The sequence below is a fragment of the Typopeltis vanoorti genome, chromosome 20, assembly GCF_054136105.1.
Source record: "Typopeltis vanoorti isolate ZY-2024b chromosome 20, IOZ_Tvanoo_1.0, whole genome shotgun sequence".
In the NCBI taxonomy this organism is placed as follows: domain Eukaryota; kingdom Metazoa; phylum Arthropoda; class Arachnida; order Uropygi; family Thelyphonidae; genus Typopeltis; species Typopeltis vanoorti.
Window position 1 is genome coordinate 83,719,584 of NC_143568.1, and position 115,414 is coordinate 83,834,997.

The 115,414-nt window shown below is 35.7% G+C and overlaps 1 protein-coding gene across 2 annotated transcripts; it reads right to left on the reverse strand.

Annotated features, from left to right (window-relative positions):
- Positions 1-3,258: 3,258 nt before the first annotated feature.
- On the reverse strand, positions 3,259-70,415 carry MED31 (mediator complex subunit 31). Of its 2 annotated transcripts, XM_090410318.1 has the most exons (5): positions 70,309-70,384; positions 65,312-65,358; positions 52,709-52,789; positions 32,934-33,030; positions 3,259-3,810 (listed from the first exon to the last, which is right to left on the reverse strand). In XM_090410318.1, exons 2-5 carry the CDS (start codon positions 65,313-65,315, stop codon positions 3,612-3,614), a joined length of 381 nt encoding a protein of 126 aa, XP_090266444.1. In that variant the 5' UTR covers positions 65,316-65,358; positions 70,309-70,384; the 3' UTR covers positions 3,259-3,611. The 2 variants fall into 2 exon arrangements, with proteins under 2 accessions (XP_090266444.1, XP_090266443.1); XM_090410317.1 differs by lacking the exon at positions 65,312-65,358 and having other exon boundaries at positions 70,309-70,415.
- Positions 70,416-115,414: the final 44,999 nt, after the last annotated feature.

A 115,414-nucleotide genomic window follows, 5' to 3' on the forward strand; every position in this document is an offset into this window, starting at 1 on the left:
CTTGTTACAGGAAGAATCTAAGAATAGGATGGGTACAGAAAATCACCAATGAAGAGCTCTATCAGAAGATACAACCAAAACAGAATCTAATGCAGATTATAAATCGGAAGCTGCAATTATTTGGACACATCTGTAGAATGAGTGAGGACCGAAAGATAAAGACATTTATGTTTGGTATTTTGGATGGTTTAAACAGAAGAGGTAGACCATGCAGAGAATGGATAGATGATATAAAAGACTGGTGTGGAATGGGTGTACAAAAACTGCGATACTGTGCACTGGACAAAGAAAAGTGGAAGAAGATAGCGAATCAGGCATCTGACATCAACGGGCAGTGAGCCCATGGTTTGTGATGATGAATCAGTATTTCAATAATTAAAGTCTTCCATTATAATTACTCTTTTTTGCACCCATCATCTGTTTGCTGATGCATTTCTGCATCATGCAACCGATCAACCAGCTTTGTAACAACACCCCAATGGTCTTTTATCAATCATCTTTTTTTTTCAAATATTTTATTTAAAAGAACAATATATGAATGCAAACTCAAAAGAGTTTATTAATAAGGTATACAACCAAGCAGTGATTTTAAACTTACAGATCATCTTCAGTGGAACTAAAGATTATAAAAAATAAAAATTAGAATAGCAATGAATTTCAAGAGATATGAGCTGCATGTTTGAAGTGGTATGATTTAGTATAATATAAGGCTGATACAAACATACAATTTCTGTCCTGGCTCTTAGGTTGTCTTAATGACTATCCTGAATGCGTGTGTATGTGTATATATATATATATATCAAAATTTCTTGGCAAAACATACAGATATCATAGTTCTGACATTGTTTTTATTTACTAATGTGCAATGGCTGAAACCCTTCAACTGTTGTCTGAAACATTTATTCCAAATATAGTCAAATTGATCGATTTCCTCATGAACAATGGGGAAACCTGAAGATGATGTACCTTAATTCCTTATCAAAATCAACAACCTATATCCTCATATCAAATTCAGCACAGATAAAAAGGAATAAAAAATTAGTGTTCCTGCACACCCTCCTCTCTTACTCTTTGTGTGATATATTGACAACTTCAGTATATCAAAAATCTGCCTTCAGATATGTAACATGACTACACATGATCTGTCTTAAAAAATATGTATCAAAATGCTTCTTAATACAACACACATCTGCTTCAAACCCATGACCTAAAACTAGAACTCAATGGCACTATTCAAGGAATCATATAGGAATGGCTTCAGCCCAAAGAAAATTAAGTGCATCATTAATACATACAAGCCAGTTTTAAGAACTCCAATCCCATAGTGCTGGAATCTTTGAATGAATTTCAAGGTAAAAAAAAAAAGTAATAATTTGTGCCTATTTTCTTTCTTGTCAATAAATTCACCTTGATGCTACCTTCCACCAAGGATAATCAACCTCCTTTTTTGCTGCGCCCAGGTGTTTACCAGGTTCCTCGTGATTGTTTACTGTCATATTTTGGACAAACAGTCTTCAATTAAGAAGAGGCCTCAAGAACATCAGTCCTATATTCTTTACAAGAAATTATAAACATATGGTCTAGCACAGCTTGGAGTCGTCACTGACTAGAGAATGTACTGATCAAAGATACATCTTTTAAAATGCCATTTTACATGTGAGCACCTATTCAAAGAGTGCCAAAGTGCTACCACATTGTCTTAATTTGAACTGGAATGACAATTTCCTTACCAAAAATTTGGAAAGTGATCCTTATGAAAAAATATATATATATATATATATATATATTTTTTTTTTTAAATCGGTGTTTGTATCAACTGTATATCTACTGTACTATACCATTCTCGAATACAACTCTTTTGAATTCCAGTGCTGTTATTCTGCTTTTTTGAATTGAAATTATGATGATAAATTTCAGATTGAAATATCTGATAATATAGTTTATTAATATTCATGCTTACATGTCCATATATTTTCTGTAATAAGTACCTCTAAAAACTAATCTATTCTGTTATTCGTTAGATATTTGAAGTGACTAAATCTTATACTAACATCTTTTAAAGTAATCTGATCAAGATGCATCAATCCCTCTTGTTCATTTGTGATATGCTAAAAACAATATTTAAGCTATTACTAATCATTTCTCATTCTGGTTAAATGCATACACCACTTTAAAATATGCTCTGCTTATACACATTTCAATGCTAATGTCAAATTCATAATGTAGCTGACTCTCACTAGCAAGTTCATAGAGACCACACTAATAGTTCATCATGGTTAGTTTCTATAGTGAATTTTCTTTTTGCACTGTGCCTAAGATTTTTTGATAGTTATAGTGAGTAAGGCGTGTTTTAATGGTGTTTGCTATAGTGAGATTCAACATTTATAATTTTTTTTTTTTTTTTCATATGTTCCTTCCCTAATTTCCTATCAGTTAGCTCTAGTCTTGGTCCAATCAGATCCATAAGTTTTAAATTAGCTTACCACTACTATGATTTGATTACTATCTTTCTACACACACACACACACACACACACACACACACACACACACACACACACACACACACACACACACACACACACACACACACACACACACACACACACACACACACACACACACACACACACACACACACTTTTTTTTTGGGGGGGGGGATAGGGATCTCTCATCACACTAGTTCTGCTAATTCTATTATCTCTTTACATATTTAATTCGCTCTTTTCACTAATTGTGTCTAATAACCAAAATGTATTATGTTATTATTGAAGATTTTCACACAAAATATTGTCACTCAATTTGATTAAGAATTTCTAATAGCTTTATTTAACTATCCAAATACTCATGGTAGATGAAGACCATCAACCACATTCAACTTTGCATTCATGTTATTTCAATAGTATTTCACTTTCAGTGGTGCACTTTGCATCCATTTTGCACAAAGGCTAAACACATTGTGATGGGTAGGGAGATTATTGCATGCTATAATCAAACTTATTGTGATTTAATAAATTGCTGTTTTATGCTATTTGGTATTTTTAGTAATAATCTGAAATATGGTACTTGATATAATTCCTTATTTATACAAAATATTAGTTCTAATCAACAGTCACAAAATATCAGTTCTGTAATCTTGAAAGTATATTTCTTAAAGACAAAGCATACTCTGAACATGTAAATTTCTACACTGTGTAAGTGATAAGAGGACTTGGATTAGTTTTTTTTTTTTTTTTAAGAAAACATGCACACATACATCTATACAAAAGTACCAGTAATCTTTATTTTTTTGAGAGAACATAAAAAATACAGTCAGCAAATCTTAATTGCTTTGAAGCAAATTGAACATTTGCATACACTTAAGTTCAAAAAAGCAATTCCACAGGCATTCCTCAAATAACAAAATATTCAGACCCCTTCTGAAATCAAATTTATTATGTCCATGTTTCTCATTAAATCAGCTGACGTGATTAATAAGTGACATCTAACATACATGTAAATTTTAAAGTAAATCATAACGTGATTATATAATCATAGACACCCGAATTTAAAGCAGAACTCTGGAACTGCCTCTGAAGAGTGAAATTTTTCATTTTCATGAGAACTTATTTTTCATTTTGGAGCTGTCGGCTGAGTCACTATTTGATTAGTTTCATGCTGTGGTTGTAATAATCTTGTTCGTTTTCGTGTGTAATGTTGCCAGTGTAGAAGCTGCTGATCATCAATAAATTTGGCACACTGAGCACTAGTTATTTCTCGCCTGAAGTGTTCATACTGTAACAATTCCAAGAAATATAAACACATTGGATACCTGAAATTAAATTACAAAAATTTAGGATATTAGCAATATAAATAAGATGTATCAGAATATATTGCCAAATGTTTCTGTGAAACATAATCACAACATTTATAACATGGAACATTTTAAACATATTCATCATCATCAAATCCCTGATAACACCTCAAGAGGTGTATAGGATACTATGATAGTACTACAAAAAAGCATTATTACCACCTTCCTACTGGCAATTTCCTCCAAATTAGTCTTATTTGCCAGAACTCCAATACTACATCAATCTACATAGATCTTGGTCTTCCTCTGGATCTCTTCCCTAGCATTCTGGCATCAAACACCTATTTGGAAAACTATTCTAAAGTAACTTTATGGCTTATACATGTAGCAAAAGACTATATAGAATTTTATTTCAAAACTCCAATATATTTCATCCAACATTACATAGACTTTGTCAGGGAGACAGAGTTAACTACATTCAAAAGATGAATCTGAATGAGTCATAATTCAATATTAGCTCATGTCTCAGTCACAGCTGAAGTACATGAACTGCAAAAAGTTGCTTAGCTTAAAAAAAAAAATTATATATAATATATATAATGATTAATTAATAGTGATCATTTCCCAAAACTTGGATATCAGCATGCAGTCTGATTGGTTCAGGTTTGAATAATTCTGTAATTTCACATGTTTCTAGGAAAAGATGATTGAATTTGAACTTTCTAGAATGAAGAAATTTAATGTCAATAGCATGCAAAGCAAGGACTTGTTGGATTCCAAAAATAATATAATCTTGATGTTCTTCAATTCCAATCAATGCAGAACAGCCAGTCTGTCCAAAATAACAAAGATAGCATGAACAGGGTACTTGATAAACACCTAGGTAAGGAAAGAGGTGGTAATGCATCCTTTGTGGATGGTAGAATGGAAGACAGTTTCTGAGCTGGTTCAAAGGAAGTGTATAGATTGAATTTTTGAAGAACCCTTGCTATTTGTTCCACATAAGATTTTAGTCTCCTGGAAGGACGATAATTATCAATAAACTTCTGAATAGTAGTTTTGTTGTGTCCATTATGTATTAGATTGTTTTTAATTTTATTCAGTTCATCTAACAATAGGGGATCAGAAGAGCAGAGCATATTAGCTCTATGTATAAGACCATTTGTTGTTGTGAATGGGAGGATGAGTGAATGTATCTGGTAGGTAAAGCTTGGCTTATGATAAACTGAAAATTCAACATGACCTATGGGATTTGGAATAATTAAGGTATCAAAAAGATAGTTGGTTACTGGATTCACATTCAATAGTGAACTTCACACGGGTGTGCAAGGAGTTTATTTTCTCTAGGAACTGTAATAATTCTGAATCAGATCGTGAATATATCACCAACAAAATGTAATGAGGCTGAGGAAATATAATATCAAAAAAGTTCGTTTTCTAGATGTTCCATAAAATAATCTGCTAAGGCTGGTGAGACAGGAGTCCCCATCACTGTTCTTTCCATTTGCTTGAAAAACTTATTATTCAAATTAAAATCACTTGCATTGATGGTGAATTTAAATATGGTCTACCATCCACAAAGGATGCATTACCACCTCTTTCATTACCTGGTGTCTACCAAGTACCCTGCTCATACCATTTTTGTTATTTTGGATATACTAGCTGTTCTGCATTGATTAGAATTGAAGAATATCAAGACTACATTAGATTTCTGGAATCTGACAAGTCTGGCCCTGCTTCGCATGCTATTGACACTAAGCAGAATTCTCTGGAATCAGACTAAACTTCATTCCAAATTCCATTCAAATTTCATTGTATTTTTCTAGAAACATGTGAAACGCTACGAAATCAGTCCAAACCTGAACTGATCAGACTGCATGCCAATATCCAAGTTTTGGGAAATGATCACTTAACTGTCCATAATTTTTTTTTAAAAAACCTATGCAACTTTTTACAATTGTTTTTGAACTTGAATAGTGTAGTATCATGTACTTCAGCTGCAACCAAGACATGAGCTAATATGTACATGAATTATGACTCATTATGGTGTTTCATCTTTTGAATGTTAACAGTCTGTCTCCCTGAAAAAGTCCACATAATGTTGGATGAGATATATTGGAGTTTTTAAATAAAATTCTATATAATTTTTTTTGCTACATGTGTAAGCCATAAGTTTACTTTATAATGTCAAGTACACATGTCCCATTAAACGTATTAATTTCTAACCTTTCTTCTCACATTCTTTTTAAGTGGCCTATAAAATCTGAGATTAGCTCTGCTCACACATTCCTAAATGCTAACAATTTCAAATTCCTGATTAATATCTTCATTTTATACAAAATTCTGCCAATGAAACAATCTACTCACCTCCCCAATTTTTCTGAGAACTCTCATATCTGTTGTCTCTGAGAGTTTTCAGAAAAATTGGGGAGGTGAATAGATGGTTTCATTGGCAGAATTTTGTATAAAATGAAGGTATTAATCAGGAATTTGAAATTGTCTTAGTATTCAACACTAAATACGAGGCTAATCTTCTTGAATGGCAGGCAGTCTCAAGTAGAGTGATGTGGGCAAATATGAGAATGGGAACTGGACAATGAGACTTATTTGTACCTATGGTCCCACAGAAGGGGACCATAGGTACAAATAGGTACAGATCTTCAAAACTTAAATACAGATCCCTGTTATATTCCCATCATCATCAAATTCTTGCCATGTTACCCTCAAGGGGTGTACAGGATATGATAGTACCACATGAAAAATTTACATCATTACTAACTTCTTATCTACAATTTTCCTCCCAAACAGTCTGTTACTCATCAAGACTCCAACATTAATAGATCTTATATTTCTATCGTCTAAGGCACTTTGTACAGTATCAATCCACCTATATCTTGGTCTTCCTCTGGGTCGTTTTCTTGTCAACCTGGCAGAGAACACTTGTTTTGCTAATCTTTCCTCGCCATACCACCTGAGATTAGCTCTGCTAATGTATTCCGGGATACTGACAATGTCAAGTTCTTTCCTAATATCCTCATTTTGAATATGATATTGCCATTGATGCCATCTGTTCACGCCCCTAATCTTTCTCAGGACTCTTATATCTGCAGTCTCTAGTCTTTGGTCAAGTGTTCTACTTCTGATCCAGCTCTCAGATCCATAAGTTAAAATTGGTTTGATCACTATCTTCTATACAGCTAATTTACTGTTCCGACTAATTTCTCTCTTATTCCATATGAATTTATTCAATTGACTTTCTACCATACCAGCTTTGTTGATTTTGTTGGCTATTTCCATATTTAAATTACCATCTACACTAAAAAGCATGCCTAAATAGCTGAAATGTTTTATTTGTTCCACACGTTCTCCGTTCACAACGCAGTTGACATTTTCAACGATTCTGCCTATTTTCATTGTCTTTGTCTTTTTATTGCTGACCTTCATACCATATCTATTACAACAGTTATTCAATTTAGTCAGGGAATTTTGCAGACTTGAAGCGGATTTCTTTATAAGTATAACATCGTCCGCATAAAGCAAAGAGCTGATCATTAACATATCCATTCTGATATCATGTTTAATATCGCTTTCAATCATAATGTGATCCATATAGATAATGAATAACAGAGGGGATAATGTATATCCTTGTTTCACACCAGATTTAACATTAAACCACCTTCCTGTACTTCCTTCAATTCTAACTGCTGACTTACAACTCAAATAAAAATTAAGTACTGGTTGATATAATGCCCCATTGACACCATAGAACTGTAGCGTATTGAATAGCTTCTCTCTTGGCACCTTGTCATATGCTTTTTCCAGATCTACAAAACTTAAATACAGATCTTTGTTATATTCCCATGACTTTTCTACTATTTGTGGTAAAGTGAATATCTGATCCTGACAGCGCCTATTTGGCCTGAATCCAGCTTGTTCTTCACCAAGCTTCTCTTCCACAATCCTTCTCAACCATTTCTCAAGTATACTGGCATGAATCTTACCAGAAATACTCAGTAGGCAAATACCTCTGTAATTCTCACAATCACTTTTATTTCTCTTTTTATATATGGGTACTACGAGAGCTCTACTCCAATCATCTGGAATTTGTCCATCTGTCCAGGCCCTCTGAACTATGCAGTGTAACCACTGTAAAACTTTTATACCACCATACTTAATCATTTCTGATCAAATATCTACTCCTGTTGCCTTTCCACATTTCAAGCCTTTGATGGCTTTTTCTACTTCAAGTATATATTCCTCACTGTATGCCAATCTTTATTGAAAAATTTATCAATTTTTCGAAGTAATTACTCCATACTTCATGGATATCTTCTTCTCCTGTTTTTCATGTCACCTTTATCATCTCTAACTCCTTGTACAGCACTCTTTCCTCCATTTCTAAGCTTCTTCAACAACCTCCAGAATATTTTGCCACCTTCTTGATATTTATTTTTTATGTTCTTGCCAAAGTCCTCCCATGACTTTTGTTTAGCTAATTTTACAGTGTATGGCTTTCTTACATTTGTCTCTGTATTCTCTAAGAGCAGAATCTGACTTATTTGCCAGGAACTTTTGATATGCTTTCTTCTTTTCCTTCACTGCCTCTTCAACTTCCTGTGTCCACCATGGAGTTCTGATTTTTCTATATTTGCAGACAACTTCACCATATGGCTCTCTAGCTGAATCAATCAGGGTTTTCTTGAAGGCTTGCCACTGAATCTCCAAGGTTTGATTCCTGTTCTCAAACTCTTTCATTTTTTCTTCAATAATCTTTCTGTGTTTTAGTCTACAGTTCACATCTGAGAGCTGCTCAACTTTTATTCGCTTTAAAACTTTCTTACATGTTATTCTTTTCAATATGAAATTCAGTTTTATCCTGCTTAAGACTAAATAGTGATCACTTCCAATTTCAAATCCTCTGTACACTCTGGTGTCCTGCACCAGAGAGAAAACATCACTATCAACAATAACATAGTCAATGAGACTTTTCTTATTCCTTGCCTCTTCTCTCCATGTGAATTTGTGCACATTTTTATGTTGGAACATGGTGTTAGTAATAACCAGTCCATGTTCTGAACAGAAATCCAACAGGTATTTGCCATTATTATTAGCTTTGCTCTTTTCTCCAAATTTTCCCAAAATATTTTTGTATGTCTGACAATCATTTACTACTCTGCTATTCAGATCCCCAACAAGGACTAACATTTCATTTTTCATTGTGTCAGTTGCTTTCTCTAAAGCATCAAAAAAATTCCTCCACTTCTACCTTAGTAGAACCTTCTGTGGGACCATAGGTACAAATAAGTCTCATTGTCCAGTTCCCATTCTCATATTTGCCCACATCACTCTACTTGAGACTGCCTGCCATTCAAGAAGATTAGCCTCGTATTTAGTGTTGAATACTAAGACTACTCCTTCTTTTCCTTGATTGTTATTGCCTGAATATAACATTTTGTATTTATTGCTCAGAAAGATCTCACCAGTTTTTGTTTTTTTTGTTTCAGTCAACCCCTATTATATTGATCTGGTACTTATCTAATTCCTCAGCTAGCTCCATTTCTTTGCTGTTCAGGCTTCTTATGTTGATAGTACCGATCTTTAACTCTGGTGATGTTGAGTTAGGGTGTGTTTTCAGATTTGTGCCAGTAGCAGACTTTTCGCTGTTCGCCCTGGTTCCCTGGCAAAAACAAAAATGGGCTTTGTTTAACCGGGCGATGCCCCAGTCGGCATGAAATTTTGTCATGTTGTACCATCATTTTGTATTTTAGTTTAAGCCAATAAGAATACAATTTGGTCGGCTAAATCCTAAATTGCCAGCCCGTCCTCGTTTGTTCAGTATCCAGGTAGATACTCAACTGGGTGCACCACGAGAAGGTGAAGATTGGACATTAGGTTAGAAGCCTTGGTCGGTTCTCCGCATTCCTTTAAAGGCAATGTGGAGGTCTCCTCTCAGTTATATAGCTTTGACCCTTAAGCACCCCTGTTATATTCCCATGACTAAATTATTTGTCTTAAAGTAAGGATCTGATCCTGACCACCATTTTGCCCGAACACAACTTAGAGTTCAATCTCTTCTCAAGTATGGTTGCAGAAATCTTAACTACAACACTTAGTAGGGAAATTCCTATAATTCTTGCATTGTTTTATTTCCCTTTTTATATACAAGTACTATGAGATCTGATTTCTACTACAATCATCTGGAATTCAGCCTTCTGAATTGTGTATACAGTGCAACAATTGAAAAACTTTTATACTTCCATGTTTGAGCATTTATGATAAAATACCATCTTACTCCAGTTGCCATTACACAGTTCAGGGATGGGTTCTTTTTAACCTGAAGTAATGATATGTAATCCTGATTGTATTCTGCTTGACCTATGACTTTTCTTCACTAGTTTCAGTTAGTAATCTTTCAAATTACTCTAGACATCTAAAATTTCTGTATCTTAGTTTTCATGTCACCTTTATCATCTTTGATTTTCCTTTTACAATGCTCTTCCCCAATTTCAATTTCTTTTTCATAGCCTTTAGAACATTCTGGCACCATCCTGATATTTGTCTTGCATATTCTTACCAGTCTTCTCATGGCTTTTTTTTTTTTTTTTTTTTTTTTTTTTTAAAAGCTGCTTTTACATATTGCTTTGCTTTCTCACATTTTTCTCAGAACATATGCTGACTTATTTGCCAGGAACTTTCGATATGCTTTTTCTTTTCCTGGAGGGAGCCTCTAACTTCATGAGTCCACCATGCAGCTCTGATTTTCCTATCCTTGCAGACAACTTTACATCTCTCACTCTCTCTCTCTCTCTCTAGATAAATCAATGTTTTCTTCAGGGTCTACCACTGAATCTCCAAGGTTTGGCTTTTAAAACAAGAGCAGCAATATCTTGCAGAAGAAATAATATTTCTTCTGCAATGATATACATACCTGAGTCATTTCACCTTCAAAACCTACTCAACTTTGATTCTTTTTAATACTTTTACATAGTTTTTATTAGTATTATTATTACGTAACACCTCCAGGTGTTATGTATTATTAACACCTGGAGGGTGTTAATAACTCTCCTTCTCCACCAAACACAACAACCTTCATCAGTATTTTAACGACAATCACAAACATCCACACCCATGGCGCGATTCAAACCCGCAGCCTTTTGGCTGGAGAGCGGAGAGGAATTTCAATATGAAATTCATTCTTATCCTATTCAAAACTAAATAGTGATAATTTCCTATTTTGAAACCCCTGTATAGCATTGTGCCCTGACTTAGCTTAAAGATATCACAGTCAATAATAACGTAGTCAAGATTTTTGTTTCTTCTTTCCTGTGAGTTTGTGCACATCTTTAAGTTGGAACATGCTATTAGTAATGACTATTCCATGTTCTGAACAGAAATACAGCAGGTACTTGCCATTATTAGTAGCCTTGCTGTTTTCTCAAAAAATATTTTACATTTAGATCTTCAACAAAGACTAACTTTTTTCCTTTTTGTTTGTATCAGTTCCCTTTTTTAATGATCAAAAACATTTCTCTACTTCTGTTAGACCATAAGCACCAATAAGTTTTACTGACCAATTCCCCATTTTGACATTTCTCTGCATCATTCCCACATATCCTCTACTTTCGAATATTCAATTACAGATAAGTAAAATACACAATATTTTTGGAGAAATAACATGAATTACACTGATAAACTGCATAAAAGTAGCATGATAGTGCTTTTGTCTTAAATGCTACTAAACAAAATTTTTATGCATATATTGTTAAGCATTTCATACACAAATTAACGCATTACGTTTTGTGATCCAACTCATCAGGCTATGTTTAATAATCAAATAACAGACAAGTAAAATATACATAATACGTATATGAGAGAGAAATAGCAGAAATATTTGTTTTTCTGAACTCTACTTCAATTGTTTAATTTGGCAAAAACACACATTCAGGGAAAACTGTTAATAATTTCAATGTTTCAAAATATTAGTATTTAAGAAGAAAGGTATAAATAACATGTTTAGTTAAGAATTTAGTTTCATTTAGATTAAATTTTTGATCTTAATTATTATATCAGAGACAGGTAGAAAACTAAAGAAAACAAATACAGTTGAGTTATCCTGAAGAGTTAGACTGGTTCAGAAGGAACTGCAACATAACATGACAGGGATTGTGAATCACGTGAAATAGAGAGCAACATATTAGGCCAATGTGAAAACACTGTATTGAAAATGCAAAATAGAAAATCGCAAAATTGCAAAAAGATACTGCACAGCAAAATTGCAATATTTTGCTGTGCAGTATCACAGCTATAAAATTTGAAGGGAAGTTAACCAAAGATAAACCTAATACTGGATTAGTTAATCACATTAACTGTAAAAGTGATCTGATAATTGTAAATCACTAGGGGATGAGACTTATGAAGATGATTTATAAAGTAAATTATGGGATTAGATGATATATCAGCTAGGGTTTTGCAAGAATGTGCAAGGGCAAAGCCTTTGACTAAGCTGTTTAAGTCTCAGCTCTGGTAGAGTTCCAAGCGAGTGGAAAGAGGGCAAAATTATTCCTTTGCATAAGGAAGGTTCTAAGACTACAGTAGCAAATTATATACCAATCAGTATCTCAGGCGTGGTGGTAAAAGTACTAGAAAAATTGGTAAAAAACAGACTTCAAGAATGGGTAGATAAAAATATGATACTAAGGATCAACATGGCTTTGTGAAGGGTTGGTCATGCCTGAGTAATTTATTAACTTTTTATAATTGAGTAACAGCTGAGTTGGATAAAGGAAAAGGCTACACGATGATTTTGCAAAGGCATTTGACAGAATTTCACGTGAACACTGTTACACAAATTATAACAAATGGGGATGGATATGACACTGGTTAAGTGGATAAGAGGGTGGCTGATTGACAGATATCAAAAAGTGGTATATGGAGGGGCAGAATCGAAGCAAAAACAAGTGACTAGCGGTGTGCCACAAGGTTCAGCGCTGGAACCATTGCTGTTTAATTTGTACATAAATGATATAGGAAATAACCTGAAAGGAAATATTTAGTTGTTTGCTGATGATGTGAAATTAGATAGAGTAATAGTTAATCAAGGTGATGTGGAGAGCTTGCAGGACTGTTTAAATAGGCTGTTAGTATGGGCAAAAATTAATAGGTATTAGTTTAATGTAGAGAAATATAAAGTTATGCATTTGGGGATAAATAGATTACAAGCCCTTTATCACACTGATGGCAGTGATGGCACTGGAAATAGATGAAGCTAGAGATTTAGGGTGGTGGTAGACAGAGTTAAAGTTTAGAGGACATATTGCTAAGGTAACACATAAAATCACTTAGCTAGTGAAGAACACATTAACAAGTAGAGATAAGGAAGTTGTAATTCCTCTTTATAAGGCCCTGATACACCCACATCTGGATTACTGTGCTCAAGTCTGGTCATCCTGGAGATGTGGAAGCAGTGGAGAGGATTCAGAGGCGAGTGATCAAGATGGTGATGGCCTGTTGAATGTTCCCTATGAGGACAGATTGAAGGTGTGGATTGCAGAAATTGGTTGATAGGAGAAAAAGAGATGATATGATAGAAACATTTAGGTTGCTTAAAGGATTTTATAGGATAGATGCAGGGGAAATGTTTCAGCACTTGGCTAGAGAGATCACAACAAGAGGTCATCCCTGGAAGTTGAATAAAGGTGTGGTCAGTAGGGGTGTGAGGACTAGATTTTTTGATTGGAGAGTGGTGAATGAATGGAATGCCACAGTCAGTTGTGAGTGCTTGTTTATTAATGGGTTCAAGGAGAGGTATGATAGATTGGGTCTCCCATAATGAGTCTTCGGACTCCATGCAGTGCCCATATAATAATAATTAAATTAGTAATGGTGATTTAGCAGTTAGGGACATTTAGTCCCTACAAGTAGGGACTTGTAGAGACTAAAATCTTTAAGTTTCATCAAGTTAATTCTACTAACACTTCAGATGACAAAACAAGAAGTTGTAACAGGCAGTACCATTACAATTTATGGAGATCTGATGGTATGATAAATTCAAAGTACATTAAGTTGAAGTGAACAGAGGAATGTTGTACAGAATACAAAAGATTCTATTTAGAAGTAAAATTAAAGAAATTCTGAGATACATTAGAAGGAAGTAAAAATTTAAATCTGAAATTATACAGGTGAATTGCACCACTGAAAAATCAAGAGTAAATAGTGATGTAAATTTTTATTTAATCTAGGTTTGATAATCTATAGTTAAACCAATGACAGCAGTGGATTTTGAGATGACCATGTTGCACAAGACTAAAAATTCCTCAACATATGGGATCAGTAAGTTCTATAAATCATACTGGTCTTCTTCCATTTAATCCTGTGTGAAAGGATGTCTTCACAAAGCATTATCTGCCATTCTTAACTTGCAATAATGATGGTAACAAACTTCTTTCTTGTGTTCTCTGAGGCAGGTATCAACAATTCTTCCTTTTATCCATAGTAGGCCATGTTACATTCACAAGCACTCCAGGATGTCATAAAGAATGGGGTTTGTCCTTTGGTGAGAGGGGGATCAGGGTTGCTAGTTTGAAGTGCAATTTCAATGTGGAAGGTTACATTTCTTTATTCCTTTATATGTTTATTTCAGCTGTATCCTAGATATGGAAAGGAAGAGTGATGTTTTATCTTGTGTGTACTGGGGTAGAGGAGAAAGCATGTAGTGTTTTATCTATTTTTTTGTAAGAGATATAGCCATTGTCAACAATAATATAGTCAATGAGACTTTTCTTATTCCTTGCCTCTTCTCTTCATGTGAATTTGTGCACATTTTTATGTTGGAACATGGTGTTAGTAATAACCAGTCCATGTCTTGAGCAGAAATCCAACAAGTATTTGCCATTATTATGGTTGATAGTGATGTTTTCTCCTTGGTGCAGGAGACTAGTGTACAGAGGATTTGAAATTGGAAGTGATCACCATTTAGTCTTAAGCAGGATAAAATAGAATTTCATATTGAAAAGAACATGTAAGAATGTTTTAAAATGAATAAAAGTTGAGCAGTTCTCAGATGTGAACTGTAGACTAACATTATACAAACATTACTCAAGAAAAAAATGAAAGAGTTTGAGAACAGGAATCAAACCTTGGAGATTCAGTGGCAAGCTTTGAAGAAAACATTGACTGATTCTGCCAGAGAGGCATGTGGTGAGGTTGTCTGTAAGGACAGAAAAATCAGAACTCCATGGTCGACACAGGAAGCTAAACAGGCAGTGAAGGAAAAGAAGAAAGTATATCAAAAACTCCTGGCAAATAAGTCAGCTTGTGCTCTTAGAGAATACAGACAAATGTAAGAAAGCTAAACACTGTGTAAAACTAACTAAAAAAAAGTCATGGGAAGACTTTGGTAAGAACATAAAAAATAAATATCAAGAAGGTGGCAAAATATTCTGGAGGTTGTTGAAGAAGCTTAGAAATGGAGGAAAGAGAGATGATAAAGGTGACATGAAAACGGGAGAAAAAGAGATCCTTGAAGTATGGAGTAATTACTTTGAAAAACTGCTAAATTAAACAAGCAGTGATGACAGTACAGTGGTAAAAAACACTCAACAGGCATACAGTCAGGAATACATATCCATGCTTGAAGTAGAAAAACCCATCAAAAGTCTGAAATGTGGAAAGGCATCTGGAGTAGATGATATTAGACCAGAAATGCTCAAGTATGGAGGTATAAAAGTTTTACAGTGGCTACACTGCATAGTTCAGAGGGACTGGACAGAAGGACAAATTCCAGATGATTGGAATAGAGCTCTCATAGTACCCATATATAAAAAGGGAAATAAAACTGAATGTGAAAATTACAAAGGTATTTCTCTACTGAGTGTTCCTGGTAAGATTTATGCCAGTATACTTGAGAAACGGTTGAGAAGAATTGTGGAAGAGAAGCTTGGTGAGGAACAAGCTGGATTCAGGCCAAATAGAGGCTGTCAGGATCAGATCTTCACTTTACGACAAATAATAGAAAAGTCATGGAAATATAACAAAAATCTGTATTTAAGTTTTGTAGATCTGGAAAAGCATATGACAAGGTGCTAAGAGAGAAGCTATTCAAAACGCTACAGTTGTATGGTGTCAGTGGATCATTATATCAAACAATACTTAGTCTTTATTTGAGTTGTAAGTCAGCAGTTAGAATTGAAGGAAGTACAGGAAGGAGGTTTAATGTTAAATCTGGTGTGAAACAAGGATGTACATTATCCCCTCTGTTATTCATTATCTATATGGATCACATTATGATTGAAAGCGATATTAAACATGATATCAAAATGGATATGTTAATGTCAGCTCATTGCTTTATGCGGACGATGTTATACTTCTAAATAAATCCGCTACAAGTCTGCAAGATTCTGTGACTAAATTGAATAGCTGTTGTAATAGATATGGTATGAAGGTCAGCAATAAAAAGACAAAGACAATGAAAATAAGCAGAATCATTGAAAATTTCAACTGTGTTATGAATGGAGAACCCAAAGAACAAGTAAAACATTTCAGCTACTTAGGACGATTTTTACTGAAGATGGTAAATTAAATATGGAAATAGACAACAGAATCAACGAAGCTGGTATGGTAGGAAGTCAACTGAATAAATTTATATGGAATAAGAGAGAAATTAGTCAGAACACTAAATTAACTGTATACAAGACAGTGTTCAAACCAGTTTTAACTTATGGATCTGAGAGCTAGGTTGGAAGTAAAACACTTGACCAAAGACTAGAGGCTGCAAACACGAGTTTCCTGAGCAGATGGCATCAATGGCAATATCATATTAAAAATGAGGAATTTAGGAAAGAACTTGATATCGTCAGCATCCAGGAATGTGTGAGCAGAGCTAAAGTCAGGTGGTATGGTCACTTAAACAGAATGAGCGAGGAAAGATTAGCCAAACAAGTGTTCTCTGCAAGGTTGGCAGGAAAAAGACCTAGAGGAAGACCAAGATATAGGTAGATTGATACGGTAAAAAGTGCCTTAGAAGATAGATATATAAATATAAGATCTGACAATGTTGTAGCTTTGACAGGTAACAGATTGATTTGGCAGAAAATTGTACGTAGGAAGTTAGTAATGATGTAAATTTTTCATGTAGTACTATCATATCCTGTACACCCTTTGAGGGTAAATGTCAGGAATTTGATGATAATAGCCATTGTCCAAAAAATGTGGCAAAGGTAATTGAATTTGGCTTTATGACTTAGTATTCTTAGGATCCCTTAATGTTGGGCTAGATGATGGTGGCAGCATGAATGCTTATGCAAGTATCTTCAGTATCTTCTACTGAGCATGTGTGTTGGCTTTCTATATAAAAAAAATTATTGTTTACTATCTTTTTCTAGAAAAAGATAGTGAACCATTTGAAAGACATGATTAGTCTGTCAAGAAAGAGCAGATAGTTACTTGATTATTTTTCTAATGTGAAGTGTATTTTAGGGTGTTGGCTGTGATGAGTTACAAAAGAATCTCAACTATCTTTTCTAGGATACCAAATGGCAAATGTATCATACAAACACAGCCAGATTATAGATTTGAAAGTAGCTAAGCACTTTGTTCTAACAATGCTCTATGTAAAAATTAACCAAATAAAAGGGGGGGGGAGAACCCTCTCTGCAGTACCATTAAATTATTTGTAGTTTTTTTTTCTCCAAATAAAGTAACCCACACAGTAAATTTCAATAATTCAAAAAGGTGTTGAAGGGGAGGGGGGGGGTTGACTTTATTAAATCAAGTCTTTATTAGTGATACAATTAACAAATAAAAATTAGATATCCAAACTAACCATGATGTCTGAATTTTTAAAGATGTGAAATGAACAGTTTTTAAGTAGAGGCATTACCTATGAGAGAAGTAAGTGGTTTTGCTAACTGTTGGGAAGTGAGACTGTATATTATTGACTATGGGATAAGCGAGTATAGGATTTATGAATTTTTGTGGCTAATTTTGTTAACTTTTAAAACATAGTGGGATTTGCTATACCTAAACTCTGACCTTAACTAAGGGCATTAGCAGCTTATATTTCTTGAAGATATTTACAATAAAAAACACTGAGAGAAAGACAGATTTGAAAAATAAAATCTGCTGATTAAATATGATAAATACAAACTGTCATTAACCAAGAAAACAAAACATGGAAAAGTAATCTGAATTTTAAGTTTTTACAGATATGGAAAAAAAAGAATGAGTAAACAAACATGAACTTAATATCAAGAATTCTACAGGAAAAATTTACAACTGAAATTTTAAGATTTACATCCAAAACGTTTTTAATAGGAATTGCTTATTGAGCTGTGCATGGTTTTTCAAAATATCTACCGATTTTCTATGAAGAGAGACCAAGAAAACAGATCACTGTAATGAAATAATTACTTTAATTTCCCGACGTTTCAACCTTCATTTTAAGGTCATCATCTGGAGTATTGTCTGAAATGAACACTAATTACCATGTAAAACTGAAGGAAAAGATTACTGTAATGGCTATATGATTGTGATTTAATTTAGATTTTAGCAGCCTTTGTGTTCTATATATGCCTGGCTGATTAAAATGTACCAAACAGGTTCTGACAACATTTAGTGAAATGGATAAAGAAATGTCTCACAGTAAATAATGAGAAGTATTATTTCTAAGAGTCACATAGGAGTACATGTAACTATGATTATATTCATAAATTGTGGTTCCAAATATTAAGAGTAAAATCTCTCCCTGCTGATATGAAATAATAGAGGTCAAGTTTAGTTAAAAGAAGCTAACCTAGATCATGAACAAATAAAAGAATGAAAAGGTATTCAAGGAAGATTCATTAAATGTATGGAGGGTTATGTATCAGTTACAAGATTTGGCTGTAAGTTGCTTCAGCTAGAAGGAGAACAAGATACTAACTGAATTTACAGATTACTTCAACTAACATAACACTATTATGCAAACTAGTATGGTCTAACTTAGTTAGATCTGCCCATATAGCTAATAATAACAAAATTTTTAGCATTTCAACCAAAATATAGCATTGAAAGTTTATTTTTCACTTGGTTAGACTATAATAAATTTAGTTTAATCCTTTATCCAAGTGTGAGCAAACAAAGTTTGTGCCTGAAAGTATCTTCAGGACTGGGGTAAGGTGGAACACTAGGCAACTCGTTGCAAAGGTGGAGCAAACTAACATCACTCATATCTCAGTATCTCCCATAATACAAAACACATCTCCTTGCAGATATGTCTAATGTTATGCATTAAGGGAATGGTCACTACCCAGAGTAGTTTTGACCTTTATTGAGGTCTCTTCAGTGGGAGCCAGGCCCAAGTGGAGATACCAGGCAGAAGCATTAAAAAGGTCATCTCTACCTATAGGAATTGCCAAACGGTGTGCCACCTTTTTAATAAATTACTCTGGATTTAGAGAAAGATGTTGAAAATTTATATTTCACAGACTATAATAAATTTAGTTTAATCCTTTATACAAGTGTGAGCAAATAAAGTTTGCACCTGAAATTATCTTCAGGACTGGGGTAAGTGTGAGCAAACTTTGTTTGCTCACACTTGGATAAAGGATTAAACTCAATTTATTATAGTCTAACCAACTGAAAAATAAACTTTCAACATCTTTCTCTAAATCCAGAATAATTTATTAAAAAGGTGGCACACTGTTTGGCAACTCCTATAGGTAGAGATGACCTTGTTAATGCTTCTGCCTGGTATCTCCACTTGGGCCTGGCTCCCACTGAAGAGACCTCAATAAAGGTTGAAACTAGTCTGGGTAGTGGCCCTTCCCTTAATGCATAACATTAGACATATCTGCAAGGAGATGTGTTTTGCATGTTAGCTTGCTCCACCTTTGCAACAAGTAGCCTGGTGTTGTACCACCTTACCCCAGTCCCGAAGATACTTTCTGTCGCAAACTTTGTTTGCTCACACTTAGATAAAGGATTAAACTAAATTTATTATAGTCTAACCAAGTGAAAAATAAACTCTCAATATCTTTCTCTAAATCCAGAGTAATTTAATAAAAAGCTGACACACTGTTTGGTAACTCCTATAGGTAGAGATGACCTTGCTAATGCTTCTGCCTGGTATCTCCACTTGGGCCTGGCTCCCACTGAAGAGACCTCAATAAAGGTCGAAACTGCCTTTTCTGCCTGGTATCTCCACTTGGGCTTACCCCAGTCCTGAAGATACTTTCAGGCGCAAACTTTGTTTGCTCACGCTTGGATAAAGGATTAAACTAAATTTATTACAAAATATAGCATATAGTATGTATGGTAGAGACTTATTTAAATGATATAGTACACACTATATTTAAGTATGTGGCCTTCCTCGATGAGTAAGAACCTCTGACCCTGACTCCCTGGAGATTTCTCTTAATAATAATATTTTGCTTAAAATGAAAAATTGTATAGTTATTATTAACCATATGGGTGGATCCAACTGAGTTAGACCATACTAGTTGGCATAAAAAAGCTGTTATTAAATCAAAAATGCCAAGAAATTATATTCTTGTTTAATCCATTATCCTAGCATATGCTAGGATAATGGATTTGCATGCAAACATCTTCACTACTAGACTAATTGGCATATAGAGGCAAATGAGTTCACATTAATTGCCTTAGCATCCCATAATGCAAAGCATACATCCTGGTGTGTATAATGCTATGCATTATGTGAAGGGCCACTACCCAGACCCAGTTTTGACCTTTGAGGTACTGTAAAAGTGCAAGGGTACCTCTCCAAAAACTCTGAGTAATCTACAAGATCACCCTAAATCTCATTGAGTGATCCTAAAGGATCACTACTAAACTCATCACTCCTGACCTGAATCACTCCAGGACAGGAAACTCAGCAGTGGCCCCACTCAGTGACAGGTAAGAACCTCTTTACCCAGCAGAACTGCTCTACTCTCAAAAGATGAAAGCAAGCCATTACCCAAACTATCCGGAAGGGCAAGAGAAAACACTGTGCCCTGCAGAAATTTCATGATTCGGATGCACCACATATCTTGACAGTTCTTTTAATTGTAAACAAATTGTGTCGGGAGGGGGGGGGAAATTGATGTGTTTGTTTTGACACTCCTAAATTAATCACTTGATCAACATTATTAGTTCGTTGGATTAGCACCTCTGTAAAGTTATTTAATGAGTTACCAAATGTGTACCATAGCTGCTTATTTTTGGTTAGTTATTAATACTTTGCAAACAAATCTCTACACAGGTTTTTAATGTCAGTTCCATCATAAATTCACATATTTCTAGAACTTATAGGATGACATGCTATTTGCTCCACCCAGCAACCTACAGGACACTATATAATATCACAAATGTTAATTATTAATAATCCATTTGCCAGTAATGAAAGTATTTATATTCACACCTGTTCTTTCTCTCCTTTATATTTTTCCCATCTTCACGAGACTTATTAATAACAGTTCAATTAATTACAACTTTCAGTAATTCAAATATTTCAACCAAATATAGCATTCTTCTTAATTATTTTTTCTAATATATCCTTTTTTTTTCATATGCTGGAAATATATATCACAGCATTCATGAATAAAAGACCCTATATTACTAAACATTAATCTTTATCCATTAGCGCATAACTATTTACCATATTTAGTGGGCTCTTTGTGCTATATATATTATTTAAGTTATTGCATGCTTTGGTGTAGACAGGTGAAGTTGAAGTTTTTATCTCATGCTATATTTATTCTTGAGACACTTGTGACATTAAATTAAGAATTATAAACACATCAACACAAGAATATTTTAATGTTTGCCAACTATTTCAGTCTGAAACTAACATACTATCCTCAGTGGCTTGATAGGAACAGTTTTTACAAGGAGAAATACAAACAGTTGATTATTCAAAAGTAGAACGAGTCACGTGATGTTACATTGCTAAGCATTAAAGAGAGGTAAATTTAATCAGAGTGATGAATGAATCATAGGTATTAATTCACAATTTCATATACCAATCTTAATTTATAAATTCAGTTAAATATAACATTAGACTAATGTAAGAATAAGAATTAAAGGTCTCAATTAAAAAAAAAAACAGTGCATTATCTGGATTAAATTTTCCCATATTTTTGACAAGGATATACAGTCATTTCGATTCAAGTTAGGGCGTTGAAGTAAGGCCCCAACTTGAATTCAAGTTAGGGCGTTGAATAGGTGTAATTTATATATATGAATTTATATAATATATATACGAATTTATAGCGACATCTGTGTAGAAGACGAGTCTTGGATCAGAGAATGTTGTGGCTTGTCTCTATCCCATGCTGTGCCAATCCAGACTTATCAGATTTGTTATGAAGAATGTATGATTGTTCTTGTATTCTTTTTTCTATAGAGCGTCCTGTTTGTCCAAAGTACGAGAAATTGCAGTTACAAGGAACTTGATATACATCAGGCAGAGACATAGTTGAGCATTTATCTTTAAAAGAGGGGAAATAGGTGGATATTTTGTTAATAGGGATATAAGTGGCTGTTAAATCATATTTCTTCAGAATTCTTGAAAATTGTTCTGAAATCACAGAAATATATGGAATTGGAACCCTACGTATTGATTCTTTGTTGTTCTGGATTGGATTGTAGGAATCGAACAGATGTTGTGTAGTTTTTTCGGAGAAGCCATTTAATTTCATGTGATGTTTGATAGTTGAAAGTTCTTTCTGTAATTCATGGGGAGTTGAGCAATTAGTTCTAGCTCGTTGAATTAAACATTTTATGATTCCTGTTTTTTGATGAGGATGATGGGCAGATTGTCTTACAGTTGTCTGAATACAACTATCAAACATCACATGAAATTAAATGACTTCTCTGAAAAAAACTACACAACATTTGTTCGATTGCTACAATCCAATCCAGAACAACAAAGAATCAATATGTAGGGTTCCAATTCCATATATTTCTGCAATTTCAGAACCAATTTCAAGAATTCTGAAGAAATATGATTTAACAGCCACTTATATCCCTATTAACAAAATATCCACCTATTTCCCCTCTTCTAAAGAATAAACGTTGAACTATGTCTCTGCCTGATGTATATCAAGTTCCTTGTAACTGCAATCTCTTGTACTTTGGACAAACAGGACGCTCTATAGAAAAAAGAATACAAGCACATCAATCATACATTCTTCACAACAAATCCGATAAGTCTGGATTGGCACAGTATGGGATAGAGACAAGCCACAACATTCTCTGGTCCAAGACTTGTTGCCTTCTACGCAGATGTCGCTATAAATTCGAACACCTATTCAAAGAGACTTCAACGCCCTAACCTGAATCAAAATGACTGCATATCCTTGTCAAAAATATAGGAAAGTTTAATCCAGATAACACACTAAAAGTTTTTTTTTTTTAATTGAGACCTTTAATTCTTACATTAGTCTAATGTTATCTTTAACTGAATTTATAAATTAAGATGGTTATATGAAATTGTGAATTAATGCCTATAATTTATTCATCACTGATGAAATTTACCTCTCTTTAATGCTTAGCAATATAACATCACGTGGCTCGTTCTACTTTTGAATGATCAACTGTTTGTATTCCACCTTGTAAAAACTGTTCCTATCATACCACTGAGGATAGTCTGTTAGTTTAAGACTGAAATATTTGGCAAACATTAAAACATTCTTGTGTTAATGTGCTTATAATTCTTCATGTTATATTTGATGTGTTAAATTTTTTTTTTCTTGCCTTAGTACAAGATCCATAAAACCCTCTTATTATTTAGGACTTGGAGAACAAAGTCCTGAATAGTAAGAGGATATTTTGAATGGAATGGGGGATGAAGCCATTTGCTTTGTTCTGGAAAGCAGAAACAGTAACCTGACAATGGGAAAGCAGAGAAGAAATCATAAAGGTCATTGCACACACTGCACCACTCTAATGCCAAAGGACATAAAGCTGAGAGTGAATGAGGGAAAAGACATCCTGCAGAGAAGAAAGCCTGGATGAAGTTACAGTCTGAATTAACAGAAGAGGATAGAACTATCTGATATAGACAAGGGAAACTAGTTAAGAAAAGGTAAAGAGTGTCAGGAGGGTGAGGGTTATTTGGTATCACATCAGGCCTTGCTAATAGTGAATGCCTTGGCATCTTCTTCAACTTGTTCATTAAAATTGAAAAATGGGAGCAAGATAGATAACTAGAACACACAAAATTATGTTTTGAAGATTAGTCTCCAAAGTAGCATAAAATAGCAAATGAATGTAACAGAATGGGACAAGAAATTTTGAATAGAGAACATTAAAAATAGAAATGTAAGTTTGCATTCTCTGAAACAGATATCAGCTTGCATGAATGCACAAGTATCATATACAGAATATCTTGTATAGCACGGTTTTGAACAACGCGGGTTTTGGTCTAACGCGGTTTTTATTATTACACTAACATTGTCAACACTGACCGGCGACTTCTGGGCGCCGCAAGTGACAGTCAAGGGCCACGTTTATGCAGTATTTATTCGATTGGCTCTCACTTAAACACGTTCTTTCCCCACGGCATTTTATTATTTACGTTAATATTAGTATTTAATATTTTTTTATTATTTAAGTATGAGTGAAAAGAGACAAAACAAAGAAGACACTGTTGGAGTAACAAAAAAACGTGAAATTATAAAATGTCACGAGAATGGTGTTTCGTTTGCTAAAATAGCATGTGAGAATTCAATGAGTTATCTGTACGAACAATTATTCAGAGCAAAGAAAAGAAAACAACATGGAATGAGCACCACTTCTTATATGTCAAAAGTGATCACGAGAAATCGATCTTCTACAATGGAAAATATGGAACGCCTTCTAATGATCTGAATTGAAGATTGTAATCAGAAAAAGATTCCTTTGAGTCAAATGATAATCCAGGCAAAAGCAACATGTCTATATGACAAAATAAAAGAAAATGGCAAAAATGAAGGAGGAACAACCAGTGAAACTTTTATAGCAAGTCGCGGGTGGTTCTACAATTGCAAAAAGCATATGGGACTCCATAATGTAAGAATCCAAGGTGAAAGTGCAAGTGCTGACACTAAAACCGCAAAATTATTTCCCAATAAGCTCCTTCAAAATTTTGAAGGAGCTTATTGAGAAGGAAGGCTACACAGATGATCAAATTTCTAATGCTGACAAGACTGGCTTGTTCTGGAAAAGAATGCCATCGCACACATCAGAGAAGGAAAAAACACAAGCTGGGTATAAAGTGTCAAAAGATCAATTGACACTTTTACTAGGAGGTAATGCATCAGGTGATTTAAAATTGAAGCCACTGTTAGTGGACAGAGCGGAAAACCCAAGAGCTCTTAAGGGCTTTACAAACAACAATTTACCTGTTCATTGGCGTTCGAATAAAAAAGCGTGGGTGACTCGTTCAATTTTCGAAGACTGTTTTAAAACTTGTTTTTGCACTAAAGTCAAAAGATATTGTAAAAAGAATGATATTCCTTCAAAATTTTGCTTTTATTAGACAATGCGGCAGGCCATCCAACTCTATTGACTGACTTAGATGAAAATGTCAAGATTCATTTTTTCCCTCCAAACATAACATCAATTCTGCAGCCGATGAATCAAGGCGTTATCTCCACTTTCAAGGCTTACTATTTAAGACAAACTTTTGCTCAAGCTATTAAAGCTGTAGCAGAAGAAGATTCTTGGACTTTGAGTGAATTTTGGAAGAAATTTAACATAAAAGATGCCATTCAAAATATTTATGAATCTTGGCAAGAGGTGACTCAAAGCAACGTGAGAGCCGTATGGCATAATATCTTGCTGCCTTGTTCAAAGGACTTTGTTGCCTTTGCAACACAGAAAGAGGAAATCTCAACAGAAATTGCGCAGATGGACAAAGATCTTGGTTTTACAAGTTTAGATTGTAGCAATGTGAACGAATGTATTGATTCTCATTCAAACGATCTGGATGATGAAACCCTTTTGGAGTTGGAACAACAACGAGCCTATGAAGCAGAAGAAAATTTAAGATGACCCCACTGATGTCAGGGTTCAAGAATTTTCCTTTGCTGACCTTTCAACTTTTGTGAGAAAAATTGACGAAGCTTTCGACTTTCTCATAAATGTCGACCTGAATTTGGAAAGAAGCATCAAAGTGAGACAAAGTCTCAAGAATGCCATCAAATGCTACAGAGATCTAGTACTTGAAGAGACAAAGAAGACAAGGATGGTTTAACGAACACTAAAAGACTACTTTAGTAAAAAGTAAATTACTGTATGCTAAAATTGAAGCAATATTTGTTTTGTTTTCTACAACTTTTATATCAGTTTAAAAGGATTTTATTTGTTATTTAGTTAATAAAAATAACATTTTTTTTTCATTTTTAAACATTTTTATTATCCTAAATTTTTGTAATAAACAAATTAAATTGAAAACCTTTATAAATAGACCTTGAACAACGCAGTTTTGCATAGCGCGGACACTTCTTGGAACCAATTAACTGTGCTATACAAGGTATTCCTGTAGTACTTGATGAAATCCTGAATAGTTTGAACAATTGTATAACTAAGATGAAAAGCCAAAAGGCTATTTTTTTTTTTTCCTGGCGAGGTTGATATAAGTTAAGGGGATAAAAATCCCTTCTTGTTTTTCAGCCAGTAAGCGAAACTAAGATCGAACACTATGATCTGTAACGTTTCATGCCGACGAACTGTCAGCGTATCCAAGCGTAAGTGACCACTTGGTAGTGCCACACCACGGCAGCTCGTTGCAAAGGTGAAGCAAGCTTCCTCACTGTTCTTGATATTTTCTCATAATGTAAAACACAGCTCTTAAGAGATGTAGTACTGTTTTACATTATGAGGATTATGAGGAGAGGTCACTACCCAGACCGGTTTCAACCTTTTTTGAGGTCTCATCAGTGAGTAGCTAGACCTAGTTAATATCAGAGTTTAAGTGAAGAAAACTTACATACTTTTGCTATACGATTGACCGAAAGGTGTGTCACTATATTACATTATAACATAGTATAACTAAGATGAAAAGCCAAAAGGCTATTTTTTTTTTTTTTTTTTTTTCTGGCGAGGTTGATATAAGTTAAGGGGATAAAAATCCTTTCTTGTTTTTCAGCCAGTAAGCGAAACTAAGATCGAACACTACGATCTGTAACGTTTCATGCCGACGAACTGTCAGCGTATCCAAGCGTAAGTGACCACTTGGTAGTGCCACACCAAGGCAACTCGTTGCAAAGGTGAAGCAAGCTTCCTCACTGTTCTTGAGATTTTCTCATAATGTAAAACACAGCTCTTAAGAGATGTATTTTATCCCCTTAACTTATATCAACCTCGCCAGAAAAAAAAAAAAAAAAAGCCTTTTGGCTTTTCATCTTAGTTATACTATGTTATAATGTAATATAGTGACACACCTTTCGGTCAATCGTATAGCAAAAGTATGTAATTTTCTTCACTTAAACTCTGATATTAACTAGGTCTAGCTACTCACTGATGAGACCTCAAAAAAGGTTGAAACCGGTCTGGGTAGTGACCTCTCCTCATAATGTAAAACAGTACTACATCTCTTAAGAGCTGTGTTTTACATTATGAGAAAATATCAAGAACAGTGAGGAAGCTTGCTTCACCTTTGCAACGAGTTGCCGTGGTGTGGCACTACCAAGTGGTCACTTACGCTTGGATACGCTGACAGTTCGTCGGCATGAAATGTTACAGATCGTAGTGTTCGATCTTAGTTTCGCTTACTGGCTGAAAAACAAGAAGGGATTTTTATCCCCTTAACTTATAGTTTGAACAATTGTTTCTATTGTGGCTGCATGATAAGTTTAATTAGAGATAGGAGGTTGGGTCTGAAAATACAGTACTACAAACATCCAGACCCAACCAAGAAGAGGAGAGATCCTATCTCTAATTTTTTTTCAAGGATAATTACATTTATGGCAAGTTATTTCATGACAATTACTTCTTTTCATTTGCTTTCTTTACATCAGTTCTTACTAACATGCACATGGCATTAATGAAATTAATGCCATATGAATCGATGTGCAAAAGAGGGCAGTTTATCTAATTGATCCTTCTATCATACTTATTCTAACTACTGTCATGCAAGCTATTTCCTTCAGTATTATGATTTTTCTACAGATACTCACATGTGCACTGCTTCACAGAGCAGTGCACCCATTTTTCCCACTTCTACTAAACCTACATTGGGACATCTGCTATCTGTACAAGCAACAACTACTCATACTCATCTTTAGTTTCATCTGTCTCTGTTCTCTGGTGAAATATCCTTGCTCATGAAGCATTTCCCAAAGACCACAACCTCCAGCTTTTAAAAGAAAATTAGCAGATTCCTACTCAACTCTTTTACTCCCCCACCCCACTATCAGTTTGCTACAGATTCTGTAAATGTTATGTGTGTGTGGGGGATATGAAATATCAATTTTAAATAGATATATTAAAGATATGGTATGTGATGTAAGAGATGTCTGAAAACTACATGGTTTGTCAAAGGAGTAGGATGAATGAAGAGTGCTACTGTCAGCAAAGCTATGGATAGAATTTGTAATGATTGACAGTAGGTCATTTGTATAAGAGAAAGAGTGGGAAAGAGAGAACAGAGCCCTGAGATATTCCTACATTCATGGCGAGGCTTGAAGAGAGGGTGCATTCACCATGACATGCAGCAAATGACCAGAGAAAAAGCTGGCTATCCCATTACAGAGGGTGGCAGGTAGACCAAAGGAAGGCAGTTTGCAAAGTGGGCCTTGATGCCAAACAAAATCAAAAGTCTTGTAAATGTAAAGGGCAACAACACATTTCTCCGAACTTTTCCATGGCATATGTCCAGTGGCGAGAGATTTGGTTTAAGATATCAGTTGTGGATCTGGACTGGCAGAATCCATACTGGTGGTCGCCGATTAAATTGTGAGCTTCTAGATAGTAAAGAAGTTGACTATTGATAACTTTCTCCTTTAATTTGGAGACAACCGAGGTAATGGCAATTGATCAGTAGTTGGATGGTAGGTTTTTGTCTCCTTTTTTGGCATGGGTTGGATATATGTTAGTTTCCCATGAGATGGGATAGGTGCCAGCTGCTATATAGAAGATTGAAGAGATGATTGAGGGCAGGTGTTACCTCTGAAGCACAACATTTGAGTACAAAAGGAGAGATGCTATCAGGACTAGACAACTTTGTAGTGTAGGTTGTCTAATATTCTTCTTTAGATCTGTCCTCAATAGTCATTTCAATCTTCTATACAGCAGCTGGCACCTATGTACAAAAGACTACAGGAGGCATATGGTTCTCAGTTGCTGGTATGGAAGGAGGTTATTTCCTTTCTTCATCTATGCAGGAGTTATAGAAAATGAGTGATGCCAGGAGGTTGGTTTTTTCTTTGGGTGCTGTAACAGTGATGCCTCTGGATGGGTGAGAGCACAGGTGAGCAGAAATTGTATCCAATGGCTTTTGAAAGAGACCAGAAGGCATGGCTATCATTTGGACAACAGATGAGTTTCCTGCTAGTGGCATTTATGAAGTTGGATTTTGCTGATAGCTGATTTACACTTATTGTATGCTTCTGCTTAGGCTGAGCATGAAGTTTGGGGTTCTTGATGCAAGCCACCTGCAGTAAGCTGAGTTTTTTTTTTTTTTTTTTTCAACTGCTTTCTTACATCTTCAGTTTACCAGGACTTAGAAAGTGGATGGGAATTTTGGATTGAATAAAGGATGAATGCCTTCATGCCACTGTGGATGATTTCTGTGACTCACTCAGTGCAAGTGTCTGGGGCACAAGAGTGGAAGCAATAGTCGTGACATGGGAAAGAGGAGTAGCAGTTTAAGAAATCTTCTCACTTTGTACCTTTGTAGTGCCAGAGGACACAAGGTTGGATGTGGTCAGAAGAGGAGAATCCTTTGAGACTGGAAACTTGCACAAGATTGTGGTCTGAGTTGCTGAGAGGAGGGGCAACCTCTTCAGTGTGTCTGGAAGAATGGGAAAGTGGAGGTGATTATCTGGAATTCAGGTAGGTAGCTGCACGATTTAAGCTAGATCATTGATTATAGCAAAACTTCTACATTACATCCAGCTTGTCTTGATGGGTAGTGTTGGAGAAGGGAGGAGCCAATTGGGGTTGTGGACATTTAGGTTGTCTAAGACAATGACTTCACCGGTTAGATAGCTGGATGGTCAAGTTTCAAGGAGAGGAAGGTGAAGAGATCTTTGTGGTTTTCAAAGTTTGTATATCAGTAAATCCAGCAGATGAAGGTTACTAAGTGGAGCAAGGAAACCTTCAGCTAGAAAAGATTAAAAGAAGGGAATTCTAAATTTGCCATTCTCTGGAAGGCAATGTCAGAGTGTACAAAGACACAGGTGCTACCTTTGGGGCGAAATGAATTTCAAAGAATTAAGCAAAATATGAAATAATTGGTGTTCCAGAAACAAAAAAATGCAATACCAGATGCAACAGTGGGAGAAAAGGGAAGGAATAGCTTTTATATCTAACACTAAACATGAAGATAAAACTTCTTGAATGGCAAGTAATTACATGGTGAGGTGGGCAAGTAAAAAATGGAAACTAGAAGATGCAGCTTACTTGTGGCTGTGGTACCTATGAAGATACATGTGCAATATTCTCTGTTTTATTAGATAGACAACTGACAAAAAAAAGCTGGCTTGATGCAGACCTAAACAACAGAAGAAATGTTTGGGAGAAATAAGCAGAACTAGAACTAATAACAATGGTAGCCTTCTGTTTGGGACTTGCCATTCATTTCTAATGTCATGCTCCAACAAATAAGTACATAAACTGACATGTAGATAAGATACAAGAAGTGGAAAAGGTCTTATTAACTGAATTAATGGGACAGTTAAACTTATCTGCATAGTCTGCTATGTCTGTCAATTGCATGTATTTTCTTGTGTTTCTCAGATGAAACAGACTGTCTTAGATGAAAAATCCTACTTCAGTATGAAAAGACCAGTTAACCTATCTTTAGTTAAAAAGTCCTTATGAGGGTTCTTTGTATCCTAAGAAATTCAAAATTACTTCTCTTCCCTTCTTGTAAGTGCTGTGTGGATATAAAGAAGAAAACTGATCAGACAGAACATTGTATTACATTTGAACAGAGATTCTGTCTTTAGAAACAGATTGATTCTTGTCTCACTGCTAAACAAATTTTAACTGTTGGACCTGCTGCCACCAAATTTTGTATGCCCCCCCCTCCACTGACCATGGGAAGACTTTAATTCCAAAATTTTGATTAACCCAAATAGTTTTGACTCCTTCCATGCATATGACATATAATTGTTATCATCCCAAAAAACTGTTCTACTAGTTTTGCAGATATTATGACCAGCTTTTTCAGGAGCAACTAAGATAACTGGTTACTCATAATGGTAGTAACTTGAAATGGAATTAATGCTATCATAGTTAGTTGATATTTGTTATTTATACATGAAGTATGCCTATCTTACTGGACTTTTAATATCATTCCCACATACACATGACAGTTACAGAAGTTACAGGCAAATTGATGCTCTGTGTGGGAAAGGGTTAAGATACATACAGATGATACATACTCATGTGAGACAGTGGATGGAGAGAGTGTGAGGAGGAGGTCATCAATCAGTTGAATTATGCTCTTCTATACAATATCAAGAATGTGAATAGTATCTGATGCATTTTTCCAAAATGGTAAAATCCCAAACCTTAAAATAATTTCTAAAAGGTTGGGCAAATTTGGGATCTGTAGAGTGTCTAGCAGGATAGGTGAAAAGTAATGTCTTGAGCAGCGAAAATGATACCACACAAATCATGTTTGTGCCAGAAGCTTGGAAAATGTTTGAGTATACTGTAAAATCTATCATATGAAGTTTGAAGAGAAGAATAGCAGGTGGTCAGCTTAAACATTGTTTCAATGGTGCCATTATAACAACAATTGTAATGGCCTTTACAAAGGGACAGTAGGCATGACTGCCATTTATTCAAGTGTGTGCGAGTTTAGTTCTTTCAAAGGCAGAAGATTTGTTAAGATGTTTTTGAAATTACTGCAAGCCTCAGCATATGATGTTAATAAAGGTATAGTTTTTGAAATGATATATAATTAAGATGTGTTTGGAATGTGTCTTTCATCTGTTTGAGTCCTGTGACATCTAGTTAAAAGGCAGGGGGGGGGACATAATGCAATTTGTAGTTTTGTATAACAATACAAAATTAGCATCTAAAATTTAACTGTAATATATGCAAAACATTAACAAAATAAAAATCATGTTGCAGATCAAGACCACACAAAACTCAGTCCTATTTCCACAGCTTACATATATCAGAATATAGAAATATTAAAACTTCTATTAAATCCACAATAAACAAAACCACACATGCTAACAAGTGATAAAAACTCATCAATATCCTTTCATTTTTTCAATCATTCGAAAAACCATCATCAAATTCCTGAAATGTACCCTCAAGTGATGTACAGGATATGATAGTACTACATGAAAATTTTACATCATTACTAACTTCCTATCTACTATTTTCCTCCAGATCAGTCTGTTACCTATCATGACTCCAACATTATCAGGTCTCATATTTCTATCTTCTAAGGCACTTTGTACTGTATCAATCCACCTATATCTTGGTCTGCCTATGGGTCTTTTTCCTGCCAACCTGGTAGAGAACACTTGTTTTGCTAATCTTTCCTCTCTCATTCTGTTTAAGTGACCATATCACCTGAGATTAGCTCTGCTAACACATTCCTGGATGCTAACAATGTCAAAGTTCTTTCCTAATATCCTCATTTTTAATATGATATTGCCATTGATGTCATCTGGTCATGCCCCTAATCTTTCTCAGGACTTGTATATCTGCGGTCTCCAGTCTTTGGTCAAGCGTTTTACTTCTAACCCAGCACTCAAAAACCATTTTTGCTTTAATAATATATGATCTATATTTTAAAATTTATAGATAATAATATAAAAAATAAAAATAAATAATACAAATAAATATACATAAAAATTAAAAGATAATATAAGAAATTATTTCCTCTTTTTTCCTTTCCAATGGAGACAAATTTATGCATATTATTGTGACCATATAATATAATGTTATGAGCAATTATATTATTACATGAAAACAATCTTAAAACCACTCACTTCAGGTATTTTGCACATTCTGGCCTTTTCCAGTATTGGAGATAGTTAAGATAGTTTATAAATGCCTTATCTTTCAAATATCCTCTTTGAGCCAAAACTATATTTATATAAAAATTTCAGTAGATTAATCTCAGTATTAAAAAAAAATAACTATTCCATCCTGTTATAATAAATATCATGAAATCAATAATCACTTTGTCTCACCATCAGTAGTCTAATTGGTATGTATCAATGACAAATTGATAGTTTCATTTAGTCTTACAATAAAAAATAATAATATTAAAAAACAAAACAAAAAAAAACTAGGTTCTTCTTCTTTTCAGCCATTTTCTGTCCACTGCTGGATGAAGGCCTCATCCAGTTCCTTCCACCTTTCTCTGTTCTTGGCAATGGTTGACCAATTTCTCCCAACAAAATTTGACAATTCATCACTCCACTTTCTTTTAGGATATCTCCAGCCTCATTTCCCTTCTTTTGGAACCCAGTTTGTTAGTATGGTTGCCTATCACTCATCTTCTCTTCTGAATAGATGTCCAGTCCATTTCAGTCCCTTGTGGTGAAGAATGATGTCAGTGATACGAGTCTGGCTTCTTATCCAGGTGTTTCGTTTCTTATCTTTTAATGTGATGCCTGGCATCAGCCTTATCGTTGTTAATTAATTTTTTCCCACAAAGAAAATCAATATCAGGATACAAAATATCTCTCCTTTATTTAAATAAAGGATTAAATAAACGAGAGAATTCCTCATAGCTGGGCTTCATGGTGTAAGCAAGATCCAATATTTCACTCAATTTTTAACAAGTAGCACCAGAGCAAAAATTACAAATATAATAGATGCATAGCACTTAATCAGGTAGTTGTAAAACAGTTCAAGTTGTAACTGAAAAAGAGCTAATGTCCTAACAAAGTGCCTTCTAGGAAGGGGGCAGATAAAATTCAAGTTAATTCAGAAAAGTCAGGCAAAACATGGTCTTAGAATGATGGTCTCCCAGATTTTTGGCAAATAAATAATTTACAAATAATCTAGAAAACAGTCTCTCCTGATCAGTCCGAGAGACTATTTTTAGAATCAGCAATGAGACGATCTAATCTCAACAAATATGGCTGCATTAATTTTTAAAAATTATGATACAAAAGTAATGAATATATAACAAATGAAAGAATGAATGATGACCATACACAAACATGTGCAGTCAGTGGAAAGATATTTAATTAACTATACAAAATTATACAAATATTTTGTTTTAAGTATCTTAAACTATTCTCAATATAGCAAATAGAACTTGGAAATTCAAACAGCAACATTGCAGATGCATGAAAAATAATATCTTTTTTCAAGTGCAGTCATGAGGAAGCTAAGTAAATATAATACTATCTTCTTCTTCCTCTATGCATTTATCCTGCTTCCAATGCAGGGTCTGCATGTTACATTTTGATGCGACTTTTTGTTACATCAAAAATGCAACCGGCCTGCCACTAAGGGGGGGAGGGATGTATGTTTTTGACTGTAGCGGCGTGTGTTCACGGGGCTGGTTTGCCTGCTTGCGGGATGAAAACCCCCCAGATAAAACTGGGGGGGGGGGGGGGGGAAACCCTGCTGTCCACACCCAAGACCAACTAACTTGGCTATGGCTGAGAAAGATCCTTAAGCTCCTCACATCGTAGACGAGAATCGAACCTAGGACACTCCTTCCCAAGACATATAGTTGCAAAGCGCATAGCCACTAGGCTAAATACCATCATGATCCAAAATAGCCATTTGAATTTCCCAGTTCTATTTATTACACTGATGATGGTTTAAGATATTTAAACCAAAATATATGTATAACTCAGTTGATTAAATATCTTTCCACTGCATTCAGTGAGTAATTTTATGCATGTTTACGGATTCAAAGTTACCTCTACATCTTAGAATGATGAATATGCCGATTTTTTTTTCCTCTCCAGAGGTTAATAAAGATGTGTGATAAATACTTTTAAAAGTTCAAAAATGACATATGAGCTGCAAAAGAACTGAAAAATAAAAAGGCCTATATCAGCTCACTTTTTATTGTTTACACTATTTCACTCATAATTGATCCATCAGTGATGAAGTTTCAAAAAACATGGCACAAAGTTTGATCCCTGAAGATTAATACATTTCAACAACATTTACATGTTTTAGGTTTTAATCTAAACTTCAGCACATATCACCAAACAAGAAGCACAAATCTCATCATTATAGCTGCATCATATTGCACTCAATATCATGCAGCTATGATTCTATCTTTCTCTCCATAATTTTGTTGGGCTCTTCTGGCTAAGTAACTATGTTCAATACATATTTATAATTAATAAGTTCATAATTGTCAAGCAAATAAAACTTAAAAAGTCCTATTAAAAGGTGACTATAGACTCCTGAGCAGAGTACACCCTTTAAATAATACAATACCAAAGAAATTCATGCCGAGGTTGCATTCTAATAAACTCTCAGCCAAAACTTAAGGCAAAGCACTGATTTGCATGTTGGCTATAAAATAAAATAAATATTACCTTCAGTGGTGTCAGATAAGATGAAGCCGTTTAGGCTCTTTACTACATATTTAGCGATTTTAAAAATGACCCAGGTCTCAACAAGTTGCATGAAATTTGTTTTCAGTTGAGCTTTATACAGAACTAGGTAATCCCCCCCCCACACACAATATTTGTTGTCCACCTGTAGAAAATGAACATTATAGTTGGCTTTGGCTATAATACTGACTTCTCAAAAATGCATATTCACTTTGTGAAGTCTCATACAAATACTATTATAGTATGTCAGAGTAAAGGCAGAATTAAAGTAAATGTAGTGAGCTGGCAAGAAATTCTATGAAAATAAAAAGAATCAGTTTTGGATATAATACTCTTAGCTTAGCTAAGAGGAAGAATTATAGGAACCTGAAATTCAAGGTTATGACAAAGTACCAAACTCCTCTCAGTAAAACTAAGCTGTTTGGAATTAGAGCTAAAAGTATGGTTTGCCTGTTTATGCTGAATGAAAGACAAGAGTTTCTTCACAGGTAACCAGGACTGTAGTTAGGGTATATGCTACCCCAAAAAAAGAACTATTTTTCTGCTCCTAATTCAAGAAAATATGTAAAAAACTGTTTTTATGATCAAAATACAATTTTGCTTCCCTCCAAATTTGCTGCTCTTAGGCATTGCCTTAGTTGCTTAGTACGTTACGTCAGCTCCAAAAATAATGTTGCTACATGGGAGGAAACCTTGAATGGTACCAATGATGGTCCATAAATACCAGCTGAAAGTGATAATGAATGTTCAATATACAGTATTGTATTTAAAAAATTCATTGGAAAGCTGAAGATGAAATAAGGCCCTTCTCTATGATAAAGAATAATCAAAATAACAGTATTTGAAAATAAATTTAATATCAGCAATTCATGTCCAGAATTAATGACAAGTGAAACTATACAAAACATAGGTTTTCTCAAGTTCTGATTCTTTTATGTGAATTGCACCCGAAATGTTTCAAACCTATAATGCGTGGTACAAGTGAGATCAGTATCAGATGGCCCAGCAACCTTACTACTGTACACCCACAGATGAGAGACCCTTCGACACTTCTGTGCATGTCAAAAGAAGGAGAAACAATTCCAACATTAGAGTAATCAATGTGTTTCGTAGGATGAGCGTTTATTATTACAGGTCAGAAAATTAGCTTTTTTATGACAATTCGAGTTTTTAAAGTGGTAACTATTTTGCTTGTACAGCAGTTGGAAAATGTACGTATAAATCATGTGATTTCGTGTGTTGGTGTCCAATCCATGCACCGTTTATTTCTTTCTTCCTTTCAGCATGACGTGACTATTCTTGGCACTTTGCAAGACTAGGTTCTATGAAGTGTGGACATACAACGGTGATCAAACAGGACTATTAATCCACTTAAAGTACCCAATAAGTAGGATAGGGGTGCTTAAGGGTCAAAGCTGTATAACTGAGAGAAGACCTCCACACAGCCTTTAAAGAAATGTGGAGAACTGACCAGGGCTTCTGACCTAATGTTCAATCCTCACCTTCTCATGGTGCACCCTGTTGGGTATCTACTTGGATACTGAATGAACGAGGATGGGCTGGCAATTTGGGATTTAGCCGACCAAATTGTATTCTTATTGGTTCAACCAAAATAAAAAAATGATGGTCCAACATGACAAAATTTCATGCCAGCTGGGGCGTCACCAGGTTAAACAAGGCCCCCTTGTTTTCGCAGGGAACCAGGGCGAACAGCGAAAAGTCAGCTACTGGAACAAATCTGAAAACAAACCCCAACTCAACATCACCAGAGTTAAAGATCGGTACTATCAACATAAGAAGCCTGAATGGCAAAGAAATGGAGCCAGCTGAGGAATTATATAAGTACCAGATCAACAAAATAGGGGTGACTGAAACAAAAAAGACAAAAACTGGTGAGATCTTTCTGAGCAATAAATACAAAATGTTATATTCAGGAAATGACAAACAAGGAAAAGAAGGAGTAGCCATAGTATTCAACACAAAATACGAGGCTAATCTTCTTGAATGGCAGTCAGTCTCAAGTAAAGTAATGTGGGCAAATATGAGAATGGGGAGCTGGACAATGAGACTTATTTGTGCCTATGGTCACACAGAAGGTTCTACTAAGGTAGAAGTGGAGGAATTTTTTGATGCTTTAGAAAAAGCAACTGACACAATGAAAAAGGAAAAGTTGGTCCTTGTTGGGTATCTAAATAGCAGAGTAGGAAATGATTGTGAGACATACAAAAATATTTTGGGAAAATTTGGAGAAAAGTGCAAAGCTAATAATAATGGCAAATATCTGTTGGATTTCTGCTCAGGACATGGACTGGTTATTACTAACACCATGTTCCAACATAAAAATGTGCACAAATTCATATGGAGAGAAGAGGCAAGGAATAAGAAAAGTCTCATTGACTGTTATTGTTGATAGTGATTTTGCTCCCTGGTGCAGGACAACAGAGTGTACAGAGGATTTGAAATTGCAAGTGATCACTATTTAGTCTTGAGCAGGATAAAATTGAATTTCATATTGAAAAGAATAATATGTAAGAAAGTTTTAAAGTGAATAAAAGTTGAGCAGCTCTCAGATGTGAATCGTAGACTAAAATAAACAAAGATTTTTGAAGAAAAAATGAATGAGTTTGAGAACAGAAATCAAACCTTGGAGATTCAGTGGGAAACTCTGAAGAAAACATTGATTGATTCTGCCAGAGAGGCATGTGGTGAGGTTGTCTGCAAGGATAAAAAAATCAGAACTCCCTGGTGGACACAGGAAGTTAAAGAGGCAGTGAAGGAAAAGAAGAAAGCATATCAAAAGTTCCTGTCAAATAAGTCAGCTTGTGCTCTTAGAGAATACAGAGACAAATGCAAGAATGCTAAACACTGTGTAAAACTAGCTAAACAAAAGTCATGGGAGGACTTTGGCAAGAATATAGAAAATAAATATCAAGAAGGTGGCAAAATATTCTGGAGGTTGTTAAAGAAGCTTACGAATGGAGGAAAGAGTGCTGTAAAAGGAGTTAGAGATGATAAAGGTGACATGAAAACAGGAGAAAAAGATATCCTTGAAGTATGGAGTAATTACTTCACAGTGGTAAAAAACACTGACCAGGCATGCAGTCAGGAATACATATCCATATTTGAAGTAGAAAAAGCCATCAAAGGCTTGAAATGTGGAAAGGCAGCAGGAGTAGATGATATTCGACCAAAAATGCTGAAGTATGGTGGTATAAGAATCTTACAGTGGCTGCACTGCATAGTTCAGTAAGCCTGGACAGAGGGACGAATTCCTAATGATTGGAGTAGAGCTCTCATAGTACCCATATATAAAAAGGGAAATAAAACTGAATGCGAGAGTTACAGAGGTATTTCCCTACTGAGTGTTCCTGGTAAGATCTATGCAAGTATACTTGAGAAATGGTTGAGAAGAATTGTGGAAGAAAAGCTTGGTGAAGAACAAGCTGGATTCAGGCCAAATAGAGGCTGTCAGGATCAGATCTTCACTTTATGACAAATAGTCGAGAAAACATGGGAATATAACAGAGATCTGTATTTAAGTTTTGTCGATTTAGAAAAGGCATATGACAAGGTGCCAAGAGAGAAGCTATTCAGTACGCTGCAGTTATATGGTGTCAATGGGGCATTATATCAAGCAATACTTAGTCTTTATTTTAGTTGTAAGTCCTGTACTTCCTTCAATTCAGTTAGAATTGAAGGAAGTAGGAAGATGGTTTAATGTTAAATCTGGTGTGAGACAAGAATGTACATTATCCCCTCTGTTATTCATTATCTATATGGATCACATTATGAAGGAAAGTGGTATTAAACATGATATCAAAATTGGAGATGTTAATGTCAGCTCTTTGCTTTATGCGGATGATGTTATCTTCTAAATAAATCCGCTACAGGTCTGCAAGATTCTCTGACTAAATTGAATGGCTGTTGTAATAGATATGGTATGAAGGTCAGCAATAAAAAGACAAAGACAATGAAAATAGGCAGAATCATTGAAAATGTCAACTGTGTTGTGAATGGAGAACCTGTGAAATTAGTGAAACATTTCAGCTACTTAGGTATGATTTTTACTGAAGATGGTAAATTAAATATAGAAATAGACAACAGAATCAGCAAAGCTGGTATGGTAGGAAGTCAATTGAATAAATTCATTTGGAATAAGAGAGAAATTAGTCGGAACAATAAATTAGCTGTATACAAGACAGTGTTCAAACCAGTTTTAACTTATGGATCTGAGAGCTGGGTCAGAAGTAAAACACTTGACCAAAGACTAGAGACCGCAGATATGAGAGTCCTGAGAAAGATTAGAGGCGTGAACAGATGGCATCAATGGCAATATCATATTAAAAACGAGGATATTAGGATAGAACTTGACATTGTCAGCATCCAGGAATGCGTTAGCAGAGCTAATCTCAGGTGGTATGATCACTTAAACAGTATGGGCGAAGAAAGATTAGCAAAACAAGTGTTCTCTGCCAGGTTGGCAGGAAAACGACCCAGAGGAAGACCAAGATATAGGTGGATTGATACGGTACAATTTGCCTTAGACGATAGAAATATAAGATCTGATAATGTTGGAGTCTTGACAAGTAACAGACTGATTTGGAGAAAAATTGTAGATAGGAAGTTAGTAATGATGTAATTTTTTTCATGTAGTACTATCATATCCTGTACACCCCTTGAGGGTACACGGCAGGATTTTGATGATGATGATAAGTAGGATAGTAGTCTCGTGCTGGACAATGCAAATCATCCAACTACATACAGATTTGATGCAGTTTCTAACTGAGACATCATCATCATCAATTTTCTGATATGTACCCCCAAGGGGTGTTCAGGTTACAATGACAGCACTACATGATTAAGTTTACATTATTAATCTCTTATCCACAATTTCTTCCAAATTAGTCTATTACTTGTAAGCGCTCCAATATTGTCATATCTAACATTTTGGTCTTTAAGGCAGTTCTGACTGAATCAATCCACCTATATCTTGGTCTTCCTCTGGCTTTTCTGCCATCTTGGAATCAAATACCTGTTTTGCTAACCTTTCCTCACCCATTCTTGAATACTAATAGTGTCAAATTCCTTTCTAATATCTTTATTTTTAATCTGTTTCTGCCAATGATGCCATCTTTTCACCCCCCCCCCCATAATCTTTCTCAGAAGTCTCATATCTGTAGTCTCCAAATCTTTGATTAGAAGGTGACTATAGACTATAGAAATTAAGTGCTTTATTTCGAACCCAACTCTCAGATGCATAATTTAACCGATTTGAACACTGTCTTGTATACTGCTAGTTGGCTGCTCACCATACCAGCTTTGCTTATTCTGTTGTCTATTTCCAGATTTAACCTGCCATCTTCATTAGGAGTAATAATTTTTAGTAACATTTAGAAATGACGTTTAGGAGTCATCATCTTCATTAGTAACATCATCTGCATAAAGCAAATAGCTAAGTTAGACATCTCCAATTCTAATATCAGGCCTAATGTCACTTTCTTTCATAATGTGATCCATATAATTTATGAATAAAAGTGGAGGTAATGTGCATCCTTGTCTTACCCCTGATTTATATCAAACCATCTTCCTATATTTCCTTCAATTCTAACTGCCGATTGACAACTCAAATATAGACTATGTATTGCTCAGTATAATGTTCCATTTACTCTATATAATTATTATTACTGGCAACTCAAAGTAATCCTTAGACTCATCGAGGGACGCCCTAAACATCATATCAATAACTATTCCGCTTCCACACAGTATCTATCATACCTTGCCTTGAACCCAGTCATAACCATGGCACCCCAACTTATTCCACTCATTCGCTACTCTCCATGCGAAAAACCTAGTTCTAACACCTTTGCTAACCACACTCTTGTCCAGTTTCCATGGATGGATCCTAGTCCTCCCACCACGAGACCTGTTCTGAAAAATATCCTCTGAATTAATCTTATAGGAACCCTTCAGTAATTTGAATGTCTCAATCATATCATCCCTCTTCCGCCTATCAATCAATGTCTGCAACCCACAAATCTTCAACCTGTTCTCATAAGGTTCATTCCATAGACTTGCTATCATCTTGGCCACTTTGCCTCTGGATCCTCTCTACCTCCTCCCCATCAAGAAGAAACCCTGGCGCCCAGATCTGGGCAAAGTAGTCAAGATGGGATCTTATCAAGGCTCGATACAGAGATACAGAGGAACAATAACTTGCTTGTCTCTGCTCGTCAAAGTATTCTTCAGCAACCAAGTGATTTGATGAGCTGATTTAGCCACTTTTGCAATGTGTCCCTAAACTTCAACTCCCTATCCACTAACACCCCCAAATCCCCGGCTTCGTCAATCTCCTGGAGTACAGTTCCACCAATGTGGTATACTGCTCCAAAATTTTCACCCCAAAATACATAACCTTACACTTTGCCACATTAAATTGACAGCCATTCTCATTAGCCCAGTCCCCCAATCTATCCAAATCATCTCTCAAAATTTTGACATTGTGTGCATTCACTATTGCTCTACCCAACTTTGCACAGCAAACAAATGAATAGTTCCTCTCAGATCCTTTACAATATCATCAATGAACAAATTAAATAGTAGTGGTCCAAGAACAGAACCGTTAGGCACACCACTAGCCACAGGCCGTCTTTTGGACTCTACTCCTGAATAAACTACTCTCTGATATCTCTCCGTCAACCACCCTCCTATCCTCCTTTAATTGTAGTGTATTAAAAAGTTTTCCTGGCCACCTTGTCATATGCCTTTTCCAGATCTACAAAACTTAAGTACAGATCCTTGTCATATTTCCATGATTTCTCAACTACTTGTCTTAAAGTGAAAATCTGATCTTGACAACCTCAACTTGGCCTGAACTCAGCTTGCTCTCCAAGTTTCTCTTCTATAATCTTTTTCAACCTCTTTTCAAGTATGCTCACATAAATCTTATCTTGAACATCAGTAAAGAAATTCCTCTGTAATTCTCACATTCAGCTTTATTCTGGGTAGAATATCATATTCAACCCAGCATTTCTGGGTTGAATATCATCTACTTCAGTTGCCTTTCCACATTTAAAGTTTTTGACAGCTTTTTCTACCTCAAATATTGATACATACATACTCCTCTCTGCATTCCTCTTGAAAATTTTCTAATATGGTTCTGTCACCGCTTGGTTTGTTTAACAATCTTTCAAAGTAATTACTCCAGACATCTAGGATATCTTTATCTTTAGTTTTCATGTCACCTTTATTATCTTTGATTCCTTTTAACATACTCTTTCCTCCATTTCTAAGCTTCTTCAATAGCTTCCAGAACATTTTGCCACCTTCCTGATATTTATACTTTTACACGTTGCTTAGCTCACTTACATATTTCTCAGTATTCTTTTAGGACATCTGCTGACTTATTTGCTAGAAACTTTGGTATGCTTTCTTCTATTCCAGAACTGCTTCTTTAACTTCTTGTATCCACCATGGTGTTCTTTTTTATTTATTTATTTTTAATCCTTGCATACAACTTCACCATATATCTCCCTAGCTGAATCAATCAATGTCTTCTTTAGAGTTTGCCAATGAGACTCCAAGGTTTGGTTCTTGTTTTTAAACTGCTGCAAATTTTTTTTAATAATGTTTGCAGATTTGAGTCTACAATTTACCTTTAAAAGCTGCTCAACTTTAGTTCTTTTTAAAACTTCCTTACATACATTCTTTTCAATGTGATATCCATTTTTATCCTGCTTAGTACTACGTAATAGTCACTTCCAATTTCGAATCTCCTGTACACTCTTGTATGCTGAACCAGCCTTATGATATCATGATCAACAATGACATATACTCAATGAGGCCTTTCTTATTTCATGTCTTCTCTCCATGTGAACTTGGGCACATCTTTATGTTGAAACATGGTGTTAGTAATGACTAATCCATGTCCTGAGCAGAAGTCCAGTAAATACTTACCATTTTTATTAGCGTTGCCTTATCTCCAAATTATGCCTGGCGAGATTCATTTTCTACTCTGCTGTTCGGGTCTCCAACAAGGACTGCTTTTTCCATTTTCTTTATGTCAGCTGCCCAATTTTTATTCTAATGACTCAAAAAAATTCCTCCACTTCTTCCTTAGAAAAACCTTCTGTGGGACCATGGGCACAAATACATTTCATTGTCCATTTCCACATTTTGAAGTTTGTCCATTTAACTCTACTTGAAACTACTTTCCAATCAAGAAGTTTATAATGTTTCATGTTGAATGCTATTGCTATTCCTTCCTTTCCTTGATTATTATTGCCTGAAAATAGCACCCTATACTTAATATTTAGAGCCTCTATAACTTAGTCTGTATAGACGAAGCCCTTTGGTTGGAAAGACCTGGGTTCGATTCTTGTCAGTGATGTGAGGAACCTTTATCTGCTCTCTTTCGACAAAAGGTGAGTTAGCCAGTCTCATACTGGTTTTTTGTCCCCCAGAACAGGCAAACTGGCCCCATGAACACAGTCATGAATATGTCTCAGCCATATGACAGTCCTGAGCCAGGATAAAATGGGGTGAACTACCCTGTAAAAATCTTACCAGGAACACTTTGTGGGTAATGCCTACAAAGTCACCTAGGGTCAGAAACGACTGAAAGGGAAAACCACCACCACTTATTATTTAGTAATATCTCACTTGTTTTTGTCTTCTTTGTTTCTGTAATGCCAATTATGTCCATATGGCACTTTTCCAATTCTTCTGCAAGTTCAATTTCCTTTCCATTAATACTCCTTAGATTGATAGTTCCTATCTTCAGTTCTTCTGATGTTGGGTTTATTCTTCTTCTAACCATTGAGTTGGAGTCTGTTCCAGTAGCTCACTTTTCACTGTTCACCCTACTTCCTTGACAAAAACAGCAGGGGTCTTATTTAACTGGGCAACACCCCAGTTGGCATGAAATCTCATCATGTTGTACCATCACATGCATTTGTTGTTTAAACCAATAAACAGTACAATTTAGTTGGCTAAGTTTCAAATTGCCAACCCTATCCTTGTTCATTCAGCACCCAGTAGATACCTACTAATGGGGTACACCATGTGAAGATGAGGATTGGACATTAGGTCAGAAGCTTGTCAGTTCTCTGCATTCCTGAAAGGTGATGTGGAGGTTATCCTCCCAGTTATTTGACTTTGATCCTTAAGCCACCCCTAACTGACACATTACTATTACAATTCTTATGTAATACACTACTGCTCAACATGCCTGATGATGGTACATTTGTTTAATTTCAACTATATTAGTAAAAGTAAGCCAGAATACAATAATGGATAACGGTCATAAATTTCATTTGCTGAAGTGGAGACACTATCCAAATGGATAGTCTCTCCACCAGCTGACAGATATTATGTTAAAAACAAATAAATAAAATATATACAAAGCCACTTCCCAACTTACATAAAGGTTACATTCCATGGACTTTATGTAAGTCAAATTTTATGTAAGCTGTAATAATAACTGGGATCAAGTTTAATGGGTATACTATTTTTAGTAATGACAGGAGAGATAGGAGAGGAGGTCAATCTAATGATATCAGATGACTTAGGTCCAGTTAGGGTAGAAATGCAAGAAAACAACGATGGTAACAATGTCCCATGTAGTGGTGAGTTTGAGTCTATCTGGTGTCAAGTGGAGGCTAGCAGAATGAAACATATGGTAGGGTGCTGCTACAGACCTGGCAGCTCAGTTGCAGGGAACAAAGAAATGAATCACCAATTTAGCATTATGGGTGCCAAACGAGTGATCACGGGTGACTAATTTTCCAAACATTGAAGAGAAATTTCATGATAAGAAAGAAGAGGAATTTATTGAACTGTTGCAAGACAACTTTCTCAAGCAGCATGTGAAAGAAGGAACTCGAGGTCAAAGAGTGTTGGATTTGTTCATAGCATCAGAAGGGGTCTCTGTTAAGAATATGGTTATTTTATTGGTGACAGTGATTATGCTGTGCTTTCTTGGGAAGTATCTAATTGTACTGATGCTCCGATTAGAACAGGTTACATGCTGAACTATAAATTAAGATCAAATTAGGAGAATACTATCTTTGGTCCCACAGCATCAGTTACTGAATGGGGAAAATGTCAGCAATGTCAGGTGGTATCCGAATGTATCTCAAGTGTTCAAAGAATAAATAGGTCGGGAGTGAAACGGATGTGCAACCTTATTAAGCAAGAGATCCACAAGTAGAATATGTGGAAAGAATATCATGAGAATAAAAGTGAGAGGAGTTATGAAATATATAAAGCTCATGCCAGAAAACTAACTCGAAGTAAGAAAAGAAATTGGCCATGCAAGCTAAAGGCAATCCAAAAGAATTTTATCGTTATGCCACAAGCAAAAGAAAGATTGAAAGTGAAAGAATAACTTTATTGGAGGTTGAAGAGCTGCTGCATGACCTGGATAAGTATTTGTCTATAGGGACAGATGGAATATCAGCACGTTTGCTAAAGGAATGTTCAGCTGAATTGACTAGGCCTTTCACTTGTTTGTATAACTTGAGTCTCAGCTCAGGAATGATACCACAGGAATGGAAGGATGTATGATAGTTCCATTGTACAAGGGTGGTGCAAAAACTGATGTGTCTAATGACCGACCTATCAATATCTCTGGTGTGGTAGTGAAGAGTTTAGAGAAGTTGGTAAGAACTTCAATACAGAAATGAGTAGACAAACATGCTATACTCTGCAAGGAGCAGCATGGTTTTACTAAAGGAAGGTCACGTTTTAGCAATTTGCTCATATTTTTATAACAATGTCACGGCTGAGTTGAATAAAGGGAATGGATATACTATAATAATGTTGGATTTTTTTAAGGCATTTGATAGGATACCACATGAAAGGCTGTTAATAGAAACTCTTGACTTCACTGGTTGACAGATATCAAGAAGTGGTATACAGTGGTCGTGACTCTGCCAAATTTAAGGTGACTAGCAGTGTACCTCAGGGTTCAGTCCTTGGGGGCCATTATTGTTCAATCTGTACATTAATGACATCAGGCAGGGTCTAACATCAGATGTGCAATTGTTTGTCGATGATGTGAAGATAGGCAGGACAATCAGGAATGCTACTGATATTTAGCACTTACAAAATGATTTGAACAGGCTGGAAATTTGGGCAAATGAAAATGGCTGTTAGTTTAATATCAGTAAGTGTAAAGTTATGCACTTTGGCTTGATTAGATTTCCAGCGGCATATTATATTAGCAGGATTATGGTACAAGAAACTGAGGAAGCAGATCTTGGCATATTGGTGGACAGGGATTTGAAGTTCAAAGGTCAGATAGCAAAAGTTGCAAATACAACTCAGAGGATAATTGCGATGTTGAAGTGAACCTTGACACGTAAGGATAAGGAAGTCATTTTGTCTCTTTATAAAACTTTGATAAGACCACACCTGGATTATTGTGCGCAGATTCGATCTCCCAGATTCCAGGGGAATAAAGAAGTTGTGGAAAGGGTGCAAAGAAGAGTTACAAAAATTATATCTGGATTATAGGATTTAGTTTATGAGGACAGATTGTATGTGGATTACAAACTCTGGATAACAGGAGAAAAAGGGATGATATGATAGAGGTATGTAAAGTTTTGAATGGATATTACAGGATAGAGGCTAATGAAAATTTTCGTTATAGGAAAGGTGGGAAGAGTACATGGGACATCCATGGAAGTTAAGTTTGTTTACAGTCAAGAAAGGGGATAAGAGCTAGGATTTCTATCACAGAGCACTGAGGGAGTGGAATAGTTTGCTTTAGGGGTAATGAGTGCATCGATATGAATGAATTTAAAGGAAGGTATGACAGTTGGTTTGTTTGTGACAGGTGATTTATAGCTTCTCTCAATGAGTCCTTGACTCCCTAGAGGTCTCAGATGATGATAATAATAATAATCCCTTAATCCCTAACTGCTTATGCAGCAACTATGCATGCTGAATTTGACTGAGCAAAGCAGACATGTTTGACAAACATGTAAACAGAATTATTATTTTTTTATTTATTTCATGCACAGGAAATATTACAAAAGTGTGCTTTAGAATGTACAATAAAAAGATAAAGGCAAGTACAAACACCTTACAATCAAAAATAATATGATGATAAGTACACTGCTGCAGACGTCAAAGGCTGTGGAGATTTAGAAGGGGTCAGCCACTCTACCTTATAAACGAACGTATTAGTAATTGGACCATGACTTTGTTTTCTTTGTAGATTTCTTTGTAGCAAGCATGCATATCATTGGCCCCTCTGTGAATGTTTTAAGTTTTTGCTATCAAGATTCATCTTCTCAAACCTCATGCAATTTCATAAAATGCCATTACCATCTCTCTGGTGATGAAGTGTCATGGCTCCTCATTTGATTTATCTTGAATTGCATCAATATTTTCTTCTCTCACTATTGCTGCTTGCAAATCAATAAGTTTTTTGTTAGATAATTTCTTCTTTTCCTCTTCTATTAATTCTTCACATTATTGGCATCAAACTGAGTAGCTTTGCAAGATTTACAATCTTATTATTATTGCATGGGCACCTCCATGGAGTCTTAAGACTAATCTATAACGTCTTCATACAATGTCTTTTTCAAATCCTGTGGCCATATTTCCTTCAAATCCTTCAAAACACACTGTGGCCATATTTTCTTCCATATGCCATTTAAATAACTTTCAGTAATTTCCACCCAGGCATTATTAATACAGTCATCCGTCGACTTATGTCCAGGTTCCGTTCCATCTGGCAGAACGTAAGTTGATACATTAAATCAACAAAGGTATAGGAGTCAGGGACTTAACCATAATAAGTATACTGTCATTTTAATTTTTAAACCTTATTATAAAACTGTATTGTGTGTGTTACCGCCACTATAAAACAGAAGAATAATCACCCAAATCTTCCTGCATAATCACATCTACATTACCTTCCCTGTGTGAACGATCAGGCTGTGGCTCTTCTGGTGTAACCGTTTTTTTGATGAAAATGTCCAACGCATCATGTACTTTCGTTTCTATTAATAGGTAGCGTTCAACATTGGGGTCCATGTCTTCAGCCATTTTGAGAACATTGCTAACTGCAAAGAGCATTTCTGCAAGATCCTTCACTGTAAACTGTTTAATTACCTCTCCTGTTTCTCTTTTCTCCTCTTCTGCAACACTTGTTCCTCCAGTTCGACTAATTCTTCATTGGTCAACTCTTCAGGGGAACTTTCTATGAGTATTATGTCGTCATCAACTTCGAGATTCAGATTGTTTGCTAGGCCCACTATTGCAAACTTCCAAAATCATGCATAAACCTCTTTAATGTCTTTTTCCATATGCCCCCCATATGTCATTAAGAGGTCACTTCCTCCCAAGCCACAGCAATATTTTTAATAGCATGATAAATATTGAATGCTTTCCAGAATTGCATGAGAGTCTGGTCATTTCCTTCAGTAGCAGAAATGGCTTGTGAAAAATTTCTCCTTAGATAATAAGCCTTAAACACTGCAAGAACTCCCTGATCCATCGGTTGGATCAATGAAGTAGTGTTTGGTGGGAGAAACATTACCTTGAACTTGGTGAAGATCACCGCTATAAGATGGATAACCTGGAGCATTATCTAGAATTAATAAAATTTTAAATTCTACATTTTCTTTCACACAATAGCTTTTTATTTCACTTGTTTATTTAACAGTTGATTAAGGCATCCTCAAACAATTTTTGATTCATTCACGACTTCTTATATCTCTGCTAATGAACTGGAAGAGTATGCTTCCTAATGTTTTTGAAGGCTCGTGGATTCTCAATGTGCTATCACAAATGGTTTCAGTTTATATCCAGCCACATTACCTGTAATAGAATCATAACACAGGCATGAAGAGCTTTGAAACTAGGTATGATTTTAGCTTTTTTGTGGATGAATGTCCGCTCGGGCATTTTTTTCCAAAACAAGGATGTCTCATCCATATTAAATATTTGCAGTGGCAAATAATTTTCCTCCGTAATCAATTTATCCAATTTTCCCACAAACTCCTTGGCAGCTTTCTCAGCACTTGCAGATTCCCTTACATTTTCACATTATGCAGCGCAAAACGCTGCTTGAATCTCATGAAACAACCAGAAGCACTGAATTTGTAATCATAATCAGGTTTTGCTTTCTCCTTCATCATGTTAAAGAGACTTAGTGGTTATGGCCACAGTGCTAAAGGGTATGCGCTTTTGGTTCAGGTTCTCTATCCATGATGCAAGTGGCTTTTGCATTTCACCGATAGGAGCTTGTTGTTGCTTCGTCACTATCGTCGATTTAATGGGAGCAGATCCTTTCACAGCCTCTACGATTTTATCCTTATTTTTCAAAATGGTCATCACTGTAGAATGAGACCATTCGAAGTCATGTGCGATCACAATAACGGACTTACCAGCTTCATGTTGCTTTATAACTTGCAACTTTGTTTCAAGATCAATTGCTCACCTCTTTTTCTGCGATTCTTCACTAGGTTTTTTGATTGCGCATGTAGGAGCCATGTTGTACAAAACATAGTGAAATATTTAATGATAAATACACAAATAACCTTTTTCTCAAACACAAAATCAGAGGAAGCGTTAAAGACACGTGCCAACTGCCGAGGGAAGTTGCCGCTGAAAGCGCTGTTGCCACTGTGCATGCTTTACCTTACGCTCGCTTGCGTCTTGTTCGAAAGTATAGACGAAAATGTTATTTATTACCTTATGGGATAATGGACATATCTTTGAAAGGACGTAACTCAAACGGACGTAAGTCGAGGGATGACTGTATTTAAGATGGCATGGTAAATGTTGTGAGATTTTCAAAATAGCAAACTTTGTCTTGCTTTGTATTTCTTAATAATTTTTATCTTAATTTTTAAATCAATTTTGTTTTGATTCCTAGCATTATCATGACTTGCACTTTCCTTTGGTCAATTTTTAATTATCATAATAAAAACACCTAACAATGACTGATAGGGGGTTAAAAAGAACACTAGTGGCACAACCACAGGTCTCTGATCTGAAGCAATAGTAATGTACAGTGGTGTTGTGTCCTGAAAAGGCTAAGAAATGTTTATTATAAAATATTCAGGTCACAACTTTAATACAACTTAGGCAGAGAATATGGAACGTTGGCAACAGAATAAGTGTAAGCTGTTTGTAAATGCAAATCAATTTAAAATTTAGGAATAGTATAAAATTGTAAAAAGAGCTGTTAAAAATAATCTGTATTAAGTGAGGGCCAGATGTAGAGATCAATGTAAGCTGGCAAATCCACTTAAGAACTCCGTCTCTTGTACTAAAATAGCTAAGCTGTGAGTCAGGGTTCAAGGGTCACCTTTGCCGTCCTGCATTATGCATAAGAAGGGAGGGAAAGAAGTACTGGAAAGAAAAACCAAAGCACCTTCCAGGAAGAGAAATCGGGTACACGTGCAACTAAATAGAGGGAGCTAAGGAGATTGACGTAAACACATGTGACCGTATTGGCACGCATCGCGAAGACCGAGAAATTCCGAGAGGAGAAAATTAAACAAAAAGGCCATGCAAACACCATTCTGGGCTTTTTTTCTTGGATTCTTGGTTCCAGATCTTGCAGACAGTGGTCGAGTTCGCCGTCGGAGAAGTTCCTGGCTAGTCGTGGAAGGCATTTGGTTCATCTGTCACAACGTTAAGAATGGGCCAAGCTATATCCTTGGACTAGGATAGCTGTGCGTTGTGGTGCGACGGAGGAACCAAATGGATGCCATCCGGTCAAGGCGACGTTACCGTGTCACCTACAATCTTTCCCGCCGAGATTCCACTCGTACAGTCCGACTGGAGATATCCTCATAAGAAACTAAAACAGAAGGCCTTGATGACCAGACAAGGCAGAAAAAAGATCAAGGAAATCAAGATCAGAGACGATAGACAGAGTAAGGTAGACCTTTGAATTCCTATTTCCAGCTATAGAAGAGTGTGTGATCCCCTAAGAAAGTATTTTGTAAAGGACTAAAATTAAAGAACTGTAAGAATAGCCTATGATTTAGTACAGGCCAAGATTGTGTTAAGATTTGTTTGCCCTACGAGGCCGAGAATATCTCTGAACGAGCTAAACTTAATGTAAGGAGTCTGTTATTATGTTAATTTATGACCACGTGTATTAGGATGGTATGATATTAGCCTATGAATTTATGCTGAAGATGCGTGTAATAGTGGTCAATGCAAGTTTGTATGGGTGTCTTGTATTGAAATTTGAGCCTTTGATTTTCCTTGAGAGCATTCCTAATAATATGTTCATAATATATATTTGCGTAATTCCTCAAGCTTATTAAAATGTTTCATTCAAGTACCTGCCTGATCTGCTTTTGTCTTATGAATTCAAAACTACCGCTCATAAAATACTAATGAACTAAGCACGCAAAATCCTTGTATATAAACTCCTAAAGCAAGCCACGACTGTGAGGAAGAAATAAGAAAACGGAGGGACAAGATTAAATTCGATCTAATTTTCATGTATCACTCTGAGAGGGTCACCCTGGGTAAGAATCCTGCCTATCCAAGGTATTAGCTGGCGCAGTGAAAAAAAAAATTTTGTTAATACTTATCGGGTGAACGCTATCAGATTGTTGTGTGATTAGATAAAACATGAGATATAAAGAGACTAATGAGACTGCAAAGAACTAATGGAAAGAATATTTGGTAGGAAGTAAACACTTTATTTGCATGTGTGAGAGAATTAAGATAGCTGTGAAAATATTAATAAGTAAATATTTTATTTAAGGGTATATTGTAAGAAAAGGGGAGAGAGAACGTTATTTCAAGTGACTTAGACGAATAGAGATAAATAAGTATATATTAAAGTAATATATTAGACGAAATTAAAGATAAAGACCAGCAGCATAAGATATATATAAGGAAATAAAAAAGAAAAGTAAGAACAAATATAACAGTGGGCTTTCATCTGACTACTGTAATTCATTATCAGTGCCAACTAAAAGGCACCAACTACTGGAGGCTCACAGAGTTATACTGTTCATGTACTTTACTGTCCTGGTCGGGTCCTCCATTTATTTTCTACAAGATGCAAAATATATCCACAATTTTAAGTTAACACTGGCCAGCAAAAATTTACGTAAGTTAAGTGTAATCAGTCGGGAAGTGGCTGTGTGTGTGTGTGTGTGTGTGTGTGTGTGTGTGTGTAATAAATGAAATTTCATGTTCATGTAGTCAAACTGTCAATTTAAAACCAAAATACTTACAATTTAGATAGTTTGGATTAGCTAAACACTGGACAAATTCCAATTCTATCTGGAAACGGAGACGTTGTTGATCCTCAGTTTCTATGAAATCAAAGTAAAATTGATCTTAGTCTCAAAGTTCATATCACTATGATTATACTAATTTATTTTTAGATAAGCCAAAATCGAATTCAATTACAGTGAGTTACAAGACATTCAATCCCCTGTAGTCATGAGTAGGATCAGTTGTTGGGGTCATAGATATGCTTGAACCAAGACAGATTTAAGCCGATGTAATTCACCAGAATTTCATTTATAAAAAAAAAATTACAAAAAATTCCTCCAAAAATGCTAACTTTACGAAAATAAAATAAGACAACTAGAAATTGTGGTTATCCAAAGTCAACTATTCAAAAGTGCTTAATTTCAATGACCCAGATACAACTATCACAATTACAATGCATTGTTATTGTCTTCTGTTTAGTCTTTGTGGCTATTTCCAAAGTGGGTGAAGTCCTTTTATAGTTTAAATTATTCATATTTGGTCATAAAATACTTAAAAACGCAACTTTTTGTGGTTATAAGACCATATGATTTTTTATTCATACATATATTAGTATAAAAACGCAGACTAGTTTCGCTAGCTACTAGCCTAGCTTTGTCAAGGTTGAAATATCATTTTATTAATTCCAAAGGTTATGAGGGCAGTGTATTGTCTATAACTGAGTATGTTTTTTGGCTGGTTTACCTGCTCTGCATGATGAAAAAACTTTCCACCAAAATTCAAAACTAGCTGTTATCTTCAGAAAAACACCCTTACAGAGGTCTTTGCATCTCAGATGAGATTTGAATAGGTCTTTCCAACTAAAAAGCATTGTTCATGCTGACTGAGATGAAGGATCAAGAGGTCCTGTTTACCTCATTTGCTTTATTAATTTTAATATCCTAATGGTACACAAACTCAATAATGGCTTTTGTGAAACTAATAGTGGTTACATGTGATCAGTATCGATGATGAATAACAGTGGAGATAGTGTGCATATGTTTTAACCTTATTTTACATCAAACTACTCTCTTCCATTCTAAATGTAGACTTACAACTTAAATGCAGCTGCACTGTTCTGCATAATGTTGTTACTGTCTTCTGTTTAGACCTTAACTTTCCATCTACAGGAAAGCTATATGAACCATCCCTCATAAGAAATGGCATTTTAAAAATTTTAGTGAATAGGGAAAAAATCATCTGCCCAGATATATAATATCCTCAACTAGCAAGCTCAACTAAATATGGATCCTTAGACTATAGCTACAACTCTTATTGGATCAATGAAATATGAAACTTGTTCCCCAAGTTTACACTACATAAAACCTTATAACCATTCCATATGTACAAAGAACCTCTGAAAAGGTGGCCAAAATTTTAAAGATGTACAGCCTCATACCAAAAAAATTGGCATTCTTCACTCATTTTCTCCTGCAGATCTGATGTAATCCTTAAATCTCTTAGGCATTTATCATATGCTCTGCAGTTGCAAACTTACATCAGGATTACTTACACAAAAATTCTGGTTACACAACTATGGTTACTCATGTCTGGTTGACCATGCCATGCCATGAACATTTGTCAGAAAACACCTCACTTACTTCCTAAAAGCAAATTTGAAAGCTTTTCCATGCATAGAATCCTTGCACTAATGTTATATGCTGAGAGAGAAAAAAAAAAAAAAAAAGCCAGTAACCCTTTCAATGAACACAATGGTAAATGAATAAGGCATTGTGTAGATGGACTGAGTAGGTGACAGTAGGTTGTGGGGGATAGGGTGTCCTCCAGAAATAAGTCTGTAGAGTTGTTACAATACCTCATAGCAATGCAACATCTCGAGGTGTTGTGACTAATAAAAAGTAACAGCAACAATAATAAAAAGTAACAAATAATAAATACTTCGTTTGCTCTTCAAAGGATTTTCAAATGTTGATCTTCGCATCTATGAACCAACTTCTTATTGTCCTCTGCAACAGTTTTCTTTATACTGTTTTTTCCAAGGACTATGACCTCTAGCTGTTCAAGAAACATTCTTTCTAAAATTTAACCAACCACCTGATCACATGCAAACATTACACTGATGCACTACAGGTTTTGTAGCCTCTGATGTTTGTAGAATTAATATTTATATTAAAATATAAATTTTAATGCCTAATTGCCTTACCCATTTTTTAATGGCTGGCTGTTCAACAATCTACATTGAGTAAGAACTGTGGCTAGAAAAATTTAAAGTGAATCATCATCATCATGCGTATCAAGGATGTAGGCCTAGCGTGGCCTGTTCCGGACTTAGAAATCATCATTGAATCGTTTACGAGGACGTCCTGGTTTTCTTTTTCCTAATGGCTTGTACTTTAAGGCTTATTTTGATAATCTTTCTACTTTATACTGTTTTTTCCAAGGACTATGACCTCTAGCTGTTCAAGAAATATTCTTTCTAAAATTTAACCACCTGATCACAAGCAAACATTACACTGATGTACTACAGGTTTTGTAGCCTCTGACGTTTGTAGAATTAATATAAAAAAAAAAAAAAATCAGCTAACGCCTTTTTATTCCCGTATACAGGGAGTAGGCGAGGCCATTTAGCCCTATCCAACTTTTGGAGACTGAGTGGGCAGTTCAATCTCCGCAGGTACCAATCAGAGATAGATGGCCGAAGGCTATCACTAATTAAGCGGTACACAGTGAAAAGAGACGGCTCAAATGTGCCGCCATCTTGTGGTCCCTAACCCTAACACAATATATTTAATGTCTGAAATAATGTGGGTTCTACGGTCGATTTTCTTGAGTTTACAGGATGAAAAACCCGCTTGCCCGTGCCAGAGATCGACTAACTCGGGAACCGGTCGAAAAAAGGCTTAGAAAAATTTCCTCTAGTCGCCAACTAGACTCGAAACCAAGTCTTCCTTCGTGTGGCCAAGCACCGTGGTGTGCAAACGCCACACCCACTGAGCTACACAGGCTCTTTAGAGTTAATATTTATATTAACTCTAAAGAGCTAGAATTAATATTTATATTAAAAAATAAATTTTAATGCCTAAGTGAATCAGGACAGATGATAATACAGATTTATATCAAACCAGTCAGTGATCTTATTCTGATTAAGAAACACAAAAGACTTCACAAAAGATATTCATCTTACTGAGTACTGCTTTTGGGTATAAACTAATTATTATTATGTGACACCTCCAGGGAGTCCAAAGACTCATCGAGGGAGAGTGTGCCAACACTATCGAACGATTGATCCCACTCCAACTACTAACCACGCTCAAACTTGATTAAGTTTTTGCGAGCGATTAAAAGCAGAGGCTCTACTAATCGACCAACTTTGCTGGCCCTGCTTTAAAGTATTATCAATGTTATGTAAAATTTAAGGGATAAGAGATAATAAAAAAAAAAAAATAGAAATAATCCAAAATGCAAATTAATAAAAGAAGTTTCATAAACTGAACCAATATTGCAGAAGAATAATTTCTGAACCTTCACAATGGGAATTTTTAATTCAGTACAGGAACTAGTTTTATAAAGTGCAAAGTATTATGGAAAATCTAAATTATAAAATTTGAAACACTGAAATTTTTTTATGTTCCACTAAGCGTGATAAGAAACCAATACTTGGAAAATGTAATAAGACTTCAAATTTAAATGAAATAGCAACAATAAAACACAGACTCTCCAGAGCACGATGAATAAACTGAATAAAATTTGAAAAACAAAATTCCTGCAACTCTAAAAATAAAATTATACAAAAGTATAAACTATCAACAGCTTTCTACAGTGCCGAAAGCTAGACCTTAAAAAAAGGCAGAAAGGAAACTGTTGGATTTTGAAATGAAACACTTCTGGAAAATCAACACAACTCATTGGACAGAACATAAGATAAATGCACAAATGCTGCAAGATTTGAATATCCCTAACTCAACAATTCTTAACATAGTTAAAAAGCATCAACTGTTGGTTTGGTCACACTGTGCAAATGAAACTAGACAAACTTTCTCGCCTGGTATTTGAGGGCACTGCAGAGGGTACAAGACCCAGGGGCAAACCAAGATTAACATTTATTAAAGTTCTTAGAACTGCACTGGACTTTCAAAGCTGTTGACATATGAAAGAGCTTGCTTTGGACAGAGAACAGTGGAAAGCTCTTATCTATGTGGGACTCAACCCGTCTTGAGGATGGAAGAGAGAGAGAATGAAGACTAACTTCAAAATATACAAAATATACTACAGGCTTACAACCTTTCTTGAGCGGAAATCATAAAAAAAAAAAAAGACAACTGAAGATATAGTCAGAACTAGCAGAGATCAACAAATTCTGCCCGCTTCTAATATTTTATTTATATATATATATATATATATATTTTATGTGACTTCCAACTACAAAAGGTTATAGACTTCTAGTACATTAGTACTGTAGGAAGGCTAGGGATTTTTTTTTCTTCATACCTTACCTTACCTGGCCCAAAAGCCCTGCTCTGGAGACCAAACATGGAACTTTTTCAAGTTGCTTCTGGTCTCCAATAAGCAGGATGGTGGTCTCACACCAGGCCATGAAACTCATCTATCATCTAAAGACAATCACATACCTACATCCACACCCATGGCAGTAATCAAATCCACAACTTACTGGTTTGAGAGCAGATATGCTACTCAGCCAACCAGGCCAGCATGTTGCTAGCTGTTTGAATGTTTTGGTGAATGTTTGGTACCCAATACCAAGTGCATTTAATGCAAGCCATTGTCTGTAGGCATCTAACTTTAGAGTGCCAAAAAAGTAAAAAAAATTATGACAGAAATCATGTAACTTGCATTTCTTATGTGACACCTCCAGGGAGTCCAAAGACTCATCAAGGGAGAGTGTGCAACAGCATCGAATGATTGATCTCCTTCCAATTACTAACCGTGCTCAAACTTGCTTAACTTTTTGTGTGAGTTAGTAGCAGAGGCTCTACCAATCGACCAACCTTTGCTGGTCAAGGTTCTTGGCCAGCATGTGGCTCTCACCCACGAAAGATTTAATTGTAAACCTGTAGTAATAAAAATAACGATTATTATTTGTAATGTTTTTTGTATACTTTTACTTATTTTTTTACATAGTCCAGAAACCCTGCTCCAGAGACCAAACATGGAACTTTTTGAAGCTACTTCAAGCCTCCAATAAACAGGACAGTGGTCTCACACCAGGTGATGAAATTCATCTCCCAACTAAAGTAAATCAAACATCCATGCCCAAGATGGGATTCAAGCCCACAGTCTGTTGGCTGGAGAATTGATACACTAACCACTCAGCTAATTAGGCTAGCAAATAAATCAGTGTCATCAAAATTCTATGTGAGCAAGGAGATAAGAAAAATTTATGCATGGAATAACAAAAAAATAAAATTCAATTAATTAAAAAAAATACTTATTACCAATTTAGATTTACAGGTATATATCTGAAACAAAAATAACATTATTTTTTAAAAATTGTAAGATATAAAACTTTTTGGTAGCAATTCTAGGTGGCAGATGTCTTCATCACCCAGTGCTTATTAGAAACCTGAAGTAGCATGTTTGGTCACTAGAACAAGGGTTTCTGTCTCCCCCCCCCTTTCCTCTTCCCACATGCAGTGAGAGTGATACCCTCAATGACATACCAATCTCACTGCAAGGTGCCCAGATCCTCCCCAATTCAAGGATACAGCAGTAAAATGGTTCTGTAGGCTGGCTGCTGGTTAGTGCATGAGACCGAGCCAGTTAGTAACAAATCTGGAGGTTTCCTGATCAACTAGTGTCAAATCCTACAACCACATATTTTGCCAGTTTGTAACTGGAGAGAGACCAAATACTACGGCCACAGGGAAACTGTCGAGGCCACATATGGACAAGAGACTGAGTTTCCTCTGTGTGGGTGGTATGTTTGCAGGTCAGTCACCTCTAACTGCATGCCCCACTTCCTCTTTATCTCTTCTTCAAATACAATGGATAACAATCTAAACAAATGCAATTTTGCTGCAGATCTCAAAAATTCTCCCACAAAAAATACCGTATATGTCAGTGTATAAGATGACTCTCAAATACTATAGAAAACCAAACACATCTCCTTGCGGATATGTCTAATGTTACGCATTAAAGGAAGGGCCACTACCCAGACTAGTTTCGACCTTTATTGAGGTCTCTTCAGTGGGAGCCAGGCCCTAGTGGAAATACCAGGCAGAAGCATTAGCAGGTCATCTCTACCTATAGGAGTTGCCAAATGGTGTGCCACCCTTTTTTTTTTAATAAATTACTCTGGATTTAGAGAAAGATGTTGAAAGTTTATTTTTTCACTTGGTTAGAGTATAATAAAATTAGTTTAATCCTTTATCCAAGTGTGAGCAAACAAAGTTTGCACCTGAAGTATCTTCAGGACTAGGGTAAAGTGATACAACACCAGGGCAACTCGTTGCAAAGGTGGAGAAAGCTACCAACACTCCTAACTCAGTATCTCCTATAATGCAAAACACATCTCCTTGCGGATATGTCTAATGTTACGCATTAAAGGAAGGGCCACTACCCAGACTAGTTTCGACCTTTATTGAGGTCTCTTCAGTGGGAGCCAGGCCCTAGTGGAAATACCAGGCAGAAGCATTAGCAGGTCATCTCTACCTATAGGAGTTGCCAAATGGTGTGCCACCCTTTTTTTTTTTAATAAATTACTCTGGATTTAGAGAAAGATGTTGAAAGTTTATTTTTTCACTTGGTTAGAGTATAATAAAATTAGTTTAATCCTTTATCCAAGTGTGAGCAAACAAAGTTTGCGCCTGAAGTATCTTCAGGACTAGGGTAAAGTGATACAACACCAGGTAGCTTTCTCCACCTTTGCAACGAGTTGCCCTGGTGTTGTATCACTTTACCCTAGTCCTGAAGATACTTCAGGCGCAAACTTTGTTTGCTCACACTTGGATAAAGGATTAAACTAATTTTATTATACTCTAACCAAGTGAAAAAATAAACTTTCAACATCTTTCTCTAAATCCAGAGTAATTTATTAAAAAAAAAAGGGTGGCACACCATTTGGCAACTCCTATAGGTAGAGATGACCTGCTAATGCTTCTGCCTGGTATTTCCACTAGGGCCTGGCTCCCACTGAAGAGACCTCAATAAAGGTCGAAACTAGTCTGGGTAGTGGCCCTTCCTTTAATGCGTAACATTAGACATATCCGCAAGGAGATGTGTTTTGCATTATAGGAGATACTGAGTTAGGAGTGTTGGTAGCTTTCTCCACCTTTGCAACGAGTTGCCCTGGTGTTGTATCACTTTACCCTAGTCCTGAAGATACTTCAGGCGCAAACTTTGTTTGCTCACACTTGGATAAAGGATTAAACTAATTTTATTATACTCTAACCAAGTGAAAAAATAAACTTTCAACATCTTTCTCTAAATCCAGAGTAATTTATTAAAAAAAAAGGGTGGCACACCATTTGGCAACTCCTATAGGTAGAGATGACCTGCTAATGCTTCTGCCTGGTATTTCCACTAGGGCCTGGCTCCCACTGAAGAGACCTCAATAAAGGTCGAAACTAGTCTGGGTAGTGGCCCTTCCTTTAATGCGTAACATTAGACATATCCGCAAGGAGATGTGTTTTGCATTATAGGAGATACTGAGTTAGGAGTGTTGGTAGCTTTCTCCACCTTTGCAACGAGTTGCCCTGGTGTTGTATCACTTTACCCTAGTCCTGAAGATACTTCAGGCGCAAACTTTGTTTGCTCACACTTGGATAAAGGATTAAACTAATTTTATTATACTCTAACCAAGTGAAAAAATAAACTTTCAACTATAGAAAACCCTCGAAATCATGGGTTGTCTTATACGGCGAATATAAAAAGGGAAGCTTAATTTCTTGGATGAACATTTAGGTAGTTACAATACATTGCTATATAAGAAAATAAGCAGTGTTTATAAACAAATCTGATTAATTTTTTTTGTTACATAAATTTATTTAAATGATGCAGCGTGCATAGATCCATTGTTTGTAAATGATTTTTCACCAGTCAACATCCAATTATTCCACTCTTCTCGCATGTGATCTTTAAATGGTTTGTTCAAGCAGACGTCTAGTGGTTGCAATATAGAAGTTAAACCATCTGGTATAACAGCAACTATGTTATTTTTTTCTAGAGAACTTTTAGTATTCTCAGTTAATTAAATGACTACAAAACACATCCCATACTAAACCATCCTAACACACACCACACAAAAAATACACATAACTTTCCTCAAAAAATGCCTCGATCACAACATCATACCAAAATTCGCGGCAGTACGCAGCAACAGCACAATTAGCAGAAACAAAAAAATTTGCTACCGGGCATCCCATGCTCTCATAAAAAAAGCCATAAACAACAGATTTAAAAAGAAGCAACAAGCATATTCATACATTCACAAAACAAAAAACAGATTGAAAATGCTAATGACCCCAAACGAATGGGAGGTCTTTTGGGATATTACCCAATGTCACATTAACGACTACACGCTATTAATAGAAGCTTGACATGCAAAGAAATGGTACGCACTAACAAACACCCAATACAACAATTGCGCTGCTTCAAACCCTTCGGATATTACTGCCTTAAAACCCACAAAAAAACATTCCATCATCAATCTATCACACCACAACCTCACATCCGATGAAATCACCATCCTGAGCAAAGGACTAAAATTTGGCATATCCCCAAAATACATACAAAACAGAGACATCATTACCGAAATTCAAGCAAAATTAGAGTATAACCATTCTGCCTTTGTTTGAATACCCATTCTGCAACAACATGATTTTTCAGTTGTGGTGGCAATCGGGTGATCCCTGTTCTCATCGCACATTTTTAATTTGGCAATTTCTTTTTTAAATATCTTCGTTCTTCCTCCATTCTCTTGCCATCTTCTTGGTTATGTCAAACTTTCTTGCAGCAGCATAGTTATTAGTTTGCTTTGCCATTTCAATTACCCTTATTTTAAATCAAGCTTCATACTCTTTGTTTTGTTGCTGGTTCCATGATTTTAAATGATAACAATTTTAATAATCCTAAAATTTAAAAAAAAAAATGCAAAATTAATAATTAAAATTGGAGCTCATAACTTTTAATTTGCGTAAATACTAAATCTATCCTATGCAAAAAAATAATGGATATGCATAGATATAAAAATAATAGATATAACAACAATACCTAATGTTGCATTAATATAAGAAAGAAGAAATCGGGGTCATCTTATACAATCGACATAAGCTTAAAACCTAAAAATAGCCTAAAATTTTGGCCTCGTCTTATACGCCAACATATACGGTAGTTAAAAAACTCATTAAAAAAAAAAAAAAATCCAACCAAACAATGCACCAACATTAATTCTTACCAAAAAAAAAAGTTTCCACATCCACTTCACCAACATCTGTGGCCTAAACAGCAATATAAACAATGTGCATCACCACCTACAGTCATCTATCAGAATTACTATTCCTATAAGAACCCCAAATAACAACCTCAACTGCCAAAACTATACATTACAAGGGCAGCACTTGTACATTCATTAGAACTGATATACCATGCCAGAGACTGCAAATCCTTGAATTCCCACTGTTTGATCTACTTTGGTTCAAAATTTCTCTACCAAATTAACCTGCCCTTTTCGTATGCTCTCTCTCTCTCTCTCTCTCCCCCCCTAAAGCTTGACTTTCTATAGTCAAAATACTCCAATAGTGAGGTCATCCTTCTTGGGACTTCAATGGGCACAACTCATATTGGCTCCCCTTCTCCAGTTTCAAAGATCAATCAGCTATCAGTAAATGACCTATCTCAGATCATCAATCCTCCTACCAGAATACCTAACAACACCCCCCCCCTCCAATTTGCAACATGCTTGACCTCTTCCTAACAAGTTCCCCGTCCAGGTATCATGGATATCTATTCTCTTCTTGGTAACTCTGACCAGAACCTCATACAAGTTTCTTTTGCCACAGAAAAATCTTCACCCACCAGTTGGTACATGTGCCAACTGGGAGGACTCCTGTGACTTCTATTCCTTCTTCACATGGTCCAACTACTGCTTCAGTTCTTTTGATCCAAACACCTACTCAGACCAAATAACAGAAATCATCCTCAGGAATGAAGACTTTCATCCCCTATTCCATTCCAAATTCTCAGCCACCATCCAAGCCTTTGTTATCAAGAAAGTGTTCCAATGCTGTAAAAGAATAAACCTCTGCTTACCATGAATGGCTCAAAGACCAAAACTCCAGCTGCCCACTCTGCCTATAGTACAGCTTGCAACAGTTGTAAAAGAATCATCAACAAGTTAAGAGCCAGACTCCGAAAAGGCCAAATGCTGCAAACTTGCCTCCGGGCCAAATAGCAGTCACTTCTTCTGGTCGTTTGCCAAGGTCATTGGGTGCAACTTCTGTCCATCCAGGTTTCCACCACTCTCTCACATCTGGATACTACTGTAGTTACCTCACCTAAAGACAGGGGCCCAACTTATTGGCATCACTCTCCTCCAGTTCCTGCATTGATGACCTGGGCAAAGCTCCCTCCACCAAGAACGGCCCTTCATATCTCCCATAGTCTTTCTACAAAAAGAAATTCGAAGAATCCTTAATAACCTGAACACAAACAACGCATCTGGTCCTGATGGTACCCACTGGGTTAAAAAATTGTGTCCCAGAACTAACACCTATCCTATCACCTCTTCAAATGGCATCTACCCTACACATGGAAACAGGTCCACACCTAGCCCATCCCAAATAAAGGTGATAAAAGTCAACCAATAAACTACAGTCCAACTGCTCTCACTTCTGTTCTCTCTAAAATTATGGAGAAGGTCACCAACAGCAACCAACTCTCGAATCACCTAGAGTCATACCAGCTATTTCTCCATGGCCTGAGTCCAGAGGTTGGTGGACAAGCAAGATCAGCTGTAGATCTTGCTTTACCATCCACCTCTGATCTCAGGCCATGGAGAAATTTGGAAAAACTCACATGGACATTTCAATGGCATTCAATCAGGTTTTGTACAAGGGCCTACTTAAACTGCCATCCTATAGTTTGCTTTCTCACTCTGCAACTGGATCACCAACTTTCTCACTAGTTGCTCACTACATGTCATGGTGGACAGTTTACTCTCCTCAGATTCTCCACCAGTGCAGGAGTACCAAAAGGTTCTGTTCTTTCTCCCACTCTCTTCGTCTTGTATATAAATGACCCGCTCTCATAGACTTCTAATCCTATCCATAACTTTGACAATAACAATACACACTATTCCTCCTTTTCATTTGACAAACCTTGTAGTGCTCAAATATTAGAATCCTCAAGATCTACCACAACCAGTAACCTGAACTCAGATCTCAGCTATATCCCAGTGGGGAAAGGACAAACTTGTAAACTTCAATGTCACCAAAACTCAGTCCAGTCTGATCACTCACAAGAAAGCTCGCATCTCCCCCTTTATCTTCAAGTAATACTGAGATATTCAAACACGATCAGATTTCTCTTCTTAGACTGACCTGAACTTCTAATCTTTCCTGGCATAACCACATTTCAACTATTGCGTCTGCAGTCACCAAAAAACTTGGTGTACTTTGTCACACCTTCACAGCCACTAACTCTGCACCACCTCAAATGTGGGAACAATATATGTAATATTGTTCCCACATTTCGGGTGGTGCAGAAAAATCCTCTCTAAGTAAGTTACTCGATTCTATCCAGAAGAGGGCAATCTGACTAATTAATGATCCTTCTCTCACATACCCCCTCTTCCACAGATACTTTCAGTGCTCTGCTGAATTGACCACTATTATTGCTCCAATAGCATTAAAACAAAAGCTGCTGCTCACCAACATCCTTTTACAGTCCATCTTGAAACTCAATAAACCAACTTTACTGCCTCCTGTTTCATTCCATCTGCTTCTGTCCTTTGGAACAGTCTTCTCCACTCTGTAATCTTTGGGGAAGACTGTTCCAAAGGACAGAAATGTGAACAGGTTCCTCCTTTCTTCTATTCCTCTAGCCCACACATGGCACCAATATGCTATACATCTTGTGGCCTTTCATGTGTGGATCATTTATATATATATATATATATATATATACATAAATTCTGAGCAGTATTTATCACTAACATTCTATACACACTAGCATACAGATCTGAGATATGATTTGAAGAAATTTTAAAAACTACACTGGAAAAGCTAAGTGCAACATTTTTATATGTCAAATGAGCTCCTAAAAGGAAAACATTTCATGTCTTTCAGAAAGCAGACTGATCTACTGCATTAAGTATGTATGTTGAACACAGGAGCAAAAATAATTTTTAAAAATTTATATTTTAAAATAGTTTTCCATATTAATTTTTATGCATATTTTCTAATGGTATTTGCTGTCTCATACACATTCTATTAGAAGCATTGCTAATTTTTAATGAAAATATGAAAATTTTATTTTCTAATATACTTTCAAACTAAGTATATTTTGTTAACTAAACTAAGTGCCTAATCATGTTAGTAAATATGATATCATATGAAATAAAGACCAAAGTAAAGAATGGAGAAGAACAGTAAAGATACACTTACCCATACTTGGAGACAGGTCTGGAGCTTGGCTATAGCTGATTAGATTGCTGATAGCAGGAACAAATGTGCACAGAAAACCATGATATGGTAAAATTAGAATCCAGTTTGATATTAATAAAACGGGATCAAGGTAGAAAATAAAATAAGTTACATAGAATAACTGCAACAAGCTTATTTGACGAAATAAAATGCTTAAAAATAAACTGAGAGAAGCAAAAATAAGGAATGAAACCCAAAATGAAATAAAAAAAGTGGGGGTGTCATTATTAGTTATTATTTCAGTTTACATTATTCTATGTAGATTGAAAGGAGAAGCCTATCTTCTTCTTCCAGTCTATATTCATTGCGAATTCACTCTAACCTTATTTTTACAAAAATTCATTACGAGAGGCGAAAGTTACAACTTCCTGTTTCTCAAAAACATGCGAAACAGGCCTACTATTTTGCAACCATTTTGTACATGACATTAATGATATTGCTTCTATGCTAAGACCATCCAAACTATAATTGTTGTTGCAAACTATAATTAAAAGCATATAATGTTCCGTTGTATTTAAAATTGGTGCAAAGGAGATTTTAGATCTTACCCTTCCAAATGTCACACAAACTTTCCATCATCAAAAATCATGTAAGAAACAGAAAACATCCTGCCCCCTTCTATAATGGTTGTTTCATTAAAGAGTGAATGCTATTTTTTACATACTGTGATTTTTCATAGAATGCCTGGAGACAGGGAGATCAAGTAGTCATCACTAGAAGCTGTCTACAGCTTCTAGTGATGGCTTAAAAAAAAAAAGAGAAAATGGTAGAAAGGGTACAGAGCCAAGTAATCAAGATGACATTGGGACTGAATGTTGTGTATAAGGCAAAATTGAAAGAATGCAGAACTGCAGACCCTGGTAAATATGCTAAGGAAATGTGATGTAATAGAGAAATAGAGGATTTTATAGAATGGAAGTGGATGCAAGTTTTGTGTTATATCATAAAAAGAGGATGTAGTCATCTGGAATTACAGCTGAAGTAACCAAGATTCTGAGGCCAGTATATTATGTCTGCTAATACATTCATATATCTGTTAATATATTATTCTAGCTTGTTTGCCTGTTTTGCAAAATGAAAAACGGGAGTTTCTGGAAAGAAGAAACAAACAAGGAGTCACCCCCTACAATTTGAACAGGGTTGTGATTAGCAAAGATATGATGGGTTTTCCCTCTTGGTAAATTGGTAAATGTCAAATGGATTAGGCTGCTGGTGGAAGTGCATAGCCTATAAATGAATTTAAGAAGAATGAGGGATGGTGTGTTAAGTGAGTGCTCTCCCTCTTCTATTTGTCCTTGGAAGTTTCTGAATAAGCATAATATGCATACAAAGAATATAAAGATTTTAATTTCAATTTAAAAATTCAATTTTATAATTCTTATAGAAATTTTTAATTCATTTTAATATCATTACTTTATTATACCTTACTGATTGATCTGTGCAGTAACCAATTAAAAACAAAACAAAAAAGAAAGATGATATATTGTAAAAGTAGGATTAATTATGAAATACGCTGGTTTCGATAAATTAAAGAATAAAGAGAAAAATCACAATAACTAAAAATTCTGCATGAATTTTTATAAAATTTAGTGAAAAGTAGTATAACATGAGATGAAAAACCCACAAAAATTGTAAATGGATACACGATAACAATGATTAAAAAAAATAAACTATGTCAAAATGAGATTTTCAAAGTGCCTCAATGAGGAATATGGTCATCCCTCACAGCAACACAGTACTCTCACCAAGAGGTTTCATACTGTTTATATTGATGTCCAGGTCCTGCTAAGTCCTTCAGGTTTGGGAGGAGATGGGGGGGGTGTTGAGAGCATCCCAGATATATTCAACAGGATTAAGGTCAGGAGACTTGGCTGGCCAGTCCATGCATACAATAGTCTTTTCTTGAAGATATTGGTCCATTTGATCTCCTCAATGAAAACAAGCATTATTGATCATCATCAACAAGAGATTCATTATGGGAGGTCCCATTCTCACATGCATAACTCCCCATACCTTGACTTAAGTGCATTTACTGTTCTTGCACTCACCACACTCTCAGGCAATGCATTCCAATCACCTGCCATTCTCTGTGCAAAAAAATCTGCTCTCACCTCCTCCCAACACCCACACTCTCTTTATACAGCTTCTAGTGATGGCTTCTTGTTCTCCCTGTCTCCAGGTATTCTATGAAAAATCTCATCCACATTAATTTGGCAATTATCCCTTGCAACTCTCCATCATGTCTCCCCTCTTCCTTCTATCCACTAGGCTCTACAATTTGCATGGAAAGTAGTAGGTGATTAAAATGCATTGCCTGAGAGTGTGGTGAGTGCAGGGATAGTAAATGCATTTAAAATCATTCATATAATCCTCTTTCTTATGTCCTCATATTCCACAATTAAGAGACCAGAAACTGACTTAATGAATCCTCACTAACAACTCATCCATGACCAAATCTGTGCAGTAATCCACATGCAGTTTGATAAAAGACTTGTACAATGGAATCATAACATCCTTATTTCTACACGTGTTCTCCACATCATTCCCATAATATACTGTATTGTCTTCACAATTTTAGCAAAACTGTCCACAAAATTTCAAGTCCCTATCCACCATCCCCCAGCTCTTTCATCTCCTCCACGTTCTCTATGATATCCCCACTAATCCTATACTTGTAGGATAGATGTCTCCTTTATTGCATCTGCATATGGACAAACATAGGGGTCAAGGACTTCATTTCTAAGATGCAGCATTCATGATTCTACATGCATCCCCCCAATGATATGCCTCTCCAAATCATCACGCTACCTCCACCTTGTGTTCCTTTCACAAATATCATGATAGCATGTCCCTAGTTCTTTCCAGATCAAGAGCACACCTGATCTTGCTTTGTAGAGCAACTCAGGACTCATCTGTAAACAATACCAGCTCCCATTGGTTTTGGATCCATTTGACATGAAGCCTAGCCCATTTCAAACATTCTCTCCTCTGGTGTAAGGTTAGGAGCATGCAGGATAGGATTGTACTTGACTTGTGTAGCACTCCTGTTTCAGTGAGCAGATAGTGATAATCAAATATATCGATCACTCGCTACAGTTTTAGCCACGGCCTTCCTTTTCTCATTTACATTTCACATCCATTCTGTTTATCTTCTTACTATACATATATACAGTCTCTAGGAATGATACAGCTGCTTTCAAATGGTATAAATGCTTACTCTCAGATGCTGCTTGATTATCTGGGGTAATTGGCAGTATGTAATCTTATGTTCTGTACTTCCATGTTTCCTCTTAATTCAGGAATGCACCTGCCTGCCCACCTCCCATGTCACAACTATAATCACTCTACCAAGCAGAGGCTGCATGGTAGAGTGATTATAGTTGTGACTTTTATTTGTGTACAAATAAAATATTACTTTTATTTGTGTACAATTTATTAAAAGATGCCACGATTTAACCATAAAACAGCCACTCAATTACTACTGTGTCACAAAACCAAAAATACCATTCAGTGGACTTTTAAATATATCTACTCTATATATATAAAAAGATAAGCTGAAATTTGAAACATTTTCATGTCACGTTTTTTGTCTTACTAGCTTACTGGCACAGAACTCGGGAGGTTAGGCACCATAGGCGCTAGTGGGGAGGGGGGGGTGAGCCTCCTAGTATATATATATATATATATATATATATATATATATATATATTTAAAAAAAAACTGCCCATTTAACAGTTCTAATTTTAGATTTGTCATTTTTCATACAAGCATAAAAAAAGAAGTTTGCTTGTATATATAAAGACAAACTTACAATTCAGTATGACATGTATGTTGGATACTCATGTGTTAAACAGTGATATACAGTTTTTTGGATATAGATGTTTCTGCAGTAGTGTAGCAAGCTTTTCTTGCATCTTTGGCCAATTCCTAGCTATATTTTTTTTATTTTTTAACTGTGACAATTCTGACAACTGGTAAAGAATCCCTGTCACTACCAGTACCCTTAACAACTGCCCTAATACCACTGCCTTCCTATGCTAGTGTGTTTATACATGTCTATACAACATCCTTGATGATTTCACTTTGTTTAAACTGATTTCACAAGGCATTCTCTAAAGGCTCTATAAAAGTCATAGGTCAGGAGACTACTGGTTGGATATCTCTGCACTTAAAATACCACCACCTTTAACATGATTATTAGAAGGAAAATTTTTTGTCACAGAAATTTTCCTCCCTATCATCATGCAACTTAATTAACTGCATCTTCATATGGCAATTCTTAAGTTGATGTATTGAATAAGAAAAACGATTGTGCGCACAACTTTATTAAAAATAAAGTCCACTGTAATAAATTTTATAATATATAAATTTATAAATTTATATTATAATTCATTTTATAATATAAATTTATACGTGCATAGATATATTAAAAGGATGTGATTATACAGTCGAGGAAAAGGTATGTAGAGCTCAATTTGCATACAAGTGTACTGTACATGGAGTATTTCATTCGTTTCTTTCTTTCTTTTCAGTTCAATTATAGTTCTAAGTGGGGTGGTTTGTTTTCTCATGCAATATTTTAACGAATATGGTGAATATATTTTGATGGTTGCTGAATAGGAAATCATCTTTTTTTTTGAAGAAGCCCTTCTTCCCCTTTCTTCATTTTTAGAGAAGGAATCGGAATCTCTGTTGGTTCATACGAAAAAAAAAAAAGGAATTATATAAAGCAGACAATCATCCCAACCGCTAGTTTACAACTTTAGGTTCAGAATACTCTGAAGACAGCATTCTACTTATTGAATTCTGAATGCATTGTGTGCAAAACGAAATGCTGCAAACAAGTAACTAGTAGACTACTAAACATTTTACGCATAATCATAAGAAAACCGAAGCAATCATAAGTTACTATTTAGATCATTGCAGCTGATCTGATATAGCGCTTTTATTATACTAACCTTTCACAGCCATTTTACACATACCAAATTAAAATACTCATACAGACAGTTCAAACAAACGTGCAAAACACCTGAGCCCAATTTTATACACAACGTCCATGTATAAACTTGCATGCCGTTTAGATTATTTTATATTATACTGAAATGAATGGAGTAAAGCCCAACAATAAGAGGAAACTAGCCCAACAATCAAACGGGAAATTCATCATTATGAAATTCTAACGAGTAAGCAAAAGATCGGGAGCAGAATAAAGAAATAAAAATATTCAAGTATTGATAGAAGAAAAAAAAAACTCAGTTTTGAAATTATGTCATCGCAATAGCTTTTACTAAAGACAGAAAAAAACCCTAACTATCAAAAGTTACTCTAAATTTCGTGCAACAATGAATTTAAAAATAGTTGGATTGTTAATGGGAGCTATTCGAATAATCCATTTAATTCAATATAATTCAATTAGGAGTATTGCTTAAATATTTTATCATCTTAACAAAGGATAATCGTTAATCAAATAAATGCATAACGCAATAGGACTGTAAATAATATAAAATTCGGAACTGCGAGCACAGGGATATAAATCAACTGTAGAGGGCTACTAGATTACTTGATTATTATTATTATTATTATAATTACACGGCAGTTCCATGAATTCTGCAGACTCATTGAGGAAGATCCTAAACACTATACCAAGCGCTAACGAACTGTTGCACAATATCTATCATACTTCACTTTCAACTCATTCATCAACATGGCACCCACAACAGACTTTAACTACATATTTCACTCATTCATTCCTCTCTAAGTCCGCGCGGTTAGCCTAGTGGCTTTGCGCTTCGCAACCATATGCCTGGGGAAGGAGTGTCCTAGGCTCGATTCCCGTCGGAGACGTGAGGAGCTGAAGGATCTTCTTCAGCCATAGCCAAGTTAGCCGGTCTTGGGCGCGGGCAGTAGGGTTTTTTTCCGCCAGTTTATCTGGTGTTTTTCATCCCGCAAGCAGGCAAACCGGCCCCTTGAACACACAGGGATACAGTCAAGAATACCTTGAGGCACAGGAGTGACCATTCTATCCTCGTATTTCGGTTACGAAATCCGAGCATGCTTGGAAGGTTGTGGGCCTTAAAGGCCTGTTAAAGCCATTGGGATAGATAGATTCCTCTCTAAGCAAAAAAACTAGCCCTCACCTCCTTCCTGACAGCATTCATTCTCAACTTCTAAGGATAACCTCGTGTCCTTTCTCCACACTCCAAAAAACGAAATATTCCAATCAACTGTAGAGGGCTACTGGGTTACTTGATTAGTATTATTATTACCCTGTAGACTCATTGAGGGAGATCCTAAACACAATGCCAAGCGCTAAATAACTGATACAGAATATCTATCATGCTTCGCATTCAACCCATTCACCAACATGGCACTCACAACAGACTCTGCAACATATTTAACTCATTCATTCCTCTCTAAGAAAATACAAATCTAGCACTCACCCCCTTCCAGACAGCATTCATTCTCAACTTCTAAGGATGACTTCGTATCCTTTCTCCACCTCCATAAAACGAAAATTTTCATTTACTGAAATTCGGTATAACCCTTTCAGAAGTTTGTAACATCCAAGTCGTCCTGCAAGATTTTGACATCTTCTGCATTCACTATCACCCTACCCAACTTTGCATCATCAGTGAACAAATGAACTGTTCCTCTTAGATCCTGCCCTATATCGTTAATGAACAGATTAAACTGCAGTGATCCAAGAACAGAACACTGCGGCACACCACTAGTCACAGGCCGTCTTTTGGACTCTAATGCTGAATAAACTACTCTTTGATATCTCTCCATCAAGCACCCACCTATCCATCTCACCAACCCTATATTCATTCCCATATGTTGTAGTTTACGGATTAGAATTCCAATAATTCCAAAGTATCTATCATACTTTGCTTTGAATTCATTTACAGTCATGGCACCCACAACAAACTCAGGCAGTTTATTCCACTCATTCACCACTCTCCAAGTAAAAAACTTACTTCTAACACCCTTATAACTACACCCTTGCTCAGTTTCCATGGATAGCCACTAGTTCTCCCATCACCAGACCTGTTCTGAAAATTTTCCTCTGAATTAATCTTGCAAAAACCCTTCAGTAATTTGAATGTCTCAATCATATCACATTTTTTCCGCCTATCAACCAATTTCTGTAACTCACAGATCTTCAACCTGTTCTTGTGAGGTTCATTCCATAGACCAGCTGTCATCTTGTTCATTTACCTCTGGATCATCTCTACTTCCTCCCCATCAAGAAGAAACCCAGGAGCCAGATCTGGGGCACAGTAGTCGGGATGGGGTATTATCAAGGCTCGATAAAGAGGAACAATAACTTGCTTGTCTCTGCTCGTCAAAGTATTCTTCAGCAACCAAGTGATTTGATGAGTTGATTTAGCCACTTTTGCTATGTGCCCTCTAAACTTCAACTACATATCCACCAACACACATAAATCTCTGGCTTCGTCAATCTCCTGCTGGAGTACAGTTCCACCAATGTGATATACTGCTGCTGCTAATCATTTTGTCCCAAAATGCATAACCTTACACTTTGCTGCATTAAACTAACATCCATTTTCATTAGCCCAGACTGCCAATCTATCCAAATCATCCTGCAAAATTTTGACATCATTTGCATTCACTATTTCTCTACCCAACTTTGCATCATCAGAAAATTAAATGAACAGTTCCTCTCAGATCCTTGACTATATCATTAATGAACAAATTAAATAGCAGTGCTCCAAGAACAGAACCCTGCAGTATATCACTAGTAACAGGCCTTGTTTTGGACTCCACTCCAGAATAAACTACTCTCTGATATCTCTTCATCAACCACCCTCCTATCCATCTCACCAACCCTATAATTCATCCTCATATGCTGCAGTTTACTGAATAGAATTCCATGTGGTATCCAGGGTCTGTCCGAGAGTTTCTGATGCCCCTCGGCAAAGAAAATTTAGGCGTCCCTATATATATTGTCTCTCTCTCTATATATATATATTGTCATACTCGTACATGTACACGTACACATGTGGATATTTATAAAAATAATATCATTTTGAACATCAAAAAAATTTATTACATCTAAAAAAATATTTCATTACGTTTGAAATTCATTTAAAAAATGCATTACTTTTTTTTTATTAATTCATCTATATTGATTGTAGATGCAATTTCATGCTCTATAGATATTATTGCTAGACCAGAGAGTCGTTCCTGAGCCATCGCAGAGCGAGTGTAAGCTTTGTAAGTTTTATTTTCGAGAAACTCTTTTCTGAACTTGCTACGGATACTGGCAATGTCGAAAAAATTGCCAGAAGGAGGAAAAATCTCTGCATTTGAGGTTAAGTATACAAAGAGCAGGAGAGTGGAAGAAACAGAGAAAAGCGAAAATAATGTAGGATCATCAGCGAGCGCCAGGACGGTTTGACTTATTTTAGTTTTTTATTATTAATCAAGGTTTTACTAATTTTTATCGAATGTTGTAATTTTCCCCCGAACTATGTAGCAAAATCTGACGTCCCGAAGTCCAGCGTCCCTAGGCGATTGCCTAGGTTCACCTAATCTAATGATAAAACCGGTCCTGGTGGTATCCTGTCAAAGGCCTTAACGAAATCGAGCAGTATCACTGTAAATCCATTACCCTTATCCAGTTCAGCCGTCAGTGTATTATAAAACGTAAGCAAATTACTGAGGCATGATCTACTCTTCACAAAACCATGCTGTCCTCCATACTGTATCCCATTTTCATCTATCCATTCCGGTATTTTGCTGTTGATTATTATCTCCAAAAACTTGACAACGATTCCTGATATGCTGATTGGTTGGCAATTTACAATAGCAGTCTTGGAAACTCCTTTATGCAATGGAACTATCATCTCCTCTTTCCACCCCCTCGTGACTAATCCAGAGCTGAAATAAAATTAAACAATATGGTCAAGGGAACTGACAATTCTTTTGTCACTTCACGTAAGACTCGAACTGGTATATCATCCAATTCCACAGATGTATTTACATTAAGGTTCTGTAACATACTATTCACCTCCATTTCATTCACTTCAATTCCTGTATCAGCCATTTGTTTTCTCATTCCTGCAATATCACAGCCTGGATAATATACTCTTGCAAAGTGTTCGCTTAGTAATTCCACTATATCATTTGACTCAGTTACCGCCCTGCCATCGGCATTTCTTACAATCATTTTGCCATATACATTCTTTCTTTTACTTGCAGCATATCGAAAGAACTGTTTCGGATTCACTTTAGCTTGCATTGCTAATTTCCTTTCATATTCTGCTTTTGCTTTTCTTACTACACCAGTTACCCTTTTGGCCTGTGCTTTGTACTGTTCGTGTGCCTGCAAGTCACCTTTCTCCTTAAATTTCATCTGCAATTGCTTTTCTTTTTTTTTTATTTTGCAGCTCAAGCTTACTGGTGTTATTCATCCATTTAACTCCCACTTGGTTTACTCTCTGGACTGTACAGTAGGTTTGCAGTTAGCCATTACCGACCTCAAACGCTCCTTAACTACTTTCCATGAACTATCAAAATTTAGCCCTTGCAGCATGGCACTGATCCAAGCAATCTGCTAATCTCCTGTTCAAATCATTCTGCAAGTACTGCATACAGCAGCATACTTGATTACCTACCTTTCTTTGCATCATCATCAGCAAAACAACTGTATGTCACATGTGAAATCCTTTCCAATATCATTAATGTATAGATTAAATAACAATGGACCAAGAACTGATCCTTGAAGCACACCACTGGTTGCTTTGAACCTTGCATATTCCTTCCCCCATGCACGACTCTGATATGTGTCAGTCAACCATCCCCTTATCGAAGCCAATGGTCCACAATACAATCCCATATTATCCAATTTATGCAACTTTTGGAGACTGAGTGAGCAGTTCAATCTCCACTGGTAAAAATCAGAGATATCTGGACCAAGGATATCACTAATTAAGCGACATGCAGTGAAGAGACGGCTAACAAGTCTCTTGTTATCTAATATTACCTAATCTTAATCCATCTGATGTCACCTAACCCAATCACAATAATTTTTTTTATTGTCTGAGGAGTTAGCGCTGAGGAATTCAAACACCCCCTTCCACTTAGCCATTCTTAGATTTTTTCATCACCAACACTTTCAATACCTCGAATATATAAGACGCTGATTCGTTAAATAATTTGCTTAATTTGGTCTATATATACATTTGGTCTGTACATAAATCATACTCGTATATAATTATACATTATATATGTATATCAATATACATATATAATATATATTATATATGTGAGTTAGCCGATCTCATACGGAGGTAGCAGGGTTTTTTCTCTCGGAAACTCGAGTTTTTCATCCAGCATACAGATAAATCGGCCCTTCAGAACAAACGCAGTTTACAGACAAAAGTTACTTGTTGTGGTGGTGGTGGTAATGTTGGGCGGTAGATGGCGCGGATGTAGTTGATTGGTAGTAGAGGTTCGGTAGTAGAGGGAGAAATGTACACAAGGTGTCCTACTTCAATGAGTCTTCGGATTCCTTGGAGGTGTCACGAATAATAATAATAATAATAATAATAATGATAATAATATATATATTATTTATTAGCTATAGTAACATATTTATGAGTTCTGTATTACTTAAAACTTGGTATTTCTAACACTGGCTCCCACTGATGAGACCTCAATAAAGGTCGAAACCGGTCGGGGTAGTAGCCCCTTGCCTTTAATGCATAGCATCATACATCTCCTCAAGGAAATGTGCCTTGTATTAAGAGTAAATATAAAGAATAGTGATCAGAGCTTATTCCACTTTTACCACGAGTTGCCTAAGACTTGCACTACGTACGGATCACCCAGACTTGCACTACTTGCAGACGCAAACTTGACTTACTTGTCTGTTTGCTTACTTGGGAAATGGATTAAAACCTGGTTTATATTTAATGTAGCTTGGTATCTTTAACACACACACACACATGAGCCCTATGCAAGGTTTTATTTTTAATCCCCTTTTTTAAAAAAAAATAAAAAATAAATAAATAAAAACGATAGAAATGGATGGGTAAATTTTTAACGTCGAACCAAAGCGTTACGGAATAAACTCTGCACGGTGGCAAATTTGAAAATTTGAAATTAAAAATATAATACTGATTATTTTTCGATACCCAATTTTGGGTCCCCTTCGTCTGTGCCCTATGCCTGTTAACCCGTCGCAACTGCCTGGTTACGGCACTGTGTGTGTGTGGGGGTGGGGGAGTGGGGTGAGGTGGGGGGGTGATGCTTGGATTTGCTTGGCTATATGACATGATTCAAATATTTAATTAATGACTAGAAGGCAAGAGATAGCAAATTAGAAAAAAATACTGTTTATTATTTGAGCGTACAACTAGTTTCGTTTTAAAAGATTTTCTTCGGGTGCATGACGTGAAAATAAAAATAAAAAAAAAGATATACATTACAAGAGGCAGCTATAAATTAACTTGCAAAAATATTGCTGACATTAGAAGCCGTTCTGGATGCCATAGTGTTACGTCCAAGGACTCATCGATGGGGAGCACCTATTCTACAACTCCGTCTCCACCATTCAATCACCAACTGACCGCAACTACACCATCGCCATCTACCGCCGAACACCACTGCATTTCTGCATACATACAATCACAAATATCCATGCTCACGGCGGGATTCGTACCCGCAGCCTTTTAGGTGGAGAGTGGACACGCTATCCACTCGGCCAACCAGGCCTACGTTAGAAGATTTTCATAACATGAAAAGAAAAATACAAAAGATATACATTACAAGAGGCAGCTATAAATTAACTTGCAAAAATATTTCTGACAGATAGTATCGTTGGCACGTTCACGTGGGCATGATCTTGTGCAAAGTTGGACAGCTAAACAGTGACACCCAGGTAGGTTTTAGCTAAGGTTAGTATTAAGATGGTCCGGACTGTGGACAATTTCTGTTGATTCCACAGTTCTTCTTTCCAGTTCATCGTGGCATCTAAAAATGTATTCTGATTTGTTCCAGATAATTGAATGAATGACAGAATCTTCTTCATTATGGCAAATAGAATTTAAAAATGTGATTGATGGTGCGCTAGCTTTAGTTCTGCCATATGTAATGTCTCTCACATGTTCTTTCATATGCAATCCAATGATTTCCCTTTCTGACTAAAATAGGGCACATTGTAGACACACCAAAGACGAAAAACTTCTGGATATTTTAGACAGTCATGTATTGGTTTAGGTGTACTGAGTAATGAACAGAGTTTGGAAAGAGGAGTAAAAGAAGTGCGAATTTCAAATTTCTTGCGGATTTTAATTAACTTTGGTGAAACTGATCTAATATACGGTAGAGATATAAAGCCTTTCAAATCAGTACTACTCTCCGTACGGTGAACAGGTGGTAGCTGAAGAGTGGCATATAACTTAATTATATTATATATTTTGTTATATATTATCATCTCCTATATACATACTATTATATGGCTTCTTTTTTTATCAAAAAAAATCAGCTAACGCCTATATGTTCCCGTATAGGGAGTAGGCGGGGCCGTTTACCCTATCTAACTTTTGGAGACTGAGTGGGCAGTTCAGTCTCCACTGGTAGCCAATCAGAGAGATAGCTGGCCTAAGGCTATCACTGATTCATCAGTAAGCAGTGAAGAAGGCGGCAAGCTAGTGCCGCTATCTCGTGGTCCCTAACCCTAACACAATATTTTTAATGTCTGAAAATAGTGTGGGTTCAACGGTCGATTTTCTTAAGTTTACGGGACGAAAAACCCGAGTTTCCGAAAGAAAAAACCCGCTAGCCCGTGCCAGAGATCGACTAACTCGGGAACAGGTCGAAAAAAGGCTTAGAAAAATTTCATCTAGTCGGCGACTAGATTTGAACCACCAAATCCTTTCTTCGTGCGGTCAAGCGCCCTAGAGTGCAAACGCTACTTCTACTGAGCTACACATTGAAGAACAAAGTTCCGCTCACTAACTGGGTACGCTCGAAAAATTAAAATTTAAATGAAAAAAAAAAAAAAATAATAATTTCGAATAGGAAATTTGGATATATGATAAAGAATTTCTTTTTTTCCATTTCTTGGGCAGCATATTGCTGGCCAACAAGGTACACCTAATAACTTTACGTGAAACAATAAGTAAATTAAAAAAAAAATTAAGTAAATAAATAGTAAAAAATAAAATATATATTTTAAAAAATATTTTGAATAGCGCATGACTTGCTCACACTTAAAAATGACGTCTTCACACCCTACAAAAAAGTAAATTGTATAGCCACCTGAGAAGTTAAAAGAACTGAAAGAATTTATATGTTTTTCGTATCCCAATAGCTTTAACTATTAGACTCAAGGGCATGTTATGGCTAGGTTCCTTACATTTTATAAACAAAATTCTGGTAACAGTAAGGAATTTATCCAATCTGTATAAGCTGTTGTCTAAGCCAGAACAGTTAAAGAGAGAGATTTTTGATAACTTCTCTTTATATAAGTCAGTTTTCGATTATTTCGTAACGTTTTGGCGACACTTTTCATATGAAGTTATGGAAAAATTATTAAAATGTTTTTAAACTGTTTACATAAGCTTGCTTTGAGATATACATTAAAAAAAAAAAAAAAAGATGGGCTTTAAATACACAGGAACATCCGTTGCCGAAACATCTTAGTCGTATGTCGATTATTTAAATATTTAATGTCATCTATTTCTTGTCACGTGTATAAAATTCTCAACCAACTACTAACCAACCTAATGACATTCCCAAATATCCAAATATAACAGGAACTGATTCTACATGTAACTTCGAGAACGGGAATTATAAACTCGAACAACAAAGAAAACACTTGCATATTTTCATGAAAATAATTGATCGATATGCAATCATGGACACAAGTTACAAGCTTTTTCTTAATTTTTTATAAGCATTTATTATTAAAAAGCATTTTTATACAATTGTAATTTTATGCCCATATTTTTTATCTTTATAAAATATGAATTAAATGCAGATCTAGAATTCTATCGATTTTGAACATTTTTTTTTCTTTCGTAACGCAGAGGTCGATAACAAAATTGGGTTACTTTATTCGGATGATTATCCAGGAATGCGTTAGCAGAGCTAATCTCAGGTGGTATGGTCACTTAAACAGAATGGGCGAGGAAAGATTAGCAAAACAAGTGTTTTCTGCCAGGTTGGCAGCAAAACTACCCAGAGGAAGACCAAGATATAGGTGGATTGATACGGTGCAAAGTGCCTTAGACCAGCGCTTCCCAAACTGTGGGCAGCGGCCCCCTTGAGAGCAGTTAGTTTTGTTGAGGGGAGCCCTGAGAAATAATGAAAACAAATTTAAAATGTTTTAAGACGAAGTGTGCTACGTCAAGTGTGTATGTAAGATGCTAAAAATGTAATATTTGCATTTGATTTTTGCAATATTCGCTGTGTATGTTTTGTATTGAATATAATACAATAAATATTACAATAATATATGTTTATATTACGATTTGGTTTCGAGGGGGCCGTGAAATATTTTAATTTTTCCAAAGGGGGCCCTGACATCCAGAAGTTTAGGAAGCACTGCCTTAGACGATAGAAATATGAGATCTGATAATGTTGGAGTCTTGAAAATGTAACAGACTGATTTGCAGGAAAATTGTAGATAGGAAGTTAGTAATGATGTAATTTTTTTTTCATGTAGTACTATCATATCCTGTACACCCTTTGAGGGTACATGGCAGGAATTTGATGATGATGATGATGATGATGATGATGATATTCGGATGATTTATAATATTGAATAAATTCATTACGAGGCAGTAGGATTTCTAAACTTAACTGAATAATTACTCTAATAAATTTAATATGGAATTCAAGAATAAAAAAAAACAGTATGAAAAAAGACAGGAACATTGAACACATCACCTGCACTATGAATGGAGAATCGATAGAACAAGTAAAACATTTCAGCGATTTGAGCATAATTTTAATAAAAATGGCAAATTAAGCATTGCAAATAAACAACATTATTAGCAAAATAATGTACCATATACCAAAAAAATATACCATACGCTGTATGGTATAAAGTCAAATTAGATAAACCAATAAGAATGAAATTAGTTGCATAAAAGACAGTGAATAACCCATTTTTAACTTTTGGATCAGAAAGCTGGGTTATTACAAATAAAACACTTGATCAAATATGAGAGTTCTGAGATATAGTAGGGAATGGACATTTAGCATCAATGGTAGAAATGCTTAAATATTTACTAAGCTAATCTAAGGCGGGTCATTCAAACAGAATGAAAGAGAGGAAAAGTTAGAAAAATAATGTTTTTTCTTCAGGATGGCAAAGTAAAATAAAAGTAAGACCCAGTGAAGACAAAGATCTAGGTGGAGACATACAGTAAGAAGTGCTTTAGAAGGACGAAATACAAAATGTGATAATAGTGGAGTCCTGACAAATAACATTACATTCGGAGATAAATTGTCAATGGGAAGATTGCCGGCCTGGTTTTGGCCGAGCAGTCGGAGTATCTGCTCTCCAGACAAAGACTGCGGGTTTGATTTCCGACGTGGGCATGGATGTTTGTGATTGTCTGTGGAAATACTACTGGTGGTGGCGGGCGGTAGATCGCGTTGGTGTAGTTGTGATTAGTTATAGTTGGTGGAGACAAAAAGAGATGCAGAGTAGGAGCCCTCCCTCGATGAGTCTTTGGACTCCTTGGAGGTGTTCATGTAATAATAATAATAATAACTGTGATTTAAGCTTTTCATTTAGTCCCATCATAATCCTGTATAATCTTCGGCGAGGGTACTTATGAGGTGTTTGTTCATGATAGAATGCAGAAGAGCCACAAGGCGCTTGTATAGTCATGTCCCATTCAGGAATGTGAATGTAAATACACAAGTGATAATATTCAACAATGAAAAAAATATATATATTAATAATTCATGTACACCATTTTATTCCAGAAACTTAGAAGGGAACATTCTTTGCTCTTAACCTTTTAGCAACTGGTGCTGATTTTAAATTCAACACTAGTATAAGATTAATGGGTCTTTAGCTAAATGAGATCTGAGGTGAAAAGAGCGGTAAAAATCCTAAGTTTCTTATTGAAAAAGTGTCCACTTGTCTGCGATGATCAAATAATGCTAGTATCAGTTCAAAAAATTCCTTGAAAAAGTTTCCTTTAATTGATAACCAGAGCTTCCATATTAGGAGTGCCAATTTTCAATCATGAATATTACTATACGGATAATTCCAGAATAAGACTTTTTACTAAATTAACACGGAGCAAGATAAAATTAATTTCTCCATAATAATTGATTGAGATTTTTTATGAATTGGCTGGTGCCAGAGTTTGTATTTCTAATCAACACAAGGTTGACAATTTACCAACTGGTTGCTTCACTTTTAGTTTTAATTCAAAACTTTAGTCATTATTAGAAACAATTTGTTTTATATTACCTTGAAAGGAATTAAAGAAATACAGAATCTAATATTTTGGATTTATTATTATTTCGGACTCCAAAAGTTATATAGGGCTAAAACCAGCTCGTCAGCTTCCTCTAGGGGAATTAAGGGCGGTAGCGAATTTATTATTATTATTGTTGGTATTCGATTGTTGGAATCGTGTGATATTCCATCATTTTAAAGTCAAAATAAACGAAATCGAGAGGAAGCTGGATTTAACCTCTACTCATCAGGATCGTTGAGTTCAGAGCAGAGTGATGTTTCGAAGATTTTGCGGAGTTTGGCAAACAACTACATATAGCACACGTTTCTGATTAATGGTTGGTATTGGCTCAAATGATGTGGGTTCGATTTTACTGAGTCGGAAAATTAAAAATATAAGTTTACTGGAACAACAGACTTCCTGCATGTTCTAAAGATCGATTAAATCGGGAACTGTTTGAAAAAGGCTGGAAAAATTACTTTGGTCAGCGACTAGAATCGAAAGCATACTCGTAGTGGCCTATTCTGAGTAGCCAGTATAGTTCAATCGGTTTTAAGAAATGCAGGCTCTTCGAATTCGACTGAAGAGGAGTAAGCCTGTCTCCATATGGCGATGAAAGGATTTCCTTAACGTAACTCGAATATTTCTTCCCACACATCCCCCAAATCGCCAAATCAGCAAGAACAACCCACTCATTTGACACCCATAATACACTATGAGGATAGGTTTAAGTGTAAACCTATTTGGAAACGTATTTAGTGCTCTATTAGAGCGCTAATTACGTTTCAAGAAGCCAAAATAATTGCCGTGACAGGCCATTGAGCTACACACGCAAGGGAAGATGGGAATAGCCTTTTTGCTAACACACACAAGCATTATGGAAGCAGGCACATCAACACATAAATAAGGTGGTTTTCTTATTAAAAGAAAGAAAACAATCCTTGAGAGCTTCTGGCAAAAAATAGACATAAATGTCGCTATTTTCATTTACGTTACTTTTGAATTGATAACCAGCTCTCATCAATTCCGATCTTATCACCACTTTCCTGTAAGAAAGTAACAGAAAGAGAATATCTAAGTTAAATTATTGTAATCTTCGTTTGCTTGCTTCTTGTGTAGAAAATTGTGGTTAATTTAAAATTAATAATAGAGGTGAAAGGAAAAATATTAACTGTGTTCCTTATTTCCTAATGTGGTATACTATTAATTTGTAGGGAAAGTTTTGGTTCGAATTGTATCTAATAGAAATTTGATAGTTGTTGGTTGTAATACTATTTAAATACATGCTGAGGATAGTTTATAATAAAGCAGGGTAACTTGATGTTTATTTTCTGTAAGGAAATATTGACGTACTAAAATTATGTACTGCACTTCACTGATAATGGATTGCTTGAAGAAGTCAAGAGAAACATCACTAAAATAATATAAAGTGATGCTCTATTAATGTAATTCTAAGGTAATGTACAAGACAATTCGTGTCAGTCAAAAGGTATGGAAGTGAAACGTGCTTCCACAGTTTGAATCTAGTCCCTACTACAGGAACTTCTTCTAGCCATTGATTTATGAGTCACACCACTCATAAGGTCTGAAAGAAACACTTGCATCCACGGTACTACTAAACCGCCGAAAAAAGGTATTTCTCAGTTCGAATCTAGTCCTTACTACAGGAACTACTTCTAGCCATTGATTCATGAGTTGGTCGATCTCTAGGAGGGGAAAGCCAAATTTTTCACCTTTAAACTCAATAAAACCGACCGTACACATACTATTTCACACAAATAATGTACTGTGTTAGGGACTAGAGACTGAGTGCGCAGTTCAATATCCACCGGTAGCCAATCAGAGATAGTTGGCTGAAGACTATCACTAATTATAAGCGGCAACCGATGAAAAGGCTGGCAAACAAGTGTCACCATCTCTTAGTACCTAACCTAACAAATCATGTTCTTGGGTAAAATAATGTTGATTCCATGGTCGATTTTCTTGAGTATCAGACAAAGCCCAAGTTTCCAGGAGTAAAAAGCAACCTGCAGATGCCAGAGTTCGATTAACTCGGGAACCGGTCGAAGAAAGGCTAAGAAAAAGTTCATCTAGTTGGCGACTACACTTGAACTTATCTATATCTTTGCGAGACAGCGTAGAGGATGCAAGCGCCACTTCCACTGAGCTGTGGAAGTGGCGCTTGGGATATGATATGATATCATATCATATCATATCCCGAGTCTTATTAATTCCCAAATACTTGGTATTCTTTTCAACTCAACACATTACATCTCACTTGACACTCAGAAATCCTGCATTTTTCAAATATAGGTTATAATTACTCTACCAAATTTGGTGAAATTGGGCTTTAATCTCTCAGAAAAATCATTAACCAGAAGACAATTTATTAGGTGCCCCCATCTCACAGACATATTTTAATCACTGTCTCATAGATTATGCATCTCTTATGCATTATACTTCTTCTATTAGCATAGATGAAGAATGTAGAATTGGAATGTTCTGTTGAAATGACCATTATCACTGACGAATTTTCCTGGAGTTTTTTTTTTGTCAACATTCATTTGCTGTCTAGACACACACACACACACACACACACACACACACACACACACACACACACACACACACACACACACACACACACACACACACACACACACACACACACACACACACACACACACACACACACACACACTGACCAAAACGAACAGTTTTGTTGAAATGCGAATTTCAAAAAAATTACTTTTGAAGGTGGGAAACTGAGGTAGACTTTTCTGCGACAGAGATCGACAAAATCTGATTGAAAAGAGGCCTAGAAGAGGTTCTTTTCTGTGAGACTAGAAAGAAATACAACGATCTTTTTTTCCCCCTTTTTATTGATATAGATTATTAGATATAGGCCACTTGGAAATTTATTTAATACTGCGTTTGACTTTCTTTAGCCTGAATTACAGCATATATTCTGTTTGGAAAAGATTCCACAAGGTGTTGGATTGCAAACGGCTCATATTTGAAGGGTTAGGACTTTGCCACTCATCTGCTTTTCTAATATGTCCAATACATTCTTAATGGGGTTCAGATCCAGCATTTTTGGTGGCGAGGGAGGATAGTGCCACTATCATGCTTGCTGAACCATTACTGAACAATTCTTGCGCTTTGGAATGTAGATAGAAGTCTGCGAAACAACCGTCACCTGCTGGATAAAAAGTCAACATTGCAGGATGAACTTGATTGGTAACAATGTTCAGATATTGCTTGAAGGACAGCCGACGTTACAGCTATATTATGGGAAGATCCGTTCCCTACCGAAAGAATATACCCCCACACAATGACCCGACATTCTGAAACTTGAATTGTGTTTATTCTCAAGTCAAGCTGAATTCCTTGCTTCATGTGGTTCCCGCCAAACTCTCTGCATAATGTCGTTCAAATAAAGGTGTATCATGGGTCATCGGATCAAATGACGTCTTCCAGTATCCAGTCACGGCATTTGTTACATCACTGTAGATTTCTTACATCTCAAAGATCAGTGGTTTCCGTAAAGGCATGCGACTGCAAATACCGATCCTCTTCAACTTCCTGAGCATAGTTCGATGAGATATGTGTCGGGAACGGCTTTCATTAAATATTTCAGTCAATTTCTGCACTGAGGAAGTTCTGTTTGTCCGTAAAGCCTTTTCAGACGACGGCGATCGCGTTCCTGACAGATTATCTTAGGATCACAGACACGCCTCTTAGAAAAGCAATGTGAGTTATTTTTCAACTGAATAAACACAAGGGATATCTCACCTATTTTAGTAACCAGTCAGCGCTTTTGTTTTCAAAATCGCGGTTGCAGCCACACTGACACTCACAATAAGCCCATCAGTGGTGCACTCAGGATTTAATATTGGGAGGAGCCGAGTTGAACGGATAAAAATATTTTAAATACAAATTCAATAAAATTCATTCGGTGAATATAAAAATTATTTAAAGAATAAAATCCACTTTTCTTTTTACAAAGCTCTTTGAATTACTCCAGGCATGGTTACATTAATCTTTTTGTGTATATATAGCAAAGCCAATCCTTTCAATCGTGATTGTATCGTGGTAGATCTTAAATAGGTCCTTAAAAGGCATAAGGTAGAAAATGACCGTTCACTGAAGCGTGTTGTTACCGGAAGCGTTGCAAATATTTTTAATAAGTTATAGAGGTTAGGATTTATCATTTTGTCACACTTCGAAATTGCATCAATGACATTTTTGGATGGAGCTATTGCAAACGGTTTTTCAAATTTTTTTATACCAGAACTTGAGCTCGGGCAAACGAAGTAGCGCTGGGTCAGGCCGAGCACTTCGTTCGCCTTGTATTCACAGCGGCCGTAATTCCTGAGAGCTATAGGGTATTCTCATCTAATGTGACGTCTAATTTATAAGTAGTATAGAAATAGAAGACACGGCACAACATAAATTTTAGAAAAATGAATTTTAATTAGGAAAAGATTTTTGGAAAACGGTTTTTTTTCCCCTTTTTCTTTGGGGTGCCAGGTCCTCTTATCCCGCTCTGGTTGCGCCACCGAAGCCCATTATCAAACTCCGAAAGATGGTTTGTTTCTCTCCTTGTGATCAATACTATTGATGATTGCTGACCAGCAGGATTTCTAAATAGTTGCCTAAAATACATGGTGAAGCACATGACCAAGGATTTTGCATATACGCTGCATAAGTGTCGTTTACTTATACCTGCATAAAGGTTTTTAATTAGGAAAAGATTTTTGGAAAATTTTCTAGTATTTTTTTCCCTTTTTCTTTGCGGTTCCAGGGCCTCTTATCCCGCCACTGGGTGCGCACTTCAGTATCTGGTATGTGTAATATGTTGATAGAAGAAACATGAATGCTACAATAAAGTGTCCCAAAAGAGTCCATAGTTATTAGTCATGTTTATAAATACGCAGAGAAAAACTCTTTTAATCCCTAAATGATGAACCAATTACTCCTAAAATTTAGAAACCAGCAGTTGGGTTTAGGGCTGCTTACATGTGCAGTACATGGGAGATAACTGCTGTTGCTGTCGTTTCATATTTTTAACTCCAATTGGTATTATTTTCTTAAATAGTATTAGTTCTGTAGGTGACTTAAAAAACAAAAACAAAAAAAAAAACACATTTGCTTGTCTGCACCAAAATTGACTAATTAGGAAATAGGTTGAAAAAAAAAAGCCACCGTTAAATTTCCTTCAGTCGATGACTAGAATCAAACCTAGAATGATGAAAGCATTACAATAACATTACACATAAAGCAACTGCATTTTATAATAAAATAAATAAAGTAATCCATCATGTAACTTCTTTTATTCCACAAAGGGGGTGATACTGCTTCAGCTCTACTACCCCTTTTTACTTTTTGAAGAGTGGTGTGTACCAGTCTTCATCTTTCAAGCCTTCTGATGGTGAGCTGAATCTGTCAACGAATGAAAACTATTTTTGGAGAGAGAGAGAGAGAGAGTATGCAGACAACTGCAGCTATCTCATGGCAGTAACTCCTAACAGTCTTATTATTGTCTGTAATTTTCCGAATTGTTCTGCTGACTGTTTGAGAAGCGTTTAACAGCAGAATGTTTTTTAGTAAAACCCTATTTATAAATTCCAAATATCGATTTTAAATTCACGAGCCAGTCTTAGAATGCTATTACAAAAATTCGTGTCTTTGGTGAATGCAATCGAACTCATGATCTTCCTTCAGATAGCCATGTGCTACTGATGCAAAACCTATATACAACCATATTTCAACATTTTATACGAAGTTTCTTATTTGCTTTTGCGAATAAAGGAAGATTATTGTATCATTTATTCCAAAAATAACAAAACATAAAATCAAAATAACTATTAAAAAATAAATCCTACTTCTTTTCATTGCTGGTAAGCAAGAAGAGGCTCTGTCTTAGGTCGTACTCTTTTAGTCACTGATAGCTGAGTCAGGGTCTATCAATGATTTCATAGGCGTCGCGTGTGTAGGGGGGAAGAGTCTGAGGCGGAGGAAAGCTATGGCATTGGGGAATTTACCAAGGGAAACTTCCAGTTATTGAATATTTTATCAGTTATTGAAATAGTCACACTGAAAACATGTGGCTACTCATCAAGAGAACCAGTAACCTAGCTGCGCAACTGGAAAGAGTATAGCACAATTTCTGCCATCTCGTAGTCCTAAACCTTTACTGGTATATATTATATGAAATAGCATGCGGTTTATTTTTTTCAACTGAAAACTGATTTTTATGTTAAAATCCTACTAGGATGTTTGTGCATCTGGTATGAGATGTAGTGTCAAAATAAATCTATTCATAGAAAATCTGTATTTACATCTGTGGAAAATTAACTCAAAAAATTAGGTAAAAATGACTTGAATAAAATCTCTAATTAGTGACAGGTACTTCTGCTGGAATATCAACATAAAAATAAAAAAGATAATTAGAAGTAAAGAGGTTAAAAAAAAGAATTAAGAAATCCCAAATTCCTAATATTTTTTCTTAATAATTTATATTTTTTTTTTATTTTTTTTTTTAAAAATCGTTTGACAGCTAGGTTTCACTCCTCACTATTGCAGGATTTACTATATTTCTTTCATGAATCATTAAATGAAAAGTGAAGAGAATATCAGGCATATGCAATGCTGTTTCTGATACTAACTAGAAGAAAGACATGAGTGTGAATATAACCACGAATTTGAGGAAGCAAAAAAAAAAATTTTTTTTTTTCGGGCTACATCTTAATTCTGGATTTTGGTTCGATTATTTTTTTTTTTTCAAAAGGAATTTGGATTTTTAACCACAAATCAAGAAAATTGATTTGTGGTTAAAATGTTAACCACAAATCAATTACAAAATTTACACCCACAAAATTTTAATTAAGAAAAAAGAACATGACCATCTTCGAATATACTGTGATCTACAAACAGATATTGTGGCTTTCTCTGATGCCGAAGTAATAGCAGGTGACGGGATAATTAATAACAACAGACCAGTGATTTGTTCTAGTTTCACACTTGTTGTTAATTTTTGAAATAAATATATCTTATTTCATTAAAAAAAAAAAAACGAGAGCACAGAAATGGCTCTTCTAGAAGTGAAAGTTATTTATATAAAATCAAAGTAAAACACATTCGATCTTTATAAACAAATAAATTTCTATATCTGCCATTATAATCAGAAATTTATTTTCAATACTTGAGACATAAATTTGTCCGAATCGAATTAATATTCTGTTGATGATCATTGAATCAATTATTGACTACAGAGATTATCTACTCTTGATAAAATTTTAATTTGAACTTCAAGATTTTTTATTTACTTCATTAGTTGCCTCCCTTTGCATTGCTAATAGTAAACTCGTTGTAGCGTGAAAGCTGGGGAAATTCTGCTAACAACAATTTTGTCTGTCCATATTTTTTGTGATCATGTTACTAAGTGCAATCTTAAGCTTATACCTGTTAATACTTTATAATGCTAATTAACAAATACGTCTGAAGCTTCGATGTAGGATAGCTCAAAATAAAATTAATTAATTTGTCAAATACAAGCTAAGTTATATTTGAATCTAGTAAGAAAGAATTCCATTCACTAAACATGGTATTGCCTGAACCTCCTGTGTTTATTTCAAATTGTTTTATTTTGTTGACGCTAGGTGGTGGTCAAACCCTCAAACAACATGTTTGCAGACAGTGCATAGTAGGCTCAAGGACGTCCACGTTCTTTTTTTAATAAAAAAATCGCTGAATTTTATTTCTTTTTTTGCAGATAATTTTTCCGTCCTTTCAATAGTATAGGTGTGATATTATTACAAAGTATAGGATTAATAAAATGCAATCTATGCGGACCAGTGAAGTTTATGTAGCGCGTAATCCAGAGCATCGTAAACGGCGACGGCGGTTTTTTTGGCTGTCTGGGTTAGTTTTTTCTCAGCTGCTCGACGGATGCGTCAAGACAGAGTCTTTGACGCTTATTGCTCTTGTTAAGCTGTCAAACCTTGGCAGATTTTATTCTTTTTCCTGCAGTCACTGTACTTTCGACATTTGACGAGTACACTGGTAAAGGAGAAATTCCATTATTTTTCAGTGATAAAGTAACAAACGATCAGTGTAGCTATATGACACAGAATTTGTTGAAAAATTGTGTTGCCAGTGGCACAGTCCTGTGTTGTGTTGTGTCTGGCGCTAACAGACCGACGTGCCTATTCCACCATGTCTGAGAGAGGTAGGACACGCAAAATTCGTGTTAAACCTTGGGATGTGTATTTATTTAAATTTAACGTTTATGTCTGAGAACGATGATCTTAATTTCTGCCGTCGTACTCGTTTATTTTATAGCTAACTATGCTGCGATTTTGGATTTGTTTTGTTTCCGATCGCATTTTTAAAAATTAAATTATTAGAAAATATTTATTAATAATTTAATGAATGCTTTAAAGTTATATTTACACGTGTTCAACTTTAATGCTAGACATTTCCATCAAAATTTTAGTAGTTTTTATCACTTACTTTGACAGAATGGGTTTACAGACGATGTTCGTTTTCGTGACTTTTTTTTATATGTAGTTGTATATACGAGAATAATTGCCAGATAGACAAATTCTTAATATCGAAGATAAGATATCGCTTTCTGCTGCTGAAGTTAATTGAAATATTTGGAGCAGTCACAATTGATGAAGCTCTTATTTATTATTATTTTTTCATATGTTGAAGTTCTGCAACCATGAACAGTTTATTTTAATTACTGTTATTGGTTACTTAAAATAATTTTAATTATTAGAATAAAGTACTATGTTAAAGTAATTAACTGAGTAGTTCCTATCTTATTAGTTCTCGAACTTAACTTTGATTTCTCAAGCCCACACACACTTCTGGGACCGAACATAAGTTTGAGCTTATAACGGAAAGCCAGAATGTGTTGCATTATGAATACAATACCTCGACATAATATTTTTAATGAAATGTACTTTTTACATGAAGTAAACGTTTTGCTACCATAGAGAAAAAGTTACAACCAAAAATTTTGCAGAGGATCAGAAAAGAATATTATTTTAATTTACTAGCGAAATAGTGGAACAAATTCTGTTAAATATTTTTACTACAAAAAAAAAAAAAAAACATTTTTCGAACTGAAGTTATGTAACGTGAATTTTGATAATAACTGAGAAAATTATGACTAAAATTTCCAGACTTGTTCCTTATACGTTTTTAGCTTAAAACGTTGGCATTCAAGTCAGATTAAGGATTATATAAGCCCACAAGTCAGTATGTTGATATTTGGCTTATGAGATTGTCAGAATTTTTAGGCAGAATCGCTTAAATTATCTCACTAGCTATATAGACATTTTAAAATTGATAGTATCTGTTAACATGTATGTAAAAAAAATAATAAATATGGCTACAGTAATGTTGACTTCTGCATAGATAAACTGTTTAATTACATTTTGTTCTATCTTGCTGTCCTGAATAAAGCATTTCTTTCCAATGCAGTCCTCTTTTTGAAAAGGATTAAAGCAACATCCATTTATCTTTGTATTCTGAATTAAGTAATATAAGATCTAAACTTCAGTATTAAGTAAATTATTAATCATTTAAATTTTAAGATGTCATCACTCTTCAGCTATTAAATAATCCCTTATTTATTTATTTTTTGAAAATATGTAAGGGCTTAATATATTACAACAGTGCCCTAGCCTTATGGAATAACATTGCAGCTATTCTTCACCATAAAGGATTTTCATCCATAAGAATGGTTTAGACACATTCATTGTGCTGTAATATATTAGTGGCTCAAATTTGTTTTCCTGCTAATCACCAAATGTTGAATGCAGATATTTTCATGTGGTTTTAAAAGAACTTTCAAAGTTCTGCTTGGCATTTGTACTCTTGTTAAACTAAAAAATTGAGCTTTTCAGAAATCTAAATCAAAAGTTAGAATATGCATAATGAACTTACTATGAAATAAGCAAAATAGATGTTTTAAATGAAGTATAAATTTGTGGAATGTAACATGCATAACATACCATATCACAAATAATATGCAGTGCATATTTTATTAATTATTCATTTCACTATTATATATTGAATTTAATTCAGTATTATTTGTGGATGCTTTTTTATATCCTAGTAAAGTCTTAATTGACAGAATTACTAGTATAACTTATTCTTGAGATTTTCATGTCTCCAAGTGAAGCCAGTTTCAGACTTCACAGTTTCCACAAAAAAAAAAAAAAAACAGTTTTTGTACTCTACAAAAACCAAAAACTGACTTATTGAGCACCTGTGGATCAGTACACTGATTTCTCATGACCATAATTGCCACATACTGATCCACAAATTTCATTCAGAAATTCTCACTTCAAACTAGTGAGAAATTTGTATTCAAGTTACCATATGTTGGATAACCTATGCCAATCTCTCCTTAACTTAATTTACTAACTTAACATTTTAAATATTCTTATCTTTTCCTTATTATAACTTCCCAAGGTATAATCTAATGTTCCTATGTTCTGATCCAAGAGTTCTCCATAAAAATAAAAATTTTGCTTATCTCTTTATATCAGAGATTACAAAAGGAGCAACATGAACCAAGAAGTACAGAGATAATATTCCTATTTTTTTCATTTGTCATCTATTTCTGAATGGTCTAGCTTTGTTATTTGTTTTATCCTTTTTACAAATTGTCTGATATGGTTGCTCTGACAAAATTTAGGTGGATATGATTAGCAGTGAGTGAAAAGCAGATCAGTATTGGGAGCATAGGTTAATAGCAGGATGCAGTACATGAAAGTATAACAGTAAATTTCTTAATAGTCTTTCCCTCCTCCCCCATATATTATTATTATGGATTACTGTGTAATGTGGTGGTGTAAGAGACAAGTGTCGGTTTTAGTTAAAAGCATCTCAAAAAGTTTTAATGGAGGTATTGAGAGAGTCAATTTATTTCCAGAAAAAACTTGTGTGCAGGTGTGTAGGATATTCATCTGTTAGAATAATTTCATAATATTCTGCTAGAATATAATAAATGATAAATATATAATTTAAAAAATATAGAAATGTATTGTGACTATCATAATTACGGAAATTAAAAATGCTACTGTATTCATCATTTATGCTCTTAGATCTGGGTAGTGGTCCTAATTATCTTTTTTCCTTTTCAACATCTGTTGAGTTCAATTAGGTTGTTTTGAATTATGGCCAAAAAATCTAAAGCTCTGAGGCCATATCTGATGACAGGTAGTCAGATAAGTTGCTGGCCTGGTTGGCTGAGTGGTTAGCGTATTCGCTCTTCAGTCAAAAGGCTGCAGATTCGAATCCTGCTGTGGGCATGGATGTTTGTGATCGTCTGTGAAAATACTAGTGGTGGTGATGGTGGTGGGCGGCAGATGGTGTTGGTGTAGTTGCGGTTCATTGTAGTTGGTGGATTGAGTGGTGGAGATAGAGTTGTAGAGTAAGTGCCCTCCCTTGATGAGTCTTTGGACTCCCTGGAGGTGTCAAATAATAATAATAAGTTCTTGTTCCATTGATAAATGAAATTCTTGTTTCATTTGATAATAAGTTCTTGTTCCATTGATCAGAGCAAGAGACAGAAGACAACTTACAGAGACCTACTGTGTGAGTAACAACACAAGGGGAGATTAGTAATGCTGGGGTGTTTGAGATTATTTCCAAACTTCTGGTTATAAATGGTTAACATCTCCATCCAACAGGCTGTGGTTTCAAATGGATGTATTCTAATCTTTAGAGGTACCTATGGCATAGTATATTTAATAATGAAACGCATAAAAACCACAGTAATAACTTTTAATTAATAAAGGTACAAATATTTCGTACTGAAATTAACAGTACATCTTTAGTGTCATACAAACAGTTAAAAGAATGGAATACAAAGTAAAGAACAGTCAGTGGATCACCAATTAACATAGTTTCACCATTGCTAGGAGATTAATTACTAAATATTATTAAATAATCCTTTAAAGATAATTAATTTTTATTGATGGTTGCATAAAATAAAGTCTCCCAGATTTTTGAGAAAGTGAGACAGTCATTTCGATTTAGATTTGGCTGATGTAAAATAGCTTCACAACTTTCTTTAAAAAGGCGTTCTTATTTGAACCTGCATCTATGGAGGAGAAGAGCACTTTATCCCACTGGATACTTAGGACTTGAAAGTATTGTTAAAGGTAGTGAAAGAAAAGAGTGACAGAGTTAGGATGGTGAGTCTGTTGCCGCGGTACGACAGAGAGGAGTTTAGAAGGAGGGCCATAATCGCAAATGACTTTATGCGCAGGTTATGCAGACGGTGTGGTGTGGAATTTGTGGACGTGTGGAATGAGTTTGATGGGCGAAAGGATTTATACAAGATGGATGGCCTGCATTTGAATGGATTTGGTGCGTGGAGACTGGAAAAAGTGTTGCTGAATGAAGTGAAAATGGATGTGCAGAACCAGGGAAACTAGAACTACCAAGGGGGGGGGGAGAAGTGGATATGCAGACATCAGTGAGACAGGTGAGTGTAAGAATGTATGTAATGTACCCGAAGGCCAGTACTAAGGACAAGAAATCGGAATGGGATAGTTAGAATAACTCAAGATAGGGGTGGGACAAAGGGACCTCTGGATTTCATGCATACTAATGCCAGGAGTATTAGGAACAAGAAGGAAGAATTTTTGGCCTTGACTCTTCCTGGCCGCAGGTTATTGGCATTAGTGAATTGGCTTAAAAAGTTCTTTGTTCAGTCTCTAGAGTAGGACTAGGTAACAATGAATAAAAGTAATAATTAAAATAGAAAAAAAAAATTCTTAGTCTTCCTATGGTACTAATGTACCATTAGTTTAAAACCTTTAATGAGCAGGATGTTGCTCTCTAGTTGCTCAGCACCGAGTTCAAATCCCATATACGATATGAAGAACCTTTGTAGTGGTTTCTATGTTGAAGGTTAGTTAGCCTGCAATTAATTTTCCATTCAAACAGAAACAACAGCAACGTTACTCAAGTTAGAAGGACAGAAAAATGTGAAGTGGATGAATTAGAGGGTGAAAAATTGCAACTATAGAAGATGTTATGAAGGAAGTATTAAGCAAGAGGATGCTCAGTAGCTGCAAGTCAAGCATACTGCTATGTGGCAATATTGACAAGTAGAAATGAGGTGGTTCTTTTCCTACAAGGATATGATTACTATGTAGGGAGTTGATTACTTATCATGGTAGTGTTACAGAAATTCTGTTAATAGAAGGAGGTAAGGTAGATAATTTCAGGATTACCAAATGTATCCTTTTAGGATGGGGTGAGATAGTGTAAATTGCACAGTCTGATAATTAGGAGATGGAGTGATGTGATAAAGGTGTATTATTGAGAAGTAGATAAACACTTTTCAGTAACTTGAGGTCATCTTGAGAAGCTGCATGAAAGTTGGATGAGTAGGAGTGAGAGGAGTAGATGTTTTTGGATAGAGAGGTGATGGGAGATTATAAGACACTTTCCAGAAAGTGTTGTTATTACGTGACACTTCCACGGACTCATTGTGGGAGGGCACAAGTTTCCACGAGGAAAAAACCTGCTACCTCCATATGACATCTGCTAACTCACCATCAATTGAAAACATCAATACTGAATGAATTTAGTGTTGTAGCATTTAGGATATGTTTTCAATTATGACTTTTGATTCCATTGAGGTATGCTATGATAATATTTAAATTGATGGCATGTATAATAGATTGGTTGATTATCAGTTAGTGCATATTTGTAATTGGGTAGCATGGTCTCAGAAAAGCAATGTAACAGGGGTTTTCAAGTAAAAACCCTTTTACTTGTGCTGCTGCTTTTTAACCTCCCTGATAATATAGTTCCTCTGGTTTGAAAGCAGATGGTGGGTGAAGGTGATGCAAAGTAGAGAGAGAGAGAGAGGATGTATATAGATTGTAGATGATGCAAAATTGAGAGAATTGCAGCAAATTCTATCCCTTGTACCAACCACTGAAAGAATAATTGTATCCTTTTTTTATGACAGTAGAATGAAAGAAAATGAGGAAAAATCAGTTACTTCTATTTAATTTTAAATTACACAGTCCACATTTACTATTAATGTCATTAACATTAATACTAAATCTGGCCCCTGATTAATAATTAAACAGTTGGCTGGAATTTTATAAGATATGGCTGGAACTTTAAAGAGCTGGCTGGAACTGAATGACATAAAAAGACTCAAGAAAGAATTAAATGGAGAACTTGGGGGGGGGGGGGGGCTTCTTCCATCAGTTACAGAAAGTGGCTGAAGAAATACTACACTTAAGCAATCATGAGAAGCACTTCAGAGATAAATTCTTTCAGAAATTCTTTTCTGCTTGATCAGATTGTTTATCCGAGATTACAATTGCAACTGATGTAATTTAGGCCATAAATTTTTGCTTGGTTGAACAGCGGGAAGGAGTCATGACAAGGGGCCGTCCCTGGAAGTTATGAAAGGAAACTGTGAGAAAGAGGATGAGAAGCAGTTTCTTTGCATGGAGGATGGTTGAGCCATGGAATGCATTGCCTGATAGAGTGGTGAGAGCAAGAACGGTCAATGCATTTAAGGAGTGGTATGATAGACTGTGTTTCCTAGGAGGGACCTCCCTCGATGAGTCTTGATAGACTTGTGTTTCTTAGAAAGGACCTCCCACAATGAGTCTTTTGACTCCATGGAGGCCTGAATAATAATAATAATAAATTGAATCTGGTCTGTACCTTGTTTTAATTTTTAATATGCATCATTGTAGAAAAGCCATTCTCATGGCAATACATTTGGCAATTGGAATTAACATTTTTAGAGGTCTGTCAGAGAGAATCATGTATTCCCAACAACTTTTGCCAAATCAGATTCTGGAAGTCTGGTTTTGATATGTTATTTTCAGGCCAATGAATTCATTTGTATGGCCACCCACATCTTTTCTGTATTGAAAAAGATCTCATAACCCAAGTATTCATATGGTGTTCTAGATTTGAAAAATATGTTTATCTAGTCTTTCAAAGACAGTGTGTGTTGATTGAGGCCATCAATAAATGAACATTTCACCTTGTTTATATGGTGAAGATTTATCAATTACAACACATGGATACATCACTAGCTTCAGTTCTAATTGATGAAAGTAGATCCTATTAAAAAAAAAAAAGCAGTCTTGTCATTAACTAAGAATATTAGGAATTTCTTTTTTTAGCGGGAGGCTAAGCTGATTGATTTCATTAAAAATTTTTTCATTAAGGAATATGATTTGGAATAAATTTATGATCTATTATTTTCATATATATTTTAAATATAAAGGTATCGTACAATGGATGTTTCTTCTCTAACTTGAAAAACATGCAGATAATAATTACACTACCGTATACCTGAGCGAATGAAATTTAGCTCCAACCTCTTTAAAATGTTCAAAAAAAAAAAATGTGCCAGTATCACTTATTATGTGATTGGAGAGAGGGCTACAGCTATAGCATAGAATGAGAAAATAGGCATAAAGATCAGTGCTGCTTGGGCACTAATATCAAGGGCTGTAATAACTATTAATGTATTTTGAGGGCTAGGAGATTAAATAAGATAGGATTAAAATGGATGAATAGAGATTTTAATCTCTATTCATCCATTTCAATCTGGAAAAAAGGCATTATGGTGACGGTATAAATCAAATTCTATTAATCAGGTGCATGGGGATTATAAAGATCAGATTATAAATCTTTGGTTGATAAGGATAACCATAGTGCAGTATTAGTAGCAGTTGGCCAATCAGGACAGAAAGTTCTACAGAGTTCTTTGTGTGTGTGCGCTAAATATAAGAAAGAAGGATTATGGAGATGTTAGTGAAAGAGAATGGTAGATTGGTAAGCAATTCAGAAGACATAGTTGAGATATTCAAGGAGCAAGTCATCAAGGTATTTCATTCTCATAAGTGTGACATCATGAGGATCTCAAATATAGAAGGTAGTACAATGGAGAAAGGACTGATGATGAGTGAGTAGGATTTGTAATTAATAAAACAGTGTTAATAAGGAAGTAGTACTCGATATATTGCTGCATTCCTTAAAGATATGTTCTGCCAAATTAATGGCAACCTTCACATACTTAACAAGAGTCTTGCAACTAAGTGAGTGCCAGAGGTGGTGGAAAGGGTATGTATACAGATGCACAGTATACATTTGGCAGGGAAATTTTGATGAGATGAGAGAAGAATGATGGATTTGGGAATGGTTGTAGACAGGGACCTGAAATTTAGGCATCACATTGCTAAAATTGTGAGGACATTATTATTATTAACATCTGGCCTCCATGGAGTCAGAGACTCATTATGGGAGGTACACACTATTGCACACAATGCTCATCCAACCATGCTTTCAACTAATTCAGTGTATTTACATTCACAACACACTCAAGCAGTGCCTTCCACTCACCAACCACTCTCCATGCAAAGAACCTGCTCCTCTGCTCACATCCTCCTTATACAGTTTCCAGTGATGGCCTCTTGTTCTACCCCCTCTCCCATTCTAGAAAAATCTCTTCCATGTCAACCTGATAAAACAACCCCTGACTAGTTTATGTCTTAATCATATCCCTCCCCCTTTCCTCTTATTCATGAGGCTTTGCAACTTGCATTCTCTCAACCTGTCCTTGTCCTCCACATTCCAAAGACCCCTGATCACTGTTGTAAATCTTCTCTGAGCCCTTTCCAACATAACCTCGTCACCATGAAAACCCAGCCACCAAATCCGTGCACAATAATCCATATGAAGCCTGATCAAGGCCTTATACAATGGCATCATAACCTCTCTATTTCTGAATGTCAGTGTCTTCTGCATCATTGCCATTATCCGATGTGACGTCTTCACAACTTGTGCAGTGTGGCCCCTGAATTTCATGTCCTTGTCCACCATCATTCCTAGATCTCTTATCTCCTTCTACTTCCTTTGCATCCCATCATTGCTTACCAAATCTCAAAACTTTACACTTTGCAACATAGAACTGATAATTCCACTTAATTGCCCATTCAAGTACTCTTGTAAGGCCATAACATCTGCTTGACTCTGCATTGCTCTACCCTACAGAAGATGTTATAAAGGAGGTAGTAAGCAAGAGGATGCTCAGTAGTTGCATGCCATGCAAGCAAAGAACAAGCCAAGCATACTGCTATGTGATGATATTAACAAGTAGAAATGAGGTGGTTCTTTTCCTACAAGGATATGATTGCTTGACTACTATGTAGAGAGTTGATTACTTATCAAGGTAGTGATACAGAAATTCTGTTAGTAGAAGGAGATAAGGTATGGGGGGTGGTCTGAAAAGTTCTCATCCTTAACCATAGATGGCAACACTATCGGCAAGATTTTTTTTTTCTAAGTTGGTACATGTGTCATAAGCATCATGTGAAATTGCAGGTCATTCTATCAAGTAGTTTGTTTTATACAGCTGTCTGAAGCAAAAGTGTTGTCTGTATCACTTGAAATGGATAAAATTGAGTATCGTGCGGTTATAAAATTCTTTATAAAAGAAGGTTTAATGCCAAAAGAAATTCATTCGAAGTTCATAAAAGTTTATGGGCACTCTTCTCCTTTGTTTTTGACAATTAAGAAATGGGCTGCCAAGTTTAAACATTGTAAGCAGGCATGCCAATGCTGTTGCCATTTCCCTGGAACATTCCCTTAAGATGCTTAGTGATATGTCATCAAATCCTATCGCCTTATTGACATCAAGTTTATTTATTTCCTCAAATACCTCCTGCTCACTCACAATTAAACCATTCTCTCTTATGTCTTCTACACTTAAATTCCTCATGATTCCACCCTGATCAGGATGAAACACACTTATAAAATTGATCTTTGAATACCTCAACAATGGCTTCTGTAGCAGTTACCATTCTACCACTTTCATCCATTAACATCATCTTGCCATGATCATTCTTCCTTCTACTTGCCACACATCTCTTAAAAACACTCTAGAGTTTTTCTTCACCTGATTTGCCAATTTCTGCTCATACTGCACTTTTGTTTTCCTTACTGAGTCACTCTCCTAGCTTGTTCTTTACACTCTTCATGTAACTAATTATTACCATTATTCATCTTTATATTCTTATAAAGGGGGTTATAGTCTTTGGAAAATAGTTCATGGGGAAAGGCTGTTCAGAAAACATGCAATGAAAGATAAGTGGGACTAGCAGGTTTCGTGGTTAGCAGTTAATCAGTGAATGAATGTTGAGTATCTATTTTTCATGTTATTGTAGGTTCAGTAGAAAAGGGTGAATGCTCAATGCCATTTTTGTGGAATAGCGCCCATAAAATTACACATAGAAAAGACATAAAATCAAAATATTAACCCTTTGGAGGTCGCAGCTGATCTGACAGATACAAACAAATTGTTTAATATAAATATTCTTACACATATCCAGTGTATAGCTTGGAGGTCATGAGTAGCTGCGCATGCATATATTATGAGTGATATTCCACACTGTTTATGCGGTCAGTTTTGGTTTAACACATGTTATGTAAAGGTGTGTGATATTTCATAGTAAATTGTATCTGAAAGATACCACGACCTCTGATGTCAGTATAGTATTGGTTTAGTTTTTTTTTTTTATTTACCGTTGAAAATGGCTGGTAAAATATATCTCTTGGTTAATCCATCAGATGTTGAAGAGATTCAGCGATTTTGTTACTCAAGTCTGATGATGAGAATGATAGAGCCGAATGCGAAAAGGAAAGTGATATTTGATAGTAAATTGTATTCGATGTCAGTATAGTATTGGTTTAGTTGTTTTTTTCTGTGTTCAATAATTTCTAGATTGTAACTGAAAATAAATAAACCATTATTTATTTTCAGTTACTCTAATACTCTCACTAATACTAGTGAGAGTATTAGAGTGCAAAAACAGAGGGTGAAAGAATTAATAATTGTGGCAGGTACGAATGAATTGAAAGGTGATAAATTTTTTATGAGAGAGGACTTGAAAGTATTGTTAAAGGTAGCGAAAGAAAAGAGTGACAGAGTTAGAATGGTGAGTCTGTTACCGCGGTATGACAGAGAGGAGTTTAGAAGGAGGGCCATAATCGCAAATGACATTATGCGCAGGTTATGCGGACGGTGTGGTGTGGAATTCGTGGACGTGTGGAATGAGTTTGATGGGCGAAAGGACTTATACAAGATGGATGGCCTGCATTTGAATGGACTTGGTGTGCGGAGACTGGAAAAAGTGTTGCTGAATGAAGTGAAAATGGATGTGCAGAACCAGGGAAACTAGAACTACCAAGGAGGGGGGGGGGAAGTGGATATCCAGACATCAGTGAGACAGTTGAGTGTAAAAATGTATATAATGTACCTGAGCCAGCACTAAGGACAAAAAATGGGAATGGGACATTTAGAATAACACATCAAGATAGGGGTGGGACAAAGGGATCACTGCAATTCATGTATACTAATGCCAGGAGTATTAGGAACAAGAATGAAGAATTTTTGGCCTTGATTGGCTCTTCCTGGCCACAGGTTATTGGCATTAGTGAAACATGGCTGATGGAAGATGATATAGTTAGTGGGATAGAATGTGTTGGTTATAATATGTTTAGGAGGGACAGAGAGAATAAAATTGGGGGAGGGGTGTTATTGATGATAGCTGATGAACTGCAGCCAAGGAGAATTGAAGTATTGCAGGATAATGAAAGGAGCTCATTTGAGGCTATTTGGTGTGAGATTGACACTGGCAGAATAAAATATACAGTTGGGTGCTGCTATAGACCAGGTGATGGAATAGATGGTGGAGATGGTATGCATAAACAAATTGATGAAATGAGTGGAAGGAGGGTAATTATTATGGGGGATTTCAACTATGGTAACATTGATTGGAAGGAGGAGAGGACACATGTGAGGAAGGAAATGGATTTTATTCAATTATTAAAGGATAACTATCTGAAACAGCATGTAATTGAAAATACTAGGGGTGTGAGAGTGCTTGACCTGGTAATTGCATCTCAAAATTTGACTGTAATGAATATGACCATGTTGCCACCTATTGGTGAGAGTGATCATAAGGTCTTGACCTGGGAGGTGGCTAAAGGTGTGCAATTTGTGATTAAGACAGGGTATATATGGAATTACCGTGCTGGCAAGTATGACAAGCTTAGGAGATTGCTTGGATCAGTGCCATGGCATGTACAACTGCAAGGGCTGGACGTCAATAGAGCATGGGAAGTGGTCAAAGAGCATTTACAGGAGGTTATGGCTGATTGTATACCTAAGGTCCGAATAGTGAAACAAGTAGGGGTTAAATGGATGAATAACACCATTAAGCTTGAGCTGCAAAAAAAGAAACAACTATGGAGGGAATTTAAAGAAAGGGGTGACCTGCAGGCACACGAACGGTATAAAGTGCAGGCCAGAAGGGTAACAAGTGTGGTATAAACAGCAAAAGCCGATTATGAAAGGAAACTAGCTATGCAAGCAAAAGAGAATCCCAAACAGTTCTTTCAATATGCTGCAAGCAAGAAAAAAACTGTACATGGCAAAATGATTTTACGGAATGACGATGGTAAAGAGTTCACTGAACCAGTCGATATAGTGGAGTTACTGAGCGCGCACTTTGCAAAAGTATATCATCTAGGTGGTGATGTTGAAAAAATGAATGAACCATTAGTTTATACGGGAATTGTGATGAATGAAGTGGAGGTGAATAGTCTATTACAGAACCTTAATGTGAATACATCTGTGGGATTGGATGGTATACCGGCACGGGTCTTGCATGAAGCGGCTAAGGAATTATCAGTGCCCTTGACCATGTTGTTTAATCTGAGTCTCGGGTCTGGCTTAGTCCCGAAGGCGTGGAAAGAGGGGAAAATAGTTTCACTGCATAAAGGAGGATCCAAGACTATGGTTGCAAATTACCGACCGATCAGCATATCAGGAGTCGTTGTCAAGGTCTTGGAGAAAGTAGTCAAGGGAAAAATACAGGAATGGATTGATGAAAAGGAGATACTGTACAGAGGACAGCATGGCTTTGTGAAGGGTAGATCATGCCTCAGTAACTTGCTCAAGTTTTATAACAAGGTGACGGCTGAACTGGATAAGGGAAATGGGTTTACAGTGATACTGCTGGACCTGGCAAAGGCGTTTGACAGGATACCACATGGAATTCTAATCCGTAAACTACAACATATGGGAATGGATATAAGGTTGGTGAGATGGATAGCTGGGTGGTTGATGGAGAGATATCAAAGAGTAGTTTATTCAGGAGTAGAGTCCAAAAGACGGCCTGTGACTAGTGGTGTGCCACAGGGTTCTGTTCTTGGACCACTGCTGTTTAATCTGTTTATTAACGATATAGTGAAGGGTCTAAGTGGGACAGTTCATTTGTTCGCTGATGATGCAAAGTTGGGTAGGGCTATAGTGAATGCAGAAGATGTCAAAGTCTTGCAAGATGACTTGGATAGATTGGAGTTCTGGACTAAGGAGAATGGATGTCAATTTAATGTGACAAAATGTAAGGTTATTTATGCATTTCGGAGTGAAAAGATTAGCAGCAGTATACCACATTGGTGGAACTGTACTCTAAGAGATTGATGAGGCCAGGGACTTGGGAGTGTTGGTGGATAGGGAGATGAAGTTTAGGGGGCACATTGCGAAAGTAGCTAAATCAGCTCATCAACTCACTTAGTTGTTGAAAAATACCTTGACGAGCAGAGACAAGCAAGTTATTGTACCTCTGTACCGAGCCCTGATAAGACCTCATCTCGACTACTGTGCCCAGATTTGGTCACCTCGGTTCATTCTTGATGGGGAGGAGGTGGAGAGGATCCAGAGACGAGTGACTAAGATGATAGCAGGTCTATGGAATGAACCATATGAGAACAGGTTGAAGATTTGTGGGTTGCAGAAACTAGTTGATAGGCAGAAAAGGGGAGATATGATTGAGACATTCAAATTGCTAAAAGGATTCTGTAGGATTAATTCAGAGGATATTTTTGAGATCAGGACTGGTGGTTGGAGAACTAGGGGACACCCATGGAAGCTGGGCAAGAGCGTGGTTAGCAGGGGTGTTAGAGCTGAGTTCTTTACTTTTAGAGTGGTAAATGAGTGGAATAAGCTGCCTGAGTCTGTTGTGGGTGCTATGACAGTGAGCGAGTTCAAGGCAAGGTATGATAGATACTGTGAGAGTGTTGAACAGTTGTGTGAACATGATGTTTAGAGCCTCCCTCGATGAGTCTAAGGACTCCCTGGAGTAGCCCGTAGTAATAATAATAATAATAGTCTGGCAAGTGTGTGGAATGGGCTTCATTAAATGTTATGATTGCATCTTTGATAAGTGGAAAAATATAAGTATTTAAGTATGAGTGTCTAAATGGACCCTCTCACCCTCAGTGAATTCTTGGATTCTCTGAAGGTGCATTCATAATAATGATTTTTTTTATTTTTAAATGTTATAAGTGAATACTGCCATGTATTTCCATTGTATAAGTCTCTGATCAGACCACACTTGGACTATTGTTCTCAGATTTGGTCCCCAGGATTTGAAGGGGATTAATTAACTGTGGAAAGAATACAAAGACGGATGACAAAGATGGTTTCAGGACTGTACAAGGATAGTTATGAGGATTGGCTGAGAGAATGTGGACTGCAGAGTTTGGTGGATAGAAGGAGAGGTGATATGATTGAGACTTTTAAACTGTTGAGAGGTGGTTACAGGGTTGACACTGGGGAGTTCTTTCGCTTGGTTGAACAGTGGGAAGGAGTGATGATAAGAGGCCATCCCTGGAAGTTACGAAAGGAAACTGTGAGCAACAGGGTAAGGAGTGGTTTCTTTGTGTGGAGGGTGGTTGAGCCGTGGAATGCATTGCCTGATGGAGTGGTGGGAGCGAGAATGGTCAGTGAGTTTAAAGAGTGGTATGATAGACTTTGTGTTTCTCAGGGGGGGACCTCCCCTCGATGAGTCTTGACAGACTTTATGTCTTAGGAAGGACCTCCCTCGATTCAGTCTTTTGACTGAATAATAATAATAATTATGTATTATATTTGCAGTGTTTTTTTTTTTTTTTTTTTTTTTATCGCATTTTAGCACATTCTAGTAATGAATGTATCTCTCAGATACATGCAACCTATGCTGCAATTTTTTTGACTGTGACCTCTGCAGTGTTAAGATAATGGTTGAAGTGAGTTTATAATATATGGATCATTGATTAGCCAAAATCCCCCTCTCCCCCCCCCCTTTTTTTTTTTTTTTTTTGGATTGCATCATGAATTTTTTGAGACATTTTTGTTACACAAATCTAAATTTGAGAGCTATATTTTCAGGTTGGGTGGTAATGAGATTTATACAGTTAGTAGTCACATAGGTGAAAAGTATCATCTTATGTAAAAAAAAAAAAAATACCGAATTGTTCAGAAGCTAAGGAAACTATAGATGTCATTTCAGAAAAGCGTAAATTCACATGTAGAGACTCAGATTAAACTACTTTCTGATGAATAAAACTTTATTAAGAATAATATTACAGTATTATTACCAGTGCTTTTTTTTTTCTAGAATAAAAGGTGCCGGAACTCACATCTTGTTAAGCTTTTTATTAAAGAAAATGATATTCAAATCTTAATTTAAATGAAATATAAAGCAGCTGTTGCTGTCACGGAGTCACATAAATGAATTAAATATAATTTATCTTCAGTATTTTTTATTTTAGACATGATCAAATGTAAAATTAAACAAACAAATTAAAATATACAACCAATTTTTAAAAACATTATATAATTTAAGAGAAGTTCATAGTGTTTTCCAAAGTTTTGTCCAATTCTCGTCGAACAAATCGTCTCAACTCCTTTCTTTGCTCTTAATATCTATGGCCGAATGCCGTCCTCTAGGTAACCACAGATCAACATACTTTGAAGGATCGAAAAGTTTTTAAGGCAGTCCAACGAGTTTGATGAATAAAATTGCTGAAACTGTTTTAGTCTTCAATGAAGCTCTTGTTGGGGTGATAATTAAATTCATCTGCGAAAATCCACATTCACTTGATGAAATGGGAATGGTATTCAGGGCATGTACCAAACGCAACAGTTTTTCTGTGTATGTCTTATTGAGAATGTATTTACGGAATCCACGAATCATTTCTCTTTCATTTAGTTGCAGTCTGATTGACAAATTTCTAATTTCCACCTCTCCAAATGTTGCTGAGCATCAATATCTTCAGGCCAATGTTTTTGGTCAAGCACGTGAGCCCAAAGTGCTAGCTCAACATCTTTGCTATCAAGCAACCTCTTTTCATTTGACTCTTTCAATTTGGTATAAAATGTTTTTGGGTCAGTAGGAGGGAGGATTATTTTTTGGAGCTTTTTCGTGAAGTAAAACTCCACAAAAGTGCAGATCGCGTACAGCAGCTGCAGCACATCTATAATAGGGTCCAAAATTCTGTCTTCTTTCTTCAAATACAAGTGCATTTATTTTTTGATTTGCCTTGTAAAGGTTCATGTCACTGTCTTGAAGGTCCAAACTTAATTCAGACAATTCTTGGAGAGCGTCATACATCAATCGTAGATCCAATAAAAAGTCTGTAGACGTTATTTTTCTTCTTAAGTCATAAGTACATTTATCATTTTTCTCTCTCCTAGGATCATGCATCGCATCTTCAAAATGATGCACTAGAGATTCAAAATTATTCCACACAGCTAAAACTGAACGGAAACTGGATGACACCCATCGAGTACTTAAAATTCTTCCAATTTTCAGCAGCTCAACCTCTAGTAACTAGTGATTCTACACATAAATGCAACTTTTTACTGTTTTTTGTGAAACATGGTATGGGACATAAAGTTTATCAATAAATGATTTGAATTTATTGATTCCTGAAATTTCTTTTACAGCATCACTTACTGATAATTCTAGTCTGTGATTAGCATGATGCCAAACTATAATAGAAGGAAATTTTTCTGACAGCAATTTTTTCACTTCACTTTTACACCCTAACATTATAGCAGTGCCATCGCATGCTGGAGAAGCTAAATATTTTTTTAAACAATCTCTGTCGTCCCATAATAGTTAAGACATTGGAGTAAGGAATCAAATACACTTTTTGCCGTTACGTTTTCACGTTCGATCAAGTCCAAAAATAAATTTATCGGTGAATTAATTCCAACACCTTCGATACAGCATCGAATATGCACTATGAGAGTTGTTTTATTGCTTACTGTTGTTGATTCATGAATTATCAATGAAATTATATTTTTGAATTGAACTATTTCTTTAAACATATTTTTTCCCATTTCTTCACTTACATGATTCACAATATTAATACATGCATTTGTTGAATGAAGAATACGACCCCATTTCAATTCCGTTCAGTTCTTGCAGATCAATTTCACTTTCAAAATTATGGAATGATTGGTTTTCCTTTGCTACTGTATATGCAGTTCAAAAAACTTTTGCGGTTATTTCTTTTTCACGAGATAATAGTTTTTTAAAAAAAAACCTTTTCAAGGGTCTTTATTCTTTTTTGACTTCAGAAACAATTTTTAACGCTGCTTTGTGTGCAGCAGATTCTCTGTGATCGAACTTTTTTTTTCGAACTGAGCTCATCTGTAGCTTTGCCAGAATATGTAATCTCATTGTTGGCACATTCTTTGGAAATTTTCATTCCCATCTTTGTTTCAATTCCAAGAGTTCTAACTTTTCTGCAAGGCGTACAGCCAAGTTTCTTTTTTGCAAATATACATCCATTCATTTTTTGAGCAAAAATCTTTTTTTTTGATCTAATGTCCAGCAATTCAGCCAGTCATTTTCAGTTTTACCTTACTCCTCTAGATTAGCTTGAGATGCTTCGAAAACATCAACTGCTGGCACCATTATTTCCATATTTTTGGATGTCGTGTCTGTTGTTATTCTATGCTTTTTATCAATGGGACTGGTAGTTGAGAAGTAATTGGAAATCTTTTTCATTTTCAAACTTGTTGTCAGACTTTTACACTAAAAAGTAAGAAAAAAAAATGCTAAAAGGATATGAAAATAATGACATTAAATTTACGTCATTCAATAAAGATATTTTTTAAATAAATAAGTGTTTTACCGAAAATCTTTCGCATGTTGTCAATCACACGTCCATACAGCCACAAACATAGATGCTAATGGCGTGCGTATGCGTGTTATGTATGCGCAAACATTATTTCCAAAATTACTTTTGAAAAATTGAAAAAACTGTAAAAAAAAAAATAGGTGCCGGAATGCCGTTCTGGTGCATTATGCCAGAAAAAAAGCACTGATTATTACATTTGTTCTTTTAGCCTCTATGTTTAAGCTGTCTTCAGGAGTATTTATATACATATACAGATAGATAATCTTATAACATCATAACCAGCAACTGAGATTTTTATTCAGTAATCATTTATTATTACTAAATTTGCTGATGATAGAAGAAAAAAAAATTTTTTTCTTCTATCATCAGCAAAACTGTAAATAGAATTTTCAGCTCATTGAGAGGAGTTCATTTATATATACAAGGATGAAAATAGGTGATATAACAGAGCCACCCTGAGGAACACCTGCATTAGTAGAGAAGTTTGAAGGGAGATAGTCTTACATAGTTTGATGTGTGATGTGTGAATAGTTTGATGTCTGAATAGTTTGATGTGTGTAATAGAGTCTATTACACACATCAAACAAACCAGAAAGAAAGTGGCTATCCAGTCACAAAGGGTTGGAGACAGATGGCCATTTGCTGAGAAGCACTAGCCAGTTGTATTAAATGCCTCATTAACAAGTGCAATAGCCCTTTTTTCCTCTTTTACCAGAAAGCCCGACTCTCTTTATGCAAGAGGTTTTTTTTTTTTTTTGCCAGCTCTTTCAAAGTTCCATAATGGTTGATTTTCAATTCCTGCAGGCCTGAGCATAAGCTGAGAATGAAGCCAGAGTTTGTCCCAAGACCCATATGATGTGTGTTGTTTTCTTGAATTGCCTTGGTACACTTATTGGAAAACCATGTTTGGATATTGGCCAGGAATTGTGAATAGGATAGAGTATGAAGGCCTTCAATAATATCTAGTATTAGATGTTATTAGATACTAGATTATTATCTAGTAGTCTGACCATGGAAAGGAGTAGAAGTCAAGGTCATCCCACTTGTTGTTGTAATGCCAAAGGACAAGAGATTGAGAAGAGTTGAAGGAAAGAATATTCACTGAGATTATGTTCTGAATTATCAAGAGGAGAGGTGAGCTGAACAGCGTACTTGGAAAGAGTGCTTAAAAAAGATCTAGAATGTACTGGGTGAGTCAAAGTACTGTATTTTGGTTGATAGATGGACAATTTGCTTGAGGTACTTGCTTACAGTAAATATTTCAGCTTCTCTTCTAAGAAGCTGAAATATTTACTGTAAACATTAAATACATTAAATTAATCAAGGAAGATGCTTTCACTGTTTGGATAGTTGAACAGGAAATCAAGTGTCGTGAATAAGAAGTTAGAGGTTCGAGTAATTTTCAGAAATAGAAATGTAGAAATCGCAGGTGACACATAATACAGCAAGGAAACTTAAAGACAGAAAAGGTCAAAAAGAGGAGATTAAAGATTTTTCATCCTCTGACAAGGAATAACAGACCACAAAAAGCACATCATCCTTGTGGCAGAAGGAATCATACAGAATAATTAGGACCTCACTGTGGTAGACTACAGTTATTGTATCTTAAACTCATATATATAGACTCAATTTGCTGCAGGCCTGATATGTGAAATAGATCCAATACAACCACAATAGAAATATAAAAGGTATTTATTCTGCTAGCTAGTTTCTTACACTCTGTGGTGTACTTCAGGAACACAGTTGTTTATCTATTTGAGAAAATGAGAAACAAAAGTATTGAGTTCTCACTTCAATTTGAGAAATTATGAATAATTCATAAAACAATAACATTAATGAAATTGTTAAAATGATAGTTAATGAAAGATGTTCTGCAACATAAACAAACAGCAAAGCACATATGTTATTCCTTAACATGCTAACTACAATTTAACAGTTCTATTAATGTTGCTTTATGAATCATTCTGCTGCTCTCTGTTTTCTAATTTAGAAACATGCTCCTGATGAAGTGCACCATAGAGTGTAAGAAACTAGTAGAATACAGGAAAATCTCGCTTAACGCAATTAATTCATCCATCAGTTAGCGTAAATTTCGGGAAACAAAATTACAGTATTAAGCTATATTAGAGGATAATAAATTAATAAAAATCAATTGCTTAAATTTTTATTTAATGTCTAAACATTTTATTCAGCTACTTTTTTACAAAAAAAATTAAGTAAAGATGTTTGAATTGTGCTCGACTGTTTTATCTTGTCATACAATTTGCGATAACTGGAAATCACTTTATCAAGATTTCAGCGGACTTTGAATTTGGTTCCATATCAGGATCAGCATCAAACAAAATTTCCTTAGCATGCTCAATGTGATTGAAAAGTAGCTCAAGTTCTTTTGCAGTTAGCTTCTTAGTCAAAATATTCTGTTCATATTCGCACTCCTTATCTTCTTCATATGCACACTGTTCTAGATGAAGGAGATCATTCTCGCTGAAATGTTCTGAATGGGAATCGAGCAAGTTTCTCACATCTTCATTATCCAGTTCATTAAATCCAAGTTCTTTTCCAATTGTGCTGATTTCTTCAGTGATGTTAGATCTTGGATTTTGCACATGATAAACTAACATAGGCTTGAGTTTAAATTCACTGCATTGCCTCCTAATAAAAGAATAAGATGATCTTTAGATAATTTGTATCCTGGTTGAGATGCTTCAGTTTTAGCTAGAAAAGTTTTTGTTAGCATACGCTTCCAAAAGAGATCAATTTCGTTGACGTTGAATATTTGCCAATCGTTCTAATCACCCTCCTGAATTATCCTTTGCTATTCTTCAGGAAACTTAGCCACAGAATCTTTATCAGCACTAGTATGCAGTCCAGCTTGATTTTTAACACGGTCAAACCATCCTAAACTCATAGTAAAGCTTTCGCATTCCTCTTGAAATTTGGTCTCTTTCAGTGAGGTAAAAATATTGATAGCTTTTGCCTGAATATTCCCTGTACTAAGAGGTATTCTTTTTTTGGTTATAATCCTCAATCCAAAGTGATAGAAGATGCTCCATCTTGATCATTAAATGGCTTCTATTTTGGTTGATCTGCTTTCTTAAACAAGCAGTAGCAACTTTTCCTTGTTTTTTTGTATTCTTTGTTCTTATTTAATATAGTCTGAATTGTAGACTCGCTGTATCCCAGGTCTCTCACAATCATTATATTACTAGCGCTATTTTCATGTCTTTTAATGACTTCCAGCCTTTCTGCCCACTGCACACTGGCGACAAAAAATTTTGCTTAACGTAAAATTTTGCATGATGTAAAAAAAACATGTTAACTGATTAATCACTCTCTTAAAGCGGGAAATGGTATCATTTCACTCAGTTGTGCTAACTGATTATCGCACACATCGAATTCATGTTAAACGAGGTTTTCCTGTAAATACATTTTTAACTTTTCCTGTAAATTTTTAGTTGTGTTACGATTAGACACCTTGCCCATGCATAGTGCATCTAGTCTCCATGCCATAACTTGGGCTTGACAGTCATCATTCTGGATACTATGCTTTTCTTTTCTCTAGGCATAATGTGGCACTGTAAATGACAGGAGAATTGTGTGCCATCTGATAATCTTCTGGTGAATTATCATGAGGTTCAGTCCCATGTACCGCTTGGTGGCTTTTGCTGTAATCTCCAATGGAGTAAGTTCTGAATCTGTACAGTATGTTTGAAGGGAGGCAACTGAAGCCAGGATCCCTGCTCTGGAGACCAAACATGGCATCAGTCACCTCAGGCCTCCAATATGAGGTGGTGATGTTTCACTGGGTGATTCTCTACCATCTAGTGGATTTTTTGAATTTCCTCCAAGTAGGAAGGATATCCCTTTATAGGAATGTATGCATGCACACACGGTTGAACTTTTTTTTTGTAATGAACATAGCAATAACTAGATCATGGCTATAATGAACAGAAAGCTAGATAATTTTAATTTACGCAAATTCCCATACAATTGCTCATTTTTATAACGAGTGTACTATGTGGATATACCATACAAATTTTGGTAACTGTGCAAACATTCTTAATAGCTTGGGTAGTTTTTGGAGTACCTAATTTTTGGAATAGACAAGAACAAAAGGAGTGACTTAATTTCATAGAATTATGGGTCACTTTATAATCTATTCTTGTCCTTAGGGACTAACCTCTCACTACCTACCTCTCCAAGTGTTTAGCCTCTGGCCATCCTCCCTCATTTTACCAAAACACTACCACAACTATAAAATCAGTTTAAAATTAACCCTTCTGTTGGAAACATGTCTACTAAAAGAAAGTATCCCTTGGTTTGAAAAAAAAAATCAAAATTATTCATGAGTTAGAATGATGCAAAAAATGTTGAAGTATGTAAAAAGTTCTCTTTTTTCCTCTTCAACAGTATCGATATTGTGGAAGAATAAAGATGTTTATATATTGGCACTGGAAAACAACATAACCATGAAACAAAAAAAATTTAGAAAGTGTGAGCTTACAAATGTTGATGAGGCTTGGCTTCAATAGTTCACTACACAAAGAAGTTTTTGGTTTTCAATAGATGGTCCAATTTTGAAGACTCAAGTGGAAAAATTTGTGAAACAATTTGGATGTAACTATTTTGTATGTGATAAAGGTTGGCTGGGTCAATTTAAAAACTGACATAAAATATTGGATTTTAAAGACTAATTGAAATTGTGTTTATTATTAATTAGTATTGTTTTTAATTATGGAAAAATAAACTGTTTAGTATTACTTGTGTATAGTTTTAAAATTGTGGACAAATAAATTGTTTAATGTTAAGTGTATTGTAGTTTATACAAGCATATTCTATAGATAATATCTAGGTATGTAATTATATTATTTTTTTCTCTCTCTAATACTTCTTTTGTTTTTTGAATTATTTTTTATTGAATTATTGAGAAAAAGGAGGTAGATTTAACTTATCACTGACATAATGAGTAATTGTTATAACAAGAAACTTCTGTTGATCTCGTGGTGCTCCTTATTTGGAAGTTTGACTATTTATTTTTACAAATTATAGTATTAAATACTGTCCAGTAATGCTTCCATTTGAACCAGCAACTTATTTGGATATTATTATTATACAGGTATCTCCATGAAGTCGGAAGACTCATCATTAGAGAACAATTTGTTCTCACACTAGCCATTATTCTCTTTAAACTCATTCACTGATGAAGTGCGCACAACCATCTCTGGCAACCCATTACACCCATTCACCACCCTCCAAGCAAAAAATCTAGTCTTAATACCCTTGCTAGCTACACTCTTACACAATTTCCATGGGTGATCCCTTGTTCTCTCCTTTCCTACTATCTACTGAAAAAAAAGTTCAGTGTCAATCCTATTAAACTCCTCTAATAACTTAAACACTTCTATCAATTAGGTGAAAGGAAAATATTCCTTTCACCTATCAGCTAATTTTTGAAGCCTACTGACCATCAATCTATTCTCATACAGAACATTCCATAGATATGCTACAATCTTTGTAACTTGCCTCCAGACCCTCCCCATCATTTCTTCATCCCCACATTCCCCTATTTAAAGCTTTATATAGGGGAACCTCTCTTTCTCTGCTTGTTAGTGTGTTGAAGAACACACTAACAAGCAGAAATCTGATGTGTTGTTTTGGTTACCTTTGCAATATGCCCTCTAAACTTCAACTCCCTATCCACAATCATACCCAAGTCCCTGGTCTCATTAGTTTCCTGCACTTCTGTTCCATCAGTATAGTCACAGTAAACTGGCAGTGATTTACCTTTGACCAAAATGTTAGTCTCTTTAAGTCTTCTGCAGGATCTCTACATCACCCTCATTTACTATCACTCTTCTCAGTTTAACATCAGCAAACATCTGAATATTTCCTATATCACTGATGTACAAATTAAAGAACAGAAGACCAAGTACTGAGCCCTGTGTTACACCACTGTTAATCTATCTTCTCCTGGACTCAACCCAAGGCCCATGAGAGGAGGGTACATCTTACTTGGGTCTGGGAGCCATAAAAACAGAATGATGACTAATAGAGAAGGTAAGGGGACCCAAAAGAAACTTTGTACTCTCTGAAAAAATTCCTCTCAGAGGCCCTGACTCAACCATTCCATAAACTATCTTTAATATCTGTCCATCAGCCATCCTCTAATCCAAATCACCAGATTTATATCCATCCCCCATTTGCTCCAGTTTATGCAACTGAGTCTGTTTGAAATCCTATCAAATGATTTTGTAAAGTCTAGCAGTATCACTGACTAGCCATTTCTCTTATCCAACTCCACCGTCACTTTGTTATAAAAAGTAAGCAAATTACTAAGGCAAGACCTGCCCTTCACAACACCATGTTATCCCTTATGGAGTATCATATTCCTATCCACCCAGTCTTGAATGCTGCTTTTCACCAATTTCTCCATTACATTAACTAGCACTCCTGAGATGCTAAATGTTCTATAATTTGCTACTTCTGTCTTCTGGTTCTCTGCCTCTCTCTTTGTATATCTTCCACAACTGCTTTTTCATTTGCAATGCCTGTTTAATTTCTCTAGTCGTCCATTTGTGCAGGGTTAGTGATTATTATGGGAGATTTTAATTATGGTGATATCAATTGGAAGGAGGAAATATCACGTGGCAAAAAAGGAAATGGAATTCATACATCTTCTACGAGATAATTAACTTGAAACAGCACATAACTGAAGGGACACATGGTGTGAGAGCGTTGGACCTGGTCATTGGTTCAGAGGATATATGCATAAGTAAGGTGTCCTCGTTACCTCCAATTGGGGAGAGCAATCATGTGATATTGACTTGGGAGGTTGCAAAATTTGTGGATTTCACTCTTAAGAAGGGGTATATACAGAACTACAGGTTAGGCAATTATAACAAGCTTCGGAGTGAGCTTGCAGCTATCCCATGGCAGAACATATTGCAGGGGAAAGATGTTAGCAGTGAATGGGATAAAATCAGCAAGTATCTGAGGAAGGCAATATCAGATTATGTCCCCATGGTCAGGAAGACAAGGTCGGTGTTAGATGGATGAGTAGTAGTATCGAGCTTGATCTGCAAAAAAAAGAAAATGTTATGGAGAATTTACAAGGAGAAAGGCGATCAGTACACCCGTGAGCAGTACAAGGCTCAAGCTAGGAAGTTTATACCAGCATAGTAAGAAAGCTAAATCAGATTATGAGAAGACCTTAGCCAAGGAGATCAAGGGTAATCCCAAAGAGTTTTTCTGCTATGTGGCAAGTAAATCGAAAGGATAACTTTAGTGGGTGCTGATGGTATTGAGGTGAAAAATTCAGATGTAATAGTAGAGTTACTGAGTGATCACTTTTCAAAAGTCTATCACCCAAGTGAGGATATCTCTGTACCTGTAGCAATAGCTAATGTGAGAATTGAAGTTAAGAAATCAGCAGTACTTAGTATATTGCAAAATTTAAATGCAAACACTGCTGTAGGTTTAGATGGAATATCACCTCGGTTGTTGTGTGAATGTGCAAAGAAATTGTCAACGCCCTCTTACT

What these genes read in the sequence shown, in the direction of transcription:
- MED31 (XM_090410317.1), bottom strand. Translation starts at nt 70,330, where the DNA reads ATGTGTAAAATGGCTGTGAAAG. An exon ending in TAATCCAAACTATCTAAATT is followed by an intron (nt 33,031 to 52,708) that starts GTAAGTATTTTG and finishes ATATAAATATAG; the next exon opens with TTTTGGCTCAAAGAGGATAT. An exon ending in GAATGTGCAAAATACCTGAA is followed by an intron (nt 3,811 to 32,933) that starts GTGAGTGGTTTT and finishes ATTTAATTTCAG; the next exon opens with GTATCCAATGTGTTTATATT.